General features: G+C 39.7%; 11 protein-coding genes across 31 annotated transcripts; 7 read left to right on the top strand and 4 right to left on the bottom strand.

Moving 5' to 3' along the window:
* Positions 1-1397: 1397 nt before the first annotated feature.
* Positions 1398-7213, top strand: coq10a (coenzyme Q10A). 5 transcript variants are annotated; one of them, XM_067526649.1, is made up of 6 exons: positions 1398-1751; positions 1848-2096; positions 3758-3865; positions 3947-4139; positions 4317-4418; positions 4908-7213. In XM_067526649.1, exons 2-6 carry the CDS (start codon positions 1969-1971, stop codon positions 5073-5075), a joined length of 699 nt encoding a protein of 232 aa, XP_067382750.1. In that variant the 5' UTR covers positions 1398-1751; positions 1848-1968; the 3' UTR covers positions 5076-7213. The 5 variants fall into 5 exon arrangements, with proteins under 5 accessions (XP_067382750.1, XP_067382748.1, XP_067382749.1 ...); XM_067526647.1 differs by having other exon boundaries at positions 1406-1542; positions 3716-3865; XM_067526648.1 differs by having other exon boundaries at positions 1406-1598; positions 3716-3865.
* Positions 7214-8200: 987 nt separating this feature from the next.
* On the bottom strand, positions 8201-18179 carry cs (citrate synthase). The gene is made up of 11 exons (XM_067526644.1): positions 18008-18179; positions 14472-14522; positions 14210-14317; positions 13465-13530; positions 13020-13151; positions 12499-12687; positions 12148-12347; positions 11665-11794; positions 11417-11518; positions 10359-10568; positions 8201-10266 (listed from the first exon to the last, which is right to left on the bottom strand). The coding sequence occupies exons 1-11, from the start codon at positions 18056-18058 to the stop codon at positions 10096-10098; spliced, it is 1410 nt and encodes a 469-aa protein (XP_067382745.1). The 5' UTR covers positions 18059-18179; the 3' UTR covers positions 8201-10095.
* Positions 18180-18846: 667 nt separating this feature from the next.
* Positions 18847-41030, bottom strand: LOC137140059 (inactive dipeptidyl peptidase 10). Of its 7 annotated transcripts, XM_067528125.1 has the most exons (25): positions 40878-41030; positions 35853-35967; positions 34880-34975; positions 34617-34711; positions 32303-32374; positions 28583-28635; positions 27935-28016; positions 27343-27463; positions 27108-27262; positions 26688-26785; positions 26383-26506; positions 25997-26038; positions 25804-25908; positions 25362-25453; positions 24478-24525; positions 22355-22473; positions 22196-22243; positions 21863-21961; positions 21414-21480; positions 21106-21300; positions 20955-21009; positions 20753-20852; positions 20592-20650; positions 20272-20344; positions 18847-20175 (listed from the first exon to the last, which is right to left on the bottom strand). In XM_067528125.1, the coding sequence occupies exons 1-25, from the start codon at positions 40914-40916 to the stop codon at positions 19967-19969; spliced, it is 2361 nt and encodes a 786-aa protein (XP_067384226.1). In that variant the 5' UTR covers positions 40917-41030; the 3' UTR covers positions 18847-19966. The 7 variants fall into 7 exon arrangements, with proteins under 7 accessions (XP_067384226.1, XP_067384228.1, XP_067384227.1 ...); XM_067528127.1 differs by lacking the exon at positions 21106-21300; XM_067528128.1 differs by lacking the exon at positions 20272-20344 and having other exon boundaries at positions 19992-20175.
* Positions 41031-41844: 814 nt separating this feature from the next.
* On the top strand, positions 41845-49616 carry racgap1 (Rac GTPase activating protein 1). The gene is made up of 17 exons (XM_067527947.1): positions 41845-41989; positions 43003-43108; positions 43196-43398; positions 43516-43658; positions 44086-44155; positions 44248-44301; positions 44395-44472; positions 44661-44778; positions 45379-45521; positions 45815-45979; positions 46068-46163; positions 46730-46928; positions 47054-47159; positions 47425-47557; positions 47930-48056; positions 48161-48260; positions 48487-49616. Exons 2-17 carry the CDS (start codon positions 43024-43026, stop codon positions 48560-48562), a joined length of 1896 nt encoding a protein of 631 aa, XP_067384048.1. The 5' UTR covers positions 41845-41989; positions 43003-43023; the 3' UTR covers positions 48563-49616.
* Positions 49617-50316: 700 nt separating this feature from the next.
* Positions 50317-53629, bottom strand: si:ch211-210c8.6 (uncharacterized). Its single transcript, XM_067527950.1, has 5 exons — positions 53456-53629; positions 51572-51677; positions 51238-51344; positions 50856-51028; positions 50317-50758 (listed from the first exon to the last, which is right to left on the bottom strand). The coding sequence occupies exons 1-5, from the start codon at positions 53562-53564 to the stop codon at positions 50480-50482; spliced, it is 774 nt and encodes a 257-aa protein (XP_067384051.1). The 5' UTR covers positions 53565-53629; the 3' UTR covers positions 50317-50479.
* On the top strand, positions 51557-58569 carry bin2a (bridging integrator 2a). Of its 2 annotated transcripts, XM_067527948.1 has the most exons (13): positions 51557-51966; positions 54583-54695; positions 54814-54894; positions 55095-55149; positions 55237-55331; positions 55456-55551; positions 55694-55801; positions 55921-56006; positions 56101-56176; positions 56272-56354; positions 56577-57192; positions 57319-57394; positions 57472-58569. In XM_067527948.1, the coding sequence occupies exons 2-12, from the start codon at positions 54612-54614 to the stop codon at positions 57370-57372; spliced, it is 1434 nt and encodes a 477-aa protein (XP_067384049.1). In that variant the 5' UTR covers positions 51557-51966; positions 54583-54611; the 3' UTR covers positions 57373-57394; positions 57472-58569. The 2 variants fall into 2 exon arrangements, with proteins under 2 accessions (XP_067384049.1, XP_067384050.1); XM_067527949.1 differs by having other exon boundaries at positions 51914-51966; positions 57319-58569.
* A 1666-nt stretch (positions 58570-60235) lies between these two features.
* Positions 60236-63845, top strand: LOC137139373 (small cell adhesion glycoprotein-like). 3 transcript variants are annotated; one of them, XM_067526526.1, is made up of 5 exons: positions 60243-60441; positions 62426-62485; positions 62619-62678; positions 62886-62933; positions 63017-63845. In XM_067526526.1, the coding sequence occupies exons 2-5, from the start codon at positions 62434-62436 to the stop codon at positions 63187-63189; spliced, it is 333 nt and encodes a 110-aa protein (XP_067382627.1). In that variant the 5' UTR covers positions 60243-60441; positions 62426-62433; the 3' UTR covers positions 63190-63845. The 3 variants fall into 3 exon arrangements, with proteins under 3 accessions (XP_067382629.1, XP_067382627.1, XP_067382628.1); XM_067526527.1 differs by lacking the exon at positions 60243-60441 and adding an exon at positions 60510-61548; XM_067526528.1 differs by lacking the exon at positions 62619-62678 and having other exon boundaries at positions 60236-60441.
* Positions 63846-65238: 1393 nt separating this feature from the next.
* Positions 65239-70158, bottom strand: dazap2 (DAZ associated protein 2). Of its 2 annotated transcripts, none has more exons than XM_067526524.1 (4): positions 69999-70158; positions 68481-68599; positions 68133-68408; positions 65239-68016 (listed from the first exon to the last, which is right to left on the bottom strand). In XM_067526524.1, exons 1-4 carry the CDS (start codon positions 70009-70011, stop codon positions 67888-67890), a joined length of 537 nt encoding a protein of 178 aa, XP_067382625.1. In that variant the 5' UTR covers positions 70012-70158; the 3' UTR covers positions 65239-67887. The 2 variants fall into 2 exon arrangements, with proteins under 2 accessions (XP_067382625.1, XP_067382626.1); XM_067526525.1 differs by having other exon boundaries at positions 68133-68381.
* A 1588-nt stretch (positions 70159-71746) lies between these two features.
* On the top strand, positions 71747-81318 carry pou6f1 (POU class 6 homeobox 1). 4 transcript variants are annotated; one of them, XM_067526521.1, is made up of 12 exons: positions 71747-72128; positions 72859-72940; positions 73462-73543; positions 73950-74139; positions 74253-74389; positions 74990-75215; positions 76064-76323; positions 76426-76554; positions 77424-77657; positions 77801-77936; positions 78020-78188; positions 78913-81318. In XM_067526521.1, exons 4-12 carry the CDS (start codon positions 73959-73961, stop codon positions 79256-79258), a joined length of 1818 nt encoding a protein of 605 aa, XP_067382622.1. In that variant the 5' UTR covers positions 71747-72128; positions 72859-72940; positions 73462-73543; positions 73950-73958; the 3' UTR covers positions 79259-81318. The 4 variants fall into 4 exon arrangements, with proteins under 4 accessions (XP_067382622.1, XP_067382621.1, XP_067382623.1 ...); XM_067526520.1 differs by lacking the exon at positions 73462-73543; XM_067526522.1 differs by lacking the exons at positions 71747-72128; positions 72859-72940 and having other exon boundaries at positions 73112-73543.
* Positions 81319-82091: 773 nt separating this feature from the next.
* On the top strand, positions 82092-92909 carry tfcp2 (transcription factor CP2). Its single transcript, XM_067528085.1, has 16 exons — positions 82092-82423; positions 82757-82962; positions 84511-84662; positions 85102-85178; positions 85311-85416; positions 85678-85784; positions 86014-86166; positions 86267-86377; positions 88039-88127; positions 88321-88369; positions 88826-88919; positions 89138-89228; positions 89346-89452; positions 91198-91340; positions 91480-91531; positions 91654-92909. The coding sequence occupies exons 2-16, from the start codon at positions 82841-82843 to the stop codon at positions 91689-91691; spliced, it is 1491 nt and encodes a 496-aa protein (XP_067384186.1). The 5' UTR covers positions 82092-82423; positions 82757-82840; the 3' UTR covers positions 91692-92909.
* Positions 92910-93223: 314 nt separating this feature from the next.
* csrnp2 (cysteine-serine-rich nuclear protein 2) lies at positions 93224-100229 on the top strand. Of its 4 annotated transcripts, XM_067527799.1 has the most exons (6): positions 93224-93544; positions 93694-93974; positions 95597-95802; positions 95890-96152; positions 97497-97793; positions 99056-100229. In XM_067527799.1, the coding sequence occupies exons 3-6, from the start codon at positions 95610-95612 to the stop codon at positions 99989-99991; spliced, it is 1689 nt and encodes a 562-aa protein (XP_067383900.1). In that variant the 5' UTR covers positions 93224-93544; positions 93694-93974; positions 95597-95609; the 3' UTR covers positions 99992-100229. The 4 variants fall into 4 exon arrangements, with proteins under 4 accessions (XP_067383900.1, XP_067383901.1, XP_067383902.1 ...); XM_067527800.1 differs by lacking the exon at positions 93694-93974; XM_067527801.1 differs by having other exon boundaries at positions 93224-93974; positions 95597-95769.
* The last annotated feature ends 5514 nt before the right edge of the window (positions 100230-105743 follow it).

The following is a 105743-nucleotide window of genomic DNA, read 5'->3' as shown; positions in this document are numbered from 1 at the left end:
ATTCTTCCCAAATTACCTAACCTCACAAAGGAAAATTTGGAAAATGGCACTATATAAATAAAACTTGATTGATATATTTAGGTTATGGCGTTTAATTAAAAAAAAATCATTTTTTTAAGATTTGAATGTTTTTAAATAACATTTTAGGTGCATACAATATGTAATATGTCATGTATTTACTCTCTATTTTTCTCGTCACTGCCAATATTCATTGGGAATGCAGATTTGCCGCGCCCCTATTCAGTGAGGGTCCGCCCTACTCTGCCTGTGATTGGCTGACACTCACTCCTTATACCGAAACGATAGCAACGGTTACATGTGATCGGTAAGCGCCCATCTGGTTTCTGTGTTTTTGCCATGTGGAAGAGTCGGTAAATCATGTTTCATGTCGATCTCCAAAATACACATCAGAGAGAGAGAAACTATTAAGACATAGCAGAGTATAAGGAACACGGAAATGTAATTTTAAGCATATAATCAATCAACCAGGAAATTATAATAAATTGGTACAGTTCTTGAGAGAAACAAATAGAATTTAGTTTTTTTAATACTAATGGGATAGTTACTCGGGTTCACACTCCAGCATAGTAGGTGGCGGTAATGCACCTTCATAAAAAATGAAAAAGAAGAAGTCGCCGGTTGCATTGAATTAATCAATCGGGTTACAGTCGCCTTTTTTCGGGAAAGTTGATTTCTTAAGTGTAACGTATGGGAGAAAGCTGGTTTCCAAAATCGGGGTAGGGGATTAGGGAAAGCTGGTTTCCCCAGGTAGATTTCTGTCGCAAAACGCAGATTTCTCTGCCACGTTTACGCATAACTAGGTTTCTAATCGGCTTTCTAACTGCGCATGTGCGTAACTAAAGACTGCAGAGGATGATGGAAGGATGAATGAATGGAGAGATAGTTAACGAGACAATGTCGCCTCATTTTTAAAGTAAATTCTGCATAAGGGCCGACAGAATTTTTAATTTACACAAAGTTATTCGTCTAAGTCTAAATAAGTCAGTTGCCCCCGTTTATAACATAACGACTGTTAAGGATCAGGTGCATGTTTCTTTCCTTTCTGTCCCCTTGCGTGGTCTCTGCTGCGACACGAACACAGCGTCATTATACAGTTCAAATCTGTGCGCCAGGCTTCGAAAATAAGTCCGGGGGGGGCGTCAGGTTACTCTTAGCTGCATGTATACGTGTAACCAGGTTACTTAGGAGCATGTAAACACTGTTCCCCGATTACCAGAGAAAGCCGATTTCTCCGAGTACCCCGGTAAGTCCATGTAAACGCTGTCTATGAAATAAATAAATAAATAACTGAATGATAGGTGACAGCTGAAATGGACACACGAACCATTAATCTTTCTACCATTATCCTCCACCACGGTAGGGGGCAACACTCCACCACAGACCTGTTGGGCTCAACCGAAGATCAACACACAGAAGACAGGAAACCTACAGATTGTTCCACCGGCGTTTTGTAAACCGGAGAAGGTCGTCGGCAGCTGGGCTGTATTACAAAACCCCCCCCCAAGAATCTAAAACCAAGAAGTAAGCCTAAATAGTTTCACTTTGTTGCACGTTCGGAGGTTTAGACGCGGAGTGATGTGAGTATTGGTGAAAAAGTAGCGGAACGCGGCTGTTCGTCGCGTTGGTTCGGGCTCGTTATGAAACCTTGTTAGCCACCGTTAGCTGTTAGCAGTTGACTACCGTAACTAGTTACGCTGGCAGCTCTGAAGCCGACAGGAGACGGTGCTGAGGTGAAGGTGGACAACAATACACAGAGTAAATGTGCGGTGTTTTTGTCTACTTAAGGTAGTTAGCTAACACTTTGTTTGGTCTTTGTCCACCCGCAGCGAAACCGACGATCGGGCTGAAACCTTGAATCCCTCTGCCCCTGGTTTTCGAGCTGACCAGACCCCGAGCTCAGTTTCTCAGAAGCAAGATCCTCCTTCCTTGAACCGAGTGGCTGTTTTCATGGCAGCCACTGCCAGTGCCCGGCGGTTGGTCATGGGTGTGCGGGCATTCAGTGAGATCGCCACTGTAGGCTCCCCTCGCTCGTGTCGTGCAGCGGTGCCAAGAGGATGCCTCCGACAGAGCATCAGGTGAGACACGCTGGAGTCAGTCCTGTGCAAACCCCCCCCCCCCCCCGTAAAACCAGTACTTAAAATCAGTTGTTAATTTGTAAAACCACCAATTGAGTTCATATAACAGTTGATCGTGGGGCTGGAAGTATTCTGCTGTAGGAAGCAAGGGGGAACAATGGATTTCAGCAAATTTGTCACGCTATTCAAACCAAACCATAGCTCAAACCTCACTATAATGACTTCAGGATAAACAAACTGAAGCTACTAAAATGTCCCTCATAGGCCTTTGACCTAAACATACTTTAAATCCGTGTACAGCTTGACATGCTGTTTGTACAAGAGAGCCTGTAATATATATCAATGATCACTTCATTAGGTACACCTTTAAAATCTAATGCAATATAAGGATATCATTTCTCCGTTTTGGAGTTAAAAGTTTCAAAAAGGTGATAATTGTACTGTGTGCTTAGTGTTGAGGTCATAGTGGATCACAGAGGGATCACATTTCTAATGTTTTCAACCTAAAGACTTAGAAATTATAACCTTGTAAAAGTAGAATTCATGGCAGAGCTGCTGTGTTGGACTGCATTAGATTGTACAGGTGGCCATAATGTATGTCATTAAAGCCAATTACCAATATCCAATACTGACATTTATAATAATAATCATAATAATAAAATATCTATTATATAATATTTATGAAGAATGTATACTTTTTTTTTAGTTATCTTTTTAGACACCATTATTATATGGTGATTCATTGTTTTTACTTATGGAAAAGGTTTTATTTATTTATTTTAACGATGTGATACTGGGATGTGTATTCTAAAAATAAAAAAATGTCACAAATGTTCCTAACTAGCCAATCATGATGCTAACAAATCACAGTATTTCTTAACAAAGCTTAGAACAGCTGATGTGAAAAAGGATATTTTTGTACTGATGGTCCAAGGTAGAGTTGGGTCATATCATTTGATGCATGAAATAATCTATTGCTTTTATGTGATACATATTGAACATATCATGATGTCATCTATATTGGGATGCGTCAATGTTATTTATTCATCCATAAGATTTAAAAATGACAATGCTCACATCCCAGTCAACCAATGCTGATTAACAAACCCTAAGGAATGTCCTAAATATGCAAGAAATACAATCACAGACAAAGGCAAAATAAAACAATTTCCATTTAAAAATGACCAAACATTGTAAGTTCTTTCGGTTTAAAATGTTTTTTAAGTGGAGGACTTATTTTACAGTATTTCATGGGGAAAGTAAAAATAAAGTTGTCCCCAGTAAGCAGTGATACATTTTTCCAATTATACATTTAGAACAGAAGACATAACACGCTTGCCCAATTTCTACAGGTTATCTACCAGAAAATACATTGCTCAGTGGTGCAGCAAGCATGAATGGGGTCATATTGCAAAGCTTTTTGTTCTCCACATAAGAGGTGTAGGTGGGAAAATACCAGCACACTAAAAAAACACAGAGACCAGTGTTCAGTGTGTACTCATTGTCTTCAGTAGCTGGAAACAAATGTATAGAAGGTGTGTTTGTTGTTTTTCGCTGCAAGTGGTCGGCTGCACTCTTCTAGAATGGGACTTACAGGACCTTTCCTTCTTACCTTTTAGACATTTGTCCTCATGTGGCATTTTAATGACAAGATCTCCTAGGGTGCTTTGCCTTCACGACTCGGACACAATGACAGCAGTTCCACAAAGTAGGAACTTCATCAGCCTTACCAACAAGAGGAAGGAGTACTCTGAGCGTAGGATACTTGGGTAATTTCTCAGTATAATCCAGTAATCACTGAATCTCTTAATTCTTTTTATTTCTTAACCTCACAATATTTGCTGTCATAGGTATTCCATGCAGGAAATGTATGATGTTGTGGCCAATGTGGATGAGTACAAGGACTTTGTGCCCTGGTGTAAGAAATCTCAGACCATCATGAGAAGAGCAGGCCACTGCAAAGCCCATCTTGAAGTAGGATTCCCTCCAGTGTTGGAAAGATACACATCCATGATCACCAGTGTCCGACCTCATCTAGTCAAAGTAAGTGCCAGAAGCTTCTGTCTGTGATTCTTGTAAATGACAGTATATCTCATTTTTGTCAGACAGTTTCTTAAACGTCAAAGACACTAGTTCAAATTTTAGTGTCTGTGATGTCAGTAAGAACCCATTTCTCAAAAGTCTTATTTCTAATAGAGTTCTTCTTTTGGGTGATTTTAGGCCGTGTGTACAGATGGAAAGCTTTTCAATCATCTAGAGACCATATGGCGCTTTAGCCCTGGCATCCCTGGTTACCCTCGCACCTGCACGGTTGACTTTTCTGTAAGTAAGCTGCTTCATGCAACCATAGTAATAACCTTGATCATCAGGATGGTTCGACGTTTTGGGCAACATGTGAAATTCGCTTTTTGCTAGGAGTTTAATGAACAGGTTGATTCCATTCTGAAGTCCATACAGTAAATATGACGCTACAGACACCACAGACTTAGCTTAGTATAAATACTGGAAGCTGGGGAAAATGACTATCCTGGCTCTGTCCAGAAGTTGTAAGACACTTAAAAATTTGAATTACAAGTCTTTAATCCTTACAAATATTTAAGGTGTTAAAACAACTTGTGGTTTTATGTGTGATTGTGTGTGAGACTATTTGCTCTGACCAACAACATCTTGGAGTCTCCAGTCACTTACTGATAAACAGAGAGCACAAAATCACTGCACTAACCAAATAAACCCTTCTACTGTTGCCATATTTAATAACTCCTCTACACTTACAGACATGTTCTAAAATGTACATTTTTGTGTCTTTAACAGATATCTTTTGAGTTCCGATCTTTGCTGCACTCCCAGCTAGCCACCATGTTCTTCGACGAAGTTGTAAAGCAGAATGTTGCTGCGTTCGAGCGGCGAGCCTGTAAGCTCTATGGCCCAGAGACTCGTATCCCCCGAGAGCTGATGTTTCATGAGGTGCATCAAACATGATCTCAGCAGCTATGTGTGCTCATCTGGCCTTAAACCATACTAGTGTTTATTCCTTTCATCCACACAAACCTGCATGATGATGCTTTGTCCCTCCCACACTTCAAGACTCCACTGCTCCTGAAGATTTTTAGACATCCAACCTATGTTTGTTGGACTATGTATAGTTCTTCTTAATCCATCCTTAAACAATCTTGCTTATGTCCCTCCTACTTGTGTTAAGTCTGTCCACTTTCTGTCTACCTCCACTTAAGGGATCCTTGTTCAGTAGAAGGAGCCAACATTGCCCTTGCTCCGTGGCAATTAAAAGCTGTGTTTATGTAAAAAAAAAAAAAAAAAAAAAACAGTAAATCATTGATATGTCATGTTACCAACAGTAGAGAGTCGACTGTTATTTTAAATGAACAGCACAGTAAACTGAACAAAACAGCATTTTATTTATTTTTATTTACAGAAGGCTTTGATGCCCTTTGAACCAGACTATTTCTCTAACATTTCACCAGGACCTTAGGGTTACCTGCCACACAGTGTCCAGTTTGTAGTTCACCTTCAGCAGGTTATACTTTATACGGTTAATTTATTCTTTGACTTTTATTTTAAATGGAATTTTTAATATATTACAAAGCAAAGATCCATTTTATTATTTTGATTTATTCACATTAGAAGTGCCATGTTTGGATTGTTGAGTGTTGGAAATGTATGTTGTGACAACATCACTGAAGTGCAACATTTTGCGGGGGGGAAGAAATTGGCCTTTCCTTCACTAGTTAGCTGTGGCTTCAGTTGACTTTAACTAGGCGTTTGTTGTGCTGTGAGGATTGTAATTTTAGACACTGAGACTTGGCTGGCCAATTTTATTAATGCCTTATTTTACAGCCCAGTAACTACTACCTACTGGATGATCAGTAAAGGCAGCGGCAGTCGAACGTTCCACAAATAAGAGCACCTGAGTGAATGGACTGAATAGAAAGTAGTGTCATTGGGATTAGAACAAAACTGTGACAGATTACAGGAGCTTTTATTCTTGATAAATGTATAGTTTGACTTGACAAACTCAACAGGTTTAAAGTTAAATATTAACATTTCGAATATCATATCAGAATATCCAAAGTTAATGCTGCCTAAAATCATGCACATAGAAATTATATATCTGAAATGAGTTCATGAATAGCTTGTCATTCTGCAGCAAAGTCATTTGTAATCTGATTATGCCATAGTTATAATAATTCAATTAATAACAGAATTTTTTTTTTTTTGTTTTTTTCCATTGGTTCATTTGGAGCATCTTCCTCCTGTCATGTACATAGTATAAAACACAAGGGTGGGTTGTAGAATAAAACGTTATTCATCATTTCATGCTCGTCTTTGGTTGTTGTAGTTTTAATTTAAATATATTATAATGCACAGATGTACAGTAACTAACAAAGGGGCAAATACATTTATGTTTCTAGTGTTTACATGTTTTATTGTTAAGGCATCATAAAGGGCTAATAAAGGTAATTGTCATCAGAGGCTTTCGGGTTGCCAAAGGTCAGTCATTGTGTGACCTTCCTAACAATAGGCAGTTCATTTTGTCCTCATGGTCCAAATTTAATACTCCAAGACAAACCGTGGTTCAGTACTTGCAAAGCCGGATTTTAGCTTCAGAGTTGTTTTCAGTTTTTCTGTTAAAGGTGTATTGGACATTAAGAGAAATGTAATCAGTATATAAAGAATGTTAATTACATCCAAGTAGGTCAATGTTATATTAAACAGTCTAACTTATTAAAATCCATCTGAACCAACAGATTACATTTTTACCTCAGGGTTGTTTTCCTAGCGACATTATATGCTCGCTGTGCTGCATACACTTTGATTTCATGCCAACTTTAATTATTGTTGTGCCAATACTCTGTAAATCAGAAAGAGAGAGAATATTTTAAGAGATGATAGAATAAACAGAGCAAATATAAGGAGTATTGCATGATCACCTTGTTTTAGTGGTAATATGTGCAAGGTTGTAGATGTATTACTGTCACACGGATTGCAATGACTGAATACATGTCCCTGATTTTGCAGTCAAATCACTTTGTTTCCAGTTAGATGTAACTTTGTCAATACTTTGTGTATAAGTTTTATTCAAATAAAAATGCAGGTGCCTATTTTGTGTTTGCTGTTTTAACCAATTTTGAAATTGGTCAGAGGAATATTTGTGATATGTTCAGTGACCTTTGTACAGCTTCTCAGCAGCTACTTTTTTTGTACAGTTGTGTCCTAATGTATTTAGATTAAGCATGATGCACTACACCATGAGTGCTGCCTTACATTGTTGCCAAAGTGCAATCTGTGGCAAAGGGGTATCTGTATGGTGTGACAGCTCTCTGAAAGGTGGCTGTCCAGCAAGAAACCAGAGTGGGGTGATGGTATGTGGGCCAGCTATTAATAACAGCACATAGTAGAGGTGGGTATCTGGACATCTTTCATGATGTCAATTGCATTTAATATGTAAAAGACAAGAATAATTTGGCCACTGAGAGCACTGAAGAGACAAATTCAAACTTGGGTTCAGTGGTTGTTTATTCAGCTCTACTTAAGTACCAGATAAGTGCAGTTAGCTTGTACCTTTAAAACGAGATGACATTTTAAATTCTGACGGTAAAGGACGGCCTCACTGATTTTGAGCTTGCTTCTTATGGTTCTAGTTTTGGTAGTACATGTAGCAAAATGCCATTAAACTTCCCTATATCCAAATATCTTTAGTTTTAGCTGAAATATGCCTCCATCTGACATCACTTGGAGGAACCTTCATATTATGTCATCTTGTTGCTCACACTATGGAGTTTGGAATGGAATGACATCATCTCTATTGCCAATGATGAAAAACTGTCGGGTGATGTCATCTGAAGTTTTTTTTTAACTAGAATTGGAAAAAATTTAAATAGAGGGAAGTTTAAGTTTTAAATGTACATTTATACCCTAAACTAAAGCCAAAGAGCATACGTTGAAATTTTAAGTGGCCCTTTAAGAATGACAATCAATGGCTCAGTAAAGCTAAAAAAGTAAGCACTATAGCAGGACCCTTACCCCGAAGCAGCTCTTTGGTTTTTTTTATACACACACTTTTCAACAGTAATGCAAATGAGACCATACAAGTGTTAATAAAAACCTTTATTGTTTTTCATTTTTTGTTAAGGTTTTCCAATGTTTGCTCTTCAACTTTTCTTGCCTGTTTGACCCATCCTACCCCATCCCCCAAGTTTTTCTCTGGTGAATCTATGTGCAATAGATTATCCTGTACAACATTTATGTTCCTCTATGATCAAAATAACTTCATCTCTTGAACAACTCCCCACCGAGAAGACGACCACAACAATAAAAACACAACATGGCCAGACAAAGCTAGGAGGAAGATGGTTAGCAAAGCAGAGATTCAAACATCTGAATGACCTACTGATTACCACGTCAAGGGTAGTTTAACAGAAAAGATGCAAGAACTTAAGTTACAGAGAAAGAAAATGGAGTGTTGACAAACCCAGGACCTAAGAGCAAGCTTGAAAGATTCAAATGAAACACCTGAAAAACAGCACCTGCTAAGCCCACAGAGTTAGGCATGAAATTGTGTATATACAAGATAGCTGCAGCTTCTTTTTGTTCATTGTTAAAATTTCAGTGACCAGTGAGACTGAACACTTTGACACTCTGGGTAAACTATGATAATCTTTGTGGTTATTACAGGCAAGTGATTCAGCATTTAAGCTATACATATACATACCTATGTACACAAAGTATAAATAAAACCACAAACTGAGAACCCAAAGATTATAGTTTTATACATATTCAACAGCGAAAAAAAGGGTACACCATCATCCTGCAGGGAGGGCGGGGTCTACTACTACTATAACGTGGGAATTCCAAACAAGCAAGTGCTCATTTTGGAGTAGCCGATGTTTAAAGCGCTGTCCTCTGGGAATAAAGTAACAAACACAATACACTCAAATAAAACAGAAATCAATCCCCATCCCACCCCTAAATTCAAGCTTGCTCTTAGGAACTTACAAGAGGTTGCCAATTACTACACCCTCTGCTCAAGTCTCTGTCATTACTGTACATTACTCTTCATTATACTTCATTCTCTACCCCTCGGAAGACTGCTTAAGCAGAGACCCCATTATAAAATAAAGCATGTTAACAAAAACTGAAAGGAGCAGGTGGAAAATAAATTTTCTATAGACAAGCCGGTTATTCTGATCATAGAGGTAATACAATGATTAAAAAGAAAAACTACAAGTTGGGAAAAAAGGGAGACCAAAGATTTAAAGGGGCAGTATCTTTTAACTGATCTTAGGTTTTTGAATATCTTTAACAGCTTCTTAATTTTATTACTGAGGACCTTTACTTTTACACTGGAGTGTTCATAGATGGGAGTGAAATGTATTGATAGACTGGTTGGGATGACATCTGCCCAGAAGTAAAGTCTTAATCTTAGTCTTAATCATAGCAATGTCTTTTGCTTCTACGCAATTATGGGGGGGAAAAAAAGGGGGGAACTCACTCCATTAGCCACAACCACCAAATGCATTATTTAACATAAGATCTTTGAACAAATAGGAAAAACAAAAGTGAAATTCACTCCCACAATTCCCTTTCTATGCAACTGCCTATTCGTAGTTGAGATCCAGTGCCTAAAAACACAATGGTACTGCACAGGGGACATCTTAGTAATGCTAGCAGACTTAAAATGGTATGTAGTTTGAACCTACTACGGGTTACATGTGTGGTTGACGTTTTAACCGTTCACATTCCAAATATGGGGAAACAATGTGAAAGCTTGTCAGTACTTAACCAAATACACTTAAACACTATAGGTGTGATCATTTAAAAGGCCCTTCATTTGTGAAATGACATTAAAAGCGTACTGTCTCTTTGAATCGCACTGAATCTCTGGGGTTGGAAATGACAGGGGGGGTAAATGTATATCTGCCTTTTGATACTTCTATCTCCTCCCACCCTCTACACTAACCCCCAGCTCCTGTGAGGTGGACCTTCAGCCTGATTTGGCTCCCACCAGGGCTATCAGTCCATCTGTGCTCATGGACTTGGGGCGCTCCAAGGGGAAGCCAAGGGCTCTGCTCCACACCAGCTGAGCCAACACACCTAGGGCTCGGGACACACCAAACAGCACGGTGTAGTAATTCATCTCAGCCATTCCATAATACTGCAGAGATAGAAGACAGGGAGGGATGTTAGGATCTGTCTTAGCAACCATAACATGGCACAAATATGATAAAAAGCCACCTCATGTGTTACCTGCAGCAGCACTCCACTGTGAGCGTCCACATTGGGCCAGGGGTTCTTTGCCTTACCCTGCTCCAGGAGCACATTGGGCACAATCTTGTAAAGCTGGGAAACCAACTTGAACATGGGGTCATTGGGCAGGTGCTTCAGGGCAAACTCGCGCTGACAGGTGTAACGTGGGTCGGTCTTCCTCAGAACAGCATGGCCATAACCTGGCACAACCTACGGCCAAAGGAGAGGGAAGATTTTGCGAAGTTTTTGAACTGTGCCAGGATCCCACTATTGTGTTACATGTTTACATTTGTATTTGCTATTTAAACAAAATGTGTTCTTATTGTGTAATCTGTGGAACTTAATATACACAATTTTTTTAATGAATACTGACTATGAAGAGAAGATCTAAATTCTAAATATGCCCTGGTGAATAAAACTGAACAGACAAGCTATGTGATGCAAGTAAGACTTTATTTTTTATTATAAAATAAGCATTTTAATAAGTCCAATCCTTTGCTGCCAGAGCTACTGTGGACAAAGGAGAGTCACCTAATTTTGTTTGTTTTCTGATCAGAGGAGTAATATTGCATTGATATTGGACTTAATGTAATTAGAATGTTCAAATTGTTGGGTTCTCTCTATACATCTTTATGGTCTTGACTTTATTCTGTAAAGTGCCTTGAGATGATATTGTAGTGAATTGGTGCTATATAAATAAAGCTGAATTGAAGTGAATGTGAAAATGGCATCCACCACATGATCCAAATCACAAGTGCAATCACGAGTACGTAAGTACATGACTTTGGCCTTAAAAATACAGGACCATTTAAAAAAAACAAACAAAAAACAATCCATGTGTTACATAAGACAAATTTATTCAGCATAATTTAACTTCTCTTTAATGGCTACCGCGTAATGTCAGCACATGCCATTTTAATTCTCACGCAACTCATTTTGCAATCATGAACACATCAACATGAATGTGGAATTACACCGAGAGAAAATGGCATCCAGCTTTATATTCCACAACAAAATGTAACTGAAAATCAGAATCGATAATGGATACGTGTTCTTACCCTTCCAGACTTGAGGGTGTTCCAGATGTAATCCCTCATCCTCTCATCAGACACTTCTCCTCCCAACTCCTTCTGCAGGGCAGTCAGCCAAACCAGTACCTCCTGAGAGACGCAGTGGAAAATACACATTGGTGTAACAGAAACTAGTTTCTTCCAGGTACAGTACTTCTTACTAACACTAAAAGCCATTAATGCTGCATTGTCCAGGCTTTAAATTGAGAGAAAAAGGTGATTTGCTTGGTACAAACCTGATTGGCCAGACCATGCAGAGGACCAGCAAGACCATTCATTGCAGCGCTGAAGGACAGATAGGGGTCAGATAGTGCACTGCCCACCAAGTGGCTGGTGTGGGCACTGACATTGCCTCCTTCATGATCACTGCAACATTGTGGGGGAAAACAAATTCCAAATGATCACAGCTTTAAAGATTAAAAACCATACACGCAGTGTATATAGAGTGAATTAAAAGTTGTTAAATTAAAAGTTGTTCTAAATTACATTTTGACATGTATACATTTTAATTTTTAACATTTTACTTTGGTACTTTAACATCCTACACCATTTTACACGTTTGAAACTTTTTGGCACCAACCTCCATGAATAAAAAAAAAAAAAAAAAATCACAAAATAAAAAAAAATAATGTGACTACAAACAGCACAGATTCTTAGAAAATGAGCCATTTCAAAGACACTTTAGTTTATAATCTATAGGGAAGTGATTTAAGTTGCACCTGTGGATAGTGAGGTAGAGCCTCATTAGTTCAGTGAACTGGGGATCATTGTAGCCCAGCATGTTAGTAAAGTTGTGGGACCAGTCCAGGTTAGAGTCGATGGCTCCAATGCTGCTGCCTTCCCGATAAAGGTTGCGGTAGATCTTAGCAGCAATGCAGGGTAGCTTGGCAATCAAGTCCATGGAGTCTTCATAGACGAACTAAGAGAACCAAGGTGAAAAGATTAGTCAAGAGTCTACAATCATACCAGAGACCCCTGTGAGACTATTGCTCAACGCAAAACAGCTGTTGGATTGATGTAAACTGGCTTCAGTAACCACAAAAGTCTCAATGATCATCGATGAGACTCACCTCCCAGTACTTGGACTTGTGGACGCCCTCAGAGTATGCACGCGCAAAGCTGCTCTCACTGTTTAGAGCTGTGATGGCAGCACTGAACTGAGACATGGGATGCAGGTTTGTAGGGAAATTGTCCAACATGGTGACAACGTGCGAGGGAAGTGCCGCTCTCTTCGCCCATTCTTTGGACACCCAGTTCACCTGGAGGCACAAAAAAAACACAGTCTATGTAGGTGACCTTAAAGACACATTCCACATTAAGTTTACAAGTTGTTGCCAAAGTATATTTTAGACGCACAGTTAGTGTAGCAGCTGTATTATCCTGCAAAACACTATGTACAGTCACTGTACAGAGACAGTTTGATTTAAAGGTGGAAAAAGATTAACGACCATAACTTGTCTTCCATAGCCAGTTTCTGAGACAAGAGCTGAGTCCCTAGATACTTTTAAAACAGTTAATAATGGAAAAAAATCCTCCCTAATAACTCTAGTGCACAATTATCCTTGCAAGCTAACACACCTCTCAAACTCACCTGCTCCTCAGTAGGAACCTGTCCGGTGACCAGCAACCAGAAGAGACCCTCGGGTAGCGGCTCCTCGCCTCCTGGAGCTTTAGGCAGCAACTTCTGACACTCTGGAATGCTGTAGCCCCGGAACCGGATGCCCTGTGTATCAATAGAGAGAAAATAAGACAAAACACTTTTTGCAAACTGTGGTAAACAAATATACATTTAAATTATCCTGAAATGAACCATCAAGTCAGAGTTGGCAGGTCATTTAATATGAAGTGATGGCTTTTCAACATCTATAATAAAGCAATTAAGATAATTGCTTATGAGATGGGCCAGTGTCCAAGGGACCCAGAGAGTTTAAAGTAAAACAATCATTAAGCTTTATGTTTTAAGTTTTAACTATCAATATGTCGACGACAGGACCTATGCTGTCGTGGCTGACGATATATCAAGCTTCCACACTGACCTCCTCAGGATCCAACACTGATGTTTCATACACCAGACCCTTCATTCCCCTCATACCACCATAGACCTGTGGAGAAAACATACAAGACACGTAGTTTACAATTCGATTTCTCAAGCTCAACTGTTGCTGTTTTTATTTACGTATTATTGGATGCCAGAATTTTTACAGAGAGATGAGACAGAATTTGAATCCTGTTTCACTTTATGTAACAACACACAGAAATACAAAACTACAGTAGTTTATAGAAAGTGAAACCAAGACTTTCTCCAGCTAGATGTCATAGATAAAGTGAGTGACTAACAGAAGAGGATGACGCAGTTTTGTGTGTGTGTGTGTGTGTGTGTGTGTAAACAGTACAAGTATTCTATTTGGCAGTGTACAGTAGAAGGTTTAATGACTCAGCTATATTATCTCTGTGGGCAGGAAACAGGTTCACATTGTTACCTGAGGAGCCTGACCAAGCAGTGCTGACTCCGCGTACTGTGGCACAGGAGTCCAACAGATAGAAAGGTGCTATATAAGTGCAGGCCCTTTACCATTCACATAAAATAATACCTACAGTAGATGGATTAGGGGAGGTCACCATGCCATGTCTAATCTGCATCATGGCTGATAACCTAATGCTCGTTCCTAAATAAATAAAATGGATGTGAAGAATGTGCCTTTGTTTGTCACTGGTTTCAGGTTCTTATATTATTTTAATTCCTTAACATATGTACTTTATTTCGTCTTACGAGTTACTCACCATGTCAACAGTAATCTGCCCTATGTTAGTTTTGCCATACTGTTGTTTGAAGTTCTTGATCCTGGTTTGTTCTTTAGGGATAAGATCTGCAAGAACATCCTTTAAACTCTGAAAAATACAACAGATTTTATGTAAACATTTTGCAGCTTTGGCAGTCAGCATGTTCTATTAGTACTCCTGAGATCACAATACCTCTGGAAAGACATTAACAAATTAACCTGGGAAAATTTAAATCAGGTAGATAACCTTGGAGTGTACTTACTGTTGTTGATGCACTGGCATTTCTTGCAGCCACAAGAAAGTAGGTGGTATTCTATGAAATAGACAAAGATAGAGAATTTAAGCATTAGTTCCATGTCAAACACTGCCTAAATATGTGAAGGTCACAGCAGCTTCTCTAAGGTTTCTTCCATATGAATTAAGGCAACCTTGCAGCATCTCAAAATAATTTGTTCCGTAACATATTACTACTAATCTGCAGATAAATAATCTTCTAACCATCTAGGAATACTATACTGTAGATTTTGTTAATGGTTCTTCAGTTTAATGTATGAACTAATTAAAGCAATTCACAGCTTAAGTTTATTTTCTTCAAGTGGTTATTGAGTCACAAACATCTCCCTGTGAATATTTAAAAAAAAAAAAAATGTACAGGGTCGAGACCATGTTACAGAACTTTTTACCAAAAACATTTGGTAAATGGTACATGACTGCTGTAAATTCTCAAATCCTTAATTTAGGGACATTGTCTCAATTTTTGTTTCTGTTGGACTGCATTGGTTGGTGCTTTATTTCTACTCCAATCGTAACCCATAGTGTGTGAGCAGATTACTACAAACACTACAGATAACTACTCCTGAGGATTGTTTCTTGTTGACCAATGAGAGATTACTCTCCATTCACAAAAAAAAAAAATCCATTCACAAACAGAAGTCCTCCAACGTACTACGCCAATAATGCAAATATGTCACGAGTTACAAAAATATCAAAAAAATAAAAATTAAAAAAGACACAATCACATTGCCAGTCCACAGTGTCAATATGCACAGTTTATGTGGCATTTTCAGGTGCTTTTATGCTCTATAAACTGTATGTATAATCTAAAAATAATGTGATTTGTGCATAGAAATGATTTGCTGTAGCACTACTAGAAACATACAGATGATTTATAATTTTTCCAATCATTCGACATTCATGATAGGTTGGGATATATTTAGTCAGATAAATTATATTCTGAAAAAATTAGGCCTGTTTCAGACATAAATTCTAGAGACTGTCCGGAGGATCGGGTCCTGACATTGTCAGGAGTTTCCCTTTCAGACATGTAGCCAACATCAGGAGACAGTCCGTGCGAGATGCGTTCTCACCTGTTAAAGAAATGCTCTGTGTAATCGGGCTAGGGGTGGTGTTTGGGCACTTTGAGCAGGACATGATGCAAAAACAGTGAAAGTAAAAGCATTTAGCTTTGTAATCTGGTCGTATACCACAGAATCTCCAGCTGTTCCTTGTAATTGTTTGAAAATTTCCAGGTCTGCCCTTATGGACAGAAGTTCACAAATTTTGTTGTCCTTCCAGTTCGACATTGTTGCTTTGTTCATACGAATGAATGAGTTCTTCACCTTCAGGTGTTTGCATTCGCCCAGTTTTGCAGCAGTTAAGGGACATGGACTACATCAACACGCCCACTCACTCATGGTGGATTCTCCAGAGTATTACTTCCTCTATTCAGAAATGAGCTCTGTTGGAGATAATCCTGACTTTGAACTAAGGAGCTGGCTGAATGAAATCCGAGTAATGTCATGGCCAACAGACACACACACTCACACACACACACACATCCAGATAAAGTCTGGCTAATGTCTGAATTTCAGTGCATGTCTGAGAGGGGCTTTAGATTCTACACTAATAAATCAAATATTTGTCTATAATTAAATGTGCACAGAGCCATGGACTTTAACTGGAAAAAACTATGGGAGATTAAAAAGCAACTGCTCTTTGTTATAAAAGTGCTGGAAGATAGTAATCTTGCTGGAACCTCAGTGACACCAATAAAAACTAGAGCCTGCTGCTGTCAAGCATTGAAACAAGACTCCTCTGTCAGCTCCTTAAAATGATAAATCAGGTAACAAGGAACCTGCGGGACAGGGCCTAGGGCCAGCTGGCTCTAGTCCCAGTGGGATTCCCTCTTGAAAACCACAACTGGTGGGAGTGGACAACAGACGGAAAAGGTACGCCGAAACAAAACGTAGGAACTCCTCACCACATTCACTCTACGCAGCAGTGACAGAGAATGTGAACCAGCTCAGGGTTTTAAATATAGAGCGCCAGTTTTACTCAGTCACTCCCTACTTCCAGCAGCTTTGGAGAAAGGTTACAGCAATTACGCTGGGGAGACGGGTAAATGAGGAAACGTACCCAGAGGCTATGTTTGAAAGAAACACATGGAAAGTGTGTTAACATCCTCTCAACCAAACAGAAAGACAGAATAATACATTATTAAAAGCAAACCTGTATTTTGTGTCTTTTTGATTACACTAAACTGCAAGATGTAAAAGTTTTGTTTAAGTATTTGTTAAAGCCAATTTTTTTTTTGTTAGGAGCTTTGTCTTGACTGTGAAGAAGCAGTGAACTTTAAAACCTAAAATACATTTTCTCTTCTAAAAACTATAAACAGTCTGAAAATTACTAATTACATTTATACTGTTAGGTCTTTCAAATTCGAGTCATTTTAAGTCACAGCTGAGACAAGACATTTTATGTTATGTAACTAGGTAAAAAAAAAACGTGCTATTAAATCTCCAGAGCAAAGATTACAACTGATAAGAGGAAAAGGGTGAGTGTGACATAGGTTAGCTACACCTAGTTCTAATTATAAGTCTGATAACAAGGACGCAATACCCCTCAGTTTGTCTACAGTTCAAAGTAGGAAATTATTTAGTCACTGGTTACATGAGAGATGGTGCATCTAGTAATAAATACTTAGTAATGAATGATACAAGCTGATATGAGGGTCACTATGTGTTAGTGGGCTGGGAGGTCAGTGGAATAAAACTGTACATTACAGTCACTGGAAGGTTACACTCAGCATGAAAACCATCTAGGTAACTTTATCACTGACTGGCAGCGTTTCAGCAGGCTGCCCAGGGCACAGTAAACTGTCAGGTGATAACATTATGACATACTCAGATGGCTTTTAGTCATTACATTTTCTATACTTTTTGTTTAAACTGTGTGAAGACACAGTGTTAAGTAACGTTCTGAAGACACAGTGTGGAGATCTTAATAGATGATGTGACAAATCTTAACATGAAAGTCTACCGGGGTGGTAAAATAACACGAAGTTGTGGCAGAGTTTAAAAGCAATCCCACTGTCTGCACCCGAACAGAAGTACAAATAAAATTTCCTTACAAAAGCAAACGAAATGAGTGGACTTTATGTGAATCCCATAACACAAAGCTAACAGGGTCTGGTCACTAACGTTACTTGTTAAAGACACCAGGTGTCCACCAGGCCATAATACAGACCAACTGTTCCCAAGCTAACACTGCCTGGCATGACAAACAATCCCAAACGTTCCAACATAATAAAAACCAACGAAGTGTAAGAACATTTCGTTAATTCTTTACACTTTTTGATCAATTATTAGCCACCTTCTGTCAACACCATTTCACAATGCGCTTCAGAGTTAAGCTAGCTAATGATACCTAGCCAGCCGGCTAACATACAGCTAGCTTGAACGGCATCGGGGCGAGCATTAACTGACAAAGTAACATCGAAATCGTTTCTTGTGATCTTACCTTAGAATTAAGGAGTTTTGTTGCTAACCTGCTGACCGTCAGAAAGGACATTGTGTCTGTGTAAAAGGGTTATTTCCACTTAGTCTTTATAACTATGAAAGCCACTACCCGTGCTCCGCGGAGCTGATTGAAGGTGCCCCTCCGGAAAAGCAGAAGGTTGAAGAGGGATTGAGGCCCGCAAGAAGCAGCGTTGATGATTGGACGTTGTGTCGGCTCTGCGCGATAGCGTAAAGGAATTTGATTGGCTACAGTGCAACAGATAGATATCCTGATTGGATTGAAATCTTCCTTCTCAATGTTACGACGCTGAAGGTCAGGGTGTGTTCAAGACAACCATATACAAGGAACGTAGAACACTGTTAGTATAGTCAACTCTGAAACCTAAAATGTATAAAGTCAAAATGTGCATAAGTAGTGTTGAGATGTGTATGACTTCACTAATACAGCCAGAGTGTACTGCAATTTGAGTTGCAGACCTCTTTATTTATGTATTTTTACTAATATTGTTTGTGGCTTTATTTTTACATGCATTTGACCCTTATTACATGCTCATAACTTTCAAATACCACGAATGACCAGTTGGACCAGGCTTGGAATAGTGTCCTACTAGCTTATGTTCTCAATGAGTAGAAGCAAAACTACTTATTGATTATAGATGTCTATTCTTGTCAGGATAGTCAAGCAAGAATTCACCTTGGCATTAATTGGTAATTATCAGTTTTAAGTACTTCCTTTCACTAGTTGTAGTTAAGGAGCATTGTGTATGTGGCACAGATATAATTACAATTTCAGCATCCAACATCATCAAAATGTAGCATCAAAGTAAATCAGATATCTAGTTTGCTGTAAAACAAGAGGTTCAAACTTTATTGTTAAGGTGTGTTGCGAAAGAAAAATAATAATTGGTTGTCCAGAGTCAAGGACATTCATTTCCAAACCAACTGCATGCAGTTTCCCAGTATGGTTTGGTTAATAGTTTGATAATCCGCACTAATGCGTGGACTGGAGCATTAGGGCTTTGCCTTGTCCACGGAAATATCTGAATTCTGCAATACACAACATATGATAATAATGCCAAAATGTATTAAAAACATATTGTAATTCTAAATACAGTACAAAGACAGACTTACACAGACATTCTTGCAATATTTCTTGAATCAGAGCTTGTGTGTACTATTCTCAGTTGCATACTCATTTTGAATTACATAATGCAAGTAATGCTAATAAACCCAGTGGACGAAATCCACAAAATGTATTTGGCACATTTAGAATGATCGATATGTGCAATTTATTCATTTAAGCCAGAAACACACTACAAAAGACCTAAAACAACTATTTTTTTTAAATGACATCTTAACAATTGAAGATAATTTGCCCAGAGCAGTGTCTATGTGAGCCACCTTGCAGGTATCAGAACTGACACAATAGTTGAGTGATCTTGTACTTAGTTGTAATTTATCCATGAATCTATATGGGAAATGTCAAGCATATTATGCAGTCGTTAAATGGAAGTTTCGTTACAAGAATAGGCATTTTTTAAGTCATGTAGTGTGTTAGTAGCTGTTGGCAGATTTTAAACTTTCAACACTGATGAGCATGATTTAAGATCTGCAAAAACACAGAAAGTGCAATGTAAACAAATCCACATCATGCTGCCATTATGACATGCATGTTCTAAAATCTTTGTAAACATTTGGCAGAATCAGAAGCCATCCAGTCATTGCCATCTCAAGTGAATTTTGTAAACAAACATACAGTATAACAGCAGAAATAATTGTGAGCAACAAGATACACAATACAACAATATTTCCAGAAGTTGTAGGTGTTAATCTGATGTGTTTGGTCCCCACTCCTGTGCTCTTGTTCCTGTTAATCTGACCCAAGGTAATGCATAAAATGGCTTAAAGTCTATTAAGTCTTTCCAACAATTAAAGAAGAGGAACTGTGGACTCAGTCGTCTTACTCTACTTCATCCTCTGTGGTATCTAGGAGTACGCCGTGTTTCAAGCAGTTCTGGAGGTAGTTTACCATTGTCCGTTGGAAGTGCTGTGTGCTACGGGGCTCTCTCAGGATGTGACCCTCATCTGGGTACAGCTGCAGCGAGTAGTTGCCTTCCACTTTTACCAGTCGGCTCAGGAGCTCAGCACTGTGCTGGAAGTGCACCCTCGCTGTGACAAAACACACCCATGAATTACAATCTAAACTGGAAAAATAAAATCAAAAAAATCAATACAAAATCATCATAAAATTGAACAACATCCCACCATCTGCAGTTCCATGTAGAATGAGGAAATTCTCATCTTTCAACTTGTCAACCTCCTCTAGCAAAGTCGCAGCCTGAAAAGGTTACGTGGGCTTCATTAGTTACTCCTAATGCAGTCTAACACAATTGTTCTGCAATAAACCGCACTTAAAGGCAAGCATTAAGGTTTAGTTTGGTTTTATATATATAAAATAAATACTGTAATCATTTTAGAGATCTTAAAATGAGGTGCAGTTGAATCGTCCACTATTATCATTGTTAACTTTTCAAAACCGTTTGCATCTGAATAACTGAGTTCAGAGCATTAGCTTTAATTCTCACCGAGTAAGCGTGCTCCTCCTTTGCTGGAAGGCCTAGATACCTCTCTGAGAATGCAGCACCTGTAAACAGTGGAATGACTTTTACTCCACTACATGAACCGTGTCTCTGCTTCTTCACTATTCCCATGGCCTCATTCTATGAATATCATGAGTGGAACTCACTATAAAGCCTGAAGTCAGTGATTGGTGCCACAGCAGCTGCACACTGAAAGAGCTTATCTGTTGCAACTAACATCTTGAGGGTTAAATAACCACCAAATGCCTGTAGGAGAGAAACACAGAATTGCTTAAAAAAAACAAAGCATATGATAACTTTTATGGCTTTACAAGGGATTTGAGTTTCTAGTTTGAAAAATATTGTAACCTTGCCATAGAGGGCCATCCGATGATCATCAATGTACGGCAGTTGCATCAGCAACCTGTGGAAACATCATAAAACCCCTTAGTGTTTTCATTTCACTGGCTTAATTCTCACATGTAAATCATTTGTTATGGTGTTGCATAACTGCACTGACTCTACAACTGCCAGATAATCTTTGACTCTAAGCGAGCTAAGCTTGCGTGGATCCACAGCGGTGGTCTTCTGTCCACGGCCAACTCCGCTCCTGCCGTCCACCCACGCCAAGGCCACACTGTGTGTGCTCGAGAGGACCTGAGGCCAGTCGAGGGCAAATTCCTCCGTTACAGAGTGACCGCCAGGAACACCATCACTGAGCAACAAGACAAACAGGATCTGCTAGTGTGGTGACAGTCAGAAAAAGCCGGAGACCATGGGTTTACACAAACATTGAAATAAAATAGCCCTAAGCTTATGCTGACTTACACAATAAGAAGGAGAGGGTGCAGGTTGGCCTCATAACCCTGCGGCAGAGATAATTTCAGGTGCAGATCTAAAGACAGAAAATAGAGTTTGAACAATGTCACCAGTTCACAGACACATTGGGATTACTGCTACAGTTGAAGCTCTGTAGCACACTGTAGCAAAATTAATCTTAAACAAGAAAAGTTAAACTTTAATTTCAACAAAACGTTAACATGAAAAAGCGGTTTGTACGTCTGTAAGAACAGACATGACTCACACTATCTACTCATCAAATGAAAAAAAAATTGATTTGGTTAGTACTTATCTATATCTGTCCTTTACATGCTAAGAAACTTTACATGCTAAGACACTTTACATGCTAAGACACGTCATTTTATTACTGAATCTCATCAAATGCCTAATATTAGCTTCTTTTACCAAACATATTATCAATGATTTCGGTGTTATACCATAGTTGTCTGCTGGAAGTGTCCTAAATAGAGTCTCAGGGAGACTCTTGTCCTCCAGGGCTTTAGACAGAGGGCTGTTATCCTCCAGGACAACATATCCTACATGAGATAAAACACCACTGGGTCATATTTTCATCCAAAATATCTAGACAGATGCAGTAAGTTTAAGTTGTGGATTATATCATCTACAGACAGAGGGCAGTGTTGATAAATGTTTGGCGTGGTCTGCTTGAATCAGCTGCCTTCTGCAGGATGGTGTAGGAAACTGCAGACACCCTGTGTGTGTGTGTGTGAGCGTATGTTAATAGTCAGACAGGCAGATGTAAGACTCACTGGAGGGATCCTTTGTACTGTGAACTGTCACTTTAGGGATTCCTGGGCCTGGGGAGTATTTCAAAAGACATCATTATAACACCAAATGTCTCAGCAGTGTGACATTTCTATATTAACTGCCAGTGTGTTTATGTGTGTGTGCATGTCTCTCTAATTTACCTAAGCAGTAGAGGATGAAGTGGGTTTGATTGGGGCTAAATTCAGCTTTAAAGAAGTGACATCCATCTAGGAGGTGGCAGGAAATGCACTGGCGCTGAAACACTCCATCCAGGTCCACACTAGGAAATAAATGAATTGTTATTGACATCACTATAGAGCAATCAGACAGTCTAAAGCAGCTGGATGTGCTCTGGCAGAGGGTCAATTGATTGGCAAGATATTAAGGAAAAGTGCCAGTGTCGAGAGACAACCCACTCAAGGGCTTGACTTTTCAGAAACAAAGGAGGTCCAGTAAGGTTAGTCATGAAAGCAGTTATAGGGATTGCTCCGCTGGGTTTTGTCTAAATGTTATTCTCCAGTCCACTGGGTACAAATTCCATCAGGATTAATCACAGACCCGCTTAAAACAAGCCGTTATCCCTCCCTCCATAATATTGAGCTGTCTCCTGATGCCCAAAGCTATGTAAACTAATAAAAAGATATGAAACCAGGGAGGTAGATGAGAAAACAGACAAGTGTGTTTATCACTTTTGTCGGCACAGAGAGTCCTTGTCCACTGAGTATTTTGTTTTTCTTTTATAAATGTGTCCATTTACCTGTGGGCCCACTGCAACTACAGCAAATCACATTACGAATCCACATTTCAACACATTAGAGTGCAGCAAGTCTTCTGCAGCACGGCTCGGTGCATTGCAATTTCAGGCAGCTGGTATGCTCCTCCATCTACCACATTAGGCTAGATGAAATTATCTCATTAACTATTGCATTAATTACATCAAGCTGTGCAGACACAGACACAGTTTTAATTTCTCCAGTGAAATATCTAAATATCTAGAAGAGGAGCAGTGTTCCTTTACAGACTTTCATGGTTCTCAGGTGATGTATCCTCTAATCCCACCACAAGGTTCACATTTTTTTTCATTAAAAATGCCTCAGCTTTTATCATATTATCTTTTGCAGAGATTCATGTTCCTCTCAGGATGAATTATAACAAATTTGTTAATTCCCTGACTTTTCACCTAGTGCCAAGCTTTAAAATTCAAATTCCAGTACTGCAAGTTGCTGACATTCCCATCAGCTTCAGTTCTCAGTTATACTTATTAGTGTCTGAGGGTCAGTCAGGGGATCATGTGACATCCCTAAGGAGTGAACATCTCCACTCCAGGTTAAATGATTGGGACTGCAGTCAGTTAACCTGAAAAAAAGGATTATGTGCTTGATACCAATTAGCAAATATAACCATGTAGTGAACGTGGAAAAACCCAATTTGTTCGAATTCATCCTGAGAGGAACATTATACTTGTAAAACATCTGCACCTTATCATCATGTGCTATCAGCATGTCTTTATTTGTCTCTATATAAAAACTTTTGATTTGTATATATTAGCTTATACATTTAAGCCCAAAACTTTTTCCATCCTTTCTCTCTTTCCTATGCCCCCTTTTACCTGTTGCCCCAAACCCTCAGTCACTCATCTTTATCCATCCCCTACCCACAGAACAAAGGTGCAAACAAACCCAAACCACATATACTGTATGTCTTCTAACCACACATTACAAACATTACTGCTGTATGTTTTTTGTCTCATACCATGTCCTGCTTGTGTCGTGCAAATAAAAGAAGAAGCATCCGGATGTTAGCACTGTGAGCATTATAGCATGTTGAGCTAAGCGGGTATCTCAAGTCATCACTGCTTTGGGTGTAAAATCAGGTTCTTGTTTAACAAGATATAATAATATCTTACAAGCTATAAAAGAGAAGAATATTTGGGTGAACGTCATTTTGAAAAGTAGTTCTACAAATGTTTTAATTGAAACACAACTAATAAGAAAAATATCTCATTTTGCTGCTTGTAGCAGGTATTGAAGCTACAGCGTATTCAAAATGAATGAATTGGCCAAAACATTAGATGCCCTCTTCTTATAATGCACTTCAGCACAACTCCACAGAGCAGAATTATCACCTTTCTGACGGTTTTAACCCCAAAACTGAGAAATTATAACCTTGTAAATGTAGAATTAATGGCAGAGTTGCCTTAGATTGAACAGATGCACTTAATGCGGTGCCTGATCGGTCTGTTCCCTGAGGTTAGGCAGCGTATCAAAGGGAAAAATATGCTCACCTGTAAAGGTGTCTACTTTGTCTGGATTCCTCAGTGCTTAAGAAATAGCTGATGGGGGAAAAAAATGAACCACAGACACAAAATGTTACTCAACACTGCTAACAAAAACTGCAGGCACCATTGAGTATCTTAACTTTATCCAAAATATTCTGAATACATCAATTATTCATGACACGGAACTATGCGTTCACATATCTCAGCATGGTAATAGAATCAGTTTTGTATCAAGTTGTATTTGTAAAACACTATTATTGACAGTGATTCAAATACTTGAGCAAAAGATGTACATTGAATCTCCACGTCTACACATACATGAAGTACTACATGTTAGAGTATTATGAGACACGGAGGCAAAAAGCAGTGTGAGCCCATGGGTTTTGAGACTGAAAACAATTGTCTAAAGCTGCAGTATGACTGACTTTCCTTTATTGCCTGTGATGCTCACACCTCAGTCAGTATGCTCAAGAGGCCTTTCAGAGCAACAGGATAAAGACAGATTTAGGCAATAATCTGCTCTCATCAATTGTAATCCACCGTCTGCTTCAGTGGCGAAGCATCGCCACAAGCAAAGTCTGAGTCGAAGCCATTTGCTTTGGCTTTTTAAGCAAGGATGAATGATACTGTTAAAAAATGGTCATTTTACTTTGTTTTTAAATAGACAGTCTTTCCGTTTAAATAAATGTGTACCATTGACCCAGAGCCCGACTTAATCAGGGAATTTGCCCTCTACCAGCTTACACAGCTAGAAAAATATTATATTTTTAATAGTGGCGACTGCCCTGCTCTCCTCTCCTGTGACTTGGACATTCATAGCAAGCAGCTGCAATCTGATAAGATCTCTGAAGGGTGATTCAACCCAGCTCCACACACTGTTTCTCACATACATCTTTCCAGCTTTCTCGTCTAGGGCACAGAGCAAGATGACGTCCCAGCTCCCTGATGTCAAGAAGTGAGGAGGAACAGAAGGGATGGCAGGCTGTGTTACACAGAGAAACAGAGATGAAGCAGGCAGATATACAGAATAAAAATAGGCACAGCAATAAAGCAGGAGTGGATGTCAGATAGGGAAAAAAAAAAAAAAAAAACGAAGACAGCTTCATAAAGTTGAACCAAAGGGAGTTGGTGGGGGGTGGCTGCAGAGTGGGTTCAGAAAAAGTACCCTAAAAAAGTTAGAATTTGGAGGTAAATGCAATCAAATGGCTTTGCTAATGAGAAATGTGGACTTCAGGCACTGTGCTATCACACACTGTTTTATGTGACCACCGTTATAATGTTAATGATCAAGGGTAAAAAAAGGGCAAAAAAGTTAACTGTCCAAAACCTGACCTGGGCTGAAAGACCGGCAATGTGGTGAAACTCTCCACGAGCGCCCTGTTTTGCCGGCAGGATCGTATAAAACAGTGAGCCGTCTGTTGAAAACAGTGGGACGTCCTGTTGAACAAAAGTAAATGGTCGTGAGAATAACAGTGATAGAAAATTAGGTGTAAACAGGCTTTAATAAAATACAAGAAACACATACCTGTCTTTGATTTTGCATTGTGTCCATGGCCATTTTGTGTTTCTGTATAATTAAAATCATACAAAATGACAAATGTATCAGACACATAATTTACACCACATGTCAAGCTCATGTAAGAACCATAGAATAAATAAAGCTCATATATTAATTGTATCAGTTATACAATATAGCGTTGGAAAAAATGGCAATGGGTGAAATCTGTGAGAGTTTAGAGAAGTGGAACGAGCAGTAAAAAAAAACGCATTCAATCACTTAATATTCTTCTCATGCAGCAAATGACCTTAACTACTAATCCAGCAAGTACAGATTTGAAAACCATAACAAAAAAATTCTATTACAACTATGTTTTGCAGCAGGGCCCGTTTGGATGACTAATGACCAATCACCTCTGAGCAGGCCCCTGTAGTGGCCTCGCACACGCAGAGCACGGATTGGTTCTGAGCACGATTCAGCCAACGCACTGCGAGCCGGGTGCTGCTGATCCAAGTCACCATGGAGATGTAGCGGTCTCTGAAGAGGCGATGCAGAAAATGATACATGGGGAGAGGATTGGAAAGAGTAAAAGAGAATGAAAAAAAAAAAGAAGAAGAAGCAGCAAAGGAAAGATGAATAGACAAGTGAAATCATTTCTGACAGGTGGTGTCTAACGTCTTAAAAGTTAATTCAGTTTTTACAGTCGGAAAGAATGTACCTGGCCCTGAGAGAGTCAGGAGGGATCATCTCCAGAGTGTGAGCAGGACCATAAAGATTCACTACAAACAGACTTACTGATGGGATATTTGAGCCAGCCTGTAAGCACAAGAAATAAAACAACAATTACATAAATGTCTATATTTGATGGATCGCCATGAAAATGACCCCCTCAGGATAAATTACTCATTTTCGTGATCCCTGACTTGTTATCTAAGCCATCATTAGGATAAAAATATGTATGATTTAAATTTATGGGCTGTTTAAACAATGTTCGATTGCTGTCACCAGCATGCAGTGATCTCTCTAAGAGCATGTGTACATCACGACATTAGCACTTAGCTCGAATAGCTGTGTACAGCCTCACAGAGTCACATGTGTGACTATAGACTGCTTTTATTTTATTTTTTTATTTTTTTACCTTGGGATAGGGAAAGTGCACATTGGAGGGATAGACGCCACCTAAGAAGTGAGGTATTTCCATCACAGGTGTGGCGGAATTGTTTATACTGAGGTACGCCAGCCTGGCTCCATCCATAGACCACCAATGGGCCACATACGTCAGCAGCACCTCCTCTGTTTTAAAATATAGTACGTGGTATAAATGTTACACTTCAGACTTTGCATGCTGAGAGTGAGGTTGGAATACATCCTACCCTCATAGGTCCAGTCAGAGATCCCATTCACCACATTCTGCTCCTGGTCAGTGGTCGTCAGACGCAGTGGTTTGCTGGTCACAGTCGGCTTGTAGTAGACATCACCATTAAACACATAGGCCTGGTGTGAGGAGCACAGACACACAGTGCCAATCCATTATCAAACTTAATAGGGCTGCAGGCTTCAGCTCTGGCTGCACGAACTGAGTGTCGGACACCGTCCAAAAGTGAATGAATCATCAGGCAGCATACACTTGGCCGAGAGCCAACACATCTTTGCTCACCAGATAATATGCTGCAGATGAGCACTGACATGGCAGCAAAAGCCAATTACATTACAGGGAAGGTAGATGAATTTTATCACGAATGTAAAACAACCCCATTATACCAACAAAGACAGTGCAATAACCTCTCTGACAAAGACACAGCACCACTGATATTATCATTATGGAAATGATGGAGACCCTATTCATACATAGGCTGTGTTACTGTGGACTGTAAAGGTTGAGAAACTCTTCCTATTGTATTGACAGGTATAGCTGATGCAGATGACAGCACATTCATCAGGTAAATGGGAAAGCGCACGGTTTACCAGCTGGTTCCCCTGCGGCCCCCAGCAGGCGTACTGTAGCACTGCCTTTTCCCCCTCTGGAGGGTCAATCTCCATCAGATCCCTGGAACACACACAGAAACCTCAGATATAAGCCCTCCATGATAGCGACGGGTGTCCTGTTTAAAGCCCTCTGAGGTCCATCCATGCGCTGGCTGTACTGTGAGGACAGAAGAGCAAGATGCAGTGAGGGAAAACAAACAGAGAACGGGGTCGGTTCATGCAAAAGTGCAACATTTCTTTCTCCAAATATCTAGTTGTGCTTTTCATTTCTCCCTCAGAACAGGCAAATATAATTATCCACGACATACTCAGGCAATGATCAATGTCGAAGATCTTCTCGAATTCCTCAGTAGGCCCAGGGATCATCCACAGCCACCACATTTGATAGAATGTTGAATATGAATCTCAGGCAGTGAAATCTGAAGTACAATACAAACCTCGGGTTGGGGAAATGGAACCAGAAGAGAACACTGACAAATGACAAATGCATGTCTGACAGATGGACAGATCGAGGCTCTGACTCGATGAGACACATTTTGAGGGGGAACTGTTTCAATCCGCAAGTCCGCATTTGGTAACGCTCATGCCCGGTGCAGCCCATGCTTTAGCATTCACATTTCCACCTACCCATTAGCCACATTGTAGATAGCATAGGATGCTGTGAAGGACTGAGAGAACACCTGAAAAAGGTAGAGGACATCATGCACACTGGTGTGCCACACTTACATGATAATCACACATAATTTACTGCTCACACATGCTCGTACACAGGTATAAATAAAGCTGAAATGTAATGAAGGACACTGCTGAAGCCATTCAATGAGTTGAATTCACATCCTCTGAATTAGAAAGACTTTACGGATACTGTATTTATCTGTACGTACACATTCTAGTAGAAGGAAATCACATTGCTGTGATTTGTAATGGGCCAATCGCAACTTACTTCTACATTTATTCGAGTCATTAAACTACTGTCAGCAGTTTCATCCATATTACAATATTAGTGAATAGCAAGAATTTAGATCAGAGCGCTCCTTATTTAAGACTGAATAAATGAGACAACAGTAGAAACATGACAATAAAAGAAAAATCTTATTCCAATTAAACAGCATGGTTACAGCTAATGCTTTTCCCAGCGAGTTCCACAGTGGTCGGCAACTCAGTAGCAAGTGTGACCCTGAACAAAAGCACCAGAATCTGAAGAAGGTAGAGGTAAAAGGATCAATGAGAGTGTGTGTGTGGGTGTGTGTGTGTGTGTGTGTCTGAACTGCAATTGATCACAGCATTACCTGATGGATTCTAGGTAATATATTGATTTCTAGTTGTTGTTGTTTTTTTTTTTTTCAAGCAACGGATTTGAAGCTATTTGCCCACTGGCCTCCGAAAGCCTCAGCCTCCCGGAAAACAAGCCCCTAAATAAATTAAATGTCACATTCTCTACACAGAACACTTAACAGTGAAATTGGATTTCTCCTCTGTGTTGCTTGTCTGTTGTTGGAAAATGCAAGTATGGAGTGACGAGGGGGTAAAGCTGCAAGGATGAAGGAGGGGAAATAAATACTATGGCTATCTTGATGAAATTGAAATCTGATTGCGGTACAAGGTTTGAGCACAAGGGGCAACAGAGTATACAAGGGAAGAGGTTTGGTACAACAGCAGCAAGAGCAGGAAGAGGTAAGAATGAGTTGGTCAAACGCCGAAGGAAAAAGTGAGGGAGAGAAACAAAAAAACAAAGACAGGAAGGGAGGAAAGGATGCAGAGAGGGCAGCGGCACTGGCTGACAGCCAGAGTTGACGGGTCCTTGGCGCACAACAAGGAGAGATCGAGCCCTAGAGAATCTGTCACTTTACACGACCGAAGGGGGCAGTATTGTTATGAGCAGCGTATTCAATCAGCTGTTTATGATTTGTTAAGGAACTCAGAGATGCAGCTTGTGATTTACCATCATAAAGCCACTGGCAAAGACTGTGCATTATTGTGTGTATGTGTGTGTCTGTGTGATAAACAGACAGTGAGAGTGGGCATCCATCTCAGAGAGTCAGAGTGAATTCTAATGTTGCTGCCAGTAACATATCATAAATCCTCCAGATTGCGCTGCTCGTCACCCCCCCTTTGCCACCCGCCCGCTCCCCAACACTCGCAGCCAGAACTGGGGGTGGGGGCACAACGCAAAGATTAATCACTTAGAAGATAGCGTGCGATTATGTGACAAAGGAATGTATAAAGATTACAACACTTTGCATGAGCCCAGATATTGGGATCTGACGTATACAACAAGATGCATATTACAGAGATAATAACATGCTTCCATCTCAGCACTGTTCCTGCCTCACAAGCATTTCTTCGCACTCCCACAATGCGCCGCCTTTGATACAACTGCCCATCAGCAATTGCTGCAGAGTGCAGATACGACACCCATGGCATTTTATTTGTCCCAAAATTGCACCGTCTTGGCACCGCTCCGTTTGCCTCGGCTCATCAATCCCACAAACCTCCATCTACTATTTCGCCATCACTCTTTTAAAAAATATGTAGGTCTTCTCTTTCTGCTTTTGTCCTCACACACAAAAACCTCCTTGATTCAGACCGGCTTTGAGAAAAAAACATTTTCCTGTAGGAAATCTGCTTTCTCTTGTCTCTATGTGGCAAAATCTTTAACTCACTGTGTACACCCTCTTATCAAAACCCATATATGTTCACCCACCAGACATAAAACCTTCTCTAAAGCCTCCAGACTTAATAGAAGAGGGTTATAACTTTAAACACAACCTGCTCATCTCTTTTTATCTACTGCAGCTGTCTCCTTTTCACATCCCCTGTCATCCTTTGATAACCACTCTTACTGATTTCAAGTGGGCAGTGTATCTAAGGGCAATTGGTGCATATTCCATTCTTCTCCTCCCTCCGGCGCTCGCGGCTTTTCCCCACTGCTATCTCGGTTTTTCTCTCCTGTTCTCTCAGTAGTGTGCTGCCCCTCTTACACACGGCGAAGTTAGTGTCTGGTGCAAACTGCTTCAGTCAGCACAAATCCCCCCAGAGATAGATAGAAAAAAGCGAGCGAGAGTGAGGAAGACAAAGAAGGAGAGAATGAAGGAATATCCCCTATGTAGAAAAAATGCCCACCATGCTCTCACACATGCACGCACGCACACACACTCGCGCACACACACATTTGTGAATACAGTATACAAATGATACCAGGTGGCATCCTCACTGCTTGTGATATCTTTGAGTGGGCATTCACACTGAGCATGCACATGAGTATAGGTCATACCTGCTGATATCACAGGAAGTTTGCTAATGACATGACATAAATTAACCAAAGCAATGCACAAACTGGGCAAAGATCAAAACCCCTTTAGCTAGAGGTACGTCTGAAAACGAAGTGAACGTATGTTAAGTGCTCAATAATTCAGTTAGAATGGACCCAACTGTGTTTGTGATGAATGCTGTAACACAGCAACAGGCTCATTTGTTCCCCCCTACACACAGAAAATAGGATATGCAGGGATCAGAGCAAAAAACAGATCTCCAAAGGAAACTTGGAGAGATAGAAAAGACTGAACAAATGAAAGCGAGAGAGAGAGAGCAGCTAAATCTGGTTTCAGATTTTTAATAAAAATGCAGAGAATGTGCTGAGGGCTTTCATTACCTCCTAATTCTGTTTTCCTCCCTTGCCGATTACTTGAACATTACACAGCTTGCCTGCCCTTTGAGGGAAAAGTCAACAATTTATTAATGGTGGGGATATTTACAGAGCGAGATGGCGGATGGGTGGGGGTACTGGCAAAGGAACTGAACTGTGGTGCTAAAATAAAGCAAAGAGTCTGTGTCTTATCCCAAATCAATTCACACTGTGATTCTTGTCAGGCTCTCATTAAAATTCCCCACCGAACAAGCAGGGCGATTTCATTACTGCAGCTCCAACTTTACCTCTTCATCTCCTTGATCTCATTCTTCCTCCCCTCCCCCCGCTATCCTCACTCAAACCCCCTGCACCTTTCGCCATCAGCCAGTTTAAATATTCAACTCCCCATATGTTATCGCAGTCATTTGGTGGGTGGTGTTACAGAGCCAAAGACTGCTGCAGTAGCAGAAATGAGCACACACAGTACACACCCCTTCTCCTGTATGTTCTCTCTGCGCTTTCTATGGGGCTCTGATTAAGATGCATGTCATCACTTTTTCACAGCCACTAGCAGCCTGCCAGACATGTGGAGGGTTTAGAGCAGTAACAGCTTGTCTTTGATCTTGGTAGATAAGATATGTTCTGGATATTTTCTGATGATAAAAATCTGGATAGTTCAGAATAAATGCGAGTTAAGTTGGCATTCCGAGAAAACTTACCCGCCGAATGTTATACGCCAAGAGGACGAACCTCTTGTCTGCAGACACTTGGAATTTAGTTGTGGTCAGGTCCTGAAGAAAAAAATAAGCATAGGAAAATTATAATAGTTTTTAATCAAATCTTAACTTCTATGTATCCAATTGTTGATCAATTGTCTGACCTGTGGAGGTCCCCAAGGCTCCACCCTAGGACTTGTCTTTTTATTCATTGACATGCTCCCAATATTCACCATTTGTGACATTGCTCTGCTATACTGATGTCCAGCTTTATTCGTAAAATGTGGGAAACTTTTGAATACGCTGATTTGAAAGTGAAAAGCAAATATGTGGACATATAGGGAAGTATAGCTGAAGTAGGGCTATTTAAATTGAATCATTTAGATTGGTTTGACAAAGTTAATGCAAAAAATTGATTTTGACATAAGAAAAAATGCTCTTTTTTAATGTAGATTTTGGAGAAATAACAAATTTACATAGTGACAAATGTATTTGGGGGAAATATGTTTTAATGCAGTGTCAGAAGCCACTGTGTTGAAACGAGTGCTTGAGTATTTTGGATTTTACCGTAAGGGGATTGTTAGACAATAAGCTGACACACGTCATCAGAGTGAAGCATTTGCTGTCCTCACTCTTAAATCATATATTCTCTGAAGGTTAGATTAGCATTAAGTTGAGCAATACAGTTATCAAACAGTGCATTAAAATGTGGACATTGGTCCACATGCTTTATAATAAAAAAATATTTTTACTTACTGTTGATACCAATTGATTTTAAGGTTTGCTGCTATCTTTAGCTAAAATGGTCCCCACAGGTCCTTTTTTTAGGGTGTTTGTTAATGATTAATTAGAAAAGATTTTTTTTCTGGCAGACAGCAGCAAAGATAAGAAGCCATAGCACAACACTGAGGAGAGAATCCTTTTGAACCTGACAACACAAGCCTGCTTCAAGCTCCTCGGCGATGACCCATATAAGTCTGTCAGTGTCGTGCAGAGGCGGTGTTAAAATGATGCCCTTACTTGAAAAATTCCAAGGGTGCAGGATTGGTCTCGACTTTGGTAGGAACACAAACTGTGACCCCCACACCCCCACCTCCCCCCACATCTTTTTTTTTAAAGAACCCTTTGCTATACAGAAATGTAGATTAGCCTGTAACTGATTACAAGAGCTTCAGCATAACAACCTCATTTTGTAATTTTTTTGTCCTCAGAACCTTTGATAATTTGATAAAACGTTCACATCTAGAAGACTGAGACTGAGAGACGGCACAATTCAGTATGTACGTATGTACATTGAACACCTGTTTACAGTTATGGCACTGTATGTGTCCAGAATGTTTAGAAAGGCAAAAACATGTTGAACTAAGAAACCTAGATTGGCCTACACAGCTTAGCTTATTCCATTTTCAACTTAAAAAACACCAAAGTCAACTGCAAGGGTCAAGTTATTCATAAAGCAGGAGCCTATAGTTGAACAGCACAGGACAAAACACAATATATTTTTAACAAAGGTATGACTTAAACTCTGCTATTATATAAATACTCCATTTTATATTCGCTCTTTACTGAATTAAACGGGGAAACTGCAGCTGTCTCACACCAGTAGCACATGGCTGATTACCATAAAAACACAACACATGGATTCTTTGCCATAATCTGATATCCCAAGCATTAAATAGCAGCTTTTAAACTTTACGCCATTTTTTTTTTTTTTTTTACACCACAGCCAGTACCTGTTTGGGCCAATGAGTGTTTTCATGAATCAGCCACAGTAACTACATTAGCGGAAGCTGTGCTATTATCCACTCTAGAGATCTCGACAGAAACGTCCTGTCCTGTCCGTTACCCAGAATTCATTCATCCATTATTATTAGCGACAGCATTTTGACTACGGGGCTGCAGCCACATACCCAAACCCCATAAAATCTGGACCAATTCAGACTAAAGACCATGCAAAGTTCTATGTCCAAATGCTATGGTATGGTCATTTCCGCCTTCCAAAAAATATTGGTAGGGACATGTTCCTACCCTACACACAGATAACTACCCCCTTGGAAAATTCTCTTTAAACGCACATGTTGAGGGCTCACAGAGCAGACAGACTCGGGGAAAACGAGCTGATATGACTGCCAAATCTTTTTTAGTCTCATCTGTGGGATGTGGAGCAGTAGCTCTCAAAAGCTTCTCTCTCTCTCTCTCTCTCCCAATCTCGCAGTGCCTCCCTGTCTGTTGGACAGTCAATTTTTTCCAGCTGTCTGTGATTATGAGTCAATCAATACTGATAAGTTTCCTGACGAGCTGTGTTGCTGTAACTCACCAGGGAGCTGTTGTCCAGCAGAGCTGTGGTGAGGTTGTTGTTAAGGCTGAACATCAGAATGTGTCCGTCTCTGGTGCGGAGAGCCATTTCGTTTTCTGACAGGTTAGGACAGTTCAGGTATAGATGTTTCTGTGTTACTACTTTGACAACTTAAATCCACTGAGGCTAGGACAGTTGCTATTTCTGCAAAGCAGTGTCTCATATCATTAAATGATTTTAACCTTCATGAGCACTTTGTCAGGAATCAGGTTAAGGATTCCTACCGTTCAGCCATGCCACGCTGGGGTCGTGCACTTTGAAGTCTTCACTCTCCAGATCCTCCATGGTGACATGGGATCGTAGCAACAAGTGAGATTCATCTTTAAAGGCAGAGAACCAGAGTCAGTTCGTCAGAAATGTTTGTGTTTACAGAAAAGCTTGTGCATGTTTAGAGCCTGACCTACATTTCTACTTCATTATTAGATTCATATATTTGCATTTCCAATGTCGCTGTTGATGTGTTTGAAACAATTATATTAGAAATCTTGCCCAAATCATGTTTTCATTTAGAATCAACATTTTGGGAAATATTGTTATTTACCCATAAACTATATCCCTTAAACAAGACTGGAAACAGGGGAAAACACCTAGTTTTACTGTCAAAAAGAAACAAAACCCACCTGCCAATATCTTAAAAGCTCACTAATTAAATCATTACAACTTATTTGCATAATCTAAACAAAAAGTTTAAAAAAATTGACTTTTCCATTTACTGGGGGGGAGTTTAATCCCTCAGAGACTATTTTGTGGTTGCCTGGCAACTACTTGGGGCCAAGAAATTGTCACTGAGAGATTCTTAACCCCCCCATCATAAAATGGTAAAATATCTTTTTACACCGTCGTTTCAGGACTGATAAAGAAGATATAAAGTGTTAATTTGCCAGCTTTAGAGGTGTTGGCAGCAGATTTTATATCCTCTGGATGGAGCCAGTCTAGCTGTTTTCCTCTGTTTATAGGCTTTGTGCTAAGCCAAACTAACTGGCTGCTTATCATAGCTTTGTGTCTGAATTATACACATGACACTCTAATGGATCTTCGCATGTATCTCTCCACCAGAAATTGAATGAACATGACTGAAAATGTTAAACTATTACTTTAATTTCTCATGTCACGGCTCCTCTTTGCAACGTTGCTGTTGCATCACTAAAGTTCTTCACACAAGTTTTGTCATTTATTTGTATTTTCCCACTTTCTTACCAGGTGTAAGGAGGATGACGGAGAGAATGACCAGAGACATAACAGCCAGGATCACCACCATTGCAATTCCTATGCCCCTCCAGTTCCGCGGGGGACCATCTGAGCTTCCCATATCCTGATATTGGGGAGAACACACACAGACACAGTGAAGGATGTGATCGCAATTTAGGGGGAAGACATTAGTGCTGGATCATTTGAACAGACTCAGAAATGTCTCCCGGATAGGCATGTCGGTACATTTAGCCTTAGGGGATTGAGACCAGGATTCATGACACCAAACCTCATTGATTTATACAAATTTTCCACATGAGAACGGCATAAAATTGTTGCATATAAGACATTGGAGTTTAATTGTGTCCCAAATTTTGGCAGCACCATTATTCTTTTTAGCTATCGCCTTGTTTCACCTGCTTACATGACTGATGGGCCATGTGGTATCGCTAAAACACAAGGGGGGTGAAATAAAGTTACCAAAAAATGGATGGGCCTGATCCCACAGTATGTCTCTATGGAAAAAGATGTTTCCCTCCTCATTCTCTGGATATGCTTTACTCCCTCCTAATGAACGGATGGCACTGCTGGAGCCACATGGCCACTGGAGTGTAAGAGTTCAATCACAGAACAGCCATAAACCTTAGCCTTCATTATGTCTGCCCATCCCTCTGCCTTAACCCCTAACAGCTTCTCTGTTCCAGATCACCTTCCTCAAGGCCTTGGCGAGGTAGGCAACAAATGTCCACAGTTCACTGGTCAACAGATAGCTGCTCTTCCGTGCTCCCTGGGCGACACCAGCTGTCCCTGAGTTTGTGCTATCTACCACACTCTCCTTAATATCCCCATCTAGCTCTTTCTTTCCACTCACACATCCCAAAAATCAAGCACCTACCAATACGCAAACACACACAAAAACAGAAAATTCAGGGGTTGCAGTTCACAAAATGCTTGAAACGCACTTTCATCAGTTTTAACAAGTCATGCCAAGGCTGATAATGTGAAGAAGTTGGTTTAATTTAAACCTCAGCTGGTTGCCAGCACAGACTCCTGCCAAGGTCTCAACTTTAATAGATGTCCTTGGCTGCCATCTTACAACATGGTCAGATTAAAATAACCACCAGTTGAACCTACACGATGACTTTAAAGTGGCGTGAACTCTGTGAGCAAGACAGATCTGGGTGATTGATGTCCAAGACTGTCTATCCACTGACCTTTCTAACACTCTGTTATATCGCCTTCCTCTGCCCTCTAGGCACACAATCTCTCAGTGAACCCCTATTACCCTTCCATCAGATAAATAAGCTTACTGTAGTCTTTGAAGGATTTGGTAGAATACAGTCCATAATGAGCTGTACTGCAACCTCAGTACTTTCTGTTGGACTCAACAGTGTTCATTTTTCAGAAATTAGTGCAAGCTTGAATTTCACCTTGTTAACATTACAAACTGGGAATGTGCTGTATGAAATTGCAATCTGTGAATAGAGGTCATGTATCATGTTTACATTTCTTAAATTATAATAAAAATGAACTGTCATAGTTAAAAAGGACATTTCAAATTCAATCCTGTCACTTGACGGATTCCACCAAACAAGTCCTCACTGTAATTACTGAGTGTAATTACTCCTTGTAATGGGATCTACATCTCTTATCACTCTCCTGATTCCAGACATTAGACTGTTGTTAGGACAGACAGGGAGAATCCCACATTTGTGTGAATGAAGAGTTTGTCACAGTTGCAAATAAGGTACTGATTTTCTGAGCAGAATCCCCAGAGTGAAATTGGCAAAGCTGCTAGTGCAGACTGGCTGGTGGTCACAATACATAAGAGAATCAAATTCAGCACAAACTGTTGGCAGAGGTGATGATGAGCTGAGCTGCGTGACAGACCAGCTGGCTTTATCTCAGGTGGCACTCTGAAGGACAAGCAAATATATTTCAAATATATTTGCTGAGCCAGATTAAAAATGAATCACACACAAAGACATTTCTGAGCGAGCCACCTATTTTATTTACCGTGCTCGATTCCATAGGAATTAGACTAGAAGCCCAGATAAGCAACCAAACAAAAAGTGAGAGAATACGTGTCAAAGGTCTTCATGTTTATAGATATGCCTCTGCAAGGAAGCCCCTTGAGAGGATTTTTGTCAAACCGTGCAGAACTGCTCTGGAGAAAAGAGCTCTTTCATTTGCAATCAGAGCTTGGGGAATTGAGAGAATCGATATGCTGTACAGTGTTACAAGGTCCAGAGGGAAACAATTAATAGTGGGAATACAGCCGTAAAGAAGAATTTTGGATACATGCCCTTTTTTTGAAAATAGTTTCTTGCAAAATGATGACACCTCCGTGAGGAATACCCATACTTTTTACTGACCTCTCCTCCAAGTTCAACTTAAAAACCTTACGTATCATACTGGAACAGTTTAATAAACTGCATACAGACAGATTCCAACTCTGTCTCTTTATTTTCTCTCAGAGTACTGCACAAAGAAAAAAGAAAAAAAATCAAACAATTCCAAGTATTGATTGGGTTTGCACACTGAAAAAGCAAGCCACACCAAACACAATTACTCAAACTGCACAGCACGCACCAGACCTAGGTTTTGCAGATTCCAGGTGGTGCTAGGATTTCATAAATTAGGCTCAGGAGACCTGCTCAACTCCATCTTCTGTGTCTTTGAAGCAAAGGAGAATCCGTCTAAATCGCATGCCGAAAAATGAAGGATGCGACACTCGCTGTTTGGGGACTATGAATTTGCATTCATCCAAACCATTTTTAACATCGTGAAGTTATGTTTGCTCCACACGACAGTGGTGGAGGCATCAGTGAAACAACCGCCACCGTAAAACGCACTCACTATAACCAACAGTATGCTCCCGATTACTGTAACTGCTCACAAAGGACATGTATAGCTTGGCAAGTATAGCCCACACATGTATTGCCTTGTGACACCTCTCATTAATTTAAAATGAAGTTCATCATTAGAGCAGGTTGAAACTCTGGTGTGGTTGGAATAAATTGCAACCAACTTGCTGTTGTAATGAGATTCTACAGCTCACTATTGATTTATAGCCTATCTTTCATCACATCTAGAGGAATTTCTATGCCCCTACTCACTGCGCCACTGTTCTCCCCTTGTGTTTCTTGTCATTACAAAAGGGCAGTAGGTGGCATCACCATATGGGACCAACTGGGAAGATTTTTTTTTTTTCTCTCCTTGAGGCCATTGCCAGACAATGCAGTACAAGCCTTAGTGAAATGAAAGACCTGCCACTTTAGCCTCTGCTACTTTCACAATGGCCCTACTATCTTATTCTTTTCACGCTCCCCATCATGCGTAACACCATTATAGTACAAAAAGGTCCTGCATGAGGGAGCTTTGCTTCAGTATGTCCCACCAGTCACAGCAAACAAGTTCCTGCCTTCAGAAACAAGCAGCATCAGTAAATCACACGAGAGAACTGCGGGTAACATGAAATTGACTAAAATATGAGAAAGAATGGCTAATTTCGCCAAGCTGATACTCTATTAACAAATAGTGTGTCTAAGATGTCCGCAGTGTTAACTATGTGTAATCTCTATGTGCCATATTGTCACATGATCAGAACGGCAAAACCATAACACCTAACATCAAAACAAAATTTAATCACAGTTATTCTTTAGTGTGTGTGGCATGAAATTGTGATATTACTTTCTTAGTTGGATATGTCAATGAGTGAATGTCCTCACTAAAAAACAGCAAATGTGGTTTGTTTCTTATCAACCGTTATACAGTCTTAAGAAAATTGATAAGAGACTGTGGCGTGAGATGCTGCGACATTTGCAGTTAATGGATTGTCTGTTCTACCCCGCACCCTTGGATGGACTGGACAGTAATAATGCTGCAGAATTAGCACACAGATATTTTTCACCTGGTTTAGCTTGAAAGAAAAAAAGCAGTAAATATTAGTGTGGCACATCCTTTCAATCACTATCCTCTGATTGCATGCAATTTATAAATCATTTATTGAATAGCTTAACTGTTCAATTTAGTCTCTCAAACTCTTTCTCTGTCAGGGCACCTGCACACTGATGGTGGCATGATTAAAACTGTTGCAGGACAAGCGAGACAATTTAATTAGATGTTACTTTAGTTAATTCGTCAGCTAGACAAGGTTTTAAACTGTTGCACTGGACTGCAGATAAAACAGAAATGAAAATGAATGATGCATCAAGACGACATTTGTATTTGATGAACAATTTAGGCAATGATATTGATAATGACATCAATCTAGTGTAATGATTACTCTGATACAAAAGTCCTGGCAATGAAATTCTATAAAATTTGAATTCTGCACACTTTAAGCCATCACAAGTTTGTTCTGACAAAAGCAGAGGCTGAACTTTCTTTTATTTCACAAAAACATGGAACATGAAAGCATGTTACAACTCTGTTGAGAATCATAACAAGTCATAATTCATCACAGACATTTGCCTGTATGCATGTGTCATCATCAGTAAGAGCTGATGCTGAGAGTATGATCAATAAATAGGAGATATTGATTCATAACATTCTTTGTTACATCTACAAGGTAGAATGATAATCAGTGATGACAGTGCAGTGGGTTTGAGCCCCTTCTGTGCAAATGCAGACTGGAGCGTATAGTTTGCTGGGACCGGTTTTGAGGTCCCTGTATCTGAATGACCAAAATGAGCACTGTTATTGATGCAGATGAAAGTGTGAATGGGACAAAAAGACAATGAGAGTAAAAGACAGCGGACGTCGTGCATGCGCCGCAGTGCACAGAGTACGGGTGTCCAGAAGACTGATGGAAAAGTGTAGGAAAAAAGGCTCATAAACTAATAGTCATCGCATTTTTCTCACAATCACTCACAATCTCCCACTGACTATACCCACACACAAGCGCACACACACACAAGCACAATCACACACGCGCGCGCGCACATGTCCTTGCAGAGATCCACATACCTGCTCTGAATCAAAAGAAAACTAAGTTGGAATAAAAGTATACGAAAATAAATGCACACATACCAGCTCCGTGGTCATGTTTTGTTGAGTTGTGGCAATCATTGTATTCCGCAACAAGCTCTTCTGTCGCTGTAGCCTCCAAACCCGCCGAGCAGCTGCACGGGTGCCTGCAGGAGCTTCTTCTGCATGCTCTGATTTCTAGCAAGTTTTGGGATTGTGCTCTCTCTCTCTCTCTCTCTCTCTCTCTCTCTCTCTCTCTCTCTCTCTCTTCATTCATTAGCTTATTTCATATCTACTTATTGATTGGCTCAGAAATGAACCATGACTAAGTGTTGGATGCATAGCTTTTGCAAGTGGAAGTGAAACAGTTAGCGAATGATTGGCTCGAAAAGCACAATATCGTGATTCTGAATGGATACAATAGTTCAATATTATTACTCTTTTCATCCAAGGCTGAAGTTAAGTCAAAAACTCCTTAAAGCTGCAATATGCAACTCTCTGAGACAACCTGAGTTACTCTGACTACTTAATTTGAATCCGATTGGTTAGAAGGACGAGCCTGGCTCAAAATCTTTTAGAGTGTGTTTACAAGATTTAGCTAAATATTATGGAGGTTATTGCCAGTTCTGCTTATCAGCTAAACACATTGAAGCCCCCATGACAGCTGGGATCGCGTCCCCGCGAACCTAAACGGGATAAGCGGTTACAGATGATGGATGGAAGGATGGATGGATGTTCTCCCTTGTCATATCACAGCAAAATGTTCCTTTGTAAAAGTGGACCCTATTTTGAAAGCTGTGACCGGAAGCTAACGAATTTGTTTCCCTTTCCATCAGTTCTTTTCCTCTTTTTGTTGTTAGCTAAAAGATAACAATCGCCTTTCAGACTGTTTTTACTTTTTTGTCACAGCACTATATTGACAAAAGGCCGTTTACATTGTTATTATTTTGAAACTACTTAGCCGGAAGTAGTTTGTCCCCACTCTACGGGACTCCGGCGCGGTCTTCTTCACTCATTGGCTAGAGGCAAAATTTGAAATGCAACGCGCTTAATGTTGCTTAAACTGCCGGGTGATGTGGACACACGTACAACAAACTAGTCGCTTTGGAAAACAGGACTTTTCTGAACATTACTGAAACGACTTTAGAGTCCAGCTTTTCTTCAGAAACTAAACGGTAGGTAACGATTGGTAGCTAACGTAAATGTAATGTTTGTAAACGTGGGCGAAATTTTAAAAGTTGCCGTTACGTTAACGTTAGCAGCCGCTGCCTGATCTAACATTGGTGTAACGTTAACCGCCGATTTCTGTTAGCAGCTAGGTAGCTATATAGGCAGCTAGTGCTGAGTGTGTGTACGATTATTCACTGTTGAGTTGTAACATTATAACAAATAAAAGAAGAGGATTTCGACAGATCATCGAGTTGGAACGAATGATAAAAGCTAAACCCCGATAGAATTTTTCCGCTAACGCTGGCCAAAGTAAAATCGGTGAGCCACACATTTCCATCGAGTTTGATGTTTCTTTAATGTAGGTAATATTACTTTATAAACAATAACTGGTGGCGTTGTAACTTGTTTTGAGTTATACACAATACTCCTGCATGAATAGAAACCATTTTGCAATGGGTTGTTTGACACTGACTAAAATAGTTTGGATTTCTGTTTGTTTTTTTCTCCCAGTGGGATTTGTTGGCAGTCAGAAAGCTATGGAAAGACCAGACTTATCTTTAATTGTTCAACTAAGTGATCCTGTGGCTTTAGGCCACTGAATTTTATCGGTGTATTTAACAAAAACAACAGATTATGATCATTTCCATAGTGATCTTTTGTTTTTGTTGTCTTTTAAAGTCAAGATAACAATAATATTCATATGAGTCTTTCTTAATTATCGGCCTAGCTACTTGCTAGCTACTAATGGTTGCTCTAATTGTCAGTGATATTCACACTGAGACTATGGCTCTGTGGAGGCCACATCCTCTGTTTTACGACTTGTTGGTGAAGATTTAAATGTGTTGCATGGCAATAAACTAACCCACATAGCTAGAGACAGTTCTCCAGGCCGTATGCAATGATTAAGAATTAAAGCATCTAAAGTACCTTAACTTTTGCTCAGTACTATATATAGAGCTTGGTTTTGCTCTGAGTTAAATTAATTGCCTATTGTCTATTGCTTGCCTTTTTTTTCAAGGATGTTAAATCATAATACATCATGGAAACTGCTGTGCTTGGCCTCCAGAGCTTATATGATAAGTTAAGGATGCAGATTGACCATCTCAATGAGAATGTTGAACCCAGTAAGTAGTCTGTGAGTCTTGTTGGTGTTATCTTTGCAATGTATCATTTAGCACAGATGTCTAACCCATGTGAATCTTATTTGCCAGGCTTCATTCAGATGGCACAAAACTTTGAAGAATGCCGTCAAAAGTGGCTGACTGCAGAACAAGAACTGGGCTCTTGCAAAGAGTTTCTCACAAAAACTGAGACAGAGAGGGGAGCCTTGGAAGTGAAACTGAAACATGCCCGCAACCAAGTAGATGTGGAGATCCGACGCAGACAAAAGGCTGAAGCTGACTGTGAGAAGTTGGTATGTTGTATCAGATGGTGATCCATGCTTGATGACTTTTATTGACTCTATCTACACTTTTATTTTGCCTATTTAGGCAGTAATCCTATGTGCTTGGTTTCCATTTGTCTCATACAGGACCGTCAAATTCAGTTGATCCGTGACCTCCTCACTAGTGAGGGATCCACTAATAGCATCCAGTTGAGTGCAGAGCAGCGCTCAGCTTTGGCCTTCCTAAACACAAACTGTCAGGGAGCAACCAATCTTAATACAAGCAGAAGGTGAGAGGCTCATGCATATGCTAATGCTCTATATAGTATAGGAATGTTTTAACTTTTTATATAGTTGATATTTCTGCTGACTCCTTTTTTGTCATGAACCCATAGTGATAGTGCATTTCCTGCTCCATTAGCTGTTGTTTGAGGCATATGGTACGAAATCACATCACAATGTTCCTGGTGTTCTACCCTGTGGAGTGGGGAGGCTCATTTGCACTTGAAAACATCACAAACTTTTATTATCTCCATCAATTTATCACATGAATGCACCACTCTGACACATTCAGATCATTGTGAATTGGATAGGACAGGATTAGATACGATTGAAATATAATAGGAAGAACATTATACATAAAGTTTATGGGCCAAACACTAAATGCGGAAAATGCTTTTGATTGTTGCTGACTTATTTTTCTGTTGCTTCCGATAGATTGACAACAATAGATGAGTCTGCCTCCATCTTGTCAGATATCAGCTATGACAAAACAGATGACTCTCTTGTGAGTACATCCATGTGGAGCATGTAGTTAAAGTACTGTAAAATAACATTACATTGTGGAGTATGTGTTCTGATGTGTTTGATCTGTGACAGGACTGGGACTCCTCCACTGTGAGGACTGTGCGACTCAAGAAACGAGAAAAAAGGGTATGTTAAGCACTTGTGCACTTTGTCTTTCACTTTGAATTGTGTTCAGAAGAATGGATTGTGACGATGTCATATCTGCTGTATTGATTTCAGCGCTCCTCAAGAAATCTTGTGGATGGTCCTCCACTTGCGTCGAAAAGATCTCGATCAACAGGCAGAACTTCAGGGAAGGTAAGGTTATTGCACCCATCAACATTCTTTGTTACTCATGTATGAGAGATTATTAAATGTAACTAAGATTATTCAGAGTATGTAAAGTTCATGGTTTGTTGCGAGAAACTCGTAAAACTTACTTTTCAGTTCTGGTGCTGTTTGGTGGTCTTTGGTCATTCTATTATTGTTATGTTTTTGGTTTACAGCTAAATGAGACCCTTGTGACAAAGACCACCGTGACTGTACCTGTCAATGGAGGACCTGTTGAGGCGGTTTCTACCATAGAGACAGTACCTTACTGGACTCGTAGCAGAAGAAAGACTGGTGAGATAGCTGTTGGGATGGAATATGAATTCTAGAGTACTTGGCGAACTATTTACTTATTTATAGTTGGGTGAAGAATGACTAGATTTTGAAAAAAGGGCAACATGACATAACACATATGAAAGAAGAAGAAATTTTATGCTCATTTGTATTTTTAGTTGAAACAAACGTGTAAAGTATCCAGAATTGTCTTGACCCACTGTCACAAGATTACAGCCTACTGACAAGCTTCAGCAAGCTGGCCAATCAGAAAAAGTTAGAGTTGAGATGAGGGGCACCTAACAGAGACAGGAGCTGATAGAAACCATTTCATACAGAACACAAATAGGAGCAGTGTACTTATCAGGAATATAAGCAGTTTCTGTAAATGAAATCATAGGGACCCAGGATATAAATAGAAATTATGTGCAATATAGCAATTTTAAGACAATTTGCAAGAACTGTCAAATCCAGGCTTTTAGGGAGTTTGCTCATATGAACATTTTTTACCAAATGCTTAGAATTTCATGGATATTTTGAAGTACTGATTCATCATTAGCTGCAGAATGGTCATGATGTGTAACACAGATAAATGACATATCTGCTATCTTCCCTTCTCAGCTGCCATGGAGTGGGACTCTGAATCTGTCAAATCTGAGGATGTCTTTAAGCAGCCTGGCAACCCTGAGGGACAAATGAAATCCGAGCCAAGCACTCCACAGAGCAAAGGAGGTGTCCGTCCTCACGAGTTTGTTTCCAAAACCGTAAGAGCAACACTTATATGACAGAAGTGCAGAGTGAATATATATCTGACTTAAAAAAAAAAAAAAAAAAACATTTTTATTTGGAATGTAATGATAATTCTGCTAATAAGTTTGACCAAACCTGGTGCTGAAGATAAATCTGTTACTATGAGTATGCAGTGTAATCATTTAAGTTTATTTACTGTATAATAACAAAAAGTAGTATGATTTGGGGGTTTAGCTGGAACTACTTATGCATAGCTGTTGACCCAGTCTTTAAAAGCTTCATAAGTCCTGTCTAATGGAATCTATAGGTCATTAAGCCTGAGTCCTGTGTGCCCTGTGGAAAAAGAATTAAGTTTGGCAAGATTTCACTGAAGTGCCGGGACTGCAGAGTAGTCTCGCACCCAGAGTGTCGTGAGCGTTGCCCTCTACCGTGCATCCCCAACCTAGGTTGTACACCAGTGAAAATTGGTGAGGTAAGTGAGAACATTTTTCATTACTTAATTTGCTCATAAGCAATTTATTGCAGGGTTGACCGTTGTTTACTCCAATTATTAATTCCAGGGAGTGCTTGCGGACTACGTCCCTGACACATCACCCATGATTCCCCCTCTGGTGGTCCACTGCATCAGTGAGATTGAGCAAAGAGGCCTGCATGAGGTAAGTTGTGTTTTTTTTTTTATTTGTCCTATTAGTATGCAGAAATATGAAGGACAGTAAAGCCTTACATCACTGTAGTTATTTTTATTGCATTCCCCGTAAGCTGAGACAGAGCTGTAACTAAGATTTAACAATCTGTTCCTGGGAGATTAAATGTGTAATTGGGCCGTGTAAGGCTTCCAAATCTGCTGATGGCTCTAGGACTATGCTGCTTTTTCTTATATTCAACCTATGGCATTTTTAAATGGTCATTTAAATTTTGCCACCACCCCCCAGTCTAAAACAAATTTCCAACTTCTGTCATTTTTATAAGATGCCATGTTTCATTTGGTAAATCGTATTTGTTAAATCTGAAAATTGGATATCTGTGAGTCCTGGACTGTTGATCATCATTGTTAAAAATCCCCATGGACTTTGGAAATTTGCAAATTATACTACCATTTTCAGTATTTTCTGACTCGTAAACAAAACTGTTAGTCGAGAAAATAACTGTACCACTACTTGATTAAGAAAAATAAAGTTTCAGGAACAATAAATATTGAAGAACTGTTTTCCTCGCTTCTCAGGCCGGTTTGTACCGCCTGTCCGGTGCAGATCGCACCGTGAAGGAGCTGAAGGAGAAGTTTCTTCGCAGCAAAACTGTTCCTGTACTCAGTAAGGTGTGTGACATCCATGCTATCACCGGCCTCCTTAAGGACTTCCTGAGAAACCTCAAGGAGCCCCTTCTCACCTTCTCCCTCAATCGTCCATTCATGGAGGCAGCAGGTATGTGTATTGCTTTTGAATTAGTTTCTTACAGATGCATTTTCTTCTTTAAAGTGCTTAACAAATCCACTCAGCCTCCCTTTTCTTGGTCTGCTTACAAATGTGTTTCCTTTGCACACACTCAGAGGTTTCAGATGATGACAACAGCATAGCTCTGATATACCAAACCATTGGTGACCTGCCACAGCCCAACAGAGACACACTGGCTTTCATAGTCCTTCATCTTCAGAGGTCAGTAGCTGCTCTTCTGTAAATATCATACATATCTGATTGACCTCTTTTTTTTTTTTTTTTTTTTTTTTTTATTTTGATGCATCCTCTAAATGTAATTGAGTTAAATTGCTTTAGGCAGAATTGTGCTCAGCTGCATCTAATTGCCTGATTTGTATTTATTTATTTTTAATTGTCATTCAACCTGAAATAAAAGTTGGGCATCACATGTTAATATTTGATTTCAGATACATCAAATAACTGAAATTTAAAACAATTCTTTCAGAGTTGCCGATAGTTTGGACACCAAGATGGACATCAGTAATCTGGCTCGTGTGTTTGGCCCAACTATTGTGGGTCATGCACTTCCCAACCCAGACCCTATGACAATTCTACAGGATACCAAACGGCAACCTAAGGTAGTTCGTCATGTACTTGACGTTGTGTATTAAATTTCTTCACTCTGTATATTGAAAGATTGTTTTCTTCCTCAAATCATAAAGTCAAGATCTCAATAATTAGCAGAACAATGTGTCCAGATTAATATAAGAGACTGAGCTCCCACAGTTGGAGACCACTAAAAATCCCTACACCACATAAGATTACACTCCAGAAAATCACCACAATACCACAGACTTGTTGTTTTTTTGTTTTTGTTTTTTTTTTTAGTAATTCACCTCTGTCTTGCTCAAGGCCTCCCTATAACTAGTGTGACAGCAATTGAAGAGGATGAGGCAACACGCTGAAATAAGCCTGATCTTTTGCATTTGTACCGATGTCTTTTTGTTTAGGTTGTGGAGCGTCTCTTGTCTCTGCCGGCGGGTTACTGGAGCCAGTTTGTGATGGCAGAAAACGAGCAGCCCAACTTGAACCACCTCATCATTGAGAACGCCAACTGCTACGCGACCCCCGAGAGAGGTATGAAGGCTCTAGACTTTGTGTGGCGTTCTGTGATTCCAGTACAAGAGTCAACACAGCTGTTTACTGGCTGACGTGTAATCATAATGTTTCTACTCTTTCAGTGAGCATACTGGGACCCTTGACCACTCCAGAGTACCAGCTCAATAAAACCCCGTCTTCTAGCTCCTTGTCTCAGCGCATGAAGTCCACTCTGACACCTAAGTAAATGCACAAACACTATTTTCACATTAATGTTCCTATGGTTAATTCTCAACACTGACTGGTGTCTACAGCTGAGTCAAATATTCAAGAATCGCTCAAGTTTATGGAATAGCTGATTCCTTTCATACAAGTTAAATGAAGTTAATCAGCTGTGCAACTTCTCATTATCTTTCATTGACTGAGTTGGAATTCCTTTAAATGCCCTTTTGTGCTGTCTTTGTTGCAGATTTGGGAGTAAAAGCAAATCAGCAGTCAACTTGACTCGCCAAGGAAAATTCTTTGCATCTCCACTCCTCAAATAGTCTGAAGCAGCTAAACGTTTATTTCCAGTGATGTTTTACTCATACTGCAATAACACCAATTATATATTTTTGCATTTGTGCATAACACTTAACAAGGTACTGCATAACAGCTAGATGTGTCTTTATCTTAGTCTTCCTCAATATACTAATAATTGTTTTAATATGTCAGATGGTTAAGAGTTGTATTTTGATGATTTTCATGTTTGTAAATGATTTTTCCCCCTTACCAAACAGAAGATTTTACTATCTTTGCACACTTGTGTCTTTAGTGGAAGCTGTTGCATGTCCAACACTACGTTTCCATATTAACACGTGATATTGTCCTGTACTGATTCGTTTGTGAAGTGTGCTTTTTAGGTGAAAATAAGTACTGTATACTCAGCTTTTGCTCTTTTTTTGTTTTGTTTTTTTTTTTTTATTGTGATGTGCTTCTGAATCTATACATTTCATTTGGCTGTTTTTCAACTCATGTGTCACTCAGCAGTTGAAGAACTCATTCAAAGGCATTTCACTCTAGGATGTAAAACGTAATGTACGATAACAGCTTATAACATTGTTTTCTAGGTTTAAGGTTTGTATTTCACTTACTGTCCTCATCCTTTTAGCCAGTTGTACTATCAATGTTTATATTCACACATTCTCCTCATATTTTAACTAACTACAGACTGTAGTTATCTCAGAGGCATTGGTGACTGTCGTCAGTCTTACGAAAGAGGGCAATATTTGTAATCTTACAGCCACAGTGGTGTTTTATAGGGTGGTGTTTTATAGGGTATCCTACATTGGCAGCCATCTTTAGAAACACTGTTCACTGGGTTTATGTCACAGATTGTAATCATTCTGCTCCTTCAGTGTTTATTGCTCAGTGTAATGTTTGTACTATGGGAGTAGTTGAAATAGGGAGTTGCTGACGAGCAATTCTATGCAAAAGGAAGCAAATTTGTAGGTTAATTTACCATGGCATTATTTGATTACCAATTAGCACAAACTTTATTTTGAAGTACACTCTGACATGCAATATGTAAGTTACATGACTTTTAAACAAACACTGAAATTGTCTCCTGTGTCTTTGTTAAATTCAAAGTTTTTGAACATTTTAGTTACAGCAAGTTTAAAAAAAAAAAAAAGGTTAGGACCTATTGATATATTTTGTTTTTTTTAAACTCTACTTTAGAGCCGTTTCGTGGTCAAATGTAAATTATTGCCTTCAGGTTCTTGAAGAGGTTTTACTTCATTCAAAATCTGTTTGAAGAACACCATATCCATTAAATTTGGGTTTGAGTTGAGAAAAGACAGGTTTTTTTTTTTTTTTTTTTTTTTTTTTTTAAGTCATTTAGGTGCCAACTTAAATATGTCAGAACTTCTAGACAGTCATAATTATGACTTTTACATTAGTGTAAAAACTCTCACTCAGATTAGTGCAATACGACATTAGCACCACGTGAACATCTGTCAACTTAAGATGTGCTGTAGTAAGATTTATTAAGGGTTGTAACCTTTGTGTGGGAAGGGTTGTTTGGACAGCATTATACCTGCTCTCCCTGTTGTTAGATGGTGGTCCCAGTTTGATTTAGAAGTCACATCTGTTAAACAACTAATTTAAGACCTTTTCACACCTTAAACAATATAAATATACTAACTGAGGAGACATTTAACCTGGTAATTTTTAAACCACAACTAAAAACAAAAGGCAGCTTTAGAATCTTGGAAAAATATTCTCATGACATTTCATGAATAGATCTTCCACACAAGAATAGTAAACTGGAATGAGTTTAATTTACAGGGTGCATTGTTATAAATTGCTACTACGTAATCCAAAATAATCAGAGGTTTGTTCGGAATACTCAGTGAATCCAGAATAACTTATTCCTTTGTGTCAGGCACTTTTTGGTTCAAGAGTTGATTAAATGTTCAATATCAGCATTTAGGCCATGGCCACAGAAGAGGTGTGTTTTTGATGTAGTTCTGGAAGGCGGGGTCAGAGCCCCACCTTTTCATGGCCTGCTTCTCTAGGATTGGGATACCACTGACATAACGTAGCAGGAACCACACGAAGAGAGGTGACACCACACTCAGGTGCTGTGGACCCTGCATCACTGATGAGGCTGAGAGCCACAAACCGGCCCACTGCAGGATTTCTCCAAAGTAATTTGGATGTCTGCTGTAGGCCCATAGTCCACTCTGAATGAACTTCCCCTGGAGGCACAAGAGTAAATTAGGCAAACAGTTGTTACACTCAGTGAATGAGGCACTAATGCAGTTTGGGGTTTGCACAACAGGTTTGTTTACTCACTGCATTATCTGGGTTGCACTTGAAAAGCCATTTCTGCTGGTCAGCAATAGCCTCGGTAGCGAGGCCCAGACCCGAAATGGCCCAGCCAATATAGTCCCTCGCTCCCAGAGGCACAACTCGCTTCTCACTATTCAGCATGAGGGTGGGCAGAAGGGTCATAAATACCCACACGGCTGAGAGAAATAAGAAAGCTTTGCCTTAACACGTGAAATAAATGCGTTTAACGTCCTACAGCCCACGTCTCCAACACAGAATAAATGCGTATAAAAAGCACGAAACTAGACAGTGATTTATAAAAGGCAACCCTCCCTTCACTTGGGTGCTGAACTGGTCAAGAACCTTGGTGATGAGAAAAAAAAGCATTTACATGACTTCCAAGTACCTTGAATGGTCCAATATACAAAGAAATTCCCTGGGCTGTTTCTGACATTGTTGAACCTGCGATCATGCCCGTCCTTCAGGATCCGCATGAAGAGGAATGTCCCCAGCCTGCAGAAAAACCAAGGTTAACACACAGTCACATTAACCAAGGCATTATTCATTAACTTAAAGTTCTAAATTCATTAGTTCTTCCTCTGACCTCACCAAGGACCCACTATGACTGAACATACACAAAACTAAGTAGGATTTAATGCAAGAGAACACATATTGGTAATGGAGTTTTGTTCAAATGTCACTGGGTGTATGATACATGGGGTCAATGCTACATTTGATACCTGAGTCCCCATGCTGTGACCAACCCAGTCTGCACCTTCTGACGGACATGAGTGGCTCCACCCCAGATGCGACTCAGGTGGGCAAGGAGTATAAATGTACCAGATCCTGAAAAAAAGAGAGTCAAAGACAGAGAGAGAGAGAGAGAGAGGGAGAACACAACAGACTTTAGGGAGGCGCTGACGTGGGCATGTTGGAGGGCTCTGCTTGTTGTAGAGTAAGGCGTGACCAATAAATCTTTTACCCCGGATACTGCAGACTATTGGTTCCAAAGTTCAAGGGTAAGAATATCTAAGACAACACAAAGCAGAGCACGGAACCAGAGGAGGACAAGTAAAAGAGAAGTGTCAAGGTGATAAACTTGAGAAATTAGTAAGAAATCGGTTGCTCTCCACAGGTAAGCTTGGCTGTTCTACATGCAACAAATTATTTGTTAGCGTGGATTTTGTAGGTTGAGTGGTACCTTGTGCTCATCCTTTACTCGCTAATCTGAAACTTCCTTATTGTTCTTGTGCTTAACATTTCTTCATTAGCGGTCTAAAATGTTTGTCATTATCAAAATGCGCAGCCTAAATACACCTGTGGGCTACAACTAATGATTATATCTATCATTTACCATAAATGTTTTTCCTTAATGCAGTGACAAGCACTGAAGTTTAACACATAATAATGTCTCTTAAAAGCTCTTCTGCAGGACATTGAGGAATGTTTAATTCATAACAGCTCCTATAGCAAAAAAAGCTTTACTTTAAAAAGGGAACTGGTCCAAAAGTGCGTAAGAGAGTTCAGGATTGGAAAAAACGTACCAACCTTTAACCTGATGTGTCTTTCTTAATTTAGATTTTCTACTTTTATATTCTCTATTTAATTTCTCTTTTTCACACTATGTGATTTTGGGGGCGGCAGTGGCTCAGCTGGTAGAGTGGCCGCCTAGCGACCATAGGGTTGGGGGCTCACGCCGCGCTCCTCCCTACCACATGTCGAAGCCTCCCTGGGCAAGACACAGAACCTGCAACAGCCCAATCTCCATTCCCGTCTGCACAGTGCTGGTCCCAAGCCCAGTAGAAATTGAGGAGGGTTGCGTCAGGAAGGTCGTCCGGTACATAAACTGTGCCAAATGAACATGCGGACAAATGATTCCCTGTGGCGACCCTGAACCAACAGGATGAGCCAAAAGGACAAAAATTTTTATAAATAAATACATTTTACTTCTTACATTTTCAATCATTAAAACATCTGCCTTATATGCAATTTGAAGAGTAAGTTAAATTTTTTTTGCATTTGTCCAAAACATTTACATTTATTTTTAAAAACATCTACAAACATTTACGTTCCAAAACATATATTGTTTTGGATCATAAATGGCTTAAGATAATTAAGACGCTTTTTTCACGTTTTGCTACTGATCTAAAGGCTAAATGGTCTTCAGACTGTTTGTATTGAGTATTGAACAGTTTTTTACCAGTGACACTCAAACCAGCTTGCAAAAAAAACTACGCAACAATTTGCTCAGTTACTAGGGGACCGAACCCCCCTCTGACTGGAAAGAAGGTCCCAGGATTGTGTTGCACGCCCCTGCTGGATCTACAGTCCATGCAGCATAGTCTGATGAAGGAGGAGCTGTCGGCTGTTTCACAACGAAACTGTGTAGATAACAACACTTTTGTAATGATCATCATTAGCAGCGATTATTCAACCACATCCAACAGCAATGCACATCGGAGTTATAATTAATAAACGGTGGAACATGTCTGGCTTAAACGTGACTTACTTTAGTTTTAGTTACTTAAGAAAACGCAAAGTACATCTGCCAGTCTGCAAAACCAGTCAGTCAGCATATGACTGACTGACCCAATAAAGAAACAAACGCTCGCTGTTCACGTTACCTGCCAAATCATAAAACTTCTCGGTTTTGAGCGCTGCAGCCGCAGCCCAGCAGGCCCATTGGATGCCCAGGTCCACCGCGGCGCATTTAACCAGAACGATCCCCATCATCACGTCCTGCAGCAAGTCCCAGGCGTTTACGGTGGAGCCGCCGTTCTAATAGAAACAGGAATGTCAATAGCCTGGTTAAAGTTCGCCGGTGGGAGTGCCATGAGTCCGGGGAATTGTGGGTATTGTAGTCGTTGTAAGTACGGTTCCCAAACGGAGGAGCATGGAGTCGCAGTGCTGGAGTTTAAAATTTTACGGAACTTACGTCCAGTACAATCTTTTAAACGATATTCAGATCGTTTACTTAAATAAATTACAAAACAACAACACAACGCTGCAAAAACACTTAAATACCCTTGTAACAAAATACTAAAATACCAAACATTAGTAACAAAATGGGAAAAGTACTTATATAAGAAGGCTATTAGCAAATTTGTAAAGTTGTGTAGTAGTGTAGAAAGTAAAAGTACTCAACTACCACAAATGAGTTCCTGTAAATGTTAGGATATTATTAAATAATATGTTGTGCATGACCTTACTGATGCCTTAATAATATATAGGATTGTACTAGTTTAGTAGCATTTTCTTGTGGAATTAATTTAAACAGTTTTAGAAACTATTAAGTAATAAGTTAAGTACTAAAACTGTTACCTCTGTTAAATAAATGTAATGCAGTAAGAACATTTCCCTATGAATTGTAGTGTGTGTTTAAAGCTAATATTGTAGTAATATGGTATTATCACGTGGTAACAGGAGCAATATCTTATATCTTTAATTAATTTATAGTTTGTAAGTACTAATACACAGAAATGAAATACATAGTAATATGTGGCTGCAAAAAGTGCTTGCTACAATGTGCATCAAAGATGAACCTGGGTGGTTGAAGCTAATTTTTCCAGATGCAGTAGTCACTCTAAATTCCTGAGTTGTGACTCGTGAAATATTGTAGGTCAAACGATTAAATGTCATCATAATGCTGAAATAGCTTTCAGGGAAATTATAAACTGCAGTTGAACAAGTGTGATGTTACTGGCCAATATTGTAATGTATTCATTCTTCATCACTTTTATTTCATCATCAGGAATAAACACAACGCAAACAAGACAAAATATGGCAGAGAGCACAAGTCCCAAAGGAAACTCTGGTGACTTTGCTAAAAAATTGCAAAGACGGCTGAGCAGAAGCAAGGAAAAGGTAATATAGCTTTAAGAGCTGAAAAGAACTTGTTCCCCAAATAACAAGAAAATGAACTGTCTTTGGTAAAGATTTCCATTTAATCACAGCTGCTGGGAAAAACATGCTTTTTCTGCAGGTACTGCAAAAGCTGGGAAAGACTGTGGAGACCAGAGACGACCAATTTGAACACTGTCTGCAACTGTTTAATGACCAGCAGGTAATCATCCCCCTGCTTAATGAAAAGTGATTCCGTTTAGATTCATTTGAATTGAAAAGCTTGAACAAATGAAAAAGAATAAGAAACACATCACCTATTTTGCTGTGTCAAAATCTTCAAATACATGCAAACCCAACATGTAGTGTAAACGTAGCAAATCTAAAGACTTGCCATGATACGACCCTCTTGTCTGTTTACAGACAGATGGAAACCGAATGCACAAGGACCTGAGAAACTACATTAATGCAGTAAGAGGTAAATATACACTTTGCTGGAAGATGCTGCAGAACTGTGGATTTGTGTCCTTTGCAGACCACATAGAGACAATCCTGCTTTTTACAGAAATGCGTGAAGCCTCCAGACGCCTTTCTCAGTCTCTCTTTGATGTTTATGAAACCGACTGGGCCGGAGAGGAAGACTTAGGAGCCATTGTGGAGGTTAGGAGACTATGATCAAAAGCAGCAAGATTCATATGATGTCAGGGGACCAAACTGCCCCCTTTTCTCTCTACTTCTCTTCATACATAATTGATGCTATATTTATGCTGTGCCTTTTAATAAGGGGGAGGACCTCCTGTGGAATGACTTCGAGGTGAAGCTATTAGACCAGGCCGTACGGGCTATCGAGTCCTATGTGGGCCAATTCCCAGATGTTAGGGTAAGGTTAGAGGCAACAAGCGCATAAGCAAACATAAATGAATGCAGACAAAAGGCCTGAGAGCCAAAGTAAAAAACCATCAAAGCAGACACACACACACACAGATAATATATGTGCAGCTTCTGTCTTTTTCAATCTGCAGGAGAAAATTGCCAAGAGGGGAAGAAAACTGGTCGACTATGACTCTTCCCGTCACCACCTGGAGGCACTGCAGACTGCTAAGAAGAGGGATGATATCAAGATAAGCAAGGTACTAATGATGACACACATATATCCTTTATATATATATATTTCAAATAAACTGTTAGAAAAAACATACATTCAAATTAATTCTGTGTTTCACTCTTTTATACTGTTTTTCGTGTTCAGGCAGAGGAAGAGGTGAAACATGCCCACAGTGTCTATGAGTTCATTAACAATGAGCTAAAAGATGAGCTGGCTGTGCTCTATGACAGGTGTGACAGACTGTCTTACATAAAATAATATCATTATGTGATATATATGTGAATGTATGTTTTATTCACACTTGTTGATGTTTTTCCCGTTTAGCCGTATCGGATGCTACGTGGCCGTCTTCTCAGCTGTGTCAACTTTACGAGAAATCTTCTATAAGGAAATGAGCACGGTATGTTCTGCTTTGTGTTGGTCGAGCAGGAAATTCATGTTAGATACAATATTTAGTGTTTAGTTTTTGTTCTAACCAGTTCTCTTCTCCCTTAGCTCAACGTCGACCTACTGAATGTGATGAAAGACCTGCAGGCTCAGAATCCTGACAAAGTGTTTTCCTTGAAAGGAATGCAGCGGTAATTTCTTCTTTTACACTGTATTTACACTGCAAATCATTTGAGGTTTTGTGACTACACAGCTGCTACGGGCTCAAACCTACAATATTTATTGTATTTATTATTAGATATTCCTTATCGCCAATGCCTTGGTCACCATACACCTCATAGTACTGTGCAAAGCCTCTTTACACTTTCAAGTTTGGAATTATTTCAATAATTTTTTCTTGCTAAATATTTCAGGTACAGCTCTTTAAAGAGACGAACTCTGGTCTCGCCTAGGGCCTTAAAAGCCAGCTTTTCCGAGTTTCACCGGAACTACAGTCCTAAAACTGCCCATAGGTTTAGTTTTAGGTCCCCTGACAAACCTCGCCGTAGCACTCTGTCCAGAGAGAGTAGCACCCTCACAGTGTCCCCGCAGTCACCACCTTTAGACAGTGCCACATCCGACCCCCAGGACTTAGACGTGGGACAGAGCCAAAGTCCGAGCCATGGCACTGTTCACAAAGATGAGACAGCAGGGGCGGCTGCAACCGAGCCGAAGTCAGGTGAAGACAACAATCAGGCTGAAAAGGAAAAGGTCATAAAAGGGGAGTCTGAACCAAAGCCTGCTGCACAATCTGATAATAAAGAAGATGGTTTGAAAGCTCCACCAAGTGAGAGCAGCCATGAACTGAGCAACTCCTGTGATTCAGGGAGCTTGGAGCTGCAGCTCTATGCTGCAGATAATGGCCCGCTGCACATTGAAGAAACAGAAGACAGCCCAGGGTTCCTCAACATCCCAAAAACAAACGGACTGGATAATGGTGGTGTTTCCGGGTTGAACTCTGAGACAAAGGACATGAATATTGCTTGCAAGGTTGGTCATTTGATGAGCACCCAGCTAGAGAATGGTGCTACAGGCCTTTTCTATGTAATTACCATTGATTTGTGTCACGTCTCTCCAGTTTCACAATGTTTCATCTTGGCTTTGTGTCCCGTGTAGGATGCTCCTGCAGGAAAGCTGGGAGCCCTCGACTCCAAGAGCACAGTGGTTTAAAGGTTTCCCATGTTGATAAAAGGTTTGTGTGTTTTCCATGAATACAAGACATCATATATGATCACTTCTATTTTGTTTTTCATAAACCTGTGTCTGCAGAACAGGATATCACAAAGACGACTAAAGTCCGCAACTACTGAAATGTCCAACTGCTGTCACAACCTGCAATGGCTTGGTGTTGCTAATTTTCCTATTTATCTAAAATTCAAATCAGTTGTAACTACACTATACAGTGCCTGTGGGTAAAACTTTATCTACAATGCTCTTAGAACAGTCAAGTTTCCTCTGAATTATGTATTTAAGCAGCTTTATTGTGCATCAAACTAGTACAGAGAAAAATCAGAGTAGTTATTTTGTTTCTATATTTTTTAGAAAATATAAAGGAACTACAGTAATAGGTTTACATTGTTAGAAAATATACTGGCTATGGTCATGGTATATGATGATTTACAATGCTGTGGTCTCAGTTTCATTAGAACTGTGGGCTAAACTCCACTTTCATGTAGCCATTGACCAAATGGCTGTAACTTAAACGATATTAAATCATTTGTTTGTATTTTATTTTTACATTTTTTCATTTTATTTGAATTTTTAGCCAGTTTTAATGGCATGGTTTATGCTGGGGTTGGTTTTTAACTAAATTTTTCATTTTAATAACATGTTTCTATGTCCCAAATCCTCTTGTCTCACATATTTGGAATCTGTTAATTTTCTAGTTTGCACTGTAAAGTTAAGTTGTTTTTAAATTCAGAGCCTTTAGCTATGTTGTATCATATATCATATTTATTTGATTTATTTGATCAATATTCACAATTATGGCTAACATAAATAGGAATTTTAGATGCATCTAATAATGCACACCTAAAACTACTTGAAACTGTGTCAGTAGTTTGGGTTACCTATGTGTGGTTTAAAGCAACATGGTCTAAACTAAATTAAGTCTCAATCAGCCTAGATTTCAATGCTACAAACATCAGCAGGCTTATCTACATTAATCGAAAAGCTAAGAGTGGTGGCTTTTTGCTGCAAGCATCTTTTTTTAAAATGGTTGAATGTTTCTACTTAACCAAACAAAAGACATTATTGTTTGGTAAAATTCCAATACTTGATTTTGTGATGAATCATTTGAGAGTAGTCTGATGTTAGTCTACAGGATAAATAAAACAATTCACCAAATAAAACAATTTTACATGCATTCTTCATCGTGTTTTGGTCATCTGATCCCAGCCTCTCGCACTTTTGAATTCTATCAAAAGATTTTTGCTGTGGTTGTCAGAAAAAGACGAACGCTGATATTTCTGATTTTCTAGTTGAAGCATTACATCTCTGAAAACTGTAACCTCAAACAGAATGTTATGTGATTCATAGTCGTGCAGAGCTTTATTGTTTGAATTAAGTCTATCTCTAAGACTTTAGCAGAATGATGAAAGTATATGAGATGTCACAATCAATACGACTGATGTCTCTTGAGTTCTTTCGTAAAAAGCCAATCCTATGATTTCACACATGAAGATGAGTTACTCATCTTGACTTTTGTCACCTCTGAGAAAACAACCAATATGATGAAACCCAGGTAATTAGTTTAGCTTTGGCAGTGCTTGCACATTTATAGCAGAAAGTGGACATGGAGCTTGAAATACATTGACATTTATCAGGCAGTGAGGATACACTGTGTTAATTCCAAGTGTTGATCAGCACAGTGCCAGTTTCAAAGAGCAAGGCATGTTTTTACCCTACTGCAGTTACTAAACAGTAATATAATCACTTGTACCACCCTGGTCCGATGCCACCGTGCTGCAAGAAGGCTAAACAGCACAAGTTCCCTCTGCATTTGACTACATACTAATATTGTTTTTGTTGTGGCTGAATCTAGTTATGCACTTTCCCAACAAGCTGTCACATCATTAAGTAAGGTTCACCACAGTTCTCAACTACCTGTTGGCCAGATCTCAGATTTCCTGCCCTTGCTGCTACGAGGCCACTGTCCAAATAGACCACTTCAGATTATAGCAGTAACACATACATTACAGAGCAGCAACAATTGAAAGGAAAAAACGACTTAAACTGTCTTGTTTAAGTGTTGGACCACCAATTGCCACCAAAACAACTTTGTGCCTTGACATTAATTAGGCACATCTCAAGATACATCTACTGGAGCGATGGAGTCTCCATTCTTCCAAACAAATATTCCCTCATCTGTTGTTGTGGTGATGATTGCGAAGAGTTCTGTCTAACACGTGGGTCCAAAATCTTCCATAGGTGTTCAATTGGACTGAGATGTGGTGACTGCAACCGCCAAAGCACATGATTTACATTTTCATATTCATGACACTATTCAGAGGCTCTTTGTATCCTGCAGGGATTTTTTGTGTTTCTGAGGTTTTCTATTTCTTTGTCCCTTATCTGTAGCTTTGGCGACTGCACACAGCTGTATCAGCTAGTAATGCACACTCCGACTTTAAAAAAACAACTTTGCAATTACCTGGAGCCATTGAAAAACAAGCCAAAATCTAATTTAAAAATGAATAAACCATACGGGTACACAGTAAGGTAGGAATGTAATTACCCTATTTCCCTTTCTAATTCCTCTTGCTAATAGTCATCAAAAATATGACTAATGATCACAGGAAAGGGATGGTTGTGTTAGAGAAGTTGACCTGAGAAACTGTTAGATCAAATAATTAGAGAAGGATCAGTGGGGACCCAACGGATTTCTGTAGAGGCCTCCTAACAGGCTAATCCGGCCCTGACCACGAGAAGCTCCACTCTGTACTGCTCTGTCCCACATTCTAACTGTGGGCTGATGTATCTCGCTCATAGACGATCTCTGAAAGAGACACACTGGGGAGGAAAGGGAGGGGCGGAAACCGAGCCCGTGCGCGCGTGCTGCGTGACTCACGAGTGGTAGACGACAACTTACCGTGTTTCACGGACGCGCTTTCAGACGCATTGCAGTCACACGGAGTTTGCGTTTCAAAACTTTAGTCCGTTTTCAGTTTTGTCCGACACAAAAGTTTGTTCGGGGAAAGCTTCGTTAGTTGGGTTTGTGAGACTCTCCGCTGCGCCCAGGTAAGTTCTCTCTCTCTCTCTCTCTCACACGGCAGCTGGCAGAACAGTGTGTATTTGATTGTTCAGATCTTGAGATTTGTCTGAAAATGTAGATCACATGTTTCCAGCGCCTCAGGGTTAAATTGTCCCGAGAGCTGAAGTGACGACGTAAAAGTGAAGTTTTTGCTTTCCATAAAAGGAGCAAAAAAGCCTAGTAATACATGTTAAGGTAACAATGCACGAAAAGCGGTGTCAACCGGCATTTTGTCCGTGTCAAATAAAAGTAGGCCTATAGCGACGTGGTGTAGAAATCATCAGCTCTATCAATAAGTTGTTTTCCTCAGTTAATCGATTCAGTGATTTCAGTGATTAAGCTACAGCACACGTCTGCTTGGTTGCTTGATAGTATCGACTAGTCGGTTATCGCAGTAGTTAACGATTGCCTTATCAAATACTAGTTACAGCTTGTCAAAACCTGACTGCGTCGTCAGGGAGCTTTGTCTTTCTTATCAACAGCTATGAATAATGACCACACATTGAATCAGTATGAAGCATCGACTTTCTTGCATTTAGGGCCTGTGGCACAGATCTTTAGATTTTGCTATGGTCGAATCAACAACCGGTTCCAAGACTTCGATGGTCATTTTTATACTAACGGTTTGTAGCCTACAGGTTTAAACTAAGTGGAATATCATCTAGGTGTGTGGCAACAAAATCCATATACTCCATTATCACAGTATTATGCTTTGTGATACAGTTTATATAGTAGCAGGCAGCAACTCCTGATGACTAGATTTACACTGCACTAAAAGTAAACTTTAATCTCATTATATCGGTCGCTTGCAGTATCGCAATATATTGATTCATAACATTGATGTATAATATTATTGCCCCAAACGAGTAGTGGGGCTGCAACTAACAATAGTTTTATTATCTATTTATTTGTCTTCTGAAAATACAAAAACAGAATCTCTCTCACAATTAATCAAAATCGACATCTGGATGTTTAGTCTTATCAACTGGACAGATTTGTTGTTTGTTTGAAATGTTTCTCTGCTTATTCAGTAGGTTTCTACAGTCTGTCAACTTTCAAAAGATATTGACTGATCTATCACAGATGTAGGAAAGGTCACAAATGTTAATATTTATTGTTTATAAGTACTGATACTCCATTGTTTTTATTTTATGCTACTTTATGCCTTGACTTGATTACGTGGGATTGTCAGTTGATCAGTTAACTGAAAGAAAATGAAAAATCGCAGCAGTTTTGATTATGGAATAATCCTCCAAATAGTTTTTCAAAACAATAACATTTGAAAGTTAAAGGTTTTCAAATATGCAAATATATGCAAAATATTAGCTTTTGGATTTTGACCTGTTGGTTAGGCAAAATCAGACAGCACCTGTAATGACATCAAATGTGCTCTTGAATATTTAATAAATAATTGTTTCAACTTTAACTTAGTAACTTTTCAGATTTCACGTCTTCTTATGTATCTGATGTAGTACTTATGTAGAACGTACCTGACCATATAAAGTACTTAAATTAGCTTAGCTCTGTAACATTAAAAGGCATTATTAATAACAATCCAATAATGTGATGTTTATTTGGGGCCCTTCTACTACCTAGTAAGTACTATTACTTATAAAAAAAAAACAGAATCAAAGATTATTTGACATTTTTAGCTAATAAATAACTCAAAGTATATGATTTTTACAATAGATAAATTAATGGCCCAATTATTGCAAATTCAGTAAAAACTTAAAATACGTTGTGTTTTCCCGGATTAGGTCATTGCATCACAGCAGACTCAGAAATCTGTGGTTGGCAGGTTTGTTTCAGATCCAGCCCTAAATAATGAGATTACTGTGTCACAGCACTTAATATTGCCTTGTCAGCCAGAAGCTATGTAGTTAGACAACTTGCTTCCCGCAGCAGCGTTTCCACTCTCTGTAGCTGCAGATAGAGCCCTGTGACATTTTTAACATGCTTTTTATCTTCCAGGTTCAGATATGGCGGCTTCTGCAACACCAACTGCATATACAAACGTGTCTGTGACAGATGGTACGTACGCTGTGTTTTTGACATCTGTTATGAATGTACCGGCTTGGTTTTGAATGCTTCATTCTCATATCATGACCTTATAGTTTGTGTTATCTTCTTAACACACAGTGTTTTTTTTCCCCCCTCTCTCTAGCATCAGACCTGGGACCTGTTACATTACTTCCCACACAGGCAGACACCACCATGATTCAGAGTAACTCCTACACTCTTTGTTTTGTTTTCTCTAGCCAGTCTCCTCTTAGACTCTCATTATTGTGAGACATGGCACAGCTTACTTCCTCCCAGATCCTTCACTTGATGAATAATCTCATGACCCTCCAACTTATTGTGTCACAGGTTGTTTAAAAAAAAGGAAAAAAAAGTTTAATTTTTTAAATTTCTTTTTATTTATTTTTTGTAGTGGTAACAACAGCAGCTCCTATGGGTTCAGACTCCGTAGTTATTGCAGGTAACTGATTGCACTTCAAAAAATGTTTGTACATTCATAAGGTGTCAAAAGAAAAATTATAAGTATTTGAATTTATTTTCTAGTGGTTATTGTTCTCATCCTGCTGACGGTAGCTGCTTTGAGTGTCCTGCTTTACCGGTATCTCTGCCACAACAAAGGAGACTACAGGACAACAGGAGAGCTGGCTCCGGGAGAGGACCCTGAAGCGGATTACGGTAACCAGGATAAGAGCGAAAAGAAGGAATACTTCATATGAACTCATCTGAAGATTTACAAGGAATGAGTGGTCTGATGAGGGAAAAACAGTGCAAAGGACTGAGAAGAAAAAGAAGATATTTTGGTCTTTCTTTGTTTTGAAGGAAGGCTGCTACATGCTGCACACCACTCAAGAAAATAAAGGTTTTGAGATTTTTATTGTAAGATCCCAGAGGTGCACAGGCAAAACCCAAAGATAAAATTGTTACTCTTAAGAGCGAGTTTGATAGACATGAAGCAGGTGCAGCAGGCATCTAGAACACATGTAACAGGTGGTGAGATTTTAAAAAATGTCTGCAGTCAAGCGTTGCATGATCCATACATACTCAGCAACTGTTACAAAGTGTAAAGATTAGCTTGGATGTTACACTGTTTAAAAGCCAGGTTCCAGTTTTCTGTTAAATAATGTATTAAATTTCAGACACTATTTGTTTTCCTAACCAACCTTTGTACAATACTTCCTGGTGCTGTTGGGGCAGGTACAAAATGAGTTTTTCCACGCAGTTCTTTTATAAGCTAGTCAAAAACGGTTTTCTGTTTCTACTTAATTGTACCTAGTTTTGTTTTGTGTGTACGTCCTTACCAGAAATTGTTACTTAGCATCGACTTCTCTATTTGAGGTCAATGTGAAAGGCAATAAAACTGGTTTGTACTGGATTTACTTAGGCTTTTACTGCATCGGATCAACAGAAAAACAGAAAGGTGTCATAATGAAAACAAATCTCTACAAAATAAGCTGAATTCTACAAAAATAGAAAAACGAAAAAAAATTCATTGTAAGTATTCACCAACTTCAAAGTGACTCACCTAAATCATTACCGGTCATAAAAATTGCTTCAAAACTCACAAGTAGGTGAATGAAAAGCACAGTGTACAGTGTCTGCTTCAAGTGATTACTGTGTACACTGGTCTGCCAGCATTAACACCACCTGGTGGTTTTAATGTTGTGGTGGACAGGGTTCAGAACGGGAAGTGTTTAGTGCCAGCCATGACCCGTAGGTGTTGAGACACAAGTGTATTAGCGCTGGCTGTATCTAAGGCCTTATAGCTGAAGAATCCACGCTGGCCCCTAACTGTGGCTAATCTGTATAAATGCAACAGTGTCTGGAAGGAAAAATTACTGGTGAATCATAGCCACCAACTACACCGTAAAGACAGACTCAAAGTAATGTTCAAACGTCACTAGCTCTCAGCTTGTTTTTGACAGAATGCACGGTGAAGACTAAGGCTCCTTGGTTCTGGTGGAGCAAAATATGGGCTGATTGGTCATCAGGCTAGATGCTGTATTCGGTTTACATCAAATACTGCACATAACCACAAACACACCGTCCGCATGGTGAGTCACGGTGCTGGCAGCATGTTGAGGGCTTGTAAAGGGTAAAATGTACGCAGCAAAATGGGCCTTGAGTTGACTTTGTTTTGGATTATAAAGTTGAAAATATAGAGAAAACCTGGAGGAAAACCTGAACCTAAGCTGAAGTGCGACTTCTGAGATATATAAGACAATAACCTCAAGTTTCCACCAAAATTATGCATTAATGGTTTAGAGGCAACAAGGTTAATGGAGTTCGAACCAAGACGCTGATCCAGCTGAAAATTTGTGACGACATGAAAAGGAAAGTCCATCCATGACTCCGCTGCAACGTCAAAGAACTTGAGCAGCTTTGCTAAAGAAAACGGGTAACAAATTGCAGTGTGGAGATGTTTAAAATGGATTGTTTCCTGTTATATTTTTAACTTTTGTTAAAAGTGGCAATAAACTCTACAACGGAACCCAACTGATCTTTTGATCAGAGCCATAAAAGAAATACTTTGTAGGCACTGTACAGTGTAAAGGGGTATAAGTATTAATAGTAGCCCAGTAGAGGAACCTCCTACCTGTGATGCAGCGTGACCAGGAAATGACAACATTGACAACATATTTAAGATGTTCATAATATAACAATGTCTACAATGGCAGATGTTATTAATATCAATATTGGTGGACTAGACATTTGCCCTGCTCTAATATACTGCACAAGTGAATGAATTAAATGACAAAGTCACAGCATTTCAAATTTCCAAAATAACCTTTATTCTAAACTTACATTTTAAATTTTAAGTTTAGTATAAAAAAGTTAAGTGCACCTAAGTTCTTTTTTTCAAAGTATTCCATCTTCAACATGTCTCAGCAAACTGTAGTGACACTCATCTCCTTTAGTAATCTTAAAAGATAGAATGTGTACCAAAGTCCATCACATCACTTTAGTACATACATCTATTTTACAAAATATTGTAAAGAGAATCCCTGAACTATAAATGTCCATATTCCTTCAAAGAGTGATCCATTTGCTGGCTATGGTTGGCATAGCATCTACTGGTCAACTGTAGTTTACAGTACTTCATATTGCTGGGACAAAGCCACCATGATGCTGCTTAAACCATCAGAGCAGAGATGCAAAAAAATCGTTTGAAAGTTTTGATAGCTGTGGCCCCTTATGTATATGAAACAGACCCTACGTGAGTGATTTCAGTCACATCTGGTGCAGCGGCTTTGCGTGTGAGCTGAACAGAGGCAGTTCATCCGATGACTGAAGCACATTTCCAGACAACTGGTCTTTCTTTTTTGTGTCACACTGAAATCCTTAAATGTCGGGTGTTAGCAACAGGATTTGTCTTATGAAGGCCACAGCTGTTAAAACTTGACAAGAAATGTCGGATACCCAGTGACACAGACACTACCAGACACCAGAATGAAGAGTATCTACAAATATCAGTTGTTGGTATTCATACCGACTTACCTACTGATGTTTGCAAGATATTTAGTAAGGATTCTAAAGAAGTTTAATTAAGAGCACAAAATTGTCTTGGAAATTAACAATTATGCTGACAGTGATGTGGCATCATTGCAAACAGTTTGCATACACTTTTAGGGTCTACTCAATGTGACACGTATTGACATTTCTTTAAGATGGAATAAACTTGATGAATAAGTAGAATTTTAAATGGAAAAATGTTCCAAAATTTCACAGCTTAAAATATAATACACGAATAGCCACAATAATGACTTTCAAAATTTAAAGTAGCCACTTGCTTGCAACTTCCCAGATTTGCTTAGGTGTGCATCTCAGATAAAAACCATTTAATCAAATGTGTACATAGCAAAGGTGCAAAAGTATTTAATAATGTAAAGATGCAACTGTCCCACTTAAAGTGACAAAAGCACACTAACAACAATTATGTCAGAGTGAAGGTTCTGTGGACCAACAATCCCATAACTGCTTATTCTATGATATGTTCACTTTTAATTTGTGACATTTCAAATCACAAAAAAAAAAAAGAAAAAAAAATACACAATAAGAAGAAACCCCACAAATGCTTTGTAGACCAAATGTTTAGTACAACCAGCTCATTGGTTATACTAATAAATTTATTAGTATAACTAACTATGCATGCAGATCACTTGAATGTAAAAAAAAAAAAAGGGAAAAAAGAAACACTGAATCCTTTAATAAATTCCCCTTAAACTTTAACAAAATCTTGACAACAAACCAATGCTATCAGAAAGTTGAAATTCTTCTACTGTGAATAAATACTTTTAAAACCAGCTTGATAATACCAAATTATACTGAAGCAATGAAGGGTAGTCCTTGAAACCTGTACAATAAACATTTAGTGTATAAACTCTGGGTATCCGACTGAAAAAAAACTAAAAAAAAACAGGAGACAAAGAAGCTAAAATGTCGCACCAACCACCCTGTCCCGTTCAACTTACTATTTGGATTTACTTTAAATTTCTTTCCTTTAAGTTTACTGAAGTTAATTTGCTTTAAATTAGGGATATCCCTAGTGCTCTTTGGCACTTGACTATGTTCATCTACAAGTTGCCCAACAAGGTACAGTAAACCACTTTGGATATTGCATGGCATCTTTTCTTGAATTATTTGCTTCAATTTAATTTGTTTAATTTACAAGTGATTTTACTTTAACAATGTCAGATAGATCACTGTGCAACAGGTTTGTCATGGTATTAAGGATACTGTGCAAAAGACAAGACAATTCTAGCTAAAAGCATCCAAGATGCAGATTTTTTTTTTTTGTATAGTAGAGATGTAATTTCTCATCATCATCATCATCATACTGGTATATACATGGAACTATTACACATCTATTAATTTAACTACACTAAAAGGTTTTCAAAAAAGACAAGTGGAGATTTCTTTTTTTTGCGCTTTAACTCCAACTTTGTTACTGCGTTTCACTTTCACCATAAAGCAGCTAAACTATATAATGTGGGTCTGATATTTCAACATTTAATTTACGTAGCTTTACAGGTATACAAGTATTCACTCCAATTTGTGATCCATTCCATCAAAGGAGACCAGGTCTCTATGACAAATGCCTGAAAGAGGTCCAATCTGGAATGACCAAAGAGCCTAGACCCAGTGAAGAATTGTGGAATGAACTCTACAACATTTACGAAAAATTTGCATTTGTTCTCTCCAGGCAGTCACGTTTTTTTCATTGGATTTCTAGGTCAGAAGTGGAGTACTGTACCTTTAATGAGGGCTCTAAAATATTACATTCCGTTAGGTGATATCAGTATTGTGGCATGGCCAAGCAGCCTGAAGAGGGAGGCATATGGGATGGAGGAGGAACTGGGGCATCATTTGGGATGGGGACACGGTTTAGGCATGAAGGAGGAGTTGAAGAGCTGGTGTTACCAGATGGTATAACCTCCACTGGAACCACCCAGGAAGAAGTTGTTCTTGCGCTGTGTCATTACAACATTGGCACCCTGCATGGCAGCCAGCTGAGCTGCATTAGGGGGATGTCCAGGAGGTGGGGGCTAGAGAAGGTGGGAAACAAGCACAAACATGGACAGATATTAGATGACAATGCAGCTCAACAACCAACTAACCCAAATTGCGATTCAGCTGACTCCAACAGTAAGTGGATACTCACTGGGATGGAAACACTGCTGCCTGCTGTGAAGCGAGCACCAGCATCAAAGGCGCTCTCTACCATCACTGTTGAACCAGGTGGATACATGGCTCCCATGGGATAGTAAGCCATGGGGACATTCTGGCCCACTGGCCCAACGGGCATATGTGGCTGCATGGGCATAAACACCTGAGCACCAGGGTAGGGAGATGACATCTGAGGCACCTGACCAGGCACCTGAGGTGGAAGCACATATCTGGGCTGGTATATCTGCATGTACAGGGACAAAAATACAGGCTTTAAAATGTTTAGAATGGTTACTGTAAGTATTAACAATATTACTAAATATATTATAAATGTAATATTTACCTCAGAATATGCAGGTGGTGTGTCTGTGTAAGGAGGTGCCTGAGGAGACATTTGCATAGCAGGAGGGTATACAGGTGCAGTGCTCTGCTGAGGGTACACAGCCTGTTGTGGGTAGGAACCTGCAAAATAACATTTTACTTTAAAGTAAATAACTGTCCTTCTGTCCGTCCTTCAGTGAGTGATACATAAATTACAGCTTCAGTCAAACTCCTGTAATATTTCACCACTAAACATCAAGCCATTTTAAGTTCAGACATTTCTTAAAAACAATTAAAAAAAAAGACATAGTTAAATTTCAGACAAAGAATCAGATTACAGTTTTTAAAAAAATCACTAGGCCCATCATTGTTAAACTACAGAGAAATATAGCATATACGAAGATTGTGTCACAATTATGGGGGAATGAAGAAAACAATAGGATTTCCAAAGCAGTATTTACGTCTGTATTTCTGCCACTGGATCCCAGTTGAAGAAGGGCCTGTTAATTAAATTTGATTTAATCATTAGTAAATTAAAAAATAGGGGTGGCCATTAGTCCTGTATCATGTACTTGGCAAAAGTGTGCAAAACTTCTAGTTCAAATTGATATTTTTAACTACTAAAACTACAAGAGAATATTTTTAATCTTTGTAAGGTCATTTGTTTATTTATGAGGATTTGTATATTATTTATTAATATTATTATTACTACTACCATGTACAGTAGTAGCAGCAGCATTAGTTTGGTGAATTTCAATTAAACCCAACGATCAAGAAAAACAATCCAAAAAAAAAAAAAAAAAAAAAAAAGCAATCGTTTGGTCAGTATATTACAGCAAAAATGGCAGAAGAGCCCATAGTAATTGTTCATACTCAAGAAGACACAAAAGCAAAAAAATATTCCCGTCAGAGTGGATAGTACTAGATAACTTCTGCCACTTTTCCTTTTAAAAATCACATAAAAGATGAATTCGGTTCGTCATTTCTTGATTTTCAAGACTTAAAACGGCATTTTTTTTTTTTTTTTAAAGGTAACCTACGGTACACAACCCCAAACAGACACACTCAGATAGATCGAGCCTACATGTTTAGCACATTTCTGCACACATGAGCGAATTAGCAACGGAACCTGACAGTAACGAGTCCAATTCCAAGAATACAGATTCAGATTCCAGTGCTTGGGCTCCTACACAAAAGGACACACTTAGCCACAACAGTGAAATATCCCAGCTCTGCCTGCGTTTCTGATGCTAGCTGAATGATAATCTGTGACCTGGCCACGATAATGCTATAGAATAGAAACTGGCAGAAATTTTAGTATTCGTTGAAGGTTAGCATTTCATACGAAATTCGTTTTCCATTTGGAACGTGTCTGCTCCACTGTTTAAACAGAAAGCGTCAGTTTATTGTCATGTACGTAGCTAAACGTGAAGCCCGCTCCTTCGGATGGCCATAACGACGAGCCTTCATCTTTACTTTTAACGTCAGCGTCGTGTAGCCAACAGCTGACTAGTCACCTAAAGACGGTCTGGACAAATACCTTTGTTGTTCATTGTTCTGTACTGATTCGGATGCTGAGACGTATCAGATTAAAACGGAGACTCTGCGTATCTTGTCACGGCCTTATAACAGGTTACGACTGCTTCACATTCATTCACTTCCTTGTTTTTCAGCTTCTTGTTGTTGTGGAAGTGGTGACGTCACTGTGGTTCGCGCGACGCACGCAGCGTTTCACCTGCGCGCGCCGCCTACAGGTAGAAACCAGAGAACCAAAGAACTGCTGTCTGTGTGAAGACAACATTCACTCAAGCACTGCACTATAGAACAGTTCTGAGGTACCGTTACTTGCAGTATGTACTTGTGTATCTTCGTTTTAGTTGTTTTCTTTATTAGCCGCACTGCAATTTAGATCTACAGTTTTAAATGGTAGTTTTTGTATATGTAGATTCTCGATAAAAATAATAAACTAGTAAAACACGTATTATTATGGATTAACCAGCAATCGGTACATAAAGTGCTTGAAATCAGTTCCACTTTTAGTTTCAGGTGTGTATGTTGCGTATCATGTAATTCCAGTAACTAAAAACAGAACAGAAACTACTAAATGCAGTAGAGGCAGAATAACAGGTTTTTCAAATACCTTTTGGTAGCTAAATAGTTAATTATATTTATATAAACAGATCTTTTTTTAATCCAAAATGTATCCATTCCTACAGTCAAAATGTAGTGGAGTGAAACAGTATTATATTTCCCACTGAAGTTCAGAGCAATGGCAGCAACACATGGTTCATAAACGAAAGGAAAAGAGTTACACAAGACAGTAGACTAGTAAAATAAATAACACAAACACAAATAACTCTTAAATTCAAACATAGATCTGTACATGAGGCAATAGTCTGTACAGGATCAGCTAAGCATTGTAATATATTTCATCTTGTCTTGTATTGACAGTATGATAAAAGAATATTTAATCTGTATTAATCAGGCTATTTCATTTTCTATGCACATAGCTTGTCAGCTACAGTGTATTTGTTGCTCATTATCAACATTGCACTAAGTAGATAGAACCATTGTTGTTGTTTTTTATTATTTACATATGTGCCTTTTTAAAAACAGTGACGCATTTATGAATTTGTGTAATTTTATAGTGAAAATCGACATTTTCAGAAAAATCTGTAACATTTTGTAGTATACCTGAGATGAAAATGAACTTCTGTGACTACAGGAAGTTCATGTAGTTAATGTGTAATTAGCTTCTTAGCACACGCTTTATTCACAACATACCATGCAGTGTTCAAACCTGGCAATGTGCATCCTGTAACAGAGTTCTTGGTTAAAGTCTACTGTGAAAAGATTAATAAAAAGTGCACGTATATGACATTTGCTCAGCCGTATTGGTAAACTGCAACCAAATTCAGAGCATTCTAGATGTAATTTAATATGCAAAACAGAAGTTGATGTCATTTTTAAGAGATAGCAAAGTCCTTAATAACCCAAAGCTGCAAAGACAACATTATTTAAAAAAAGGATTATTACAGGATCATAAGTTTCTAAGGAGAACTGCACTCCATTTTATTAAGCCTTTAACAGACAGAAATACTGCTTTGGGATCCTATTTTATTTCCGTCTTTCCGCCATCATTTTGTACAAATGCACTGAAGTAAACAGGTCGTCTCTCATTCACACAAGGGCAGTATTAGGAATCAGGTCGTGTAGCAGCACGGTTTTGTTCTGCGTTTTACTCCGTCGGTGCTTCTGCTTTTATTGGCTGCACTTCCCCTTTAAGAGAACCACGGTACCGCTCAAGTCGAGGCAGACATTTTTCAATGCAAGATTTTTCCTTGCATAAATTATGTTCATGACGTAGTGCAATAGGCCAATTTTGTGGCAATTTTTTGCAGACTTTACAGCTGAAACAGGATTCTGTGAGACACCTCAAGGATTCCTGATTACCTGAAGTGTTGCAGAAAGGGCATCGTCATTAAATATTAAGAGAGAGGAGATCCTAACATTGCAACCCTCCTTATCAATGCAAATACCTCTTTTGTGTGCAGTCACAGCGCCTGTCTGGGAGCTGAGATGAATTTTTAATTATGTGTGACTGAAACAAACTGTGACAAGGACCTTTTATAAGAGCTGGGGATTACAGAAAATAAGCTGCATTTACGCGGTAAGTTGAATATAATACCCGGAATGTTTACTCGCCTGCTCTTTGGGCACAGCAGCGAAATGGCGAAAGGAAATGAGTTTTGGTTAATATGCAATGTTCGTAATTAGCATAATTTATATATTTATGATAAAGAGAGGGAAATACATAATATTCGGTCTCTAGGCGCGGGTCGAGATGATTTCTGTCGCCTGCACTTGGTGGTTACCGCTTGTCGTGAAAAGTGGCCGACGCGGCGAGACTTTTATTGGACCGGATGGGGGTGGGGAGCCCCATCAACAGCCGCCGAAGTTTTGACAGATCCCTCATTTCTGACGAGGCTTTGCAGCGGGAAACGCATCATCTTGAATCTTTTTGTCGATGGCCGACGAATTTGTAACCACTTCGTGTCCACGATCAGCGTGCCTCATCCCGTTTTCAGCAGCTTAAGTGCAACCCAGCGTGGCCTGTTTATAGGCCCCTCCAAATACTCTGGTCCTGCAATGACAGAAATAGCCACGAATAAAAAAAAATAACCCCCCCCCCCCCCCCAAAAAAAAAAAAACAGTCCTCCGCATGTGGGTCTGCTTTAACTAACATTGCCCCTTATGCGCATATACTATGTGCTTACTGAGGTCACTATCTAGCAACTTTGTGTGTTTTCATGAATCAAATGGCTGCAAACCAGTTCAAGAGATTTGGTTTAAGAGATAAAACCTTTCCCACATTGTTCACTGAGTTTTTGTGTGCTTAGAATGCCAGGAACGCCGTGACAGAGAGCCATGAATTCCCAGGACCCCCCTGCCAAAGGTGCCCCACTTACTGTCAATGAACAGGTAACACTCACCTGCCTGTGGAGCTTCCTCTCCTCCCACTACCTTCACCCTGAGCTTAGCCAAACCCTGATAACTTGTCTTGTTTGCTCCTGTCACCCTCCGTGTGCCAACATGCTGTACCATCACCGAATGATTACCTACCACAGAGCAATTCACTGAGATCAAGACCCACTTCTGTGTTTTATTTTTTTTTTTTTTTTTATTTTGTATCACCTAATAATACCTGCTGCTGGATGCTTGAGAGGGTACCCAGTCTTTAAACTGCCATGCTTAATAATTAATTGTGGTTTTTCTCTCTCTAGTAACATTCTGTGTAGACATAGTCAGCAAACAAAAAGCAATGCTCTTCACCAATGCATGGAGGGGAGCCTGAAGAAAGCATTGCTCGAGCTGCTTGTTGGCTGATGCTCTTCTCATTGTGTTGGTGTACCCATGTCTTTTCATTTGTTCCTCCTTTTGTTGTTGTTGTTTTGGTTTGGGTCATTGTGTCCTAACGTGCTCGGCTTCTCTGTTCTCCTTAGCCATTCACTGTCTGACTGCAGAAGTCTTTTTTCAGCCATTTAAATCCTGCACTTTGAAAAATTCCCTGCCAAAGACAACCAGGTATGCATCCTCCTCTCTCTTCCTGCATTGTCTCTCTGCACCTTGTCTTCCAGCCCAGGTTGTCTCACTGCTTCTCCTGTAGGCCTTTCATTATTGCACACTGTGAAACACTGGTTGACTCAAAAACAGTGGTGCCACATGTGGCTAAAAGTGGGAATTAATAAAGTGGATAAATACTAAAGTGTGGCTAGATTGGCTACCTTTGTGGCTCATCGGGTGCTAGATGAAGAGAGACTTCAATCAATAAAATATGTCATTTACTTAAGTGTTTCACAAACTAATTACACAATTAGTATGTGTATGTGTTATAAAATTAGCACAAAACCATAAACAGTAGAAGTGGAAAAGAGTTGGCTGCCTGTTTGCACTGGAATCATTTCAGCCTAAACTTTCAATCGGTGTGTAGGTCATTGTGATGTCTGGCCATGAGACTATTCGTGTGCTAGAGGTCGAGGTTGACACACCTCTGCCATCATCGGTACCTGAGGTTAAGAGTGAATGCAAAGCTGAGGAGGGAGTGGCTCGGCCTGCAGAGCAACCCGAGGCCGGCAGCACGCAAGACAACCCCACCGTTTCCCAGGCCACTGGGGGAATAGGTAAATCTTGACTCCCTATACAATATGTGCATGATGTAGTTGTTCTGAAATGTTAACAGCAGCTAGGTAAATCACTTCAAATGTGAGTAAGAACCAGCCCTGTGCTCCCGCAGTGCTGGGTGAGCAGCAGGTGGTGTCTGTAGAGGCTCCGGCCCCTGCTGTCCAAACTCTGACTCCCGCTGTTCCCATCAGTGTGTCTCTACCTCAGGCCCAGGCTGGCATGCCCATCACTGTACAAGGTTGTCCACAGGTATGCATGTGAAATTACACTGATTATGACTGAATTATACTGAGTGCACTCATCATCAGAGAAGGACTGTTGTACTCAGTCGTTTGGTTTTCTTGACCTAAAATAAGAGTCAAGAAATGAACAAGCAACATCGGCTTTGAAAAGTGCAGGAAGTGCCTGTGAATGCCATGGGGAAAGTAACCCTATTTCCATTCCACGCCCTTCACATATTATTTATTGTCCAATATTCATGTGTCAGAGGGATTAATGTCTCTGTTGTCAGCCACAGGCTAATGCAGGTGATTTACTGAAGCCTCTGATTGTTGTAATTGTCTGCAGTGAATTGTGAACAAGAAAAATGGAACGGATTTGATCCCAAGGCTGTTGAAATAGTTAGCACAACATTTCCAGCAATTGGGGAAACTTTGGATCAATACATACTGGGCCACTGCAAAGAACAAAACAGCTAATGTCAGTGTCAAATGGGACTATTTAGTACAGTAAATTTGCCCTCGTCAAAGCACCAAAATGACTGAAAAATATATAAAAGAGGTAAGAATGACCGCTGTATATTTCCCATCACACATGTTGATAGAAACAAATATTCTACTGCTGTAATAGGTGCTAACCCAGGAAAGTCTGGCCACGCTGATGACTGGAATGATGGCCCAGACGGGGTCGCTGGGCCAGCCCCTGCTTATCCCCCTCAGTATGGCAGGATCCATCGGGGGCCAGGGTGGCCTGGCTGTCCTCACCCTCCCTACAAACAATGTAGCTACTCTCCCTGGCCTCGCAGCAGCCAACCCAACTGGAAACCTGCTCAAGCTTCCTTTTGCTGGTCTTCAAGGTAAAGCACAAACTGTCCGTGCATGTGTGCGGCCCATTTAGTCTCTGTCCAATTTAAGGGGAATTTTATTTGGCTATGTGAAAGACACATTTCACATTCACTAGCTCTGGGAATGGCATTGTTACTTTGTTGGTCAGTCCACCCCACATCTGCACATTGAAGTATCTCATCGAAAATTGGCTAGATTAGCATAAACATTTTCAAAATTTTCCACAGAGGATGAATGCTAATGAGCGGATGTGTGGATCCCCTGACTTCCTCCTCAAATGCCACCAGCGTGTTGATTTTCTGTGGCTTAAAGTCAAATATCTCCACAAACATGTTATAAAATTTGGTCGAAAAAAATCTTTTGGACGTTTTAATGTTTTATCCATCATCAAGTCAAACTTTTAATTTGTCCAATACTGGTTTGCAACCAACACCGTGGTACTTTGTGTTCAGGGCTAATTAACACCTGCTTGACTAACATGGTGAACATGTTAAACAATGTAACTGCCATGTAACATACATGATACTAGCATTTAGCCCAAAGCACCACTGTGTTCAACAGCCACCTCCCAGATATCTTTAGAATCGCAGTAGACCAGGGTTAGCCAACCCTGGTTCCTGAGGACCCCTGCCCTTGGTTGTTTTCCATCTATTCCTGCCCTTCTCACATCTTCCAGCTTCTGACTTACTGAACATACCTGATACAGGTAATGGGCACTGGGTTGGGCAGGAAAAGCTGGAAAACAAACAGGGCAGGGGGGTTCATGCTGCATACTCTTGTTCTTGTTAAAAACTTTGATTCAGTTTATTCCCATTGAACTTTAACAAAACACACTGTGTGCTCCTGGATTGTCCCTTAGCTGCGACGGTCTTGAACTCGGTCCAGCCCCAGCTGCAGACAAATGCACAGGCAGTGTTTCAGCCCCAAGCAGCGTCAGTACAGGCATTGCAGCCTGCTGTACAGCAGGTGACATCTCAGCCAACGCAAGTGAGCAGTGCACAGGTTAGCCCTGCTCAAGTAGCATCAGCCCAGATGACTTCGGCCACAACCACCGTCTCTCAGTCCAATATATCTCTGGCAGCGCTCCAGACCGCTGGACTCTCCATCAATCCTGCTATTGTAAGAATGCCACCATGAGGACTTACATCTTCACACAACTCTGTTCATGGGGCTTGAGAGTCACGGGATTTTTTTTGTTTTGCACGTTTTGTTTTTGCACAGATCAATGCTGCCTCTTTGGGAGCCCAGCCCCAGTTCCTCAGTTCCCTCACCTCCACTCCCATCTTCACCAGTGCCATGTCCAACATGGCTGGAATCACCAGCCAGATAATTACAAATGCCCAGGGACAGGTGGGTCCCATAAAAAAAACACACAGTGTAACTGTTCAGACCAGTTTTCCTTGTATTGTTTATTATTATATTGCCACCTTTTAGCACCATTTACCATTTTGCAGGTTTTTCATAAATAATGGATATTTTATTGGTAATTAAACCTTCTTCATGGAGAGTGAGGATATTTTTGTGTTTTGTTTTGCTGTGGGGGAAGGAAGATTAACACCTATCAGCAGTGTTATTTCACGTTAGTGGAGCATGAGACAATTTCTGTAGAATTGATTTGTCTTCTCAAACTGCTTCATTACTCAGTCTTGCCATTATTGCAGCTCTTTGGAGTTAACAGTGCAGTGTTTAATCTGGAAAGACACGAACTGCTCATAAGAGACACTTATAGCATTTTACAAGATTTTGAATACCCTGAAATTAGGTTTAATAAGTAAATCCTATTGCAAAGGGTTATATCCAATTATTCACATGTATTTACCTTAAAGGACACATTTACTGATTTTGAACTTGCTTTTAACTAGTACATGTAAATGTATGACATTAAACTTCCCTTTGACTCCCCTTTTTTAAAATATCTCGCTACCTCCAGATAACTTCACATCACAAGGAGTCATCTTGTTGCTCACACTATGGAGTTTGTAATCATGGCCAACCTGCTTTTCCAAAGCTCCTCCGGATGACATCATCTGAACTCCTAATATTGAAAAACTCTTCTAGGTGATGTCATCTGGAGGAGTTTTTCAGCTAAAAGCAAAGAAATATTTTAATACAGGGAAGTCAGAGGAACGTTCAAAAACATCAGTGTACATTTACACCCTAAACTAAAACCATCGAGAGCAAGTTAAAAATTGGTGAAGCCGCCCTTTAAACATTTACAGGTCATAGGAACCCTCCCGTTCTTGGTGAACCCAGCCTCTCTGGCTGGAGGAGCTGCAACTTCCACCCTTCCCCTGCAGGGTCTCCAGGTCCAGACTGTCACCCCTCAGCTGCTTCTCAATACTCAAGGCCAGATCATTGCAACTGTAGGGAACGGACCTGCCTCAGTGGTGACTTCTGCTGCAGTTATGCCTAAAGCTGCTGCTCCTCCAACACTTAGCAAACCTAACACACAGGTAGTTAACAAAAAATCTACAGAAGAGATCACTTTAAGTAGATTCTGCCATTTGACAGATCATTCACTATTCTTAACGGTGTTTAAATACAATGAAACTCTTGACACTTTTAAATGTAAGTTATTTATTTGTTTCCCTCAAAGGCTTCAGTAACAGGTGCCACTCAGTCATCGGTTGTCATCGCCCCACAGCCGTCTGTACTGAAGACCACCACCACACTTTCCTCCCCGGTACCCATCACCTGTGGAGACATAGCAAAAGTGGGACAGCTTGTCAACAGTATGTACAACAGCTTCTGCTATCCAAACATAGATCCATTTTAAGTAGGCAGATATTTTTAACCAGGCCCCTCTCATTTGTAGAACCCCAGCAGGTAGTCAGTAGCGAGGAAGGCATTAATCTGGAGGAAATTCGAGAGTTTGCCAAGAACTTCAAGATCCGTCGGCTGTCCCTGGGGCTTACTCAGACACAAGTAGGGCAGGCTCTGACTGCAACCGAAGGTCCGGCGTATAGCCAGTCTGCCATTTGCAGGTACTGCTGAAATGTCGAAATGTGTCTCTTGTAATGTAATTAAAAATCTACAAATGTATTTCTCTGCATAAAACATCAGTAATTCATCAGTGGCAGGTGGCATACAGTAATGCATTTGATTTGCACGCCTATTCTCATTAGCATGCTCTCAATTTGCATTTCTATCACAGTGGCTTACTGAATGTATGTACGTTTTTAAAACACTAGTATTATTTAATCAGTGTGTCAGTGTTAAGCTGTATAGGTGACTGTACAAAGGCTTTAAATAGCATTTTCATCGTTTTGGATACATTGTACATAAAATAGGGTAGTATGTGAATATACCTTAGACAATTTATGAACTGTGGTTTCTTATTGTTTATTTCTTAAATCAAAGAGATTTTAATGGAACTTTTGGATATTTTGGGACCTACACATTTTTGCAGTGTGTTGAGAAGACTGATGCTACTTGCATGTATGTTGATTAAATGAACTCATTAATAGTAAGATAAAAGTAAGCCACATGGGGACACAGCGAACATTCTGTAATTGCGTCATTGTGGATCAAGTAACTAATGTCCACGATAAATTCAAAGGACTGTCTAAATGGTTCATGATCTGAAAATTTCCCTGCAGATTGGATCTATGTGGACTCATTAGGCTCGAATTGAGATGCAGAAGATACAGCATGGCCTCATGACATATTTGAGAATGAATTTGTTATTTTTTTATTTTTGCATGTCAGGTTTGAAAAACTGGACATCACGCCTAAGAGTGCTCAGAAGCTGAAGCCAGTGCTGGAGAAGTGGCTGGCTGAAGCCGAGCACTGGAACCAGAAAGGCCAGCAGAATCTAATGGAGTTTGTTGGCGGTGAACCTTCAAAAAAACGCAAGCGGCGCACTAGTTTCACACCGCAAGCAATAGAAGTCCTTAACTCCTACTTTGAGAAGAATGCATTGCCGACAGGACAGGAGATTACCGAAATTGCAAGAGAGCTAAACTATGACCGAGAGGTTGTGCGAGTATGGTTCTGCAACCGGCGGCAGACGCTGAAAAACACAAGCAAAATCAATGTCTTCCAGGTTCAGTAGTAGAATCATTCAGTGAGGGTTTGCCACTGAACTTTGGTCCATTTGGAAATCTGAACATTTAATACAGCAACACAGCTGCTGATTGTATTGTAAATGTAATTTCAACTCCACTGAGCCTGGAAGAAGATGAACTTTTTGAGAAAATGAAGGAGGTTACACGACTAAAGGAAGAGTTCTAAAGATGAGTTATTATTGTGTTGAAGGCTGTATATATGTACTCTACTTCTGTGTGATGGGTACTAAGTCAAACTGCATGGTCCTCTTATCATATACAGTGTTAATAAGATATTTAAAAAATACTAAACTTTTATACAAGTGTTTTTTATAGGCTGCTCCTCTGAACTATATTAAGTGGACGTGCATTTTAATAACATAGTTGAGACTTTGGCACAATGACTGACATTAGGCTGATATTTGAATAACATGCTTTTGCCATGACAGATGTTTTCAATATTCTAGCTGCTCATTTATTTTGTATTTACATAATATTTGTACTGCATGAGCAGCTCTGCAAACCTAAGTATGATTCTAACAGTCTATAAGTACCGTAGGCAATAATCTATAAGCTTATTTAAATCAGAATTTGTTGTTTAAGGAATGTCAAAAGTCACAATAGCCGCTATGGACAATCATAATTTTGATATTACTGATAGATGGTCAGAAAGATGAACTTAAAATGTGTAGTTATTTGTCTGATGTTGATTATTTTATTCAGTAGTGTGAAACGTGTCACGCTGTTGTGTGTTCATAGCGAAGGTCATTTCTGATTTTCCACAAATAGCAGGTTCTTATCAGAATAAAGCTGTTGTTCAGGCTGTTGCCTACGATGCCAAGTTATTTTAGGTTTGTTTTTTTTTTTTGTTTTTTTTGCTTTTTTTGGAAAAAGTTTGTTTCATCTGTGAGTTATTGATGTGAAATTACACATACTGTATGTGTGTGAGTGAGTCATACTGAACGTGTGTGAATTCAGCAGCCCGTCCTGTTTTTACACTTTGTGTTTAATGTGTTTATCATACTCTGGGAGTATTATGTGTTTTCTCATTGTTCACTGTTGTGACACTTCCCATTAATGACTTGATGTCTGTAACATTTTTCATCTCAAGTTAAACAAAGTGTTTTTGCAAATTAGGAGATTAATTGGCCTATTATAAAGTCAACTTAAAAAAGTTGCATTGCCTGAAACATGACTGTTTGATTTTTAGATAATTTTACTAAGCTAATATTGATCAAATTGATGAACTGAATTAAAGAAAATTAAATGTTCAGCCAAGGAAGGGACTTTTCTGCTTTAATGTGGTTTTAATTTGACTTTCAATCTGAATGAGTTAGGAGCGTCTTTGCATGTGCAGTGTGACATTACTTTATTTAGGAACAATATTAAGGCAGTTTCCTCTTTTTCTATCCAATTCTTTCCAACTCCAAGAATTCTTTGCACTTTAGTGACAGCAGGGAACGTTTAAAGCATTACACAAGTTTTGTAATATGATGCAAGGTGGTAAGCTCTTGTTCTCGTCATTCTTTGTGAAGAATTCAGCTTCTGCATTTTAACATTTATGAACTGAGCTTTGCAAAATGTGGCAGTAGTGAAAAAAAATGCACTTGACAACTTGACAAGCAACATCGATTATTACGATTAATGTACTTTTTATGCAGATGAAATGTAAAATACTACAGTTTAAATATCAAAGCTAATATGCCTTGATCTTTGAAATATTTCCTTTGAGTTTCTCAATATGGTAAATTGTGTATTTATGTTCCACCACATATTTGCCTGAATAAGAGTAGACCTACATTGCATAACTAACCATAAAACTAACTATTATTACAAAGGTCTTGCTTTGACATGTTTTTTCTGCCTCATGTTCAGTGTTCAAGACAATATATGTTATTGTTTGATATACTGAGTTAACCATAGATAATAAAGTATCAGATATTAGCCATTTGACTGAAAAGCACATAAGAAGTTCAGGTTTTAGCAAGATAAGGGAAAAATCAAAAATTGTCTTTTATTTTGTCATTTTCTTTCAGATAAATCTAATAAACAGTTTCTTTATAAATCATTCCTTATTGCTGTGTATTTCTTTATTTTCAACTGTTGCATTGGCTGCAGAGTCACCACAAATGAACAAAAAGGGTTTTTACAAGTACAGTGTCATTTGTAATCATGGCCAGATTTTCAATTCAGGCATCTTAAAAGAAAACAATTTCTTGTGGGGCTCCTTTTGACATTCATCATATGCAAAAACCAAACAGTAGAGCAGAAATGATTAAAGGCACAACTAACACAAAAGCACACCACCAGTCTGAATGATTGAATAAAATGAACCTTGAATAAAATAAAACACAAAGTACCTAGTGCACTGGGTTGAATATATTCGGGCTTAAAAGAAAATGCTAAAAAATGTTCTTGGGAGTGACGGGAAGATTACTTTCGCTAGAAGCTAGGGTGTGTTACCAAATAGACAAGCTGGACAACCACCTGGGGACCCCAGGCTCTGAGGGTTAACTATGACTGTGTAAATTAAATTTCACACAGAAAACCTAGAGAAAAGTTGTGTTATTGCGTCACAGGAGAACAGGACGCTGAAATTGTTTTCATTATAAATACACCTGTAAATGATGTTTTATTTTTAGGTTTATGTGAATATAATATGTCCAAAAAATAGTGTGCAAAAAACATAACGCATTTTTCAAGGATGATGCTAAACATTTCGAATTCATCAATAAAAGCATTAAATAAATAAATGGCCACGAATGTGTTGTCGGCCATAAGCGATGGGCGGCGGTAGGGAGCCTCTCGGGTTAATTGTAGTTTAAAATAAAAGCACGAAGAAGAGGAAGGACCGGAAATTGTGATGCTCCTTTTCCTGACGAAACAAGATAAACAAACAAAAGCAAGACATTCGCTATAACACATATTTTTAAAAGTTGTAAATAATTTGAGGCATTTCTACTTTTGGATATGTCGACCATGACCCGTTTGTTCCCGTGAACCCACTCTGAAAAGAGGCAAATAGGGGCTAGCATCCTTCTAGCCAAGTTAGCTGGAAGCCTACGTAGCTAAGTGGTTAGCTCGACATGTTTAGTTTAGTGCTGGGGGTGAAGGAGCGCGACATGATGGCATGAAACTCTCGCACTGTTAGCGACACTTTTTTTCACTTAAAGGTAAGCATCGTGTCCTTTTGGGGTTATATTACCTAACCAACAAAGAGAGAAGACTCTAAAAACACTGCTAGTTGCAAGTTGTTCGGGTCTAATTAGCTCATCGGTTCACAGTTGAACTGACTGAATCGCCGTTAACTTCAGGAGCTCTGCACTGTTCAGGACAAAATTCTGTGACTGACAGTCACCTAAACCGCTAAATTGAGGATTGAATCTCTATTCTGTGTGCATGTCCCTCGCTTAAACATGCAAGTGTCGTCGGATTTTAACGGGATTTTAAAACTTGGACACCCTCGATTACGATAATACATTTTTATTTTATTTTCTCACTTAAAGATTGGAAGATTGTGGGACACAGGTGTAAAACTTGGATTAAGTTTTAACCGGAACTGCCCTCCGTAAGATCTACACACCGTCACCATGGCGTGGGCTCTGAAGTTGCCTCTCACGGACGAAGTGATAGAGTCCGGACTGGCTCAGGACTTTGATGCCAGTCTGTCGGGCATTGGCCAGGAACTTGGTGCTGGAGCATACAGCATGAGGTACAGTATGAGTTTTAGACTCGTATACTGCTGTTACAACCAAAATGTGTCATCTGGTTTGTGACGTTATTCATTACATTCCCTAGTGTTGTTAAATAGTAATGAATACTGGCATGTTCACAGTGATGCCTGCTTCAGAGACCACTGTCTGAGTTAGAGAACTCTGTTACCTGTTGAATGTTTAATGTCAGCAGTCTGTTGCCACTTGACCCAGAGCTTATAACAGCGTGATTATTATCACAGCTGCAATGACTATTTAATAATTCTAATTTATCCATACCTTTCCAAAGGACTTTTTTTTATTGATTTCAGTTTACCAAATGTGATTATTTGTTGCTTTTTTTGTGCCTCGACATTATAGTCAAATAAAGTTCTGTCCCTTCTGGGCTGTCAGACAAAGCAGATGACATTACCATAGTTTTGAGGAAACTGGGATGGACTGTTTTTTTAAAAAGGGAATTTTAATTATTTATAGACCAAATGATTTACACATTGACTGAAAATGTGTCAACTTATCATGAGTTCATTCTGTAGATTTTATTATTTGTAATTTGTTTTTAATGTAATACAAACTCCTTCTCACATACGCACATTGTATTTTTGGGTTACTGGTTAGGTTTTCTACAAGTTGTTTGTTTTTTTTTTTGTTTTTTTTTGTCTTTTTAAGGTTTCTCTTTAAAATAGCTTTACAGCCAATGTTTCACATTTTCTATCAGCTTGGATGTGAGTCAACATCACACTGCTGTTTAAGCTGAGAAATCTCTTCACACACATTCATAGGTAATTATGTGAAATTCTGTAGTGAAACTTAGAAGACTTAAACATTTTATCCCCAATGGCAGATGAATTGCAAGTTAGCCTCAAAATAGTCATATGCAGAATACTCATTGATTAAATCTGCTCGGAAAATTTGATTTCCCCTGTCAATGTGCTGCATAGCTCTTATTCATTAGGTGTAAATATCTGCACGCAGTTTTTTGTGTTCTTTACGTTGGTGATGTTCTAGACAAGAGTTCAAGTGAAAAAAGATTAATATTCAGTATCCAATTGAAAATGGATATTTTTAATGTTTTCTTTCTGTTTTTCCCAATGGAAAATATGCCATATCAATTTTGGTTTTGCTGACTTAAATGCTTTGCTAGAGGAAGATCCTCCTCTTTTGTGGCCATTTCTACTTAGTAAAGTGCTCTGTTATATGACACTGTACAAGTTGCAAAGTGCCCGCTTGTTCCTGAAATTCTTTAGTTGATGGTGAACAGTGAGATACTGACTGGATACCTTGGTATTTAGTGATGTTGCCCAAATTGTCTCTAATTATAAACTGCAAATCTGCTGATCATAGTAGCCTGCCATTTGGCCTCAAGTGTTGTCTGGTGATGGTAGGTAGTGTCAGACTAGCCATAAGAAGAAAGTACTAATTTTCTAATAGTTATCAAGTGTACAAATGTCATTGTAGAGTTTTTTATGAAAGGGAAGTAATTAAGATGTCTCACAGCGAGGTCACCAGGCACTAACAGTGTCCCCCGTCCCCCTTTTTTTGTTCTCTAGTGATGTACTTGCCCTCCCCATCTTCAAACAAGAGGAATCCAACCTGCCTCCAGACAATGACAACAAGATCCTACCCTTCCAGTATGTTCTGTGTGCAGCTACCTCGCCAGCTGTTAAACTGCACGATGAAACACTCACCTACCTCAACCAAGGTCAGCATTGGGTATTTTTCAGTTTTGTGTAAATGTAATAAAATCCATGATGTGAAGCAACTGGGAGCTACACTGTCTGTTACCTGGTCCTTTTAGTTATTGTATAACAAATTTACTTGTGGCAGAAATAAAAGATGGGGATACAGTTATTATAGGAATATTTTTGCTGGACGGTCGAAGGGGGTGTTTTTTTAAATCTGTTATACAAATGTTGCAATGCAACATGATTATCTTGCTGCATTTGTTGTATTGCAATATCATACTGTATCAGTAAAGTGTTGTGACTGTAATGGGCTTTAATGACCAATGACCAAGATGTGTTCTTTTTTTTTATTGCGACTAGTTAGCCTATAAAGGTTAGATCTCAACTATGAACATTTGATCTGTTTTGAGAGCCCAGTGCCAGGAATTGATATACTATGTGAACATGTGATTACAGGACAGTCCTATGAAATTAGAATGCTTGACAATCGGAAAATTGGGGAACTTCCAGAACTCAATGGTAAAATGGTGAAGGTAAGGCTTGGACAACCCAGTTCACATTCATACTACATTATAATATTACAGTAAGCATCTACAAGGCTAAAACCAAATAATTGCATTAGTAACCTAAAATCCTTTGTAAAAATACATTTCCCTGGATTTCAGAGCATTATTCGTGTGGTGTTTCATGACCGACGACTTCAGTACACAGAGCACCAGCAGCTAGAAGGCTGGCGCTGGAACAGGCCTGGGGATCGCATCCTCGACTTGGGTGAGCACCAACTCAAAAATGGCAGTTCTACTTCCACCGCGCCTGAATGTTCTGGTTCTTATGGATGATATTCTATTTATGTGTAACTTGTATGTAGTTTTAAATGACCTGACTAAATATTTGTTGACGGGACCTACTTCAGGATTATGAGTGTTGACATGAAATTGAAGCACAAAATGACAGAGGTGATATTTTTTTGGGCAGATGATGTGCATTAAGAACTCTTTTGATAACAGGTTGTTTTACATTGACCCATTCCAGATATCCCCATGTCAGTCGGCATAATCGACCCCAGGGCTAACCCTACTCAGCTTAACACTGTGGAGTTCCTTTGGGACCCATCAAAAAGAACCTCTGTTTTTATCCAGGTAGCTTGATGTGCAAATCTGTTGCTTTCCTGAACTATTTACTTTGCGGCAACTTAAAGCAGTTTGGCAATAGAGCATTAAGTTTGTTAACCTTTAGCGTAGTCAACTGTAGTGTATGGCAACATAACATTAAATAAACTGATGCTAATGTAACGATTTTGCCATGATCTAACCTAAGTAATATTTAATGTCCTGATGGAATTTTTCCCCCCCTTTTTTTTTAATTAAGGTTCATTGCATTAGCACAGAATTCACCATGCGCAAACACGGAGGAGAAAAGGGTGTGCCTTTCCGCATTCAGATCGACACATTTAATGAAAATGAAAATGGAGAGTACACGGAACACCTTCACTCTGCCTCCTGTCAGGTCAAAGTTTTCAAGGTAATGGTTAAAAGAAAAACAATTGATTCCCTGGCAATGCAAACATTTGTTTTATTACTCTCCAGCAGTGTTGTTTCCTGACTCAAATGACCTGTTTTAGCCTAAAGGTGCAGACAGAAAGCAGAAGACTGACAGGGAGAAAATGGAAAAGAGGACCCCACAGGAAAAGGAAAAGTACCAGCCCTCCTATGAAACCACAATCCTGACAGAGGTTAGCTTATTATTAGAGTTTTACACACCGTTAACTACCTTGTTTCTCAGCTCAAACTCCAACAAGGTGTCCAACAAAATTTCGTGAACCCTAGGTCTGAGCACCTGCTGATACCATGTCAAGTCTGAAAACTACAATTATTTAAATGTTGATTGCTTTTAATATGTATTTGACACACTGACAAAACAGCTTTAGCTTCGATTATATGACACTTCTTAGTCAACAGTGCTGAGCTGCAACTCTTTTCTGGACTGGCTACAATAGTTTTCATTTCAAATGCTATATTTTCTGTTGCCAAACATCGGGGGAAGACCAACCTTGGACAGAGGCAGGCTCTACCTGCCTCATCCATTCCCTGGAGAAGGAGCATGTGAACATAGGTCTGACATAATTGTGTCATAATTTTTAGGACCATATAGAGAAAAATTCCTCAGTAGGATTTAGAAAAGGTGAATATGGGGCGAGGTACACAGCTGTTGGCCATTGATGGGGCAAACCAAGTTTTGGCCAGTACAGCCTGGCGAAAACATACATTGTCTCATAAATCCATAAATCTGGGCTGCTTTTGATCGAGATTTTGATCTGAAACAAGCAAATTGTAGATTGATGCAGCATCACAATCACCTTTTCCCCATGATGTCCAGGTCTATTTTTAGTAGTGCTGGGCGATATTAGATTATTTCTGTGATGATCAATTTTTTCCAAATTGAACTATAACTATATAGTAGAGCATGAGAGACGGAGAAATCTTGCTAGATGAATTTGAAAAGAATCGATCATTATAAAATGCTTGGGGTGATTTTTGTAGTTCAAACACAACTGACCCATGCTCTGTGCAGTCCTTGTCCACCTCACTGCAGAAGTAGGATGAGGCAGAGTTGGAGGCTGGGCAGAGTGCAGGGACACACACAACGTGTAGACAGAGTATTTGCCACTAATGTTCACCCTCTGTGAAGCTCACATTCAGTTTCTTTAGTTGTAAATGGATGCAACTTTTCGGTGAATGGGCAATTTAAGATATGTATTCAGTAAACAGCACTTAGAGCGTCAATGTAAATACTGGCTATGCAGCTGATTTCAGTGCACCACAGATGCTCTGTGGCTACTCTACCTAAGTAGAGTGGAATGGGGGAATAAGGTATTTTAATACACTTATTAAAAGATTTGTATTGTCTAAAATCAGCATACAGATATTCAAAATGTAATCTTCTCTACTCCCATTTGGTTAGTTGTCAGCCTAAAATGTAAAGCCTAAATCTGTGTGTTTTCTAAAAAAAAAATCCACATACTCTTTTCTTTTTTCCTCACGTATGCAGTGAGATGTTTTGCACTGTCGATTCCAGTGTTGGTGGTGGTAGCAGTGCTGCAACATTAGCAGTTTGAGGTGGACTAAACAGAGTAGAGCAGAGCTCGGGAGGGACAGACTTTTGATATGCTTACTTTAGCATTAACCTGTACAAGCCACCATATAACAAAATATGTAATATAATGCTGAAGTCTTGAAGATATGTAATGATGTAACTCAAAACAAATGGTCATGCAGACAAATGCATTTAATTTGCCTTGTGTGGCAAATTAAATGTAAGAGGCTACATCAACAAAGGATGGCAGCTGAAATTTTCAGATTCCACAATAACAAAATTATTTTTGTTCTTTTCCAGTGCTCTCCCTGGCCTGAGGTTACATATGTCAATAACTCCCCAACTCCTAGCTTCAACAGCACACACAACACCTTCCCAGTTGCTGAAGGGTATGAATGTGTCACAATTTTTGACAGTCATTCATTATTAATGCTGGTAGCTAATTTAATATAAAATGAATTCTGTATAGTGGTTGTGTGTGGTGAGTGAGGAACTCACATAATGTTTAGAATCATCTGAATGTGGATTTCAGTATTGTTCCTGGGTTATAACATGATGCTTTTTTTTTGTTGTTCGTTTTAGAAATGGATCACCAAACCACCAGCCAGAGCCTGTCATTCCGGCAGCAGATGTGAGTTCAACTGCACTTTACCTTTGTTTACTCATTTTATTGCCTAGATAACTCAAGCGTCAGTATACCATTCACTAATGTACATAGAAATGTAACAATATCAAGGTTGGGGAAAGTCACTGAGGTTACTTTTATCCAAAGTTACTTTAATAAAGAGGAATCCGCTTCTGCCATTAGAGATAGGAAGATTCAGGTTAATTGTTAGTGATAACAGGATCATTGGGCTGTCAGGATGGTCATAGACTGTTACATTGCACAATTCCATTTCACTTTCTGTCTCTAAAATAGACGTGGCAGGTTTTCTTTTCCTCATTGCAAGACCTTGACTTTTATATATATATATGCGCTCAGGAAATGTCTGTGGGAGTTCTCTGAGATGTTCTTTGTCATTGTTGCATATATTTCTTCCTGAACTGGCTTGTGTTTGACATTTTTTTTTTTTTTTTATAATTTTAGAATTTATTACCCACTGCAACACCACAGGATGCACAACAGTGGCTTCACAGAAACCGCTTCTCGCCTTTCTGTCGGCTATTTACCAATTTCTCAGGTAAACCCGCTCCTCGGTACAGAATTGTTACAAATTATACACGAAAACAATCAGTGTTGTTTAACAGACAGAAGAGCTGGGAGGGGAACTGAAAGAAAAGTCAGGTTCGATTTATGGTGTGAAGGGGATATTCACATGTGAAAAGACTCTAAAGATGTAAAGATTCATAACCTTTCTTAGCCAAAGCACAAAAACCAAGGTTTTTTCCTGTGTACCAGGGGCAGATCTATTGAAACTGACCAGGGATGATGTCATTCAGATCTGCGGGCCAGCAGATGGTATAAGGCTCTTTAATGCACTGAAGGGACGGTGGGTCTTCAACATTCTTGTCCTGGGTGTCACTGTGTAATTTAGTGAATATATCAAGAAAGTCTTCATACATTTATTGACATCTTGTCATTTTCTTTCTGTGAATGGTGTTTATAGGGTGGTACGTCCGAGGCTGACCATCTACGTTTGCCAAGAGTCTCAGCAGGCATGGGAACAGCAACCCAAACATGAAAACGGAGATGCTGCTGCCAACACTTTCTTTGGTCAGTCCATGTTTTTGATTCATGTGTGTAGCAATAAATGAATCATGGAGATAGAATCTGCTAATGACACAAACAGCCACAAGACAGATAATAAACAAGGAGGAGATCATTCAAAGTATCATTGAAGTGCAATAGCCATAATAAAATTTATGAAAATAGTTAAGCCCAGATATGGGGCAATAGTGGCATAAAGCTTAGAGACGTGAACTTGGGACCAGAACATCACTTGTCCAGCCAGTGAACTGGCAGGATAAAAATTTTGGTGCAGCCATTGATTCCTACGTCATCAACAACACTGTGATGCCCTTGGACAAGGCCTTTAGAAGAATAGTTTAGAATTTTTTAACCTGATCTTAATAGAAACTCTAGTGTTATTTATGCACATGGAACAGGCTGTTCTATATGCTTTCCATGGTGAACACGACCTTCCACCTTGAACACGACTACACTTTAAGCAACTGAGTCTCATATAAACTTTCAGCGGTAACACTGGGCTACATTGATACTGAATGTGTTAAAGTTGCAGCATTTGTAGGACATATTTGACCCTGTTCTGTTCTCTTGAGCTGGGTGGAGGCATATGATATTCTGTAGCGACTTTTCATCTATGGATACAAAGTAAATTAGAAACAGTGCAAACTAATAGTGGTTCCATTTAGGAATTTTAGGGGGATTTCATATGGCACACATGAAGCCTACATACACAGATTAACAAACAAAAAGGCAGAATAAGGGACAGAATCAAAACGCTAAAGCAAAACCATTATCACAATCTCTCTTGGTTACCATAATATGCCCCCAGCTGACATACACTAAAATTAGTTTTTACAAAGATGAGGAAAAAACACAATAAGACCATAAATTTCTCTCCACTTAACCCCTAGTCAGCTGTTTGTTGGTGATGTCACAGCCTTTAGACTTTTAATCACAGTGTTGCTCTCTGAGAAACCGTGTCTACATAAGTGTAGCAGTCTGCAAACGGTGTATTTATGTCCATTTTAATCACTATTAGCCACAACCGGCTGCTTTCAAGATCCTCTTAGGGGAAATCTGTAGAACACTTTCACTCATCAGTTGTTTCTTGAAAAACAAAAACGATGCATGTTGGCAGGAACAAATCCGCATTGGCATGACTTGGGTTTGTAGCCATAGCAGTTAGATGACCATTAGGAAGAGAACAAACAGCAGTTTGTTACATTTGCATAAATAGCACTCTGTTATATAATTATATAATAATTACCAGGTCAAAAAAAGTATTCCTAAGTAGTCCTTGAAGAACCACACCCACAATTCAGACTGGTTGCACTGAGCAGCTGCTCTCCTGAAAGAGAGAGGGGACCTCTCAGGACATCTACCTTTTTGACTCTAATTTCTGAAGTTGTGTCGTCCTGGTGGCTCCTAACCAGTCCACAAATTTCTGCTTGACTGGCAACTTTATTATTGTCATTTGATAATGAATAATAATCGAGGGGCTGGGTGGACTGAGGCAGAGCATATCAGATGGTAGTAGCATGTAGCAGGGCAAAGAGAAGGAGGGGTTGGAGGGAGCAGAGCAGATTAATGTTGAGTTCGGCTTTAAATTTAAGCATATTTTTAGGGGCTTGTGTCCTTGTACCACGTATATTTTGATGCACAGAACACAGACATAGTACCAGTAGTTAAAACCTTCATAAAATCATGGTAAGTATATATAAATTACAGGCAACAAATGAATATTCATATTTCCGTACCTGCTTTTTTTGCAGTGTACCATGCAATTTACCTGGAGGAGCTTACGGCCACTGAGATGACAGAGAAAATTGCTCAGCTCTTCAACATCTCACCCAGACAGATAAATCAGATCTTTAAACAGGGTCCTACTGGAATACATGTGCTGGTCAGCGATGAGGTATGATTATCTTTTTTTTTTTTTAATCCCCATGTCTCTGACTTTGCCATGGGTACACTCTGAAATCACAGTTGCCAATGCTGTAAGACCAACAACTAGTTGTCATTTAACATTAGTAAACAGCTTGTTTCCCTCCTAGATGATTCAGAACTTCCAGGACGAAGTATGTTTTGTTTTGGACACAATGAAAGGTATTTGAGTCTGATGTTGATAAAAGATGATGCGTTATCTTCTTTCTATATTTAAACATAGAGCCTTGATAAACTTCATCATTGGAGGTTTATTTATAACAGCCTTCTCCTTTTCTTTCCAGATGACACAAATGACGGCTACCACATCATCTTGAAGTGAATGTTGGGCAAGACAATAAAGTAGCCTAGCTCTCTTCTTATATCTGAACCAGTCAGCCCCTCTTGAACTTCACACTCCTTGCTGTTCTTGGAATATGTGGAGATGCCCTAAGAAACCTTCTGAGGCTGAGGAACATGCAACTGAAGCACCTGGCCTTCTCCTCAACAAACCTTATTGTCTTACTTTTGAGGGAGTGACTCTGTTACTTTAGTGAAGTAACAGGCTCCTTCTCGTCCTGTCATGTTTCCCTTTAAAAGTAACTTTTTTTTCTCTGTCGCTTATGTCTCATGAAAGAGGTTATTGGCACTACAGCTGCTATTGCTGTTTCATAGCTCAATTTCTGGTGTGTCTGTGATTCAGAATAATTTAAAACCAACAACCAAAAATGGGGGAGAAGAGCAACAGAAAAGAGAGACAGATTTGATAGTATTTGACTTACAGTACAGCATTATTTCACGCTACGTTTCCTTACAGGATCTACTTAAACCAGCCTGCAAGGAATGTGGTAGAGCAGTCACACAGTCACATCAAACGTCCGCAACAGGAGTCAGAATTAGCAATTGGGACATTAAAAGGACTCTAGCTATCCTCCATCACGTCTGTTTCCTTTGAAAGCTAAAAAGCCTAGTCTTTCACTGGTTTGACTTTTTATGTGTGAGAAACACAAATGATTTTTATTTTATTTTTTACCCTGACTCATAAACACTGTTCAATTTATAGTTGGCCTTCATGCTTGTGACTTTTAAATCTTGAAAGATGATGAAACACTGTCATATTAGTGATCGCACCAGCAAACTGTCTCTGGCCTGTGTGCTTCCTGTCCCTATCTGCTTATTTAGTATTTCACTTGGTGGCAATTTTCTTAAACTATTTTTTTTTTAAAAATAGATCATTGTTCTAAAATGTTCTTATAAAAAAAAAAATCATGTCTTTTTTTTTATATCCTTTGTAACGTGCGTATGTTTTTTCATTGTTTTTAAATGTTACCAAATACTAATAGGTGTAATAGATCGTTGGGCACGCCAGAGCTGCATGTGAAAAGATATGAGTTTATGTTCAGTTTGTTGTACTGCTTACATGAAATCGATAGCTTGACATTTTTGATCTCTCCATCTCTGCCCCGTCTCATCAGCATTATTAAATATGTACTCATGCACTGGTTGTCATCCGTTTCTCTGCTTGTAACCATAAGCAAAATAAATGAGGTTTTTAATTATATCCCAAATGTTTAAAGATGACCTGATTTTTTTTTTTTTTTTTTTTTTTTTTTTTTTTTATTGACGTGATTTAACACATTATTTCCTTTGTTGGCCTACTACTCAGTCATTATGTTGCCATGGAAACTACCTTTTGACAATGCTGTACAACACTGTACATCACACAAGATGCGGGTTAATGTTAAATAACTTGCATATCATATTTTGCACAACTTGCTTTGCTCAATATGAACAAAGAAGCAAAAAAAAAAAAAAAAAAAAAAAAAATCTTAATTTCATTTCCCAGCATGCTCCGGTGCAGGCCATGCCAGTGATGTCACAATAAGTGTATATATACGGCTACAGGGAAGAATCTCTTCCTCCATTGTTACATTGTAAAAAACGGAGCCGGGGCGAAAACGGCGGAGAAAACGCGACTTCTCGTTAGGAAAATTTGCAACCTTTTTTACACCGAAACGAAACAGGCCAGCACCCGCGTTCATGCGAGAAGACAGTGAAGTAAAGTCAGCCGACCGAACCCGCCCCGGTGAAAGGAAAAAAGGATAAACGAACACAGATGTCAGCGGATTTCTCCATTGCGAGCGTTTCACGGCTCACATCAGGAAGATAAGACAATCTGCTGCCAACATTATTCAGGTGACACCAAAAATGTCGGGAAATAAAGCGCAGCTAATCATATAACGTCCCTGTTTGTGCTGACTGTCCTTTAAATAGACAGGCATGCGACATTTAAATAAAAGCTACAGGTCTAACACACAGCTCCCGTTTTCTTCGTGATCTTTCAGGGTGCAGAACAATGAGCATGAAGCCCAAGTAGCCTCATATAGTCGGATGTAAGTGTGGCAAATTGACAATCACGCAAGCTTTCAGCCAGATCACTTTGGTTTAGCATTGCAGTCTGGATACACGTTTTCAGGGATACAGGATTTAGCACACATACACACACACACACACACGAACACAAAAAAGCACCTCCTAGGGCGTTAAAACATTGATGTGCAGCTCTCGTTGGGAAGAAAAACTACCTACGAGTTGGTTGGAATAAGGGTCCCGGTTTCTGCCCCAGGTAAGCAGGTTTAGTATTTCATTAACCAGCCAATTTGCCATTGTGTGTGTGTGTGTGTGTGTGTGTGTGTGTGTGTAAAAATGGGTATAGTAGAGAGAGAGAGAGAGAGAGAGAGAGAGGACCGTCCTGTCAGACTGATAACATCCAGCCCAACACAGACTGGCCAGTAGCTTCATGCACACAGTCAAACAAATACCTCCTCCCCAATGCATGTTGTCCCCCTGAATGTAAAGTCACAGTTGTCCTTAAACCAGCTGTAGCCTGACACAGCCCAGTGGAGCCCTTAAAGGAACAGGAGGGTGACCGTGACTCTGATATTCATAAAAGAAAAATGAGCACACCATCAAAATTGAGCCTACGCTCTGTTTGCTCTACTTATATTGGAGTCCCAGTTGGAAAGTGATTCACACTGGTGCTATAATCACACCACTATCCGCACTGAACCTCTAACACCTGCACTTGTTCCTCATAAATGTTAAAACCCACATTAAAACTGTATGTTCACATACTTCTTTCTTTGCACTGCACTCCTACTGTCATAAACTACAGGATCCTCCATAATAATCAGGACACGAATCGGTTGCTGACACACTGTATGAGGATTTTCTTTTCAGCTATTACATAAAATTCTGAACGCGAAATATAAAATCACACTAAAGGCACTATAGCAGTTTCATAAATGTTCTGTCTACAGAGCAGCTGCAGACTATATAATATAATCTGGTTCATGTTTAGAACAAGCTGCGCTGAACAATATTGTAGAACTGTTAGTGTTCCTTCACAGGAAACCTGAATAATTTCTTGTTTGAAGAAATGACGTATTTCGAAATGACAATTAAGGTTTTTGCTCTAAGAATCATGTGACATGTTAAAAATGTGCCTAATACAAATGTAGAGTTGCATAGTACACTATTAATTACCAGGAGTATCTTATTCCTACCATAAGGAACAAGTGTATATAGAGCTTTGGACACAGACACATGACCTCTATGAAATATCACCACTGCTTACTTGGGGTGTGTCTTAAAAATACAAAACTTTATAAGATGCAGTTTGAGCCCAGACCTACAGGCTAAAACATCATATAACACGAGACATTTGTTCAAATGCTTTGATTCACCTTGTTTGACCTCTCTTGCTCATGTGATTGATCAGCTTCAGCTGTCAGATTCGCTCATATTGATCCCCCCCCCCCCCTTTTTTTTCTTAGATGTTTATAACAGAATTCAGAGGAATAAATAAAAAAAAAGTGAGTTGAGAAGCCATAGGGATCATTCGCTTCAAGGCTGTGCTCAGAAGCCGTGCTTGTCTAGTTGCCATGGTGACGTTTCTAGACGTGATGATTTCAAAGTAGGATTTCATGTGAGATGTGGGGGCCACAGAGAGGAAATGATGGAGCTGTGAAAACACATGAAAGGAGATGGGAGCAAACAGCTGATGTCCCCTTTGGATTTTCTGTTAGTGTTGCAAACTGACCTTAAACAGGAGCAGTTAGATTCAGATGATCGCCCACTCTGCCTCTTCATAAGTGAGAGGATTTAGCCAATTGTAAACACAATGCCACGTTCTCTGGTGCTGAGTGTGTCGCTAGCGGCTTGATGTGTGCGCCTCTGTGCCCTCAGACACCGAGTTTCCATGGAGGCAGGTTCGTCTCTCAGCCTCAAAAGAAGATATGAAGAGGTGGACAACAGCTCTCCATTCTCTACACCTAAAGACTCTGACGATGACATCTCCAGCAGTGACAGCGCCGACAGCTGTGACAGCCTCAATCCCCCTTCCAGCACAGCATTTACCCGTAAGGAACCACAGAAGACAGACATTAAAAAAGGCAATTTACTCTAAAAGCAACTCAAAGAATTCATTTACTAAAGTACGTAATTAGTCATGTGTAACATTACATTCCAACTCCTTTTAGCCACATCCATCCTCAGACAGCACAAGGCCTCACCGGGGGGGAAACGCGTGCGTTTTGATGTGGTGACCGTGTATTACTTCCCCCGGAGGCAGGGCTTCACCAGCGTGCCCAGCCAAGGGGGCAGCTCCCTGGGCATGGCCCGTCACCACTCCTCCATCAGACACTACACGCTGGGCGAGTTTGCACGCGAACAGGAAACCAGCCACCGCCACACTTTACGCCAGCACCTGCGCCAAGAGAAGCTGAACGCCCGCAAGATGAAGGTAAAGCCAGACTTTTCATCATCAAGAGTGTGGGGCTCATCAGTTGATTAACCTTTGGCTTATGACACTTGATAGATAGTTATTACATAGTTATTTAGTAAATAGTTTCATTGTGTTAATTGTTCGAGGCCCAAAGTAAACCTTTCCAATGTTCATTAGAACAATATTTTAAAAAAATCAATACCAATGCGTAGTAGAACATTCTTGTTCTCCCTCTTCCATTAATTATTTCAGATTGCTTCAGACTGGGAACCACTGGGCTAAAGTACTAAAGTGTATGTATGAAGTAGAAGTACAAACCCTGTTTCCAGCAGAAGATGGGACATTGCATAACATTTGAAAAAAGGGAGAATACAATGATTTACAAATCACTTGAAACCTGTATGTGATAGTAAATAGTACAAACATAACATCTAATGTTTAAATAGAAATATATATTTTCCTCATTTTCATTTTGGTGCAAACAATTCATCTAAAAAAAAGTTGGGACAGGGTCAACAAAAGACTACAAATGTTGAACATGTCACAATGAAAAGCATCGAAAGAGAAGCTTTCTTCATCTAAAGTTCATAATGTCATAAGATATTCAGAGAAACTGGAGAAATCTCTGTCTGCAAGAGACAAGTCAAACGTGACGGTGGTGCAGGAAGGTAGAGCGGTCGTTCACCAATCTCGCAGTTGGTGGTTCAATCCCTGGTTCCTCCGGTCACATGTTGAAGAGCAAGTCAATGAAGCCCAAGTTAGTTGCGCTGGGTGAGCGTTGGCCAGGTGCATAGCAGCTCCCCCATTGGTGTGAATGTGCTTTGAGTGTCAATAAGTAGAAAAGTGCTATATCATATAAAAGTGCAGATCATTTATCTGAACCTGAGCCTATTTGAAATGGAATGAGGTGAAGTGGAAAACTGTGCTTTGGTCTGAAAAGTAAAAATTTGAAATCATGGGCAGTGCACAGTTCAGAAGCCAGCATCTGTGATGAAGGGTAACATGCACATTTCTAGGCCTCATTAATCCTGAACAATATATTCAGGATAAAACCATATTCTCCACAGGTTCCAAAAGCATGACTCCGTACAGTCTAAGTCCTAAACTGGCCTTCATGTAGTCCAGCTCACAAACACATTCTAGACAAGCAAATCTACTAACTACAACCAAAAAATGCCTAAAATAATTTTCAAATCAGCACACGCTCTATTTACTTTTCACACACTGTCCCGATCTTTCTCAAGCTCGATGAGGTACACCACCAATATGAATTATTTGCAGTAGTACAAAATATAACCTTTGGGATATTTATCAAACACTTGAGATTAAAAAGGATTTAAATGAATGTCGTGTCGTCCACAGCTGACGAGGAACGGCACAGTGGAGTGCACTCAGGCCGACCTGCTGACTCTGGAGGACGTATCTGATGAGGACCTCGATGTGGACGGGGTGGAGGTGGACGACTGTTTCTTCCTTCAGCCGCTGCCCACAAAGCGCCGTCGAGCCCTCCTCCGAGCCTCTGGCATCGCCCGCATCGACGCTCGTGAGAAAACTGAGCTGCGCGCCATCCGCCTTTCGCGGGAAGAATGTGGCTGCGACTGTCGCTTGTACTGCGACCCCCGCCACTGTGGCTGCAGCCAGGCTGGCATTAAGTGCCAGGTAGGGGTGGTTGACTTGTAGCGGAAGATAAAAGCCACTATGCAGTTGTCTGCTGGCTTGACTCTTGAGTGAGTCAGCACTCACTGCTCAGCAAATGTCTACCCTCTTTCCTTTGAAAGTCTTATATGGGGGCATTTATTTGTCCCGTGGGCCTTTTCACGGAAGCCACTTTTGATTTGTCACCGTAGAAAAAGCACAGGTGGAAATGAATGATGGATGAATTCCATCTCACTGCTTTCAGTATCAGGGACCTGGTAATGTGCACAGGAAACTGAAGGAAGTTCTGAGCATGTGGAGAGAAGTTACTGTAAGAAAGATTTCACTGTTTTTAACTTGTTAATGTTTGTTGTTTATTGCTTTTAGTGTTGCTGCAGAAAATGCTAAAAGCTCTGCGACAAGCTGAGGTTTATGATACTCACATCTTTAGTTTACCAAGATAATCATCGCAAATGAGCAACGCTTTTGGGATTTGTGTGACACGACTTTTATGAAACATCTCCGAGCCTCTAACGTGTAATTTGATTTAGCCCACTTAGCACTTCTACCAAAGCTTTTGCTCTTAGCATATCTGTATATGACTGTACTGCAGGTCCCTCTGTGTTCGGCATGATGACATTTCATGTTACAAACATCCGCTGTCGTCTGATTTACCCACTTGATAGCAACTAGCTTTTTAAAGGCACAGAAGTCATGAGAGGGGAGTGTGTGATGTTAATGACAAACCCTTTCACAAAACCCATACATTTGCAGATAAGGGAGCCTAAAGTGCCATTATGCTGAATCATTATCATGTTTTAGGACTCATTTTTGAAACACTCTGTTGAAACCGTATTTATTTATTTATTTATTTATTTTTACATGCAGCTGTGTCACTTCACTGAGGTCGAAACAGGTCTATTTTTTTTATTCATTGATACAGTGCATTGGGCAGAGTTTAAAGTCAGTGCACTGGAGCAGTAAGCCAATAATTAAACTAACATCTGTTTACACAACTCATTTCTCTCATTTCAGTGAACTGAAATGAGATTTAAAAATAAAAAAAATCCTTTCAGTTCCTGTGTTTTTTTTGTTTTTGTTTTTGTTTCTTACTGTACTCGTCTCTGCATGTGCTGCGTCATCTGTCTTCGGCCTTTAAGCTGCACAACACTAATAACGTAGGACACACTTGCATAAATGGGTCATTAAGTTCCAAGTATTTATCCTAAGCTGTTCATATATAATAAAAGTGGAACTAAAACTGTTCCGTGTGCTTTCCTCACCAGGTTGATCGAATGTCTTTCCCATGTGGCTGCTCCAGAGACGGCTGCGGCAACGTAGCGGGCCGAATCGAGTTCAACCCTCTACGTGTGAGGACTCACTACCTGCACACCATCATGAAGCTCGACCTGGAAAAGAGGAAGATGCTGATTCAAGGGACTGGAGACCAGCATGCTGAATCTGACCCAGTTCCCTCCCCCTCATCCACTTGCCCCACTTCCCCGGACCTGTCCTCCATCACCGGCCTTGACTCTGAGCTGGAAGAGAGCGAGGTGCAGACAGTGGTGGAGGTTCAGGATCTCCTGGCTGAGCAGGAGGTGCTGGAGAGGGAGAACGAGACAGCTGTGTTGCACCTGCAGAGTGCAGAGGAGCAGGAGAGGAGGGAGAGGGAGGAGGCTGAAGGGGATACAGTACAGCAGGAGCTGGGCTCCGGAGGTCTGCCAGAGCAGCCTCTCTGCCTCCTGCCCGCCGCTTTGGAAGGTGAGCTGCCTGAGCAGGCTGAGGTGCCAGGTGTGGAGCAGGTCCTCCTACAGGGGCCCTTCCCCACTGGGGCCACAGTGTTGTGCATCACCGATAACCAGGAGGAGAGCCCCTCTGATCTCCTCAAAGACTCCACTTCTCTGCTCTACTATCAGCTCAGTCCCATAGAGTCTGGAACCTTTGAGACCCTAGCCAGAGCAGAGGAGGCGGAACACGAGGAGCGCTTGGCGAGAGAACAAGACGCAGAGGGAGGTGAGTGTGTGGAGAGGAAACAAGAAGGAGGAAAGGAGTCTGAGGATGACAAGATTACCTGCAGGCCGAGTTTGGGCAACTCTGTGCCCAGTCTGAGCTCAGCAGCAGGGGAGAGCTCCTCTGGTCATCAGCAGAGCCTCGCTGAAGAGCATCGCCAGGGGGAGTCACATGTTGAGAAAGAAGTGGCTCCACTGCTTCCTGAAGTTTAGCTCCAGCTTCTCTGCAGATATTTTGCACAATAGCTTCATCTAAGATGAATAAATGACACATTTCACATTTATAACTGCTATCATGAAGAACGATTACAGGTTGCAATCTCTTGTGGTGACTCATTGATTTATGTGGAGAATGAGCTTGAGTATTACAATACATAAGTAAGGGGAGATGCTGAAAGCACATACAGATGACTCCCCAGAAAAAGATATGGATGCAGCTACATGGAAACATTGTAAGTAATAGCATTGGGAGGGGGTGATGAATGCGGCCTTAAAAGGGGAAAACATAAAAACACTTGCGTGTAGGAGTTATTTGTCAATATTTGAGGGGTACAAGCAAGTAGTGCTTTGTTCATTTCCAGCGCAGCAAAGAGAAAACACACCGTGTGAATGCTGACACAAGCCTTCTATTTGGTGATGTATAAAGCTATCAACACTAAACACAAATAGTTTAGCAGCGCACAAGAAGCTGCTGGATTCCAATTCCTGTACCGGCTCAATTTGCATTACAGCAATTAGTGCTGCAGTCAAACCAAACGAAGGCCTGCGAGTATCCTCCACTGAAAATAGACCTAATAATCCTGGAAATACTTGTTTTTTTGTGTACTGTATATGCATTTGCGATGTGCAAGACAGAGCTGAGGTTGCTGCTTTGTTTTTGTTTTGTTGTTTTGGTTTCTGTTTTTATGTTTTTTGACGTTTGTGCACACTGAGGGCAGCAAGTGTTGTGACATGAAGGTAAAGCAACACCCAGAGGCAGATTAGCTCTGGCGTCAGTTGTTGCCGTCGCTCACCTCGGGCTGCTCCTGCAAAATGCAGTCCCATTTGTCAAGAAATAAAAAAAAAACAACAACAACTAGTTTATCTGTAGTTGCAATGCCTATGATATTATTTCTTTAAATACTGTGTCTTTTGTGAATTAGTCCTCACAGTCTTTGTTTATATTTTTTTGAAAGTTAACGTTATTTCTTTCACACTGTTACTCTCTAAATGCCGTGTAGTCGGTCTTGTCATGATAAAACGCCAGAACAGCTCTTCCTAGTCCTCTTTTGATGAATTGTTCTATGAGAAAAAGATGAATCAAATTTCATATGGAGAAAATAGCATTAAAGAGTCCAACAAAAACAGCATGTGCTGTTGAAAGTAGTTATACGAAATAATGTGACGTTACTAAACAGACTGTCTAAATTTGTATATGTTTTGTGTTGCTCGCGTGCGTGCGTGCGTGGGGTGTGCATGTGAATGCTGGTGAAAGGCGAGTGTGCGTCAAAGTGTATGCACTATTATGGACAAGAGGGCAGAAGGGGGGGGGGGGGGTGTATTAGTGACGAGACATAGTTTATCCCTGAAAGGTGCTGACGTTACAGATTTGCAGTTCACTATTGTTCTCGATGCCTTCGTGAGAAATCGGATTGTGAGCAGCTGATTCTCTGTGACTGTTGTGAGAAGGAGGAACGCAATAGCTGCTGCACTGCACATCATTAACGTGGTGATTATAGGATGAGGTGTTGTGTCATTTGGGTATGTAAATGCAGTTGTGTTAACATTTCCAGTCTTTAAATGTCTTTTTAAAGCTAACGTCTGATTATTACTGATCTGCGTAAGTGTGCCGACTCTCCTTACACTAAATCAGCCCTTTGTTTTGTGGCCGAAAATGACAGCTCGCCGAACACAGGATGTGTTGATGTGTATGAGACGTCTGACGTGTTTCTTTGCCTCCCTTTTTTTACTATTATTGTCTTAATATAAACCTGCTTAAGAGTTGCACCAAAGCAGTGGTTTCAAACCTAATTAAACAATGCTTTTTCTCCATAACACATGAACACAGCAGTCTCCTGTAGTTATTGTGAGGCTGTAGATTTATTGTGGCCCTTTGTGTCCGTGTGACTTTGCCTTGACTTAGCACCATCTTTGAAGTGATGATGATTACAAGCTGCCTGTTGTTGAGCTTTTGTCTTTGGCTTTCTACTAATAGATTTAGGTTTGGGACCACTGTGTCATTTTAACTCCACTACACTATGTAATTGTGTGTCACTCTTGTGTGAATGGGATGTGTGTGATTGTGGAAAAGACTGATATGTTTAGACTTCATCTAAAAGCTGTGAGAGCTGCTCTCATAATAGCTGTTGCCTAAAGTGGACATAAAGGTTTTATACAAAAATTAAAACAATAAAATAATCACTTTAAAAAAGGATACGGCTTTTTGTGTGATGATTTTAGTGCTGGTATAAATCTTAACGGTACATTATTTTGCCACCTTTTGCCATCACCTTGATTACTAATACACTGTATACTGTAGGTTGCTGCTATTATGCAGCATTCAGGATAGTATACTGTAGATCCAGTTTATTCATTTCAATTTTATTTTGACATAAAACACATACTTTTAACAAACACACATAAAACATCATACAGATATCTAAACATTTGTAAATCTACAGTACTACAGTATAGTATACTAATAGAGGTAACGTTGAATCTAAGATTTTTTGCTGTCGAACTGGTGAATACGGTGAATACGTTCTGATGCAATTGTGCATCAGACATTTGGTTGTTTGAAATAAAAATGCAGTCTTCATGTCGTGGACAGCAGTGGCGGATCTAGAAATATTTTGCTGGGTCACAAGCTCAAACTAAGGGGGCACATTTGGAGAATGTGTAAAAGGTTTTAAAACTCTGCAGATACTCCAAACTTTAAACCCTTTTTTGAAATAATAAACTGTATATGAATACGAATTTTAAAATATGTAACATCTACGATTTTTGGTCAGTTCTATTTGTGCTTAAAGTTGTACAGTAGGTACCTACCACCTTGTCACTCTGGCAGAGGGGGGGCACCTGGGGTGGCCAGTCACATTTGCGGTTGCTACCCCAGCAACCCCTCCTCCTTTTGGTCCCGCTGCTGGCGGACAGGGGTCAGCTTAGGCACTCGGACCTCTCTGCAGCCCCCCGAGTGTACGCTGCATCGATTCCTATGCTGTCCCCCTTGTCCCCTAAACATTACCATCACAATGACTGAAAGTAAATATAGAATAATAGAAATGATTAATTTAGATAACTGCCTGATGACATTTATCCTCTGCGATCTGATGTGATGGTCTTTATTGAAATCTGCACATCATGTAGTAGTGGGAGTGTTTATTCAGAAACACAGGGGGGGGTCATAAAAAGGGACTAGCCGCTAGATGGCAGCATAAACTCAAAGTATTTAGTATTTGTGTCATGTTGTGTTCATTTAGTTCCAGTTGTTTCCCTGAAATCTGAGGCCACATGTTATCGATTCCACTTGGAAATAATAACACCTATAAATCACCTTCAAGAAGGTTCTTCATGTATGTAATGCAAACTGGGTAAAATGAGGACACGCAGTCACAGTCTGCTTTCTCCCCCCTCTCTCACTGATCTGGCTTTATTCCCCATAATGATCAGTGGCAGTAAGAAAACATACATTCTTTGTCTCTATTGCTCCTGCACAAGCAGATCATACATCTTCTAAGTCAGAGGAGGAGGTCTTGATCTTGACCAGGTGCAACACCTTGACTGTGGAACACAAAATATTTACCCTCTCTTCTGTTCAATAGCAGGAAGCTTTTAGAGTTGGCTGTAGGATGTAGACTCACTGCTCTGACATTCACGTCCGCTCAGCTAGTGTTGTAAGGCAAATACCGATAAGCTTGGCACAAAAAAACAGTTTTAAGAGCCATTGTGTGTCCTGTGTAAGCATTGTTCCACTCGAAAGAGGGCAGTAATAAAGGGCACTGAAGTTTTACATTTGTGTGTAATAATCATAACATATTAACCCTCGACTCAGGACTGGAGAGTGCAAATTAACAGTCATACAGCCAGAGGCAGTTCTCTTCAGTGTCCTTGTTTGCATGTTTTAACAGGTGAGGAGGTTATTAGTATCTAATTTATAAGCAGGGATGACAAACAGGAGAAAACAAGAAAGAACAGAACATGCTGCTGATTTTCATTCATTTTTTACCCAGTGTTTTCGCTTGGTAACTTCCCCAACCTTCTCCGGCCTCTGGTTTTCTATTGTTTTACATCCCCCAATGGCCGGAAGAAGCCAGCAGGGCCTGATCGCTTCAGGGCTGATGAGGGAGCACGTCAAACACCTGTCAAAATTTCGTTCCAAACACAATCAATGAACACAATAATCGAACCAGCAGCTTTACCCAGCTTTCACTGTTGTGACTGGACAGAGCCACTGGGCATTAGGGGTGACGTATGCGAAATGGAAAGTTGCCACACCACCTCAGTCCGCCAGACTGAACGTGCAGCTCCAGTGCCTGGAAAGAATGCTCCCTCTTCCCCTGTGACGCCAGCGTTATGGCATCATTAGGGCCTCACCGAAACCAATCACTTTTAAATGGCACTATTCATAGAAGTGGCTCGTGGTCGTTTCACTGAGGAGGGAAATCCAGACCCTTCAGCACAAAGTAAATTTTGTGTCCTCAGGAGAGAGGATTTAAGTATCCTTTAGAAGGCCGGAAGAAGGAAAGAAAGAGGGCAGCAAAATTTTTTTAGGGACTTTCTAAATCTCTCAAAGCTTCATATTTGGTTCTTTGACAGAATGTAATAATTATTGCTTAAATACTTTATTTGTTGGATGCATTATTTTTTAACTACGTTTGCCTTAAAGACGTGATTTCCAACCTGTTTGTCTCTAGCCTCTACAGTAATTTTTCCAATAATTGTTTAATCATTTCATAACTTAAACATTTTAAGAGATAGTTTGTAACTGGTAGAAAAAGATGAGTTAGTTACAGAATGTGCTCAAATTTAAAACTGCTTGAGACTATTTCTTCACATTAGACACCGGAATTATGAAGACACATAGAAACATAGTGTTTGTTGTGAACAATTAAGCTCAGTGTTTGATTAATAACACTTTTTACGTATTATATGTCATATAGCACCATGGTTATGTCAGCTTTGGGACTCTGTGATAAAGTACGTCCATGGCAGCTGATCACAGCATGTTCTTAGTTGGGGATTTCCTGTCTAAAAGATAATAAATCTTCATTAACAACAGCATTTGAAACTTTAATGTGTAACAGAGCAAAAATATTTCAAATGATTTACTTTTGAGAGAGTTGACTCTCCAGCACTGAATGCAGCCCATCTCATATGACAGAGGTTTGAATGAACAACGCAGTGCAGCCAAAACCAGAAGACTTCTAGTTTGCCCTCCAGTGTGAACGATGGCACTGCCAGAACAAGCAAAAAAGTAAAGTGAAAGAAAGCAAAACACGGCAGCACAGCCAAGTGACTCCCAGCAGAACCAGAAAAGCAGCTGTGCGTCCACAGCTGTGTGAAATATGGTGCGACTTGCTCTGCCTGCTGGTCCCCAAGGACATGTCCGTCATCGCTGCAGCCAACTTGCCTAACAACAAGTCTAAAACACCATACATTATGAATGTTCCTGGGGAAAAAAAATCTGCATTTTTCCTTGTGGTTTTTGTTAATGTTACATGTTCTTGCTTCCTGTCTGTCTTCTCATAAAAACCACCCTATTAGCTAAGCAACTGGCCCTGAGCCCAGATGTCCTTGAGGTGGAAGTTTAGATATCTATATGCTTACATAGTCTCTTAACAACAGCCAGTGAATATTTCACATCCTACCCCTGGAGATAAGTGTCATATCAGACACGATGCAGAAAGAAGAATCACCACCTCCTGGCTCACACTGGAAGCTTTTAATGGATGTTTTTAATTTATGTATACAAAGAGACACTCTGTCA

Source organism: Channa argus, chromosome 13 (genome assembly GCF_033026475.1).
Source record: "Channa argus isolate prfri chromosome 13, Channa argus male v1.0, whole genome shotgun sequence".
NCBI lineage: Eukaryota > Metazoa > Chordata > Actinopteri > Anabantiformes > Channidae > Channa > Channa argus.
Note: the sequence above shows the minus strand (reverse complement) of the source record. Positions and strands in the feature narration are given on the sequence as shown.

Coding starts and splice junctions, on each gene's coding strand:
- coq10a (XM_067526647.1), top strand. CDS start 1,969: ATGGCAGCCACTGCCAGTGCCCGGCGGTTGGTCATGGGTGTGCGGGCA. Junction 2,097..3,715: donor TGCCTCCGACAGAGCATCAG/GTGAGACACGCT, acceptor CTTACCTTTTAG/ACATTTGTCCTCATGTGGCA. Junction 4,419..4,907: donor CCTGCACGGTTGACTTTTCT/GTAAGTAAGCTG, acceptor TGTCTTTAACAG/ATATCTTTTGAGTTCCGATC.
- cs (XM_067526644.1), bottom strand. CDS start 18,058: ATGTCCTTTCTGACGGTCAGCAGGTTAGCAACAAAACTCCTTAATTCT. Junction 12,348..12,498: donor ACAAGTCCAAGTACTGGGAG/GTGAGTCTCATC, acceptor TGGTTCTCTTAG/TTCGTCTATGAAGACTCCAT. Junction 10,569..11,416: donor ACACCCTCAAGTCTGGAAGG/GTAAGAACACGT, acceptor CTTTGGCCGTAG/GTTGTGCCAGGTTATGGCCA.
- LOC137140059 (XM_067528125.1), bottom strand. CDS start 40,916: ATGATTGCCACAACTCAACAAAACATGACCACGGAGCTG. Junction 22,474..24,477: donor CAAAGTAGACACCTTTACAG/GTGAGCATATTT, acceptor TTTATTTCCTAG/TGTGGACCTGGATGGAGTGT. Junction 21,481..21,862: donor ACTTCCAGCAGACAACTATG/GTATAACACCGA, acceptor TTCTGTCTTTAG/ATCTGCACCTGAAATTATCT.
- racgap1 (XM_067527947.1), top strand. CDS start 43,024: ATGGAAACTGCTGTGCTTGGCCTCCAGAGCTTATATGATAAGTTAAGG. Junction 44,473..44,660: donor CAGGCAGAACTTCAGGGAAG/GTAAGGTTATTG, acceptor TTTGGTTTACAG/CTAAATGAGACCCTTGTGAC. Junction 48,261..48,486: donor AAGTCCACTCTGACACCTAA/GTAAATGCACAA, acceptor TCTTTGTTGCAG/ATTTGGGAGTAAAAGCAAAT.
- si:ch211-210c8.6 (XM_067527950.1), bottom strand. CDS start 53,564: ATGATGGGGATCGTTCTGGTTAAATGCGCCGCGGTGGACCTGGGCATC. Junction 51,345..51,571: donor GTCACAGCATGGGGACTCAG/GTATCAAATGTA, acceptor GTTTTTCTGCAG/GCTGGGGACATTCCTCTTCA. Junction 50,759..50,855: donor AGTGCAACCCAGATAATGCA/GTGAGTAAACAA, acceptor TTGTGCCTCCAG/GGGAAGTTCATTCAGAGTGG.
- bin2a (XM_067527948.1), top strand. CDS start 54,612: ATGGCAGAGAGCACAAGTCCCAAAGGAAACTCTGGTGACTTTGCTAAA. Junction 55,802..55,920: donor ATGATATCAAGATAAGCAAG/GTACTAATGATG, acceptor TTTCGTGTTCAG/GCAGAGGAAGAGGTGAAACA. Junction 56,007..56,100: donor CTGGCTGTGCTCTATGACAG/GTGTGACAGACT, acceptor TTTCCCGTTTAG/CCGTATCGGATGCTACGTGG.
- LOC137139373 (XM_067526526.1), top strand. CDS start 62,434: ATGGCGGCTTCTGCAACACCAACTGCATATACAAACGTGTCTGTGACA. Junction 62,486..62,618: donor AAACGTGTCTGTGACAGATG/GTACGTACGCTG, acceptor CCCTCTCTCTAG/CATCAGACCTGGGACCTGTT. Junction 62,679..62,885: donor AGACACCACCATGATTCAGA/GTAACTCCTACA, acceptor TATTTTTTGTAG/TGGTAACAACAGCAGCTCCT.
- dazap2 (XM_067526524.1), bottom strand. Junction 68,409..68,480: donor CACCACCTGCATATTCTGAG/GTAAATATTACA, acceptor AACATTTTAAAG/CCTGTATTTTTGTCCCTGTA. Junction 68,017..68,132: donor GCAGCAGTGTTTCCATCCCA/GTGAGTATCCAC, acceptor CACCTTCTCTAG/CCCCCACCTCCTGGACATCC.
- pou6f1 (XM_067526520.1), top strand. CDS start 72,887: ATGAATTCCCAGGACCCCCCTGCCAAAGGTGCCCCACTTACTGTCAAT. Junction 77,658..77,800: donor TTAGCAAACCTAACACACAG/GTAGTTAACAAA, acceptor TTTCCCTCAAAG/GCTTCAGTAACAGGTGCCAC. Junction 77,937..78,019: donor AGTGGGACAGCTTGTCAACA/GTATGTACAACA, acceptor TCTCATTTGTAG/AACCCCAGCAGGTAGTCAGT.
- tfcp2 (XM_067528085.1), top strand. CDS start 82,841: ATGGCGTGGGCTCTGAAGTTGCCTCTCACGGACGAAGTGATAGAGTCC. Junction 82,963..84,510: donor GCTGGAGCATACAGCATGAG/GTACAGTATGAG, acceptor TTTGTTCTCTAG/TGATGTACTTGCCCTCCCCA. Junction 85,179..85,310: donor TCAATGGTAAAATGGTGAAG/GTAAGGCTTGGA, acceptor CCTGGATTTCAG/AGCATTATTCGTGTGGTGTT.
- csrnp2 (XM_067527800.1), top strand. CDS start 95,610: ATGGAGGCAGGTTCGTCTCTCAGCCTCAAAAGAAGATATGAAGAGGTG. Junction 96,153..97,496: donor TGAACGCCCGCAAGATGAAG/GTAAAGCCAGAC, acceptor TGTCGTCCACAG/CTGACGAGGAACGGCACAGT. Junction 97,794..99,055: donor AGGCTGGCATTAAGTGCCAG/GTAGGGGTGGTT, acceptor TTTCCTCACCAG/GTTGATCGAATGTCTTTCCC.